This window comes from Tenrec ecaudatus, chromosome 8, assembly GCF_050624435.1.
Source record: "Tenrec ecaudatus isolate mTenEca1 chromosome 8, mTenEca1.hap1, whole genome shotgun sequence".
NCBI lineage: Eukaryota > Metazoa > Chordata > Mammalia > Afrosoricida > Tenrecidae > Tenrec > Tenrec ecaudatus.
In genome coordinates, this window is record NC_134537.1 from 36,479,722 (window position 1) to 36,623,900 (window position 144,179).

At 44.8% G+C, this 144,179-nt stretch overlaps 1 protein-coding gene across 4 annotated transcripts; it reads left to right on the forward strand.

The window, feature by feature from the left end:
- Window positions 1-15,238: 15,238 nt before the first annotated feature.
- OPA1 (OPA1 mitochondrial dynamin like GTPase) lies at window positions 15,239-105,577 on the forward strand. Of its 4 annotated transcripts, XM_075556217.1 has the most exons (31): window positions 15,239-15,434; window positions 26,964-27,282; window positions 27,935-28,031; window positions 30,300-30,407; window positions 30,909-30,962; window positions 31,608-31,675; window positions 38,913-39,023; window positions 44,320-44,373; window positions 46,094-46,198; window positions 48,528-48,614; window positions 49,671-49,784; window positions 53,143-53,223; window positions 53,364-53,438; window positions 53,824-53,895; window positions 53,977-54,076; window positions 54,788-54,918; window positions 56,636-56,708; window positions 56,791-56,863; window positions 57,691-57,806; window positions 58,741-58,805; window positions 59,926-60,002; window positions 63,251-63,416; window positions 65,125-65,277; window positions 68,756-68,864; window positions 69,329-69,408; window positions 73,495-73,635; window positions 76,521-76,637; window positions 78,976-79,069; window positions 79,610-79,720; window positions 101,227-101,301; window positions 103,585-105,577. In XM_075556217.1, the coding sequence occupies exons 1-30, from the start codon at window positions 15,403-15,405 to the stop codon at window positions 101,289-101,291; spliced, it is 3,048 nt and encodes a 1,015-aa protein (XP_075412332.1). In that variant the 5' UTR covers window positions 15,239-15,402; the 3' UTR covers window positions 101,292-101,301; window positions 103,585-105,577. The 4 variants fall into 4 exon arrangements, with proteins under 4 accessions (XP_075412332.1, XP_075412334.1, XP_075412333.1 ...); XM_075556219.1 differs by lacking the exon at window positions 38,913-39,023; XM_075556218.1 differs by lacking the exon at window positions 30,909-30,962.
- The last annotated feature ends 38,602 nt before the right edge of the window (window positions 105,578-144,179 follow it).

Consider the following 144,179-nt stretch of genomic DNA (forward strand, 5'->3'; position numbering starts at 1 on the left):
CTTAACTGTAGGCCAGGCATGGTGATTTCCTTCCAAAGAACGTGCTGTGGAAAGGAGGGGAGGAATAATGGATTTTCAGGAGTAAAACCTGGCAAGCATTCCCTCAGCTTTTGATTAAGGTTAAGATCAATAGTAATAAATTATATTGATACACTTGATCTAACCCAGTGCTCCTGTGTCAGTAATAGCCCTATACAGCATTTCTGAGGCTGCAAATCTTTAGAGGGGCAGATAGACTCACCTTTCCCCCAAAGGGTGGCTTCTGGGTTTGAATCCCCAACTTTGCAGTTAGTAGTCCAATTCCCCTGATATAACGTGATGCAAATGGTGCTTTATCCTGACAAACTATGAGGGGTGGTGGGTGGGTGGGTAGAACTGGAGACACTCAAATTAAAGTGCCTTCTATAAAACACTTAACTGGCACTCTTTAAAAAGTGTCAAGGTCACCAAATAAAAGGAAATCAAGGAATACTAGAACCAAGGGAAACATGGCCAGAGCCCTGGTGTGTAATGGGTTACTGTTTGGGCTCTAACCACAAGGTCAGTAGTTCAAATTGACAAGCCACTTTGAGTTCTCTGCGCCTATAACGATCTAAAGCTTCAGACTCAAACAGGCAGTTCTACTCTGTCCTACAGCTAACTCTGTCTCTATAAGCCAGAATCGTCCAGAAGGTCATGAGTTTTTGGCTTTAGAAAGAGTGTTAGACCAGGCTGACTAGTGAAACAAATTCAGTGACACTCATATATGTGTAAGAAAGAGCTTTATATCAAGGATTAATTGTATAGCAAGAAGACATTCCAGCCCAGTATAACTCCTCCATAAGTTCAATACTAGTCCCAAGTCCCTCTTGAGACTCACGCAGCCACATGCAATGTAGGAATATCACAGGCTGGTGGGTGCAAAGTCTTATGGATCCAATGGTAGAAGAAGCATCACAGGGCTCTGGCCGGTCTCATCGTGACTTGCCTAAAGGAGGGTAAAAGCAGAGAGATAGGGGGAAGTTCCCAGGACCCTTTTAATGAAAAGGCCACATGCACAAGGAGGTACCATCAGGTTGTGACCTGATTGGTAGACTAGACTCCACTGCTATACTTTTACATATCAAGTTGATGTGAAATTATGTAACTACCACAGAAGGAGACATAATCTACCATACCTTGGTGTGTTGCTGTGATGTTAGAAGCAGTCCCACTTGTCTTTCCAAAACCAGCAGGATCACCCATGGTGAACAGGTTTTAGCAGACCTTTTAGACTAGAACAGACTAGGGATAAGGAATAGGTCATCAACGGCTGAGGAATTAACCATAAAAGTACGAGTAAATAGCCGAGGAACATTGTTTGCTATAGTACCACAAGATCAGTCCCTCAATTGCTAGGCACTCCAAAATTAGGACTAGGGCACAGCTGCATCCTCCAACTAGAGTTGGTCTTAATAACTTCAATGGAGCAATGGTTTAGCGACCTAATGATGGGGCACAACACGAAAACAGAAATTGGTAGCTACACGCACCAATTAAGAATTGTAACATGAAATATACAAAGTACGAACCTAGAAAAATTGGAAGCTGTCAAAAATTAAATGGGATAACTAAGGATCAATATCCATGGCAATAGCTGAAGTGGACAGGTATGGGACATTTTGACTCAGGAAATAATATGTTTTACTATGCAAGGAATTATTAATTCAAGAGGGATGAACTTACATTCATCTTCAAAAAGAATACTTCGCTTCCAGATCTATGTTGAAGTACATTGCTGTCTGTGATAGGATAATATCCATACACCAACAGTGAAATCCAGTTAATATAACTGTTATTAAAATTTATGCACCAACTACTAAAGTTAGTGATGAAGAAATTGAAAAATTCTGCCAACTTCTTCAGTCTAAAATTGATTAAACATGCAGCCAAGAAATATTGATTGGAATGGGAATTTTGGAAACAAAAAGAAAAAAATCAATAGTTACAAGACCAATGACTTCTTCACTGCAAATACCTTTTTCCAACAACATAAATGACATGGACTCACCAGGTGGGATACATAGGAATAAAATGAACTAAGTCCATGGTAAGAGACAATAAAGACACTCAGAGTCATCAGCCAAAAGGCGGCTAGAGATAGACTATGAAACAGACCGTTAATTGCTCATATGAAAGTTCAGGTTGAAGAGAACAAAAAATCATGCCATTGTGTGTTCACCTTTCCGATACGAAAGCTGAAGACAAATGGTTGCATAAACAAATGTGGTGAAGAAAGCTGATGGTGCCTGACTATCGAGAGATATAGCATCTGGGATCTTAAAGGCTTGAAGGTAAACAAGCAGCTATCGAGCCCCAAAACAACAAAGCCCACATGGAAGAATCACATCTGCCTGTGCGGTCATGAGGTGTCGAACTGATCAGGTATCAAGCATCAAAGAAAAAAAATCATATAATTGTAAATGGGATGGGGGAGTGCAGATTGGGGACCCAAGGTTCATCTGTAGGCAGAGGGGTCACGGGGAGAATTCAAGCCAGTCAGGGTGCAGTGTAGCAATGATGAAACATACAACTTTCCTCTAGTTCTTAGATGCTTCCTCCCCACCCCACCCCCACTATCATGATCCCAATTCTACCTTACAAATCCGGCTAGACCAGAGGATGTACACTAGTACAGATAGGAACTGGAAACACAGGGACTCAGGACAGATGATCCCTTCAGGACCAATGTTGAGAGTGGTGATACCGGGAGGGTGGAGGGCAAGTGGGGTAGAAAGGGGGGAACCAATTACAAGGATCTACATATAACCTCCTCCCTGGGGGATGAACAACAGAAAAGTGGGTGAAGGGAGACGTTGGACAATGTATAAAACATGACAAAATAATAATAATTTATAAATTATCAAGGGTTCACAGAGGAGGGGGAACAGAGAGGGGGCGTGGAATGAGGAACTGATACCAAGGGCTCAAGTAGAAAGCAAATGCTTTGAGAATGATGAGAGCAACAAATGTACAAATGTGCTTGACACAATGGGTGTATATGTGGATTGTAATGAGAATTGTAAGAGCCCCCAATAAAATGTGTTTTTTTTTAAAAAAAAGAAAGTTCAGGTTGGAGCTGAAGAATATTAAAACAAGCTCACAAGAATCAAAGTAGGACATCCTACCCAAATTTAGAGATGTTCTTAAGAACACCTTTGCTGCATTGAGCACCAATGATAGGGCATCTGAGAAGCTGCGAGATGACATGAGGACCAGCATGCATGAAGAAAGCAAGAACAAGAAAGATCACAGCAGATGCCAGAATGGACTCTGAACTTGCTATTCATGAGAGAGCTGCTAAGGAAAATGGAAGAAATGAAGCAAAGGAGCGGAATAAAAATTTTCAAAGAGCAGCTCATGAAGACAAAGTGTTTTCATGCAATGTGCAAAGAGCCAGAGCTAGGAAGTCAAATCTCAGCGAATCTCTAGAGGAGAATCAGCGAATCTCCACTCAGCGAATCTCCAGAGGAAAGAACCGAAGAAAATATTCAAGCTTTGAGTTGAAATATTGAGGGAGTCTACGGGGGACCCTTTGAATGCTACACGCAGCATCAAATGAAAACGGAGGAATGCATAGAGTCAATGAACCACGAGAAGTAGCCTACCATCAAGAACTGGTAACAAGGCAGGGAGAGGGCCATTTTTGCACAACGAGGCTCGAGGAACGGACGAGAGAAGACTTTCAATAAGCTGGTGCAGGGCTGGAAGCGCTCAGTAATCCAACTGAAGGTGGTCAAGCTGATCCCAACGCCACAGCGGCCTTCAGGAAGCTGCCTGAGGCTGCGACTCTTTCAGGAGCACAGGGTTGTCAAGGACTTCATTTTACTTGGACCCACAATCGATGCTCCTTGAAGCAATGGTCAAGAAGTCAAACAATACATATGGCTTTCATGATAAAGAAACAACTTTGAAGGCTCCGGGGAGGTACACAGGGGTTGGACTAAGGTGGGGCGATGGTAGGGGAGGATGGGGAGGATTGAGAGAGGGTGGGGAGGAAAAAATGAATAAAATAAAGAGCTCCACTTGAGGGGCAGGTACTGGGGAAAGTCACCGTTTTGGTGCAGTGGGCAATGCAGCTAAGTGTGATATAGTTCCCCTCGTATGCGCTACACTCCACAAACAAAAGGGCAAAATATAAATAAATTTTAAAATTTAAAAAAGAGAACGGTCACAACCTTGAAGGCCCTCCGGTGTCCTTACCCATCAGATCCGACACTGGACTGCGTGGTTATAAAAGGAGAAAAGTAGGATTGACGTGGGCAGAGTGCTTTTGTGGCCCATGAGCGAGGATCAGACAATTGATTTCAAAAGAAATAAAGCGATTGGTCTGACTGCATAAAAATATTCTAGAAGAACTATTTAAATGCTGAAGAGCAAGGATGTCACTTTAAGGACAAAGGCGCAGCTGACTCAAGCCACGGTCACTTCAGTCGCCTCCTGTGCCTGGGAAGTTTGATCACTGCGTAAGGAAGAACAGAGCGGAGCCAAGAATTTGAGTTATTGGTGACGAGGACTAGGAAGAGCGCCGTGGGCTGCCAGAGGAGCAAGCACATCTGTCTTGGGAGAAGCACAATCAGAATGCTCCTTGGAGGCGAGGATGGCAAGACTCTGCATTGCATCCTTTGGACAAGTCATCAGGAGAGACCAGTCCCTGCAGGTGGACCTCGTGCTTGGTAGAGCATCCGTTAACAGGAGGATCTCCTCAATGAGACTGATAGACACATTGGCTGCCACAACAGCCGGAAGCGTAAGGACAGCTGTGAAAATGGTATGGAACGGGGCCGTTTTTCCTGGTGATGTACAGGAGTCAAAGTAGGCACAACAGCACCTAAAAACAAATAGTGCACAGTTCTCAACCCCTTTGGGGGTCAAACGACCCTTTCACAGGGGTTGCCCGATTCATAACAGTAGCAAAATTACAGTGATGAAGTAATAATAATGAAAATAATTTTATGGCTGGGATCACCACAACACGAGGAACTGCATTAAAGGGTCACAGCATTAGGAAGGTTAAGAACCACTGCACTAGGGGGATATGATATGGAGTGTTGGTGCTTGAGCTACTCATTGCAAGGCCAGTGGTTCAAACCCAGCTGGCACTCCACAGGGGAAAGATGAGGCTGTCTGCTCTGTAAAGATTGGCAGCCTCACAAGCTCTATATGGGGTCACGGTAAGTCTAGATCAATTCATTGGCAGTAGACAAGGGGACATGATGACAAAAATAATGTGAGAATCCTGTTGTGGTATTAGAACAGGAAAGGGATTTTAGGTTAAAACTAAGGAAATCTGAGTGAATCAATATTGGTTTAGTGATTGTGACAAATACATCGTGCTAATAGAAGACTAATCATATGGGCAACTGGGTTTGGGGCTTATGGAAACAGTATTATCTTCACAGCTTTTCTTTAAATCTGCAATATTTTACAAGAAAAGGTTTACTGAAGAAGCTGTGACTATGATGTGTGTGCTACAGTAATTGCAGGCTAGCTATTTTGAATGTACAGCAGTCATGTCTTTGTGAATTCTCTTGTTACAATAACTGCCCCACCTCCGTGTGATGTCAGGATTTCAGTCTAGATTGATGGTTTCCACTGGGATGGCTCAAAGGAGAAGGGGAAAAAGAAAAGAAAGAAAATCCTTGGTTTACTGAGGCAACTCTGCCCTCTAGTGAATTAAAGTTCCATCCGACTGTCTAAGGACAGCTTTCATGCTCAATCTGCTTTGACCTTCCTTGGTTCACAGCAGTGGACACTAAAAGCGTCTTATTTGGGGGGATGATATTCTATTTTGTTCACAGAGGCGTCACTCTCTGGGTGAGGTCCAAGCCCATGAAGGCATTGGGAAGGACAAGCTGCAGCAGGAAGACCAAGGGTCTGGCTGTGGAGGAAGAGAGGCGGGCAGTATGAAGGGGAGCCCTAGCGTACTCATGCACCCTAGATTGGGTCCAAGGGAATAATGAGATACAGAGAAAATAACTTGATAAGGAAATTAGAAACAATGGCAGGGTCTAACAATGATGTCTCGGAATAACAAATGAAGGGAAGAAGGACAGAGGAGGGAAGAAGAAAGGGAGGTGCCAACCAATATTTAATAATACAGTTTATTAACCATGATACAATGTTACTTTTAAAAACAGCACAACACTGAACTTCATAATAATGCCATCGTGGGACCAACACTTGGAGGTAAGGATACACATGCACATACACACTTGAAAGTCTACCGGTACCTATTCTTCAGTTAACAGGGTGCAGAAAATATAAATATATTTGGTTGGGAAGTTTCAATCTACCTAGAGGCACCTATGGAGAAAGGTCTTCTTTCAAGGAATCAGCCACTGAAAATGCTACGGAGCACAGCTCTACTCTGATACCCAGGAGACTTTAAGAATTGAGACCTCTGGCTAGCAACAGAACATCCTGGGTAATAGAGATTTTTGTTTCTCAATCCATCATTTGCCTGGCAGAGCTCTAGTGGCACAGTGGTTACACGCTGGACTGCCAAATACAGGGCCAGCAGTTCGAAACCTGCAGTTGCTCCATGGGAGAAAGATGGAGTTTTGTACACCATCAAGGAGTTTACAATCTCAAAAACCCATAGGGGCAGTTCTGCCCTATCTTAGGGGGTTGCCATGAGTGAGAACCGATTTGATGGTGGTGAGTTAGTTTTGGTTTGGGAGCTTGCCTGAGACCTAATATGAATCTCATCAATCTTGAGTAGCTCAGTCCCCTCAGGCCCTATGTTCCAGCTGTCAATGAAGCAGTCTCCTCTCCCATCTCCCATCTCACTAAGGTGATATCTACCTTCAGTAGATTTTGTATCAACCCAGCACAGGTGAGGAGAGAGGCTGGATGCTCGTCAGTCCCTCTCCCTCATACTCAGGAGCATCGCTCATCTTCACTTACCCGCTCATTTGCATATCTTTACGTTGCATACATTGAGATATCTATAAGCTCACTTCTATATTCCTCCTCTCTCAACCTTTCTTTTTTTTGTACTTCTTTTTTTAATCATTTTATTGGGGGTTCGTACAACTCTCATCGCAATCCATACATACATCCATTGTGTCAAGCACACCTGCACATCTGCTGCTTTCTAGACCATTCTTCGAGCAAAGGAAACTTGAGGGCACTTTCTAAGCCCCCCCTAAGTGACACCACCTTCTAAGCAGAAGCCACGGCTAAGCTGTGCCATTCGAAGAGAGCCACAAGAAAATGGTTGCCGCATTTATACTCTGTCCTACAGGGTCACTGTGAGTTGGAAATGACTCACAAATGGTAGTGAGATTTTTCTGTGCTTGTTTGAATTTTAAATCGAGACAACTTAAAAGGTAATAGAGATCTGCAAGAAGAGAAAAACTCAGAAATCAAAGTCACTTCCATCAAGCCCATTCCAACTCATAGTGACCCAATAGCAAAACTCATAGGAATAAGAGGAACGAGCTAGAGGAAGGGGTGTGGTCACTATGTTTAATGTCAGCTTCCACCTGGGTTGAAGTGTAGTGTAGAGTTGGTCACAGCACTTAGCAGCCCAACGTTCAACCTGCTAGGCCACTGCTGGCTACATAGAGGGATGAGTTTGATTGCCATGACCGGTGCAGGGTAAGGAGAAAGGGCAACGACTGCAGAGGCCAGGGACGATGCCACACAGCTTACAGTGCACAGGGCATCCTCCTGCAAAAGAGCTCTCCAGTCCCCAGGGCCCGCCAGCCCAGGTGAGCCAAGGCTAAAAAACCCTCGTTCAGAAGAACAAAAGATCTGTATCATAAGACTATGGATGAAATTGGACACCCCAAATCCAGTTGCAGGTTCCCCATGTGGATAAAGCCTTGGGTGAATCCCCTCTATTCATAGTCGATGGATGGGAATAGGCTTGTTATCGGAAAGCGAGCATTGTAAGCCCAATTATAGCAGACATAGTTAGGTTAAAATGTCAAATCTTATCATTTGATCTCCCTTTTGACCCATTTTGAAGTTGAGTGTTTGTTTAAGTGAACGGGACATCCGCATACACATGGCTGAAGCTACTGGTGAATCCTCTCTGACAATAGAGTGCATTGGAAAGTGGATGCTTGCAGATCAGTCAGGGTAAAGTTTAGCACTGTATTGTCTGATTTGCTTTATAATCCATTGTAAAGTTCTAGGATTTATCTGCTTTCTTTTCTATTGAAATTTTATCTGTTTTACTGTTAATGCTGTGTGTGTGTGTGTGTGTGTGTGCATGTTTCTGTATATGAAATCCAGGATAGGTAAATCTAGACAGTAACTGGAATAATGGTTCCTTGGGGGGCGTGGCAGGGACGGTTGGGGAAAATGGGGAGCTCATAACAAAGAGTACAAGACTGAAGACAATGTTTTGATAATGGTTGGTGATAGTGAGGATTGTACAACTCTTTTTGATGTGATTGAACTATTGAGTTGTCTGATAGTTGAATTATATCCCAGTAAAACGGTGTGTTTCTTTTTATGAAGCAAAGATCTGCATCACACATGTGAGCGAGTGCCTAAGCCTCTCGCAGAATCCGCAGCAATCACGCAGACGACCTTCTATGATCCGAGAGTGGAACCCATCTTCTCTAAATGAGCGGGACAGGGTGAGTGCATTCAACATCCGGGTCATGGCATTTAACATCCGGGTCATGATATTTAACATCCGGGTCATGGCATGAACAAGAACGTGTAATTCATTAGCATTCTTATTTGCCAGCAACGGAAACTCACTCTGGGGAAAGAGAGTAGGAATGGGATGCCTTCGAGATCTATGGGGCGGCTTATAGGATCTGAGGGAGGGCTGGGCAAGCCTGTCAGAGAGGTTCTGCAGAAAAGAAAAAGGGGGACAATGACAGTATTCTGCAGCCCTGGTCTGTTGACGACGTCAGAGCTCCCGCCCCGGCCAGCACTGGAGACACCACCATCCCTTAGAGCCCAGTCACTGTCGTTGGAAATTGGATGAGGCTGCTGGCTATGCTCGCTCATCGAGAAGGATGAGAGATAGTTCAAGTTGAAATTGCCAGCCTGACTGATACACACAGGTGGGGTTAATGGAAGGACAGAGGGATAAATGGCTTGGTGAGCTTTGCCTTTCGAGTTCTCGGGTCTCTTGCTTTTTGATGGTGGCACCAGGGTGCAGCTGCCTTAGCCAGTTCCCTGCTTCAGCTGGGAAGGCTCACTTCCTGCAAGATATCCCCAAGGAGAAGCCACATGGACCTACCCTGATGCAGCCCTGGGTGCTGGAGCAGCCATGTGAAGAGCCCTGCCAGCGCTGAGATGCTTACACGTTCATTGATTCAGCTTTCCTCCTGCAGTTGGCATCATTGTGTGTGTTTTGTGAGATGGAGGAGGACTTTGTGGATTGGTTTTGGACAGATGGGCTAATGTTGGATTTGTGGACTTGAGCAGCATTGGGTTGGGATGTTGTCTAGATGTGCACTTACCTTTTATATAAGACTCTCTCTTGTACATATGAGTTTCTGTGGATTTGTTTCTCCAAAGTACCCAGACTCACACAGGATTTTTCCTGGTCCTCATACTATAAGAAACTTTCAACACAAAGCCCGATGCATGCATCTGATTGGCTGATCTTGTATCAGATGCCTCTCCGTGGTAGAAACAGAACACTTCTCCCACATGTGCAAACTCCTGGTTGTCCTCTCCAGCCCGCAGACAGCCTGACATCTACATGCATCAACCGAGATCTACATTCTTGGGTGTGCTGGTGCAAGGAGATGGGGGATGTGAGGGAAGCTCTGTCTGATTCCATTGGTTCTCCATCCCCCACCCCCTATGCATCACTCACAATAAGACTGTTCTTGGGTAAAACCACCAAACTGTGAATGTTTAGATCACAGCCAAAGTGAGAAAATTAATTTATTTGGAGTAAGAGGTTCCAATTCCTTAATTAAACACGGTTGAGCTACTAGAACCTTTCCACCATCCTATAAACCTTTACCTTTCGGACCTCAGATAAAAGAAACATTAATGAAACCCTCAACCAAGTGTACTAGTCTTCACCAAGGCAAAGAACCAGAATTCCCTTCCAAAAGTGAGGCTTGGTTAATTGCCCTCGTTATCTGTGATTAGCCCAATATTACCTGTGATTGTGGTAGTAGTATTGAAGCACTATGACAGGTGTTGTCACAGTGGAAAAGCAAATTATGACACGGTGTCCCAAAGTTAAATTCCTTTCCCGATCTTAGGAGGAAGGGACAAAGGTATGAAATACTTTTTATTTTTTAATTAATGATATCTTCATACACACCTTTTGTCAGAAAGATAGCACGTGAACGGATTTATTTGGAGCTATGTAGTTGGGAGCATTGTGGTTGCAAAGATGTGTAGGTTCTAGTACCTGGAGGTAATGAATATAGCAGTGGAGAATTAAAGTTGAGGTTGGAATTATCTACCATAAAATGGTTAATCAGATGATCTTAAAATAACCCATTGATCTTGAACTGATAGCCATTTACAGAGGCGCCATGTGGGTCGAAGGGGAACTACACTGCTTAAGGTTTTCAATGGCGGTTTGGGCCACACTCACTGCTCAGTAATGTACTAAGGTTCATTTCACTCAGTGTGGTAACTCACGGTACAAGTCTGTAGTTCATTAAAAGAGCTATAACATCATTTAAGATTTAGTTTGTTAACAATCTAATCTATAGCCCTCCCCTCCCTTACAGTAAAAGTTTCTCCATCAGTAAGGGTGTTCTAACTCAGTAAGGCTAGGGGAGCGAGGCCATGAGGATAGGTCCCACGCACGAGCGTCTCCCACTCAGATAAACAGTGGGGTCTGAGACCTCAGGGGTGGTGGTCTGGTGAAGCAAGGTACAGAAGCATCCCCCAGTTTAGCTAAATAAGGCCACAGGAGGCTACCGGGAGAAAGGTAAGTTAGGAAAATTTTCCTATCATCATTGGAAAACCCGCCTTTTTGTCACATTGCTTAGAGTATCCATTGTATCCAGTGATCATTCATAACCCCCTAATCGCTTTCTGCACTTACTGTAAAATCTGCTTTTTGTTTTATAGTTTAAGTTCTACACCTTGTTTGATTTTCACTGAATTTTAAAGCCATTTGGAGGTAGCAAACCCTGTTATTTCCTTCCGTGTCATGCTTCAGAATTTAAAATCGACCTAGCCTGTCTTTGGCTGAAAGAGTGACAGGCAATCCTGGGTCCTCGTTCCTAGCATCACTGCCAGGGGGCTGATTCGGAGTCATGGCAACCTCTCTGGGCTTTCTAACTCTTTACAGGAGCAGACAGATTCATCATTCTCCCATGGAGCAGGTGGAAGGTTGCAGCCACCAATCTTATAATAAATCAGAAGCCCAACACTGACCTGAAAGTACCACTCGAGCTTGATCTATGATTAAACAAACACACACACACACATTCAGTTGATTCCCACTTGTGAGCCAATATGTAGGATAGAGCAAAACTGCCCCTGTGGGTCCCTGACACTGTAACTATTGACAGGAGTAGAAAGCCTCACGTGTCTCCAAGAGTAGCTGATGCTTTTGAACTTCTGACTTTGTGTCTACCCACCCCACCACCCGGGCTGTCTTAGGTTGTGTTTTGTATCATTTCAACATCACATAGTTCGTTTGCATAGCACCTGGTGATGGTGGAGCGGATGAGCTGCCTCTCTTCCCCAGGGCTGCCACAACAGAAGCACCACAGATGGGAGGCTTCGATGAACAGACCTTTGGTTTCTCATAGCTTATGGGTCTAGAAGTCCAAATTCAGGGCATGACTTTCATCGGAGGCTCTCTCTCTCTCTCTCTCTCTCATCTATTTTAGCTTCTAGAAGTTCACGATCTTGGGCCTTTCTGGGCTCATAGAGTCATCATCTCAGTTTATTCATCTTCCTCTTCCTTCCAGGACTCTTGTGCTCTTCTGCTCTTGGATAGCCCATGAGTGACTCAGCTTGGCCTCCTCTCCCCTGTGGCACCAACCTTGTTAGCAGCCTTTAAGATTTCCTATTTCCAAGCAGGACCATATTTATGTGATCCACCCACCCACTGCCCTAGAGTCCATTCAGATTCATGGAGACCCTCCAGCACAGAGTAGAACTGCCCATAGGACTTCTGAGACTGTGAGGCTTTATAGGAGCAGACAGCCCCTCCTTTTCTCAGACGGAGACTGATGAGAGATTAGCAGTGGGCAGGCTTGAACCACCTTCAGGTTAAGCAGCCTACAGGTACTCAATGCCATCGAGCCGATTCCAACCCATAACATCCTTAAGGACAGAGAAGTGCTCCAATGGGTTTCGGAGCCTTTGTAGAAGTAAAATCCTCTTCTTTCTTCCCCAGAAGAGAACTGCTGGTCTTGTGGTCAGCAGAACAAAGTGTACCCTGCAACGCCTCTGGGTAAGAACTCCCTACTCATAAGCACAGGCGTTAGAATTTCAACACATATTTTGAACTCTGTTCCATTCACAAAATGCTTTCTCATTCTTCTTGAAATCCTCTCTGGATTTCATTTTTTCCCCTTTTAATGTCACTTGCACCAGTCAGCATAACCATTTACTATCTAGATCTGCCATTAAACTGTCACCACAATAGATATAATAAAATTCTGAGAGCCCTGTGTTTGGGAAATTTTCTATGGATGGCTGGGCCTATGCTTGGTGTGACTGAGTGAATGGATCTGGCTTCCAGGAAAAGGAATTCACTTCATGTTCAGTGTGCGTGCAGTGTCCTTGAGATGAAGAGGTGTCAGAAGATCCCTTCTTTTTGGTTTATCCTCTCTATGCCATTAGGGGTCCTGGTGGAAAGTGGGGTGATCTTGGGTTGCTGACCCCAAGATCAGCAGTTAAAACCTCAGCTCCCTCTCGGGAGAATGATGAAGCTTTCTATCCCTTAGGAAGACAGTGGTCAGTGTAAAACATGAAAATTTCTAAAAATAAATGATTAAGGGTTCATGAAGGAGGGAGGGTGGGGAAGGGGGGAATGAGCTGATACCAAGGACTCAAGTAGAAAGAAAATGTTTTGAAAATGATGGTGGCAATACATGTACCAATGTGCTTGACATGATGTATGGGTGTATGGATTGTGTCGCCTCCAATAAAATGATTTAATGAAAACGAAAAGGGAGTATTCTAGGAAACCAACAGGGCAGGTTTTTCTCTGCCCTCCTGGGCTGTGAGGAGTCAGAATTGACTTCATAGCAGGGCTTTGTTGTTGTTGCCCCCTCCCCCTCCATGTTTCCTGACCTTTGACTGCCTGTAGAACTTCTCTGGGTCTCAGTTGCCCCATAATGCCCAAAACAATGGATTTTGGAAGAAGGGAGAGAATGGGTAAGGTCCTGGTCCTGGCTGAGATTGCACAGGGAGAGCATGCAGGGAATCAGGGCTGCTAGCCGGGCCCCTCCAAGAGATACAGACTCGGTGGAAGAGGAAGCAGAGCTCTTGAATGAAATATGCGGGAGAATGTGACGGTCTAAGAACCTTGGGTGAAGCCAACTACAGAGGGAGGCGCAATGTGTGAGCTGAATGGCATCCAGAGGACCGAGGACTATTGGGACCAATCAACATGGGATATTGGAAGACTGAGGTAAGAAACATTTCAATGAATTGGTGGACTTCAAAAACAGATGGAAGCCAGATCAAGACTGTATAATCAAAATTCTTTGCAAGCTTATTCTGCCCCATACCAACCAACCAACCATCAGTTTTGACAAGCAGCTAATCGTTAGGAAGGTTCTGAACTTTCCTAATGCCTCAACCCTTTCATACAGTTCCTCATGTTGTGATGACCCCCCCCCCAACCATAAAATTATCTTCGTTGCTACTTCATCACTGTCATTTTGCTACTGTTATGAATTGGGCGACCCCCGTGAAAGGGTCGTTCGACCCAAAGGGATCTCGCCCCACAGGTTGAAAGCCGCTGAGCTAATGGTCTTAAAGCTTAGACCTTGAGGTTAGCATTTCAATGCAGGCCTGATAACACCACCAGGTTAAAGCGCCTCCCTTCCAGATGTGACATCCAAAGTCCAAGGTGAGAAATGGGAAATCCTCTTCCCAGTACCTCAAGAATGTCTGAGCCTTCTTTATTTTATAAAAACAACGAACCAAAAATTATCTAGGCATCAGCATGGGCTCCTTGAGGGTGGCATCCCTCTGGCTGGGGTGGTCGCTGTCTGCAGGTCTCCAGTCTGTGGGATGTGTCGGGGCAGAGTCAGACTGGCTGTGGACAACAGACTGGCCTTACTGCATTTTTTTGCTTCCAACACTACCACCAGTGTCTCCGGAATCTCAGCGTGGGGGGCATCTTTGGGGATCATGGTCACCTAGCTAAGATTTGAGCGTGGGATGTGGGAGCGGCCTCAGGAGACAGGGCACCTGTGCCCTGCCGTGTTGACAAGACCTGCCATCTGTAACGTCCTTGGGACAATGAGACCAGTTACTATACGAAAGTGCTTTCTAAGCTAAGACGCTGAACAAAAGAGGCAAAGGGGCAACTGTTCGGGTTTAATCGCTCCTTTTATTACTTTATTAGTGGGAACATTATGCAGTCTGCTGGGTGCTCCCCCGGTTGGCTCAGGGGAGTAAGCGGCGGTTCACACCCACCAGCTGCTCCGCGAGAGAAAGACGAGGCTGTCTGCTCCCATAAACATTCACTCTCAGAAACCCTGCATAGGGTCGCTGTCACCAAAGCAAACTCACTGCTATGGAGTCGATGGCATCCACAGCGACCCTACAGGACAGGGTAGAACCCTGTGGGTTTCCGAGACTGGAACTGTTGACGCAAGGAAAAAGCCCACCTTTCTCCCGCGGAGCTGCTGGTGGGTTTGAACTGAGACCTTGCGGGTTGCAGCCCCACGCATAACCTCGACACCACCAGGGCTCCCTGCAGGCTCGTTCGCCAAGACTCAGCATCCACCTGCTGGCAGTGGGTTTGCGGGTTTTCGTTTTCTCCACGCTTCAATCCCTAAATTATATTAAACTGGCCTCTATCGAGTGATAATTTATCCACCAGGATTCTTAATTCCCTTCATTTCACGCGCCAACCCCCACGACTCGCTTGCATTGTTTAAGCTGAGCGGCTGGAATCAGACCTCTCCAAACCGGAACCGAAGGAAGCTGCGCGGACAGAAAGGAAGGGACTTAGAACGTCCCCAGCCGCGGGGGCGCATGCGCACGTTCCCGACGGAACGTTCGTGCGGCCGCTCGGCGCGCGTCGGGGGCGGGTTTCCGTGACGGACTGCGGACGGGTGCCGGGAGGGCTCTTGCGGAAGTCCGTGCGCCATTGAGAGGCCACAGCCGCCGCTCAGTGCCCTTGCTCCCGAGCACCTGGCCCTGGGTCATTCCTGGAGCAGGAGCAGGACGGGCCGACCGCAGGGCTCCCGCGTGGCCGTCCCGGCGCCTGCGTAAACCTCCCGCTGCGGGATGTGGCGGCTTCGCCGGGCCGCTGTGGCCTGGTGAGTGTGGGCCCAGGCCGGGCCCCGTTAGTTCTGGGGATACCAGAGAGCGGACCCGCTCTCTCGAGAACGTGTTCTGGACTCTGAGGCCGGGGCCAGGGCAGTTCGAGGGGTGCGGGGTGTTTTGGAGCGTGCGGGGCACTCCTGAGTTAGCTTGCATGCGGCGCCGGCTCCGGAGCCGGCCTCCACCCGGTGCCTGTCACACTCCTGGATTATTCTGATGCGGGCACCTCGTAGGTTTGTCCCGCCTGTAATCTCCCTTTTGTCGCTGCCCTTTCACCCTTCTGCCTTCGCCGGTACCTCTGCTTCTCGCTCTGCAGTCTCTGATTCTATCCAAGTGCCACCCGCTAGCCTTTTCTAAACGCTCGTTTTTTGTCTTTTCTTTTTCCTTCATGCCTGTGTGCAATACTTCTGTACGGAACTGGCACTTTCCTCAGTCCTCCGAGGGGAGGTGACTGGGAGTCCGAACGGGAGCGGTGGCGGCTTCCGCATCTCTCCTGGGCGTTCAGGGAGAGTTGGTTTGGCTTGCACTGTGACAACACCCCCCCGCAATCACTCCCTGTTGTCTTGGCCTCGTTTAATTCTAAATATTTTTAAAACACAGAAAATGCTCTAGGCTTTTCTGACACTTAGACTTTATCTTTTTGCATACTTGTCTTCGGGTAGCTTTACATAGCTTCCATTTCTCCTTGTCGCAGGCATTTGGTACTAAGTGTAACAAATCAAGCACAGTTGTGGGGTGGGGGGTGTTTTACCAGAGTTATTCTCCCAGGGGTCCACAAACTTTTTTTTAACAGGGGGCCAGTTCACTGTCCCTCAGACCGTTGGAGGGTCAGACTATAGTTTATAAAAAACTATGAACACATTCCTGTGCACACTGGAGGAGTCAGCTGCTAAGCAGGACAGGTAACAGCGGCAAAAACACCCGTGCGCCGGATAAATGACCTCGGCGGGCCACATGTGGCCCGCGGGCCGTAGTTTGAGGACGCTGGGGCCACGCCTGAACTTTTTAAATCGTGATTTATTTTTTTTCTGGACACTTGGCATACCATCATGCCATAGTTATAATATTAGTTATTTAAGTTTGGAAGACAGGCTGATTTATAATTGATGCTATTTGTTTATACAAGTGGGTGTGGCTGGACTAAAAACATTTTACTTGAATAGAGGTCATGACTTGAAAATCTCTCATGCTGATCTACTGCACTGTTTAGTTACCAGTAGGAATGATGATGTGGGTGGTCCAAAGCTGCAGGGTCTGGAAACTAACATTTGCTTCATTTCCTCAACTGTTGTAAAGGAATACTGTTTACAGCCTTAAACTTGTAACAAATGACACCCTAGACATTTTTGACACAGCGAAAAGCCTAATACATGTGAGAAGACCAACTGTCATATGGTGCAATAAATATTTGAGTTATATTATTGAAAAAACACATTTTGGAAAACAGTTTCTAGATTTAGAGAGCTTAGGTGATAGATGATTTCTGGAAAAATAAAATCCCTGTTTTAATTCACATTTGATGTTTAGTTTGAATAGAGAAGCTTATCTTCAAAATCTGTTTTCTTTAAACAAAGCATGTCTACATTTTCTTCTGGCAGCCATTGTGGTTGATGGGAACTCACATGCTAAATCTGATTACCTCCCCCCATGGTTGTTTTTTCATTATTAGTTTGCATAATTTTGTATCTTCTTTTTTTTTAAGATCATTTTACTTGGGGCTCCTACAATTCTTACCGCAATCCATACATACATACATTGTGTCAAGCACATTTGTACATTTGTTGCCATCATCATTCTCAAAACATTTGCTTTCTACTTGAACCTTTAATATCAGCTCCTCATTTTTCCCCTTCCCTCCCCCTCCCTAAGGAACCCTTCATAATTCATAAATTATTATTATTTTGTCATTTTACACTGTCCTACGTGTCCCTTCACCCACTTTTCTGTTGTCCGTCCCCCAGGGAGGAGGTTATATGTAGATTATTGTAATCGGTTCCCCCTTTCTACCCCACCTTCCCTCCACCCTCCAGGTATTGCCGCTCTTACCACTGGTCCTGAAGGGATTATCCGCCCTGGATTCCCTGTGTTTCCAGTTCCTATCTGTACCAGTGTATATCTTCTGGTCTAGCCAGATTGTAAGGTAGAATTGGCATCTTGATAGTGTGGGAGGAAGCATTTAAGAACTTGAGGAAAGTTATATGTTTCATCATTGCTACCCTGTACTCTGACTGGCTCATCTCCTCCACAACCCTTCAGTAAGGGAGTGTCCAGTTGCCTACAGATGGGCTTTGAGTCTCCACTCTGCACTCACCCTCATTTACAATGATATGATTTTTTGTGATGCCTGATACCTCATCCCTTCGACACCTCATGATCATACAGGCTGGTGTGCTTCTTGCATGTGGGCTTTGTTGCTTCTCATCTAGATGGCTGCTTATTTACCTTCAAGCCTTTAAGACCCCAGGTGCTATATCTTTTGGTAGCCAGGCACCATCAGCTTTCTTCACCACATTTGGTTATGCATCTGTTTGTCTTCAGTGATCATATCGGGAAGGTGGGCACCCACTGGGGCAATGTAACTGAGAGAAATTACTGAAACCCAAATGAAGGCTGAGCATGATAGTGGGACATTGAGGAACGTAAAAGGAAATAGAGGAAAGAACTAGGAGACAGAGGGTATTTATAGAATTATAGAGGTCTAAACACAGGCATGTACATATGTAAATATATTTATATAGGATGGTGGGGAAATAGATCTATATGCATATATTTATAGGTTTACTATTAAGGCAGCAGATGGAAGTTGGACCTCCACCCAAGTACTACTCAATGCAAGAACACGTTCTTTCTATTAAATTGACATTCCATGATGCACATCTTCCTGACACAATCGCTAAAGGCAAATGTGTTTTTAAGCAAATGTGGTGAAGAAAGCTGATGGTGCTCGACTATCAAAAGATATAGTGTCTGGGGTCTTAAAGGCTTGCAGGTAAACAAGCGGCCATCTAACTCAGAAGCAACAAAGCCCACATGGAAGAAGCACACCGGCCTGTGTGACCATGAGATGTCGAAGGGACCAGGTATCAGACATCCCCAACAACGGTTTTATGGGCATATAGTTCACATATACAATTCATTAATTCATTCACATCAAGAAGTGTACAATTCGTCTCCACATCAAGTTTTAGAACATTTTTTTCTTTCTTGTACTTATTGCTTAATAGCTCCCCATTTTCTCCCAAACTCCCCTGCCATGCCTTGAGAAACCATTAATCCAGTTACTGTCTCTAGATTTATTTATCCTGGATTTCATATACAGAAAAACATTTTTTTATAAAAACAACAGAAGGTAAAACAGATGAAAAACTTCAGTTGAAAGCAGAAGATATTAAAAACTAGAGCAATTTAGATAGATGTAGAAATTTAGGGAACTCAAATGATAAGGGTGCTAAATTTTAGCTTAAATCTGATTTTTATGTAGTTTTACTAATTTTTTTCCATTACTGGATATGTTCCATATCTTTCTGCTTTATCTGTTATCTTACATTTTCAAGGCATTATTCAGATACAGCTCTCCCCACCTGTACCCCCCACACCCCCCACTCCCTGGTTTGGCAATAGTGGCTTCTCCATTTGAAAGGTTACTGTGTTCTTAAGGACTCCTGGTGGCCACTGTCAGGTTGGGCTGCTAACTTCAAGGTTGACTGTTCACACCCAACAGCTGGTCTCTGGAAAAGGATGGGCCTGTCTGATCCCTCAAAGAACCATAGAAACCCTAAATAGGCTCCTGTGAGTTAGGACCTACTTGATCGTGGGTTTGGGCATTTTTGTTTATTTGCCTGTTTGGTATCTTCCTTCAACTCTGGAAAAATGTCTACATGTTTAATTGTCTTTTTTCATCTTTTTCTGTCTAAATACACATTCAGTGAATATTGGTCCCATTAAATTGATCCTGTACGCCTGATTTCCATAATTTTAAAAATATGCGTACGTACTAAATGTATTTGTTTTTTTTAAAAAATATGCATATGTACTAAATGTATTTGTTTTTTAGGTTGTGTACTTGCATTTCTGCCTAGTAAATATACCCTAATATGATCTTAAAGATTGGAAGACAAAGAAATTGTGTCTAGAAACTTTAATATTTCCTTCCTTTTGCCCGGTGGGGTATTTTTTTTAGGCGGGAGCTGGGGCTTCCCCTGGGGAACCTCTCTCTTTGCAAAAATGCTGTGCAGAGCAGAGGGTGGGCACCCTCTCTTCACAATAATACCCAAACCAAACTCAACTGCCTTGGAGTCATGCCTTTTCATGGAGAATTAGCCCAAAGCCAATTCCTGTGAGGTTGAGGTCAGACATGTTCCCACCCTCCAAGCTCCTTTGCCATTTCTCACACCAAATGCCCCTCTCACTGGCACACCTTTAATCCTGGGTTAATTGTAGTGCCCACACAGAACTCACAATACTCAAAGTCATGGGGATTTTAGGGGAGCTAATGGCTTACAATTCAGGATAAAAAATGCTCAAGACGGTTATTCTAGTCAAGACAGTCTCTTCTCAACTGTGCCCACAGACATGCAGCTCAATGATCGTTGGCCACACATCCCCTTAGCCTCTGCTCAGATAATGTTGCAGAGTCATTTCAGGGTGCTGATAAAAGCCCAGAGGGCCCCCATTCTGACAGAAGCCTCAGCCTAAAGGCACTCAGCTCTGACTCCAAGAATCAGCAAACCTAGCTCCCCAATTAAATGCCTGGAGGCAACCTACACTGCCAGCAAGCCTCTTCCTCAGAGGTTCTCCGCTTTACTTGCTCTGCTGCCAGAAGTTCACCACTCTGTCTCGGGCTCGGGGTTTGGGTTCTGCAGCTGTCACTGTCCTGCCACTTTCCTGGTGTCATAGTCCCTGCATCTTGAAGTCAGTGAGCACAGAATCGTGGGATCCAAATGGCATGTTCCATCTGTAAAGACGACTTGAGGCACAGGATGAGTGAGAGGTAAACTGAGGCATGGGGAGATGAACAAAGACAGTTGACAAGATAAAGGGACAGCAGAAACAAATAGCTTTATTAGGGGGAAGCTTCTGGGCAAAGCCCCATGGTCTAGCAAGTAGCCCAGGGGAATTGCGGGCTTTGTTTAGCGCCCGGAGGAGAAGGGAGGTTTGTGCTGCAGCAAAAAGGTTTATGGTCTAGGATGTCAGCAGTGAGGTTTATGGCCTAGGAGGACACCAGTAAGGTTTACAGCCCAGGATGCAGTTTATCAGCTTTAGCACGCAGGTGTCCGGTTATCGGGTGTCAGGCATCTCTGGTGCCATCTCTTGGTCTCCTCATTCCAGGGGGCAGCTGCTGACCTCCGGGGATGTGCAGGGAATTGGGGCCCTAACCTGCCTCTGCTCAGTGCATACACCATCCTGTCTCATCTCTCTTCATAATATTGAGACCCCGCTTTCAGCTTCTGAGTTGGTTTATTTTATACCTTGTAGGATGACAAAATTGAGCATTCACTCCATTGGAGTTCAAGGTTTTGCAATCACAATGAACCATGTTGACAAGCTCTCACAGTATCTACAGCATCTTATCCCACTTTCTCTTACTCAGGCCTATCAGGAGAAAGCCGTTTGGTAGGCGTTAACAAAGAATATGGCTAGAGGAGGCATATTAGGTAATTTAGCACATCACACTGTGTCATTTAACTCTACTCTTGTGTTGTCCACCTCTTCCTTGTGTTCTAGGGGAGCCCTGGGGGGACTCCCTGTCAGACTGCTAACTACAAGAGCAAGCAGTGCAAGCTCATCAGCTGCTGCAGGGGTGAGAGATAAAGAAGTCTGCCCTTAAAAAGACTCACGGTCTCAGTGCCCTGGGTAGTGCTACTCTGAGTCACAGTCAACTTGGTAGCAGCAAGTTTGCCTTGAGTTTTGTGTTCTAAGTTCTGGGGAGTTTTCTCAATTAGTTTTCTGACCTTGCTGTTTTGTCACTGTAGCTTTAACTCCCATGAGCTTAAACAAAACAAAAACTTATTAAACTCTTAACAATATACTTAAATCTGTAAATTGTGTATTGTTGTATTGATATTTTTGAATAATTATTTGCTTTAATATCTTCAGCAGTCCTCTTGAGAATTCAAGTAAAACGTTCATATCTTAGCTTTATCTGGGGTAGTAGTGGTTTTGTTGTTTATTTTGGTCTTCATCTTATGAACTGCTGCCTTTCTATAAAAGTCTGATTATGTACTCGCTGACGTAGTGCACTGCATTGGCTGCTGACTGGAAACCACCAGCCGCTCCCTGGGAGAAGGATGAAAGCTTTCTACGCCTGTAAAGAGTTACAGTCTTGGAAACCCGCAGGAGCAGTTCTACCCTGTCCTATAGGGTCACTGTGGCGGAGCATTGACTCGATGGCAGTAAATTTGGGTTTTCTTTGGTTTAGTCATTGATACAAATCCACCATATATCTTACCACTGAGTGAAATAGTTGAGCACGTTCTAGCTAGCAGACTTCACTTGAGAGTTTCAGGGAATGGCCAAGGGAACTAAGCTTGTTAAGATACCAAAATTGCTCTAGGCACACACACGCATGTGCGCAAATCCTAACTCTTCCCTGACGATTACTCTATAGGGGGCAAGTAGTACTAGCTATTTCACTCTACTGAATTAAAATAGAGGAAGTTGAGGCAAACAACCTCTCCCCAAATGGTGTGTAATTAAGTCTTGGCTTATTCTCTCCTTCCTGTTTCTCAGAAGGCTCAAGCAAAAGCCGCTCCCGTGTAAACTTGGATCCTCTAGAGCCGCATCTTGATCTGGAGTGATTCTTGGGAGTATTTCCCCAAATGTTAGGATTGTGCTTCGGTCGATTACTCTTCCAGGGCGTGACGTATGAAATAGTCAACTGCCATACACCCTGCCCTGGCCCCCAGCCATTGCAGCCACCTGTGTGGAAATAGGACTTTCAGAGGTTTCAAGGTAAAATAAGGAAGAAACTAGTGAAGAGCAAAGACATTTTGGGATGTAGCCACATAGAACTAGCACCCCAACTAGTTGGGGATCTATTTGGTGTCACCCTTCGGAAAAAGCAAATGCAGCTGACTATGTGGGGATTTCAGGACTGTGCAGCCTTAGCACAGGCGTGGAGTGTGTTGTCAGGTGCCGTGGAGCCCCTTCTGACTCGTGCCACCTTAGGGGTGTCAAAGGGGAAATGGTCCGTAGAGTTGTCAAGGCTCTGACTTTCAGGGAGCAGATTGCCAGGCCTTTCTTCAGAGGTACCTCTTGATGCTTCAGAACCACCAACTTCTGTTGAAAGATTGTTCCGCCTTTGGCCATTTGCAACTCCTAAGGACTAGGTACATTTGCCCATAAGCCCTCTTAGTAGCTGGGATGAGGAAACGTTTGAGCGTTTGACCTGTGGGTCCTGAATTGGCAAGAGTGAGCATTCCAAAAGGAGGGACTAGTCTTTAATGGGAGGATGCGCATTTACTGGAAATCACTGTCTCCTTCCACACACATCTCCTTATTTTGGTTTCTTTCCTCTTTATTGACTCTTTATTTTTTACTTTACAGTTATTTATTCTAGGAAATTTTCACCGACAACCTTTATACCTAAAGATCACCTCTTTTTCTCTCACCTCCTGTTCTGCCCTGACTATTTTCACAAGGAGCCCTTCTCGTACAAGGGTTAGGTGCTTGGCTGTTAACTGAAAGGCTCGGGTATTGAAGGCACCAGCTGTGCCACAAGAGAAAGATCCGGAGATGGAGCTGCTGGAAGATGATCGCCTGGGAAGCCCCAGGCAGCAGTTCTCGTTGGCCGTACTGGGCCCTGTTCATGGGAGTCAGCTCAGCCTCGTACACCAAGTTCCTTGGGCTTGGGAGCATTTGTTGCCTGTTAATTTTTTTGGCTGTGAGTGCAGTGGTTACAGACAGATTTGATGTGTGTTGCTTCTTAAGTATACTGAGTTTGAGGTCAAGGGCCCTGGGTGCTACACACCATCTGCGCTCAGTTGCTTAGCTGAAGGTTGGCAGTTCTAGCCCCTCTGTAGGAGAAACGGCTGGCAATCTGCTTTCATGTATATAGAGTACAGCCGAGAAAGGAAGATCTATGGGACAATTGAAGCTACTCAATAGCGGTGGGTTTGACTGGTTTTATTTTGGTTTGAGTTTGAGGTACAGAGAATCTAATCTCTTGGTTAATAAATGAAGACAAGCTTAATTTTTATATGATGGGGAAATTATATTTTATATTGGTGGAAGAAATTGGAGAACATGTACATGTATACCAACTTGTGTGTGTAGTAAAAACAGACATAGACATGCAAGTGGAACCGGGTTTGAACATACAGGTTTGACAAGATTTTTCCACATATGTATTTATATGTACTGAACATAGAGCCTTGAGTGTAATGGAACATACAAGGGCAAGGTTAAGAAAGCCTCTTAACAATAAACAAAACTTGAGGGAATGAATTGCCGAGCCTGGCAAAGCGGGTGTCTCTGGACCAAGTGTTGAGAGGCATCAAAGTCAATTAGACAACCTAGCCCAGAGAGGTAATGTTCTACACAAAATTTTGACAAGGAACCACGAGTGTCTTAAACACTTGTAAGTGGTAATCTAAGGTGCAGCTACTGGTCTCTTGTCCAGAGGCGAGGAGAGTGAGGAAAACCTGCAGCATGAAATGTACCAGTGGACTGCTGGGCTGCACAGCCACCAGTCTCACCACCAGAAGAAGGAGCGCGCCCGGCTGCCAACACTAACTAACCCCTGTGAACGCGTTCACCCCTGTGAACGGGATCAGTCATCCTGGATTGAATGCGAGAACAGTGGAACAAACCTCAAAATCATACAAAAGACCGGGCTGCTAATCTGCTAGAGACTGGTGGAGCCCAAGCCTACTGCCCTTAAAGACCTGTGAAGCCTGGAACTGAACTTACCCCTGGGGCTGAACTTTCAGTCAAACATTAGAAAGGCCTGTAAGGGAAACACTTAACACCGGGGAGATGCATTCTTTTCAGGACAGCCAACCATAGGAGAGTCACAGTAGGTGTGGTGTAGAAAGGGAGAGACAGAAGGGCCCGAGGAAATGGTTCACCCACAACACATTGGAAGAGTAATGTTTAGTTGTGGGGATTGCAGTCAGTGTCGCAAGACAAAATGTGTATGAAGTGTTGAAACCAATTTTCTCTAGGCGTTCACTCATATAACAACGAAAAGTTGATAGGAAAAAAAAATGTGAAAGCCAAACCTTGGAAAGACAGAAACTTCTCAGAAAAGGAAAACACAAAATCCTTTCCAAAGAATAAAAATGAACCTGTCAAAGGCAGCAAACCTGCTGCTGTGAGACCAGGACACGAAGCAGCACTGTGCTATCTGGCTACCACCCACTAACCAAACCCCACTGCCCCAGTCTCTTCTTATATACAGACACTACCTTGTGCACACTGCCAGGTCCTGCACTGCGCCCACAATCGTCGTTCGGTTTGAGCCCATTGTTGCAGCCGCTGTGTCATTCCATCTCACCGAGCTCCGTTCTCTTTTTCCCTGCCCCTCTTCCAACCACAGTGTCCTTACCCAAGGACTGATCTCTGAGACAAAGGTTTCCCATTCTCACGCCTACAGAATATTCTGAATACTTCATCCAAGATCCTGCTGACCACAATACAAGGTATCTGAGGCTATAAATCCTAATGGGAGCAGGCAGCCTCGTCTTTCTCCCATGGAATAGCTGATAGGTTTCAACTTTGGCTGTTAGTTCAATTCATACCTGATGGCACCACCAGGTTCTCAGAGGTTTCCCCTGTAAAAAAGTGCTTGCTTTGCCCAGTTTTAAGGATAGATTTCTATGACACTACTATGCTCTTCAGCCATCACTTATGAAACGGAAATAGTACTCAGTAAGCACTAACTTCCCATCACGCTCAACCCCCCTGTTAAATGTTTGCGTCTTTGCATTTGCCTGTTCTAGATATTTCCTATCAATGGCGTCAAATATTTGTCTCGTGTCTGACTGCTTTCACTCAGCGTGTTGCTTTCAGTGTTCATTCATGTCAGTGTATCTAGAACTTCATTGTTCTTTCTGACTGAATTACCTTTCACTGTCAGACCACATGTTGTTTATCTGCCTTCTGTTGCGGGAACACTGGCTTGTTTCCCCACCTGTCCCTATTGTGAATAATGCTGTGATGAACATTTGCATAGGAACAGCTGTTGAATAGCTTTTACAAACAAAGTACAGGTTTTTGTGGCCAGAAGTGACATTCACAGGTAGAATTGCAAATGAGCTCCATGCTGAAACAGTCGTGTGACTGTTCTCCATCACATGAAGTCCTGATTCCCTTAGGGGTCCTGAGTTGGAAGACGGCTCCATGGTCTTGAATCAGAGCAAGGCCCAGTGTCATCCCGGGCTTCCCGGGCAGGTGGCCTCTACTCTGGAGTGCCGCTTGTCTGCAGCCACTGTTCTTTCTGCACCTGCTGCTTCCACCCACCCCGCCCCCACTCAGCACTCACTGTCCGCCCACCTGAGTTCCAGTCTCTCCTGCAGCTTAAAGAATGAAGTTTGTAAACAGGATGCTTATCTTTCTGGGTCCTTCTGGGAAGAATGGTAGCATTGGTGAAAATGTTGAGCCGGATGCCTGCCATTTAGTAGGAACCTAAAAGATGCTTCTCCCTACCATCCTTACGTTGTTGTTGGCGTGCTCTCTGAATCCTTTTTCTTGAGAGGCTTACAGGTCCATGTACTTCAGTGAACTCATGGTTCATAACATAGAAAAGGGCCTGTCTATAGTACGCAAGCCAAACTCCCTCCCATCCAGTCAATTCCGAGTCTTAGCGACCTGACAGGACGGCATAGGACTGCCCCTGTCCAGTTGAGTAAGATAACCAAGCACGAGGTTGGCGGCCTGTATTCACTCCCTACTAACAGAGGGACTCTTGTAGAACTCAGACAATACTGGTACTTCTACATTCTCTCTTCTTTCCAAGCTTGTTTTGCTACTTTCATTTCGTGAGCAACATGACATGTGGGGTATTGGAGGTTTCCCTTCAAGTTCCATTCCCGGGCGGTGCAAGGAATATAATTTAAGCAGGAAATATAAGTTGCTGAGACATTTTGTACCGGAAAGAAAAAATGCATGCCTTTAAAAATAACTCTTAACCTGTTCTTTTTTTCCAGTAGTAATTCCTTAGTCCTGGACCCTAGCTCACAAGAGAATGAATGAGCTTGCAGGTTGCTGAGTTCCAAAGCCGATGTTAGAGTCCCCCAGTACTCCTCTCAGTGGGGCGTGGAGAAGCTGTGTCTCTGTGTGGCACGTTTCGCACCTGTACTAGAGAACAGTAGTTCTTGCCTTCCGAGGCTGTCAGTGGGATAAATGAGCAGTGCCTGGCAGCCTGGCACGTAGTAGTAAATGGTTAGAACATCTGCGCTCTTGATGGCACGCTGTCGTTCACGTGTGCATGCGTGGGTGTCGTCCTGTAGTACATGGGCGTTGTGTCTTCTCTGCATGCACACATACCCTGCCTAATCCTTTTCCTCTACCCGCTTTTCTTCCAGTGAGGTCTGCCAAGCCTTAGTGAAACACAGCTGTGGAGTCAAAGGAAGTTTACCGTTACAGAAACTCCATTTGGTTTCCCGGAGTATTTCTCATTTGCATCATCCCACCTTAAAGCTTCAGAGACCTCAAATAAGGACATCCTTTCAGCCCCTTTCTTCTCTGACTAACCTTCCTTTACGCAAACTGAAGCTGTCTCCAGCTAAATATGCCTACCAGCCCCGCAGACATTTTTGGCCAGCACGGCTAGCTGCAAGGCTCTTGAAGCTTCGATATATCGTACTGGGGTCTGCTGTGGGCGGCGGCTATACGGCCAAAAAGGTGAGTGTAACTTTGCTGCTGGTGTTCCACGTAGTCCAGTCTGCTTTCCTCAAGGCTGTGCACTCTAAGTAAGTAGTGCCGTGGCCTCACGTCCTTTCGTGCAGTGTGTTTAGATACTTGTGTGTTTGTGGTTGCTGTGTAATAAATAGTTTAATGGTGCTAGTAGAAAACTCTTCTGAATCTCGGTTATAATCGTGGGCACTAAAAGCAGCCTGCAGGGGAGGCACTGGGCTGGGATTGGAAACCCTACTTCGTTTTTCAGTTGGCCTTTGGTGCTGTAGGAAGCACAGAGAGTGCAGCAGCTCCCAGGCCACCATCTCCTGGCGGCTCTAGGGTGCATGGACACGGCCTCCTGACCCCAGCTCTCCGCCTTCTGTTCCACAGTATTACCTAAAGCCAGATCATGAAACCTGCTTACAATAGCCATCTATTTTAAGTTTATATTTCCCATATTTAGTTAAGGACTATTTATATATGTTCCAGGATTGTCTGCTAATTTACTTTTAGAGGGACTGAGTCCAATTAACTATGTTTCTTAAATGTTTATCATATATTGCATTGCTCTCGGTAAACTTACATAGTTTAAAATAATGTATCTTTATTTTTCTATGGTGTTCCATGTGTTTGATTAACATACTTTCTTACTTTCTAGACGTTTGATCAGTGGAAAGATATGATACCTGACCTTAGTGACTATAAATGGATCGTGCCTGACATTGTGTGGGAGATTGATGACTATATAGATTTTGGTTTGTATCAGCATCGTTCACATTTTTCTTGTTATTTCCTGAGGGAAGAGACATCATCGTATTGGCATAATTGTAAAACTCATGTATAATGTAGAGCAATTTTATTTTAATGTGAAGGTTGTGGAATGTCAAAGAAAATTCATAAGAAAGAAATTATTTTTGAGCTACCACAAATCTTAGGGACCATTTTCCTTTCATCTTATATGTGTGCGTGGTTACTGTTCCTGTCTCTCAACCAGCCCTGCAGTCATGGTGAGCGCTCACTCCTGCGCCTTGTCTTTTGCTAGCAAACACGGTCTATCAGCCTTGCTGCCCAGCACCGTGTGTCTGCGCACAGCTGACCCGCCATCCACCTCACCAGCTTTGGCTGGGTAATGTGCTTGCGTCAGCTTTTTGGAACCAGCATTCTTAAGATTGTTTGCCTCCAGAGTGATTTCTCACCATCCTCAGCCATTGCTCCCCTTTGAAAATCCCAAGTCCAACCCAAACCTATTGTCATGAAGTCAGTTCTTACTTTTTGCCACCCTCTGACAGATTAGAACGGCCCCATCGGGTTCCCAGGGCATTCCCTGTATTCACTGTGGGAGCAGACTGCCCCTGTGGAGAGGCTGTGGGGCTCAAACTGCTAAGACTTCAGTTACGGCCGAGTGCTTAAACACTGTACTATCAAGAGATGAGGGAGAAAAGTGTCTTTTTTGAATGTGGTTGTCAGTAACTCATGAGGATGATATTTGAAAATATTTTTTGCATGAAATGGTTTTCCTTACATACCTTTTTGGAGAATGTCTCTAATTTCAGAGCTTAGATGTCTGTGGAGGTGGATTCAATTTCGTCACATATTTTTGCACAGCCCTCAGAGATAAGATGTGTGCTTGTGTGAAACACTTTCCACTTTGTTGACACCCATTGTAGTATGTGTGCTGCCAAAGTGAGCTCTGTTTCGACATCCACGTGGAGAGCTTTCCTACATCTCCTGGGACCACAGGGTAAGGGGCGAGGGACGTGATTCTGGAGTTGAGATTGCCGGGCCCGAACTCTGAGCCCTCCAGTCCCATGCTGTGCATTAGGGACAAGTGACTGATGGCCAGTCTCTTATCTGTAAGCAGTGGTCTATCATGGGACTGAGCACGCCAGTCCTGCTAGCACATTAAAGGAGATCGGGTACGTATTCTCACTTTATGACATTTCACTGTGATGCTGAACTTTGGCAAGCTTTTTGCGTGATAGTAAATAATACTAATGTACCCATTTTATGAGGAAACAGCAGAAATAACATTGAAACTTGCCTTGAACTTGTGGCGAATTGTTCATAACTGGTACTGAGTCTGAGGCACTCTCAAACTTGACTGCCGTTGAGTTGATTCTGACCCTAGAAGCCCCTGTGGGTAGAGGTGCCCTGTGCGTTTCTGCTGCTTTCACTCTCGCCGGGAACAGGAAGCCGTCTTTTTCCCGGGGAGTAACTGGTGGTTCCACACTACTGACCTTGAGTTTGTATATTGCCCAGATTTTGTTAAGGACTGGTTACATATGTTCCAGGCTTGCTTGCTAGAGAGAGAGAGAGAGAGAGAGAGAGAGAGAGAGAGTGTGTGTGTGTGGTGTGTGTGTGTGTGTGTGTGTGTGTGGTGTGTGTGTGGTGTGTGCGTGTGTATGTGTGTGGTGTGTGTGTGTGGTGTGTGCGTGTGTGGTGTATGTGTCTGTGTGTATGTGTGCGTGTGCGCGTGTGTGTGGTGTGTGTGTGTGTGTGTGTGTGTGTGTGACTGAGTCCAGTGAACTATGTCCCTGAAACGTTTTTCGCATATTGCAGTTCTCTTAGTAGATTTGCATAGTTTAAAATAGTGCTATCTGTGTTTTCCAGCCCAACACATGGCCCGCTGTGCCAACAGGGCTCTCTTAAGTCCTCTTAGAGACTCTGAAAGGAAGAAGAGAATAACGGAATTCTGTCGTTGAACCTGGAGTAGGATTTTCTCATCTGTATTTATGAACCCAGGCCACGTGCTTCCAAAATACAAAGTTCTTTCACAAAACATTTAACCTGTAAATCCAAGATATCCTTCTAAGCCATATTCCTTTTGAGTTTTTTAAAACTTTCATTCCTTATAGAAAATCATCAAAAAAGCAAATTATTTCTGATATACACAGTGTTTATAATAGAAACATCCAAGTAGCTCATGGAAATACATGTGTGCTGTTTAGTTAAAGCGTAGGTAACTTTTATAATACTCGTTTTTATTTTTTTTGAGAATGTATACTTTTTCTAATCTTCTCCAGAGAAAATCAGAGACGCCCTTCCTAATTCAGAAGACCTCACAAAGTTGATGCCGGATTTTGACAGGATCGTGGAGAGCCTCAGCTTACTGAAGGACTTCTTTACCACAGGTAAGGACCGGTCTCTGCCTTAGCTAACTTGACCAAGTTCAAGAACTACAGAGGAAAAGTACTCAGACATATTCATGCTTTAATTCCCATCTTTTAAATTTTAAATATTATCACAAAGGTACAACAAGTTTAAATGCACTCACGCAAGCACCACGTCACAACATTTCCCTTCATCGTGGTCGTAATCGTTTATCGTCCAATAAAGTAAGAAGGTAGAAGAGCTGACACATCCTTGGCGTTGAGCAGTGAAGGGGAGGCAAAGCCACGTGTCCACGTTCCTGACAACTCGATGAGACCTCCTATGTGCTTGCTTTTCAGAATTGCTTGCAGCCTGTTTGGCGATCTTAAAACAAATGTCATTCAAGTGAGCCCAGTGAGTGAAGTCTAGTAAGACGACTCTTGGCACGTTTGCCCCGGCACTGCCCTGTCATGATAGAAATCTGAGATCTCGGCTTTATTTGTTTGCTCACCCCTATTTCCCCTCTTGCTGATTTTTCACAGGTCACAAATTGGTTAGTGAAATCAGAGAAGCTTCTGATCTACTGCTCTTGTTAGGTGTGTAAACAGACATTTCTGCTGACCTTAACATGCCTTCTGAATGCTGCTAATAAACTAGTTGCGAGTAAAAATTGCAGACCAAATTATGCTGCTGCTTATGTCGAACTTTAAAACTCCAGCACTATATCAGGCAAACTTTCTATTAGGTGGAAATAATAAAAATATTATTTGTGGTAACCTCAAATGTCTAAATATGTATGTGTTGTAGGAGTGGGGCTTTTAAAGATCACAGTTTGCTTAGCCAAGATATGTTCTTGAGTAGCTCCACGTGTTCGTGACAAGTGAAATGAAAAGTAATTTTAGGGCGGCTCATCTGCCTCGTCACAGCTGCGGTCATAAGCAGAGTCTCAGGCTGTGTGTGGCCTGTGACGGCAGTGTTGTAAATGCTCTCTTGGAAAGAAAGCCTTAGCAAAGATTGCCATATTTTTAACTGTACATTTATGAGTATTTTGTTTTGGAAGCCTAAATAGTGTAGCAGTATTTTTCCTAAAACTACACATTGTTTTCTAAAAGTGATTATTTCATGCTTTGGTTATGGGTTGCTCAAAAAATCCATTAATCTTTTAAATGGCATTATTTGGAATGTAGTTTAGACTCCTGATATCATTGGAGAACTTAAAGGATTGAATCTTTATCTTTAAGGTTCACCTGGAGAAACAGCATTTAGAGCAACAGATCATGGACCGGAAAGTGACAAGCTCTATAGAAAGGTAAGTATGAAGGAGAGATCTTCATTACAGGGAGTCTGAAAGGTTTCCCATAAGGTTTCGCCCGCGTGGAAGATTTGAATGTGGTAACATCTGAGGAGCAGCAGCGTCCTAGTGCACACATTGTTACTAATGTGAGTGGAACCACAAGGAGCTAGGGGATCCTTGTAGAAGTGTAATTGGAGAGAGACCCTGATTTCTTCAGGTATGTCTGTGCTGTTGCTAGATATGGGGGGGAAGAGCTGAATTGAGACCACACCAGCAGGCTTCCGTTCTCTAGGACTTCTCGTGCCTGAATTTGCTCTTGGTCATGATGACTCTCCAAGAGATCTACTTAGTAACAGAGACACACACCCACCCATGCACACACACCCACACACAGCCCTCCCCTCCACGCCCCATGCCATTTTTCTAGGGGTTGATATTAGGGGAACTCAATAAATAGATTAATGGAAAATCATTTTGTGAACATTTAAAGCATAAGTATGAAATATATAGCTCTTACATGGAAGATTTTAACACACTAAGGGAAATGATTCTGTGGTTTTTTGGGGAAGTAGGAAGAAGAATAAGTCCTATGTATAGGTCTTCATCTCCTTTAGTTCTTCCATTTTGAGCTTTTTACATGATTGTCTAAATTTTAATTCACTGTATTGCAGTTATTTTCCACTACAGTATAAATTTGTTGAATTATCAATCCAGAACACGAGAAAGCAAAAAATGGCAAAGAAGTTGGCAGCTCTGGGACCATTGCGAGTCAGCTGAAGTGAAGTGCAGGGCTTGATCAGGATACAAGTGTCGGGTTATTTGACGCGAGTCACCTAGCATGAGCTGATGGTCACCAATGGGCCTGAGCCTGGGCTCGCGAGACTTGCATTTGTTCTGGAAAGCTGCAATCAAGGTCTTCTGGGTATTTTCACAATATTTAAAACACCAGTGTCTGCTGAAAGCTCACTGAGCATATGTGGATCTGACCTCACAAGATAACTGCTTGTTTGTCGACACTAGTTATTTATGTCACATTATTCGAATGTTGTGTCAGTCTTCTTTCATTACTGAAAATGAAAGTTTAATAGCATTATTTTATTAGTAAAGGTGGAAAGAATAAAAAACTACAACCATTTATTAATAAATGTTTTTTGTTAATATAATTAGAGCATGTGTCTCCTGGAAGAAAAAATAGTAGAAAGTGCCGTTGGTTTGAACTGAATGATATCCTTGAAAGCCGGAAACTTCTGAATGACATGAAGACAGATCGAGACCTGGTCCAGTGAGCCTATTTTAGTGAGGCTCGTTTGACGTTTAAATAAGCAGATTTCTGTGTATGTCACAATATACAGAGAGGACAAAGTTGTTGAGCCTATCTCCTTTCTTAGAGCCTGTAAGATTGTTGCCTTCGAGTGAAAATTATTTTGCTAAATGAATTATTAGTGTTTCTGCCTTAATATGTTTCTGATTACTTATAAAGATCTCATAGAGAAATCATGAATGTGGTTATTTGGAAAGTAACAAGTACATTTGTAACTTGTAGAACATATTTAAAGGACCTTTTAAAGCCCAAATCCTAGAACGTGCTTTAAAAGCTGATCCATAGCAGTCCACGTTTGAACATGCTGCCCTAATTCTAATCTCTGTGTGTTCATCTGTGTTGTCACTTGTTGCAGAGAGGGTGAAATAATCCCCCCCTTCCCTCTACTCTGGTTTCCACTCACTCTTAAAACGCACCTGCATTTTTACCTACATAATTAAATCTTACCACTTTATTTGAGTTTGCTCTTTCTCTTTAGAAGGCCGTCCAGGTCTGTCACTAATTCTCTGTCCTTGGGGCATGTAGGGTAGTACTGGACTCTTAACAAAGTAAATGCACTGATTGATTTAACTCAGTAGATGAGACCCTAGAGGAAGTAGATTTGGTTGATGTCAATAAGGATCAACCCCCCCCAAAAAAACACCAAGTGACCACAAGTTCAAGAAATTGTTGTTTTCTGGGCAGTTAACAACTAGCAAGGATCCTTATTGGGTTCTTGGTCAGGCAGCTAAACCAGGTACGTTTCGGAATGTGGGAAGAATATGGAGGAATCGGGAGAAAAGTGGGGCAGGTCTACATGGGAGGCAGGCAAAGGATGCAACATTCATCCTGAATTTACTCCTTAAAAACTGTCAGGAAGCATTAAATATTTGCTCTGTACCAACGTAGAATAAAGGGTATGTGGTAGAAATTGTAACATGCACATATGCTCACATACGAGTACCCGCCGTGCAGACTGTTACTCATGCTACACCATGCTCCAAGACAAAATTTAATTTGTCATTAGAAATAAATATTTCACAATCTCAAGTTACATATTGTTTTTGTGATTGATCACTGTGTTTTAATTATGTTCAGTTGTAACAATGAAAATACACCCTGCACATCATATTTACATGGCAATTCACAACAGTAGCAAAATTACAGTTATGAAGTAGCAATGAAAATAATTTTATAGTTGGGTTCACCACAACATGAAGAACTGTATGAAAGGGTCATGACATTAGGAAGATTGAGAACCAGTGTCCTAGACTCTAACCCTGAGTCATCTCAAAGCATACCCAGGACTATGAGAAGAACTCATGTGCTCTAGAAGGGTAATCACCTCGTTGAAATCAAAGGGTGGCCTTTACCCAAGAACAAAAGTTCAGAAGGCAGGAAGGGGCAGGAAAGGAGGGATGGAAACAAAACACAGGAAAGAAGTGGGATAATGATATTACATTGAAGGGTGTGCAAAGAATGAATTAAAAACATATATGATTGTAGAGTGAAAATCTGATTTACTCTGGAAATCTTCACGCAATTCACAATAAAGTTATTTTTTTTTAAAGACAGGGACATGAAGATGTGATGCATGTGACGAGAAGAATATTATGTCTTAAAAAAGGGTGTGTGGTGAGGAATAGAACCGGAGAGGGATTTTTTAATAGTGTGAGATATTAATTATTTAAAGATTGTAGGACACCAGGTCTTTGTGAACTACACCGATATTACACCTTATTTAGCCAATTCTTACTCTACAGGATGATTTAAATATACCTACCAATATATTGCAGTATATCCCTTTTCCCCTTTTAGATGTGGATTGAACCCAAACTTTGAAAACCCTTCGATCTTTTACAAAGTGGTACCCAGTACACACTCTGAGCCACACTGCCTACATTCAGATTCTCCCCTCTCTGCTTTCCTGCGGTGGGTGGCCTTGGACTGATGCACTTCTTACCTTCTCTGTGCTTCTGACTTCTTCTCTGTAAAAGGAAAATGCTACCTCCCGGATTGCTGTGATTATGTAAAGCCTTTTAGCACAAGACCTAGCACATAAGAAACACTAGACAAATCTCTTCACTGGGGAGTGACAGACCGTTTGAATGAGTGGCGTATGAACCTTTTCAAGGAACCCAAGGAGCTCTGGTAGCACAGTGGTTGCCTACTGGGTTGTTGTCCATAGTGTGTTCAGTTCAACTCACCAGCCTTCAAATGAAGACAAATGGGACTTTCTGCTTCTGTAAAGATTTACAGCTTCAGAAACCCACAGGAGCATTTCTGCCCTGTCCTGTGGGGCTGCTCTGGGTTGGCATTGACTTGATAGCAACGAGGTTTGAGTGAGTGGTGCCATTGTTGGGTCAGCTTTGAACTGCTCACCCCACGATTGGCAGTTCAAACTTAACAGCTGCTCTGTAGGAAGGAGACAGAGGAGATTGTTTGCGTCTATAAAGCTTCACCCCCTCAGAAACCCTATAGAAGATTGTTATGAATTGGAATTAACTTGGTGACAGTGGGTTTGAGGTTAGTTAGCGTTATTTGATCATTTCTCCTGGAACCTCACGATTCTCAACTTGTGTGGAGTCCATTTTGGGGGTTTTTGTGAAAAGGGTGGTGTGGTTCCTGTGTAGCTTATATATAGAAGTTCCATTTTCCAAGTTTAATTTAGATTTTATGTGGTGGCGTAGTGATTTATGAGCTGGGCTGTTAATCTCAAGGTCAGCAGTTTAAAACCACCATCTGCTCCGCGAGGGAAAAGATGAGGCATTCGACTCCCAGAAACAGTTACAGCCTCGGAAACCCACAAGAGCAGTTGTTCACTGCCCGATGGGTTCACCATGAGTCTGAATCGACTTGATGGCAGCGAGCTTACTTGTTTTTGTTTTTTTGTTTATCTATATAAGCTTAGCAACTTAGCCCTTGTTTAGGTTGAGATATGATACCTACATTTGAGGAAAAATAACTTCCTTGCTGGTCTTCAGTATAATGTGTGTAGCTCTTTTGGGATCTAATCATGTTTTCTTGCAGCATTGTTCAGGAGATAACAGTTCATCTGAATTCTCTTCACATTACAGCGCTTCAGTAACGGACTGGAAAGAAAAGTGAGGTGGCACTAAAAGAGGGGTTTTCTTGTAATATAATAGATTTTCTTTATTGTCCAATCATGCAAACCTAACCAGTGAATTAGAGAGGGTTGTGCAAGCTATCAGTAAAAAAGAATTGGGTGTCCAGCAGAGTTAAGAAATGCAGTCATTTTCTTAATGTGGCATTTTATAAATGAGAATACTGGTGGTGGGCTCATGAAAGCAGGTGCACTACCGTATCCGGCATAAAGTATACTGTTTAAGACAGCGTGGGAGCCTTTCTAAAAGGGAACTGTTTTGAGAATTCTAAACACTTGGATGATCTTAAAAAATGCTTATCATTATGATCAAATGAATAAAATAAGTTGAATTATTTCTGCTTTATGAAATCCAATGTCAAAAGCAATCATATGAGACTGGCGAGGTAGTGGTTTAGTTGAACATTGCCCTTCTTTGAGACATAGTGACCCTAGAACTGATTAAAAAGGATAGAGTTTTTAAGTAAATGTAGTGTTCACCAAGAGAGCCATACTATTGAATCTGGAAACAGAACTGAGATTTTTATATTACATACCACTTTTATATTCTCTTAACTGGACATGCTAAGAAAAAGCAACTCTTTTCACCTTTTGATTGAAGTATGTCCGCCAGTTTCCTTTATTGTCTAATGCGGACATTAGTCTTAGCCTAATGTATTAAAACTAAGGATCAGACAAAATAAAAAGCCTCCCTCCTATGTGAATAGTGTCCCTAGTTTAGCATGGTTTGCTATCATACTAATCTGCTTACTTCTCTTTGGGAAGATTTTTACATTTACATGTCTTTGGATATACAGAGAAGTAAGTAATTAAGCTACTAATTAAGACTAATTAATAATTAGTCTACTAATTAAATTTTGAGTGTCATATTCACCAGTGTTTTATTTCAACCTACCATATATACTCGAGTATAAGACAACCCGAATATCAACCGAGGCATCTAATTTTACCACAAAACACCACTAAAAATGTGCTGGGAAACTGGGCTTACTGGAAACACAGGGAATCTAGGACGGATGAACCCCTCAGGACCAGTGGTGAGAGTGGCGACCCCGGGAGGGAAAGGAGTGTAGAAAGGAGGAACCAATCTCAGGGATCTACATGTAACCGCCTCTCTGGGGAAAGTGGATTAGGGGAGATGCCGGGCAGTGTAAGATAAGACAAAATAATAATTTATAAATTATTAAGGGTTCGTGAAGGACTGGAGAACGGGGAGGAAGGGGGAGGGAAAAAGGGGAAATGAGCTGATTCCAGGAACCCATGTGGAAGGCAAATTTTGAGAATGATGAGGGCAATGAATGTATAAGGGTGCTTTACTTAATTGATGTATGTATGAATTTTGATGAGTTGTATGAGCCCCAATAAAATGATTTATTAATAAAAAAAAGGACAGAATCTTTAAAATAAAAAAAAGAAAACTAGTATGGTACTTTATAGCTGTATTAAAATGTGCTTCAGCAGTCATTTTAATAAACTCAAACTAGATAAAGCTCCTATTTTGCATGATTTTAGTGAGTGTAAGTTTACCCAGCTCTTGTCTATATAATGTGTTAAAAATTGAGCTTTTTATTCTCCTGGAAAATTATTCGTACATGAATTAGTTATTCATCGGAACTCTGCCTTTTTAGGATTTCTCGTGAGAAACTACTTGGTTTTTGAGGTTATCAAGCTCTATTGTCTTCACCCTACATTTTTCAAGGTTGATTACCTAACAGGCCAGCAGTCTGAAATGCAGCATCAGAAAATGCCATGTACTTGAGTATCATCCTTACGGGACCATATCGTGGTGAATATTGTGCCAGTTTAACATTTCGTGATTATTAAATGGAAGGAATGTTAGAAATAGGCAAGGTGATTTTTCTATATATAGATCCAAACTGGTTTTTTTTTTTAATTTTTTACTTGTTATAACTTGTTCCATACCTTACCTTCTTTTTTAATATTTTTGGTTTAGAACTTGACATGGGATTGGGTATATTTTCAAAGGTTATTTCTATTTGAAGTTATAACAGCTGATAAAAAGTGAAAATTCAGCCAGACTAGTTTTTCGATGCTGCGTAAAGTTAGATTAGAGCTAAAGCATTTTTTTACTTTCCAAAACAGCCAAAATTTGAGTCTCATCAAGCATATGTGCACAGCACGTTGGATGTGTGAATTAATGTAAAACCCTGGTTAATGCAATGCTAGAAAACTCCATAAGGGTTTGTGGAACTGCAGTCTTGAAATTTGGTAACCAGGGAAGATATTTACTTACAAATAACAATTTGGCTTATTTATTAAATAAGTGATAATAAGTAAGAAACAATGTACTATTTATTAAATAATTAAGAAGCTACCCATTTTCTAACTTTACCACGTGGATCCTCTGTTTAGTTGTATGAGAATTGTGATTAGAAATTTATATTTGGCCTGCAGGATCAACAGAGGCATATGAGCAATTCAAAATGAAAGGTGGATTAAAAACAGCAACATAATTACCTACGGTACCACCTTTGGGGAGCATTGCAGTTCGCCTAGGTTTTACAGTATGTCGATATTAGTTAGCAATCTGGTTCATTTTACTCAGCAGTCATTGTTGCGTTTTTCTTTTCACTTTTTAAACTATGCTGTTTCACTTTTCTGGGGCATCTAATTTTACTGAGGGGAAAATGGAAGCGCAGTGCAGTACTCAGCTGCAGAGAGGCTCTAAACGTGCCTAAGTGAGTTTCCATTTGGTTTTGAACGCTCCATTCCTCTCTGTCTTGCGCCTGCTCCTTTGTTGTGCCCTTTGGTTTAACATTGTTCTCCTCCCCGATTTTCCTCTTCTCCTCATTATAAACTCGTGGCAGGGGCTGCTTGGTGAGCTCACTCTCTTACAGCAGCAAATTCAAGAGCATGAAGAGGAAGTGCGCCGAGCCACGGGCCAGTATAACCCGAGCTATGCCCAGCCGAAGCGAAAGGTGATGGATGCTTTAAGGGGGCTACTGACTGATATGTTCACACTAAGCAGCCATTCTATCCTGAGTCCGTGTCACCTCAGTCCACTCCTGGGTTCCCGTGAATGAGAAAGTGCTTCTGACGGGGGGAATTTGAGAGATACGTAAACTGTCATTGAGTGGGCGGCATCAGCAGATCCCAGCTTGGAATTTAGTTTCTGAAAATTAGATAATGAGGGCCCATGGCTGTGTATTGAGGGGTGAATTGTGAATTGTTGTTTATTTGGTCTAGGTACTGAGCTTATCTGCTTTTCATTTTCATTAAAAAGGGAAAGGCTTATTACTCTGGGTGACCAAATTAAACTATTTAAAGCATGAAATTGATTTATTTGCCTTTAACTAAAATCATTATCAGAGAATGTTCATATTTCTTACAGAAGAAAAATACTTTGATTTACCTTTTGGACATACTTTAATCAACTCATTACATAATGTTTTCCACATTCAGGAGTTAGGTCAGTACTGGATCACCGAGGGGCTGAACAGTGGGAACCTGCTGTGATTCTGCTTGCCAAACAGCAGGTTCGAGTAAAGGCCAGCTTAAATCTGTAAAATGTTTGATTATTGATCGAGAGGTTCTTCAAAATATGCTTTTGGCTGTTGTACCCCAAAGTTAGTCTTCTGAGGGGATAATTGGGTTGAAATGAAGTTGAAGAAATGATTTTAAGTTATAGTCAGAGATCTTAAAGTCTGCTAATTCTATTTATATATACATATAAGGTCAGGCCAGGGAAGTTTTACTGTTATGTACAAGCTGGTCATTCAGGGAAAAAATAGTCATAGATTTAAGTAGCTACCTATAAGGCTCTAGTAGTTAAAAACCAGTATTATCGTTGTTGATTGAGTGTAATATTTCTATTGACTAACTTTATCTCAATTCCATGGCTGTGGAACCGACTGTTGGATCTTGTTAAGCTCTTGCAGTGAATAAATAATGTAGATGGAAATAGAAGTTAACAAACTACAGTCTGCATAATTTGTGAAGTTAGATGTACTTGGCTAAGGAAGGACTTACTTTAAACAGTGTTGATTTTAGCGTTCTTTGTCGTGCCTGCTAGCAGGGACACCATATAATATTCTAACAGCATGTATGTTTAGACTAACACCCGAACAAGAGTTGCCCACACCTTAGCTTTGTTCTAAAACTAAGTGGAAGGCGCTAGTATATTTGGCACCATAATTAGGAATGTGAAATACAGCTTTATTTATTTATTTATTTAAACATTTTATTAGGGGCTCATACAACTCATCACAATCCATACATATACATACATCAATTGTATAAAGCACATCTGTACATTCTTTGCCCTAATCATTTTCTTTTCTTTTTTTTTTTCCTTTTCTTTTTTTTTACATTTTATTAGGGGCTCATACAACTCTCATCACAATCCACACATATACACACATCAATTGTGTAAAGCACATCTGCACATTCCCGGCCCCAATCATTCCCAAAGCATTTGCTCTCCACTCAAGCCCTCTGCATCAGGTCCTCTCTTTTTTTTTCCCTCCCTCCCCGCTCCCCCCTCCCTCATGTGCCCTTGGTAATTTATACATTATGATTTTGTCATATCTTGCCCTATCTGGAAGTTGTTCTTAGTGTCTTTTCACAATGATAAAGTAATTTGAAATGAATCTGACAGGTCTGCCCCTTAAAGATTCCAAAGCGCTAATGTGCTTTTGAATCTGACCACTGAAAGGGAATTAGTAAAGAATTGGCTGTTTTTTCTTCATTACCAAAAATTCACATCCCGTAAGCCTACTTTGCAAATCAGAGATACGGTATCTCTTTTAATAGTTATTGGATTATCCATTTGACCTGTGTACTCCTGCCTCTCTAGAGCCTTAGAGAATGGCACACCTACTTGGTCCTTTTCTAAGGCTCATTTTGTGGAGTGCCACGCAAGGCTTATTTTTGCTTACTGAAGACTTACTTTGTGTGAAAGTTAATGGTGCTTGCAAACAATTTTTGGTCTTTTTAAATGAAATTACTTCCTGCAATTAGTCCCCTATCATCCTGCAAAGCAGTTTTGTGTTTCCTTCTCACTTCCCCTTCTACTTGGTAGAGTCCTTCACTACCAACATGATCAAAATTCGCAAACTTTTTATTGCTCCAGACACAAAACCCTGCAGGTACTTTTTGTTGCTTTTTAGCATGTCTTCTTCCTTACCGTTGTGAAAAAATGAAGTAGGCTTCATTTTAAAAAGTCTGATTTGTAGGAGCTAATACATTTTTCTTTCATGTTGTGTTAGGTGCCATTGAGTTGTTCTGACCCATAGCGACCTGTGGACAGCAGAATGAAACCCTGGCTGGCCCTGAGCCAGCCTCACGGTGTTCCTGTGCTGAGCCCGCTGTGCCAGCCACTTCCATTTCCGAGCAAGCACAGACAATAGATCAAAACTGCCACTTGCCGTTTTGCCTCCGACATGGAATTTTTAAAAAAATCATTTTATTAGGGGCTCATACAACTCTTATCACAATCCATACATACATCAATTGTGTAAAGTACATTTGTACATTCATTTCCCTCATCATTCTCAAAACATTTGCTCTCCACCCAAGCTCCTGGCATCAGCTCCTCATTTTTCCCCTCCCTCCCCGCTCCCCTACAGGGAACATTTTTAGATGAGTTTTTTATATATCTATTTTGATATTTCAGAATAGGCCCAATGGCTTCATAGGAAAATAAAAAAGCCCAGGCTTGGTTTTGTGCAGAGCTGGTAAAGGTTTTTCTCTTTCAGCCTTAGCTTGTTTCTGTGGAGCTTCTGCTCTTTCTCCATCAGTTTCACAGCCCTGGCATTGTAGAAAAGCTCTGGTTTCACTGCCATTAGTGCCCGTTTCTACCCGGGTGAGTGTTGCATACAATTCAATTGAATAGTAAACAAGAAGACATTGGCTTTTTATTGCCGTAAGTGGCTGAATTTTACTAAGGAGCTGCATTATGGCCATTAATATGGAATATTTTAAAACAAGAATACATGACAAAAAATACAGCCAGATTACTGAATAAGACCTAGAATAAGTGACACTAAAAATAGCACCTGCTGTTCTTGTAAGGGAAAATGTCTATCTACTGATCAGGATTTAGTAATTATTTTATAAATGGAAAGACTTTCTTCTGGCTTCCTAGAAAATACTAAGTCCAGTTCTTGACTCACTACCATCTTCTCTAATAGAACACTACGATTGATGTTATGTTCCTTTAGAAAGGAAGGATTATCAATAAACTCTCCATGAGCTTTTCCTCACAATTGTGTCAGAAAGGCAAATGATAAATTTAAGGATATCTAAGATATATTAATATTTTCATAAAGAATGTAATACCTCAATAACCATATATAATTTAATTTTTATATAACTTTCTTTTTTAACCAACTTTCTTTAGCAAATTAATCTTTTATAACCCTTGGCATATAATAAACATTTTTTATGTAACTGTGTTAATTTTTAAATTCTTGCCCAGATGTGATGTTTATTTTCATAATGGTTTAGATGGAATGTGTTGCATGCAATTACTAAATATGCACATTCAAAACTCAAACACTGTAATTATTTGTATGGGTCACACTAATTTAGCTAACGTTAGATGAATACTTAATAGAACAAAGTAAATCAATTTTAGTACCTTTCCAAATGAATTGGGAATTGAGCATGACGATTATTTTATGATCACACTGCACAGTATAATGGCGTGCCATACTGTCAAAATCTGGAATCGCTCATTTATTTCTTCATTGACCTTCAAGTTCTTGCTATTTGAATGTGTGCTCCCTCTCTCAATTTGCTTGTCTCCTTACCCCTTCTGAGACTATTAATAATTCTTGTTCACTCTTTATACACAGTCAAGCGTCTGTGAGTCAGCCTCTGCTTAGCTGGTGTCATGGTGGCTACGAATCGGGCAAGGGCAGCAGCTCCAAACGACCAGCAGCAGCTCCCTTAGACAAACGAGACTTTCCCTTAAGGAGTTAGTCTCAGAACCCCACGGGGGCCATTCTACCCTGTTTTACAGGGTCACTGTGAGTCAGAATACGGATCAATAGGATTTGGGGATTTTTTAAGAAATTAAAAAAAAAACCTTACCATTTCTAGAAAGCAGAAAGAATAGGAATTGACATTTGCAAACAACTTTCCATTATGTGAACAAGACTTGTTAATGTTACCCTCAATAAGCAAATCATTTTTTAAAATTTCATAAATATATGCTACCATGATGTCTTGATTGCTTTAAATAGCCAATGAATGAAAATGAAAAAAGAATTTAAATGAAAGTGATTGTAATTTTAACCTGAATTTTGTCGACTATGAAATAAAGTCATATTTACACATTTTGAGTATCAGAAATTAGGTAAATATTTTGAAAGACTAAAGGTAACTCCTTTACCTCACGTGGAGTCAAAGCAGTTACGTAGATTTGTCATGAATGACATCATTCTTTAATTTATTAATATAGAATTGGTAATTGTATCTTGTGTTTAGAATTGTATTGTGCCTACTTTAAAGCCTGTTACAAAGTATTTTTTGTTTTGTTTTTGTATAGTGTTACAACTATTAGTTCTAATGACATTTGAAGTAGTTTACAAAATACTTGTGACTTTACTCTTATTTTTTGCTCTGTGTTCAGCTGTCTCGGTTGCTCTCCTCGGCTTCACTGCTGTCGTGCACCACTCCATTATGGCGTAGCAGAGACCGCGCTGGGACTTGTTTAAAACAAGCAGGCGCTCTAATTAAAGCTCTGAAAATGCATCTATTTCTTTGTATTTGTCATGTTTCTCTCTTTACTATGCAAAGATGTGTAATATTTACTGAAAAGTTCTTTTAACCAAGGAGCTTTTTCAAGAGCTGCAAATGGTAACATGTATCTCATTTCCCAGAATGCATCTCTATTGGGTTAGCCATGATTTATTATTTCAAGTATCAAATTCCCTGCTCTCTATTACATACAGAATAGCTAGTGGAGAAAATATAGTTGCTGTATGTATTGATCTCTTCATTTTCTTAATAAGCCTTTTATATGAAATAATTAGAATGGCTTCCAGGAAATGATTACCTTTAAAAAAAATCCTTTCTCAGTATGAAATATCAAGCTATTCTTATTGATGAATGCAAGTTTTTTGCTTTCTTAAGCATTTTATTTAAAATTTACTTTGCCTAACCATGCAGGTTAAACCAGTTTTTATTTATTTTGTTTTAAATTTGACTTATTGTACACTTCATATAAACCTAATTCTAACATAAGATTAATTTACCTTATTTACCTAGGTTTCCGACAAAGAGAAAATTGACCAACTTCAAGAAGAACTGCTGCGTACCCAGGTTAGTCTAATGAGTATAAGATACAGACTTTTTCTTATTCTCTACAGAGACTTTATCATGTTCTCCACTGTGTGTTTGGCATTTTGGAAATTAAAATTTTTAAAAACACAAAACTTGGAGTGGTTTAATCATAGTAGGAAGCTTCAAAAAGTTCATGGGAAAATGGAATTAAAAGGCAATTAACTTTTTCCAAGAACTGTTTCAAACCCTCTCAGAATCTTATTGTCTACAGATGGAAATACAAAAACTATTTGAGAAGTAGAAATAAAGGAGCCAGAGAGTGTGAAGTTAACTAATTTATAAGCAGTGGTGATGTAGTGCTTTAAGCACTTGGCTGCTAAGCTGAATCCACCACCCACTTCACAGGAGAAAGCGACAGTGTCCACTTCCAGACAGAGCCCAGCCTTGGAAGTGCAGCGGGAACGGACAGTTCTGTCCTGCCAGACAGGCCTGCTGGGAGTCAGCATCGGGCAGCATCGGGCCCGCCATGCCTGTGGGTTTGGAGCGTTTGTTTGGTTTTGATTTCAGTTTATGTGTAAAAACCCTTTTTCACTGAATTTTGTACTTCTAATTTTAAAGGAAAACTACTCCGGGGAGAAAGTCAGTGGATTATGCATCTCTAACCCTAGGCTTACATTATAGGTAAATTGATTCTGAGGACAAGTATGCTGGGTTGATCCTCCCGCAGAGTTCTGATCAGACCTTTTCCTTTGCCTCTTTAAAGCCTGCAGCCAATCAGAGTGTCTTTTCATAAAGATCTTTCTGGCACTGTTTTGACAATGTTTCCCTTCGTACAGTGGATAAAATAATCATTAAAACTCTGTCCTGTGCAGTGTAACGAATGGATCACATGAGAGTGAACATTGCCTTCGTGCCTGTTGTATCATGACTTGCTCTATTTAAATAACATGGATATGCTGTTCATGTTATTTTTTTAAAGTTTGAAGACTTTTTCTTAGGAGAAAAATTAAAGCACAATATAAGTGGAATTAAATCGCTGTTGCTTTTCTGAGCCACGCTCTAACCAGACATTCGGATCAGCTGTCCGCTGCGGGCCCCATAGCACTGTTTTCTTTGTAAGGCTGCCTCGGCCGCTGAGTCCAGTCTGCACCCACGGGTTAAGTAAGAGACGCGGATCGCAAAATGCGGTCTCACGGGTCTGTGAGGACTGAGTGCAAGGATTTGAAACCCTTAGTCAAAGACTTGTCAAAAAACTGTCATATCCTTTTATGTCATCAAATGTAGAAAAGGGTGAGAATTTGAATTTTTATTGAATGTCCCTATAATGAAGACTTAAAAGTTAGATATAACAGGAAAGCTTACTTCCTAGCATGTACTTAATAATTCACTTTAAAATTGTACATTTTGAGTATTTTTCAGTAACTTCTTCAATGTAATTATAAAAGATTTCTCCCAATATATCATTACACTATTGAATTATGTGAGATGTGAATTATGTGCCAATAAATCTGCTCACAAGTAAATAAATTTTGAAAGATTTCTCAAAATATAGGCATAAAGAATTGTAGTAAATTTCACTGTTTGTATAAAGAGATACTATTTATAATTTAGTTTTCTCAATGTTTTCAAAATTTTTTAAATGTATAACTCTTAATAATCAAGTGACACATGACTTCAGAACTTGGGGAATTTTTTAAATTCAAGTTGAGTGCTTTGGGATTTGGTTTTTTTAATTGTCATTTGTACTGTTTTGTTACAGTTAAAGTACCAGAGGATTTTGGAACGATTAGAAAAAGAGAACAAAGAATTAAGGAAATTGGTGTTACAAAAAGATGATAAAGGCATCCATCACAGAAAGCTCAAGGTATTTATAACTTACTTTAACATATTATCAGAACTTTGCCTTTAAAATCTACCTACTTTTAAGAGTTATTCATCTTAAATCGCTATTTTATACCTGAGGCATCTGTAGTTTATTGTCGGCTCATCTTTCTACAGCTGTAGAATCAGAATAGAGAGTTGATTCCCATGCTCTTGTGCCATGTCATCAAACCACATATCCTAAAAAGAACGCTTTCCTTCAGAAGGTTCCTTAGACTTTTTGAAGAATTTTTTAAGAGGAGAAGTCCGTGGGTATTGCCTTTATCTACACATTGGCAATGACATGAATAATGTACGTCTCAGACTTCATCACTGAGCCACCTACCTCATTGAGTAGGCGCGATCTTAATGACATTGATAAGATAACGCTTTCAGATTTTCATTTGTTGATCATGGTACATCTGAAAATGTGATATGTTTTATGTGGTTCTTACATAGAGAAGCATCCATTAGTAATCACATCATAGATTGTATGAAAAATTAATCTAGTAAAACTGGAAGCTATCAGAAATGAAATGGGATGCATAGAAATCAGCAGACCATGTGGTCTTCTAAGCCCGGAATGGCAAGTGGAAGAGTAATAGCATCACTCTCATCCTCAAAAGAACGTGTCAAGGTTTATCCTGATGTAGAGTGCTGTTAGTGGTAGGAAAATGTCCATATGTCAACAAGAGGGAAAAAAATAACAGTTAATAGGGCACATTACAAAATCACAGGCCAACCACTAATGCCAAAGATGAAGAAATTGAAGAACCATGCTATCAAAATGCATTGGTAATTACTGGTGATTGGAATGCACAAGGTAGACCAAGGGCTGGTGGTGAGAAATAAAGCAGATCACGTGGTAGAATTGGGGAAGAACAACCACCTGTGCACTGCAAACATCTGTTTCTAACAGGTGTGAGCCACTCTAGATGGATGACACAGCCATCAGGTCAGCTCCCTCTGTGCTAAGAGATGACAAAGAACCCCGCTATCCTCAGTCAGAGAAAGGCGGAGGACCAGCTAACTGCAAGATCATGTCGAAGTCAAAGCAAATGAAAGCAAATTCACAAGAGCCAACATATGACCTTGAGCTTATCCCACCTGAAGACCATTCAAAAACATATTAAGCGCTAATGACAGACCACCCAAGTTGTGGAATGACATCAAGGACATTGTACTTGAAGAAAGCAAGTGGGCGTTACATGTCAATAAAACTGTTAAAATTTAAAGATAGATGAAGACAAGAAAAAGACTAAATGGTTGTCAGAAGAGACTCTGAAACTTGCTCATGAATGTAGAATGCAAAGCAAGTAGAAGCAATGGTGACGTAATCAGAACTGAAGATTTCAAAGGGCAGCTCCAGAAGACAAAGTCAAGAATTCTTAAGAAATGTATGAGGTGTAATTTAATCCTAGAGTTTTCATATGAGCTGATGGATTCTATGGGCAAAACACAGCAGCCCTGTGGGCATAGTGGTTAGAAGTCGAACTGCCACCATGAAGGTCGGCATTTCAAATCTCCCAGCTACTTCACAGGAGAAAGATGGGTCTTTGTAGTCACATAAAAAGTTCCAGTCTCAGAAACCCACAGTGGCAGATCTACCGTGCCCTATTGAGTCACTATGAGTTGGCATCGAATGGGCAAACTATTGAGCAACAGCAGAAGAAAGGATTGCAAAGACTTGAATAATTCTTCATTATTTCAGGGGGTAATAAATACATGATCGAAAACTGACACTGTTGAGGAACGATCGCGAAGCTATACTGAAGGCACTGGTGAAAAGCTATGCTCTGGGGACTGGCATTACCAGTTGAGACGGTTCAACAAATAGAGCCAACACAGGAAACGTTCAGGTCCTATCTATGCCGAGAAAGTTGAAAGAGGAGCTGGTGTTTCAAACTGTCGACCATGCGGACCCCAGGCCAACATGTAACCAGTACACCATCAGGACTCCGACCTTAACCCAGAGAGGCTGATTCCCTTGTCTTGGCTACCAGGCCCCTTGCGTGGGTTTTTTGGTGTGATGGTCCTCCATTCAGGCATTTAACATTGGCTCTTTCGTAACTTTTTTTTACCATGTAATTAGAAGATTAGAAAATCCTCAATTAATGTTCTTTATTAAATCAGCATATTTCTAAATAACTATGAGACAATTGAATAAGAAATAATAAGCTGTAGAATTTTTGCTTTTACTATGAATCCTGTGTAATTAGATAAAACTACAGTGATTATGGAAAAACTTGGAACTTACAGAATGTTCTCATGACATATTTGTGATATTTTAATGTCTTTACTGTTTTACATGATTATATTTCCTAATTTTACAGAAATCTTTGATTGACATGTATTCTGAAGTTCTTGATGTTTTATCTGATTATGATGCCAGTTATAATACACAAGATCATCTGCCACGAGTAAGTAGCAAAAACTATGCATTAGGTTCACAAAGAAAAATGCAAAGACATGTATATATAACCAACATAATTTAAATTGTGTGCTGGCGATTGATATCCTTGAACACTGATTGTTTAGCTGTAGTGCTGCATTTTCATCCATGGGTTTTTTTAATTTATTTGTTATGAAAGAAGTTTCTCAAATATTTGGCACTATGTATTTATAATGTTTGTAATACTAAAATAATAGCAGAGTAAATTAAGCATGATGACAATTAACCTCACAGAGATGGGGGGAACGTGGTACTAAACAGAGTGCTTAGGAAGAGGAGTACAGGAGATCCAACACATCGATCTGACTGAACAGTTAAAACTGATGCAGCCTGGGCCTGATATGGTTTCCAAAAGTTTCTGTAATTGTGTGTATTGTGTTGTTTGGTTTTTGTTTGTTCATATTAGAGTGTACCTCAGGTGTCTTATCAATGGAGGCCACCTTCTTGAGGCTGTGTTAAATGCTTTTCTGGGTTTGGGTATATTGAAACCAAGATTGATGGACCTATAGGGATAGCAAGTAGAATAGGAGGGTAGGTTGGAGGGGAGTAGAGTGGTGGTGGTAGGGTACAGGGGAGACGATGTCAAAGAGTCCAAGTAGAAAAAGAAAGTGTGGAAGCTGATTGCGATAGCAATTGTACAATTCTGCTTGATATGATTGAAAGATGGAATGATGTAATATGTGTATTAAATCCCAAGTAATAATGAAAAGAAAGAAAATAAACCTCATAAAAATGTGGTTTAGTAGCAAAAACTAGCTATTGGCAAGAATTTGTGGAAAAGTAGTAATCTGATTTTAGAATTTGTGATTTAAACTAACATAGGTTTAATTTGGCCATAGATGATGAATCTAATTTTGTTGCTTTTATTCTCAGTCTGTATATCTGCTGTCATTTTTTTCATTGAGGATATTTTGTAAATAATTTAGCTTTAGCTATTTTAAAGAATTAAATGTGCCAAATGTTGATTCCATATCTGCTTTACTTTGGTGTCAGAAAAGTGTGAGTGTTATTTGTTTTATGGTAGGTTGTTGTGGTTGGAGATCAGAGTGCTGGGAAGACGAGTGTATTGGAGATGATTGCCCAAGCGCGAATATTCCCTCGAGGCTCTGGAGAGATGATGACACGCTCTCCAGTCAAGGTGAGGAGAGAATTCTTCCATGAATGTGTAGTTAATTGTCTCCGTGAACTGTTACTTCCTTTGCCATGCGACCAGAATTGTATAGTACCCATCTACCTTTCCTGAACATTTTTAGAAACCTAGGGGTTGTGTCCAAATAATGATCTGAGAAAATCTTCAAGAATTTAAATTCAGAACACCTCCTAAGATCTTCTTAACAGCAAACAGTTTAGCTTATCTAGTTAAAAACTGTCCGCCTGGAGCATGATGCTCTGTCAACATCTGTCTGTAGGAGATCAAAGTGGCAGCAGCAACTTGAAAATTAGTTAAGAACCGTAGGGGTGGGTCAGTGTTAATGGGCGAGGAACATCTCAGAACAGCAGGGCAGGAATGGTTGCAAACTCCATGGAAGGATTGCCACTGAGCTGTCTGCACTCGTTTGTGTTCTGCTGTGTATATTCCGAACAACAGCAGCAAGAGCCCATCCCTAGTTACAGGAAGAAAAGCCAAGTACACAGCTACTGAGATTTTTACCCAGCTAAGTATTAAGTGTTTACTATAGGACAGTCTGAGGTAGGCAGTGAGTGTATCCGTGAACAAAAGCAAGGTATTTGTTATGGGGAAGATGTATTCTAGCAGATGGAAATAGAGGTTTAAATAAAGAAGTAGAGATTATTGTTATAGTTTCAGCTGTTACGTGTTGTTAATTCATTGCTGCACCATGCTCGTAGTCATTGCGGTGTTTGAGCCCATGGTGGAGCCATGGCGTCCGTCATTCCTTCGAGTCGCGTCTTCCTCTCTTTGGCTGACCCTCTGCTTTACGAAGCAGGATGTCCTTTGCAGGGACAGTCTTTCCTGATAAACATGTCCAAAGTACATGAGATAAAGTCTTGCCACCCTCACCTCTAAGGGACATTCCAAGACAAATCTGTTTGTTCTCCTGGTGGTCCATGGTATAGTTGACATTCTTTGCCAACACCATCTTTGATATGAATAGTCTATACACATAGGCCTCGGCCTCTGAGCTAGAGGGAAGATGGGTGTCTATTTTTCACAGCAGATAGGCAGGGTGGTGTTGGGGGCGGGGGGGAGGGGAAGAGGGGATGCGGAACTGTTTCGCATCCTTGGCTGAGAAACCCTCTGCACCAAGTCAGAGCTCTACCTTCCCTTCCCACCTCTCCTTCCCTACCCCACCCCGCCTCTCTCAGCTCCTCTGCTTGGCTCTCGGCATAGGGAGGAAGCTTGCTTGAGCGCTCAAATTTGTCAATTATTCCCCAAGCTTCCTAATTCATTGTCCAGCTTTCACATGCATGTGAGGAGAATGAAAACACTGCCAGTTGGGTCAAGTGCACCTTAGTCCTCAAAGTGACATTTTTGCTCTTCCCTTTAAAGAGCTCTTTTGCAACAGATTTGCTCAATTCAGTAGTACATTATAGATAGGATGGAATGTGATTCAGAGTTTGCTAGTAGGTGGTCCGTGTTGTGCAAGTGGAGATGTGGGTCTGCCACATATCAGAACCAGGTCTTGGCAGACAATAACGGAGGAAGTAATGTGGATATCCGGGGGCAAGAGTGTGCCGTTCAGAAGGAATCGCAAGTAAAAAGCCCTGGGATCGTTGGGTGGCAATCTAGTCACCCAGTACCGAGGAGGAATGTGCATCCACAGCAGAATGAGGAGTCGGCGGTCATGCGCTCCGGGGGTGAAAGGGAAGTGGGAGGACAGTTCACTGGGGCTTGTTGGCTGTTACACAGGCTTTCATTCATAACAGCGAGAGCAGCAGGAATGCAGCGCAGGATTTTAAGAGGAGTCTGAGACTCTAAAGTTAGAAAAACAAAGGGAAGAATGCACTTAGCATTTCTCAAGTTCAAAGAACTGAAGAAAAACTTCGAGCCTCAAGCTGTGATATTGAAGGATTCTGTGGACAAAATATTGAACGATGCAGGATGCACCCAAAGATGGGAAGAATACAGTCACTGTACCAAGAAGAACTGGTAAGCATTCAGCCATTTCAGGAGGTAGCATATGATCAAGAACCAATGGTACTGAGGAAAGAAGCTAAACTGCAAAAAGAAGTCTCCAGGAATTGATGGGATACTAGCGGAGTTGTTTCAGTGGACAGATATAACATTGGAAGTAAGTACTGTCTTATCTATACCAAGAACTCTCAAAGAGAGCTCCGTAGGCAACCAACTGAAAAGACCCATAACTGCCCATTCTGAGAAACAGTGATCCAAAACTGGAGAGTGTTGGCCATCATTAATATCACCCTCAAGTGAGTTTGCTATTGATAATGAAATTGATCGCATCAGGGAGCTGCCACAGATTCAAGCCAGAATTTTCAGATGGCTGAAAGCACAGGACACCAGAAAGATGATGTTCTTCTTTGGTGCTGTAGAGTCGATTTTGATTCATACCCTGAATGAAACCTTGCCCAGTCCTGCCCTATTCTCAGTCATTGCTGTGTTTGAAGCCCGTTGTTGCAACCATGTTTCGATCCGTCCCATTGTGCGTCTTCCTCTTTTTGGCTGACTCTCCACTTTACCAGGTTTGATGTCCTCCAGGCACTGGCCCCTCCTAATAACAAGCCCAACGTTCATTGCTTGCTCCTAAGGAGTTCAACTTTTCCTATGACGGGTTTGCTACTTCTTCTGGAAGCCCATGCCAGATTCAAGATTCTTCTCTGACATTGCAATTCAAAGGCGTCAGTTCTTCCCAGTCTTATTATTCATTGCCCAGCAGGTGAAGTGATTGAAAGTACCATGGCTTGGGACAGGTGCACTTTAGACTTCAGAGTTACATCTTGGTCCTTTAACACTTTAAATAGATCGTGTGCAGCATATTTGCTAATGTAATAAGCCGTTTGATAACTTGACTGCTGCTTCCATGAGTGTTGATTATGGATCCAAGTAAAATGGAACCCTTGTGACAAGTTCACTCCTGTTTCTTTTTCATGATGTTGTTTACTGGTCTCCATAGTTGGCTCTCAGTTGAATAGAGGCTGAATAAATTTCCATTTACCTAGTAAGTGCCTGTTTGAAGTTAGATGCAAGATTTCCTTTGAGCTTAGAGTTAGAGGGTGGCTTGGTGCATGGTGCTCTGTTGGGAGGGAGCAGCATTGTAGGTCACAGTGCACCGGCAGTGTATTAGTTCATGTAGCAGTGAGCTTGCAGGGGGCATCGCGTATTTGAATGTGTGTGAGCGGTACCTATGGAAACATCACTGTGCTTTCCGTCCTACGATGCTGACAACTCCAGGGTGCCACTCAGACCAGCGTGAAGCGACACTGCTGTCCGTGTACGACAGCAGCCCTGCGTGGGCTATGTGAGGACAGTGGGGCTTCACCTTCGCTTTGATTGCATACTGTTTTACTAATTTCAGGTCACTCTCAGCGAAGGTCCTCACCACGTGGCCCTGTTTAAGGATAGCTCTCGGGAGTTTGATCTCACCAAAGAGGAAGATGTAAGTAGAAAAGCAAAAGTGTTATATTGTCTTTTAAAAACTGCCTGCTACTTCTTGGTAACTTTATACATTGAATAACTGTAAGGCAAAGCAGTATTCGCGAACCAAAGCTCTTCTTGGGGCTTTGTTTTCTGTTACAGCTTGCAGCGCTGAGACATGAAATAGAAATCCGCATGAGGAAAAACGTGAAGGATGGTGCTACTGTTAGCCCCGAGGTAAGGGCTGCACTTCAGTGCAGCGGCTCTTCCTGACTGGCTGCGGTCTCTGGTTTCAAATAAGTCAGGGGGTGGTAGTGAGGACTGCAGCTATGCCGATACAATGTTTTGTTATTTTAATATTCCAAATACTTTTTAATTAAAATATTAATAGAGGTTTAGGTCATTGGATTAGGTATAATTCTGTGCCTTTCTTCACATTCCAACCCTCCCCTAGGAATAATTACTTCTAAGATTAGAAAATAGTATTTTGAGTACCAGAGCAGAATGAATGAGATAAAGATGTTGCCGAATATATGTCACCAGAAAACTCTGAATACCTCTCGATCTTCAAGTGTGTTTTGTTTTTTTTGCCTTTTTTTGCCCCGCTTGTGTTTTGGAATAGACAATATCGTTAAATGTAAAAGGCCCTGGACTACAGAGGATGGTGCTTGTTGACTTACCTGGTGTGATTAATGTGAGTAGATAAAATCATGTGTTTTATTTATTCATATTGTGGGAGACAATTATAATGACATTTCAAACATTTTTCTTTAAGACTGTGACATCAGGCATGGCTCCGGACACCAAGGAAACCATCTTCAGTATCAGCAAAGCATACATGCAGAACCCTAACGCCATCATACTCTGTATTCAAGGTAAATCTCAGCACAAGCGCCTGCTCTTGATTTTGCCTGGTTATTTTGAAGACCATTTTAAAAAGCTCTTTGCGGTGCAGATTGTCCCTCCAGATGCTGTACTGCAGTGCAGCATCGGAGCAGCGGCGTGGGCAGGTCCCGCGTGGCCGTGGCGTTGTGTCATCAGGGCAGTCTACACGTTGAGCGGCCTCAGCCTTTCCCGAGAACTGCCTTGGGGTTGTTTTGTGTTGTTTAGGCTAAGACTAATCTTGAGACGACTCCGAGTTGCATTTCCCCACACTTAACCCTGGCATTTATCCTCTTAGTTAAAAATTTACACCAGATGTCTATATATGACTTTTTAAAATGAGTAGTATGTGACAAGAATCACTTCATAAGCTTCCACTGCAGCAAAGGTCACAAGGAAAATCACTGATGATTGATATATATATATATTCCCTTCTTTAGCAATCTGAGCTATCTCCCGAATGTGCACTTATGTGGGTGGTGTTGCTGCCTCTCCTTTCTCATACATTTCCTTTGTGAATAGAATTGAAGTTGAGGTGGTTTCAGTCGGCATCATTGACATTTCAATGGCTAGAATGCCTTTTCATAGCACAGGCAAAGTAGGAAGAATATATCTCGTGCATTCAGTAAGTGCACGGCTGGAGCTAGTGCTGTTCTCAAAATAACCGTGCACTTACCACAGTGTCACTTCCCCGTGGTTTTCAGATGGCTCTGTGGATGCTGAACGCAGTATCGTTACAGACCTGGTCAGCCAAATGGATCCTCATGGAAGAAGGACGATATTTGTTCTGACCAAAGTAGACCTGGCAGAGAAGAACGTGGCTAGTCCAAGCAGGGTAAGGGCAGGCTCTTTCTCCTGACGTCGGGCTCTTTGCACATGCTCCAGGTAGGCTGGGGAAAAGAAGAAAGGAATGGCAGGCTGTGTCAGAAAGCAGTATCACGAGTTTGCTTGGTTCTTGTTACAGTATTAGAAGTTAAGGTTAAGTGCAGTTTTGTATTTAAGTGCACACTTGGGGCATTAAATAAAATGCCGTCGTTATAGTTCATTTCCTTCTTAAACATCTTGACTGCAAATATTGCTAGCACTGATTTAGATCATTTGGGATATTGATGTATGCACATCGATTCATTACAGGGCTTTTATAGTATTTGGGGGGTTTGGGTGTTTCACCTTTTTAAAGTTGATGTGCAGAAATTTAGTGTGAAAGTAGTAACACTGTGCAATCCTCTTGGACCCTTTACCGAGGCCATTTTGTTGTAGAATATTTTCACCTCTATTAAAAGATAGCATTGTACATTCTTGTAGCAGAAAAAGCACTGGAGTGGCAATCGGGCCTCCGTATTCTTCTCTGTGCTTTCCCACCTGCTAGCTGTCTATCCTTGGGCAAACCTCATCCCTCGGCAGAAACCAGTCAGTGCAGAACCCATCTCATTAGTCCAGGTCAGGGTCGGCAAACTTTGAGAGCCAGTCCTGCTCCTCACAATTCAAAATTATTCCAGAGCCATCAGCTTATTGTTACAACAAATAAGTTACCATTCCATGAATAAATATCCTTTGAATGAAACTATGATAGTTTTATTTCGTTTTCCGTGTTACCTCAGAGCCATGCATTCGTACTGACGAGCCACATAGCACTCGAGAGCCCCAGCTCACGGACCCTGTGCTAGTTGGTCTCCAGGGTCATTTTTATTTCTGAGTTTCCATAAGCTGTGATATAAGGGAGAGAGAGCCCACAAAGTAATTCCACAGTATTTATGTCTTTGGGACAATCTATACATTTTATAGACACGAGGAATCCGCGCATCTTTCTGGTTGGTGCCGATAGCGCCAATGGGCCGGCACCAGCTTCAGCAAGGAGCTGACATCCCTTAATGTGGTGGGAGATGCGCTGAGTAAGCTTTGTAAACAGAGAGGGGTCTGTTGCTGTCTTCTGTATCTGTATCTCTGCCACCAGGCCCCGGAAAATGAAGCCCATTTCAGTCCTTTTTATTTCAAAGATTGAGTGTTTGCTTGGGGATACACCTTGTCTCAGAGGAGATGTTCTTAACCAGACATTAGTCTGAAGGGCTTTCACATTATACGCAAATGATAGATCTGCTACTAGTAACAACAGTTGCCAGGATCTTTTGACTTTTTGTTTTTTCAGTGCTTTGAAGTATTCACTGTGCTAAGAACAAGCTATCTATAGACTCTTCTCACCAGCCTTTATGATAAAGAAAAATAGCTTATTTTGGCTGTATAGCTAGCAAGTGGAAGAACAGATTCTGATTCAAACTGAGTACTTTCTGATTCCACAACACTGTACATTTTCCAAGTCATAATTATATTTCTTATGTCTGAATAATACACTTTGCAATGTAGTAAAATTTAAATATATGTTTTTCCTTCAATGCCAGTTGAAATGCACTTTAAATGCTTTTGTACAAAGTGTTATATGTTACTAAACACACATATGCAGTGTCATTAAAGTTTTGCTTTTTAAATTGTTGGTTATTCTTTTTAAAATGTGGAGGCCTCCACCTTATACTGATTTTTTCTTCTTTTTAAAATAGATCCAGCAGATAATTGAAGGAAAGCTGTTCCCAATGAAAGCTCTGGGCTATTTTGCGGTTGTAACAGGAAAAGGTATGCAGAGATGCATTTGCATTGTTTTCAAATACTAAAGATGAGTTTTATTTATGAAAATGTGGCCTTTATCTCTCCCTAGGAAACAGCTCAGAAAGCATTGAAGCTATAAAAGAATATGAAGAAGAGTTTTTCCAGAATTCCAAACTCTTGAAGTACGTGTCTTGCTTTATATTTAGTGGTTTTTACCATGAAAATAAAGCATAAGAGAAACTATTTTCACTTAAAAGTTGTGTTTCACAGTTATCATTTGTGTTGAAATTTAAAATGTTTCACTAAATGATTGTGACCTGGATCTAATAAGCATGCCCTCACACACTCTTAGATAGAATTGGGAGCAAGTTCCCACACGAGCCTACCCACAGATGTTGGCCAAAGGATGAGCACTTCAAAGATACAACAGACCTTTCCTTATTTTACTTACAAGGGAACCTGAGAAACAAAAAACCCAACTTTTACATTCTTCAATATGTGGGAATATTTTTAAGACTAAGGAAGAGGAGGCGGGACACTCAGAGGGGGCTGTGATGGGAAAATGTAGTGCCAGAGAGCTGAAAGGGATTGCTTCATGGGAAATTGTCTATAGAGACCGTTGATTGGAATAGAAGAATGTGCTTCTTCCAGATGTGTAGAGCAAATCAGAGTCTTCCCTGAGAAGCAGATTGTCCCCGTGTGCCGTACTCGGAAGGGCTGGCAGGAAGGTAGCATGGGCTTTCCCATGTACTCGTCTTTAGTCCCATGTGATGATTTAAATATTCAATGTTTATTGTAAACTACAAAGTCAGTTCCTCAGCCTAACTAGGCCCTTGAAATGTGGCTAGTGGCCACCAAACGGGACAGTACAAATAGAGCAATTTCTTCAATGCACGAAGTTCGGTTGGGCACCTATAAAGTGTGTATGTGGCTATTTTCGGGTAACAGATTTGCACAATTGACCGTATTTTTTGCTATTTTTACACTAGCTTTTGGTATTTTTAAACAGGACCAGCATGCTAAAGGCACACCAGGTGACTACGAGAAATTTAAGCCTTGCTGTGTCCGACTGCTTTTGGAAAATGGTGCGAGAGTCAGTGGAACAACAAGCTGACAGTTTCAAAGGTAAGTCGAGTTTTTTAAACAAGCACATTTGTGTGTTTTACGAGCCGGCACTATTTGGAATCGATCAGATCCTTTGCGCTCTTTCTTTGACAAAGGCTTCCCAGGTCATTTACTGCTGGGTGGCAGGGGGAAAACGGAGAGCGGCCAGTCAGCTGGGGTCTGAATAGAACAGAATGTTTCCTTTCTCAGCTAACACTGCTTGTCAGACAGGGGGAGATTAGCCAGACTAGGGAAGTTTACAGCCGTGTCTGGGAGAACGCTAAACTACAGAAACTCATTCTGCACTCTGTGTAGACTGGGCTTTCTACTCCGGTAAACAGGTACGTCTCACAGGGTCACCGTGACTCAGCAACGACTGGATGGCAGTGCAGCTTCGTTTGCTTTGAGGTAGAGAGTGGAAATGGGTGGGTACCGAGCACACTGTATTTCAGCAGCATTGTCCTACTTCCTGAATCTCCCACTCACCTGGTCCATGTCTTTTTCTTCTGTAGCTGAGAATATATTCACCTTGCTTTTCCTGTATGGGAATCCCACCTCTTAATCCCATGTAGCCCCTTAGGATTGTTTTAAGGTGTTATTTACATTTTCCTAAGGAGAAAGCACAGGCACAGAGTCACTTACTCAAGTAGCAACCCAGATTCATCCAGAAAATAGCGAACAGCCCAGGGATCTGAATCTCTGCAGTGCAGCTTGGGAGATGGGGTCTTGGCAGCCATGCTGAATTGCCTCAGCGGTGTGTTTTGTGATTGAAAATTTATACATGCCACTACAGTTAAATAGATTTGAAAGCCTTTGAAAGAATGAAATTCAGAATATCGAGACCCCAGAATACAAAGAAGGCTTAGGTAGACCCTCAGAAGATACGTAAGACCCTTTTTCTGCTCTATCTGAAACACGAGATTGTCAGACTTGAATGTTCTTCCTTCTTCCTCAGCAACACGTTTTAACCTTGAAACTGAGTGGAAAAATAACTACCCTCGCCTGCGGGAACTTGACCGGGTAATGTTTGAGTGTCTGGTAGATTTTCTATGTTTCTTATTCAAATACATGTTTTCACAAAATTTATGTTGCCAAGTTCTAGAAGCCTAGTGTGTTAGTCTGGGTACTTTAGAGGAAAAATATCCACAGAAATTCATGTATAAGAGAGAGTTTTATATAAAGGGTAAGTGTACACTAAGAAAACATCCCAACCCAGTGCTGCCCAAGCCCACAAGTCCAACATTAACCCATATGTCCAACACCAATCCACAAAGTCCTCCTCCATCTCACAAAACAGACACAATGATGCCGACTGCAGGAGGAAAGCCGAATCAGTGAGTGTGTAAGCATCTCAGCGCTGGCAAGGGTCTCCACACAGGTGTTCCAACACCCAGGGCTGCATCGGGGTAGGTCCATGTGGCTTCTCCTTGGGGATGCCTTGAAGGAGGTGAGCCTGGCCAGCTGAAGCAGGGAACTGGCTAAGGCAGCTGCACCCTGGTCCGACCTTCAGAAAGCAAGGGATCCGAGAACTAGAAAGGCGAAGGCTCACTGAGCCATTTATCCCTCTGCCCTTCAATTAACCCCACCTGTGTGTATCGGCCAGGTTGGCACAATAAACTAACTACCTCACCTGGTAAATTGAATTGCTTAGGTTTTCACCATGAGCACCAGTTTACAGCTGCAAGGATATACTTCTAAGAGCAGTTAACTTTGCTGCAATTAAGTTAAATTGTTTATTAAGTAACTTGGAAAAATAATGAGGGCTTGTAGGTTAGCAGAAATTTTTGAGATAATGAAGTTTTCTTAAAATTCTTAACAGAATTAATATTTTTATGTAAACTAAAATATTTTAAATGGTAATCAGCTTTTAACTTTTCCTACTAGTATTATTAAGAAGTATAATTTAGTGAAAAATAAATATTGGTTTATCCTTGATCAGGCATTGTAACTATAACATTAACTTAGAAGTACGCTAAATTAAATGTACACATCGATGCATTGCACACAATATGCATTGTTTACTGCCTATGCTTCAGACCTGTAAACCTTGCCAGCCAGTCAGTGCAAGGCCTTAATTCCAGGTTAGCTGAGTAACTTATTATTCTATGGAAGTCTCACTTATCTCTCTGTGTGTTTCTAGAATGAACTGTTTGAGAAAGCTAAAAATGAAATCCTCGATGAAGTTATCAGTTTGAGTCAGGTCACACCAAAACATTGGTAAGTGTTGGACATGAGTGCCGACCCCTTTTTCCCAAAAGACTGTACTGTATTGTCATAAGATAGTAACCCAGAAGGACAGTGTGGTGACTTACTGTTGGCTTGGTTTCTGCCTCAGAAGAGGAAGAAAGTTCGCGTAAAAGTGACAGAGGCCTCAGATCTTCTCTGACTTCACAGGAAGAGAGAGTTACCATCAGCCCAAAGCTGATTCTTGTGATCAACTTCTCTCCAGCTTTTGTAATTAGAGAAATGCCATGGGGGTGGGGGAAACACCTGACTCCTTTAATAGGGAAAACTCAAGATCACCAGCCGAAGAATGAGTCCCGTGAAGTGGAGCTCAGGCACACCTCTTGACGTTTCCGATTCTGACCCCAGCCATCCCTCCCGCGGGCGGCACTGTCGACCTCTGCTAGGTTCCCAGCTCAAAGAGAGTACGCGCAATGATAAGTTGTATTAGAGAAGCAGCAATTCACACTGCACCATCGTAAGGGACTCAGGATACAGGCCCTCAGTCAGGACACTGCTCCTCTCTCCAACTTGTGCACGTTACGAAACTCTTTAGGTCTACCAGGAGGTACCCACAGGCATTCCTGTCAGCCAGCCCTCTGGCTGTCTGTGCTCCTACTGCTGCGGTCTCTCTGCCACGACGTCTGCTCTGACTGCAGTGCTCTCTCTCTCTCCGCTCTAGGAGCTCGTCCATGCGGCATTCTGGGTCCGTGGGATGTGCTTCTTTCCACTTCTCCATTGTTGGTGCCAGTGTGCCCCTTCTCTGCTCTCTGTAAAATGTAGTTTCTCTCCAACGAGATTGACTAAAGACAGCCTACTCTCCCGTAGATGATATCCTGCCTCAGAAGCGTAACTGCTACAGATCCGGCCTTGTTAACGCAGGCTGTTAGGATTGGCAGTTATCTATTGGTGTAGGACAATTACATCACAGAAGGGAGGAGAAGGGCACAATATGAGAAGGATGGCCTACCAAGTTGACACATAACTTGAGGAGAGCACAGATTGATGCAGAACAGTGAGCAGGAACAAACTGTCTCTCATTCTTGTCAAGCCTAACCTCTGTTGTAGTCTAGCTAGTTGAATTTCTCCAGGATGGTTTTCTCCAGGCTATTTATAAAGCTTGACTTGTATTTGCCTTTTCTTTAACTTATAGTTATTAAACACATAACTGAAAAAATAACTCAGGCAAAAGTTTCAACAAGTTGTGCTATAGATAAGTATCACACAATCCGTCACAACTAGCTACTGTCGTTGAGCTAATCATAGAGAATAAACCTTCTAGAGAAAGGATGGCTTATAAAGGGAGAAGAGTGGGTGTTTTTAAATTCTCAGTTTTGAGTACCTACGTTATTGTGTGCATTACATTTTAAATGAAATCTTGTTTGTGTTTTTCCAAATAACCAGTAATTATATCATCTTGAAAACTCATCTTGCAATACTTTCTCCAGGAAACGTACCTTCTGTTTATCTACTCTAAATAAGGAATCTGTTGAAGCAGAATGTCAGTTCTGAATTTTACCGTGTTTTTCATCACAGCCACTGTAGCACCAAAGGTGGTCTTGACATTTTTGTAATTGTATTTTAATTCCCATTTAAATGTCTGTGGTATAGTTAAGAACTCACCCTTTTTCAAATAGGACTCTACCTTCTTCTAGCCATTAATCCTGAATATTTTCTGTACTTCCTCTTGCTGTTCAGTTGAATGTTGTCAAAATTGAATGTGGTAGTGTGCAGTGTTTTAAGCTTCAATCTTGAGTTAGACCGGGTAGACTAGAGAAACTAATTCATTGATACAGACACATGTATAAGAAAGAACTAATCAAAGAGTAATTATATATTAAGAAAACATCCCAGGAAATCCAGATCAAGTCCTTAAGCCTGGTACTAGTCCGTAAGTCTGGTACTAGTCCATAACTCCCTCTTCAGACTCACACAGCCACATGCAATGATAGGCCAGCGGAAGTATCTCAGTGCTGGCATGGATCTCCATGTGGCTCCTCCAGCTCTCTGAGTGTGGCTCGTCAACAGGAAGGTGAAACAGGTTTCCACAAGTCTCTGCATGGCTTGATGACAGGAAGATGAAGGAAAAGAGAGAGAAGTTCCCAGAATCCTCATGAGAAGGCCATGCCCAAAAGGAGACTTCATCAGGCTGTGACCTGATTGACAGGCTGGACTCCACCCCTACACTCACTTACCAATTTGACTGAAATTATGTAACTGCCACAAATCCCATTGCCTCTGGTTTCTCTCTTCTCCATCTCAGTTCTCCTGCTTCCTTCTCTCTTCAAGCACTCAATGTTTACCCGTTATTAAAAAGTTTTATTGACATATAATTCACAGTAGTTTAATTGTACTAAGAAGAGTTGCATAATCATCCCACAAGCAATTTTAGTGCATGTCTTCTTCTTGTACTTGTTATTAGCTCCTCATTTCCCCCAAACATCTGACCATTAATCTAGTTAATGTCTTAATAGATTTACCTATCCTGATTTCATATACAAGAAACCATACCAAAAAAGTAAAACAGGAAAATTTTGATAGAAAATACTGTATTAAAAACTACGAACAATAACAAAATGCGCAGAGAAAAACTTGCGTCTGCAGTGATCCACTTTCCAGTGCACGGTCCCTGGTGACCAGGGTGCTCACGGCCCTGGGCCGTGGTCAGAAGGAGTTCATCCGTGATGCAGCTTTCATCCACGGTGTGCCTTTTCTTTGCTTTTAAGTAAAGGGGAAATAATCATTTACCTATTTTCATTTCCTCTCCCTGTCTAGAAAATGAATCTCATCTATCCTGCTGTCAATTAACCAAATCCTGACATTAAAAACTTGTGACTATGGTTGTTATGTGTATTTTAATCCAGTTCTTTGGTGCTGTGTAGTTCTGTTATATAAATGATTGCATTTCATAAAATTCTAAACAATACAAACTCATCTGTAGCAAATAGAAACCGTCCCAGAGGTCGCACCGGTTGGCTGTAGCAACTGTTCTTTATCTTCATTGTGTATACTCAAAGGGGCCCTGGAAAGTTTATAGAAAAATCCTTTGATGTTTTCATTCCATTTTTCCATGAACTTTTTGTATGTATGTGAAACCTCAACAGTGATATTCCTTAAATATGTACTGTTTATTGTAAGTTAATTCTTGTCAGTAAAAGTGGGTGTTTTTTTTTTTAGGTTAACCTTTTAATTCACTTCAAGGTTCTTAAACTTAACGTATTTTTGTTTTCTTTCAATGTTAGGGAGGAAATCCTTCAGCAGTCCTTGTGGGAAAGAGTATCAACTCATGTGATTGAAAACATCTATCTTCCTGCCGCACAGACTATGAATTCAGGAACGTTTAATACTACAGTGGATATCAAGCTTAAACAATGGACTGATAAACAACTTCCTAATAAAGCAGTAGAGGTTAGGATATAATTTAATTAACTTGGTAAGAAGCATTATGTGAAGGGACTAGGAGCTGTGGATTTCGGTTTACTACATCACAGCCATGAGCTTTCTGTGTAGCCCTTATACTCCGCCCTTGTGGCGTGGTCGTAATTGCCACGGGGCTAAGAGTCCTGATTTTCTGCCAAAGCCAGCAAAATATTGTGAATTACTATGGATGGAAATTCTGTAAGAAAGCATGTTTAATGCAGGAAAAACAATTGTATTGGTGGATTTTCTAGACTGATTTTATATATTTTATTAAGTTCTCACCATAATTCTAGACTAAGAAAGTGCATTAATTAGAGAAGCCATGTTTGTTGTCCATGTATGTCTGCTCTCCAGGATCCGTAGGCTAGTGAAATGTTCTGTGTCTCTTTCCTCTTGTAAACTGGGGTGATAATATTCTCTACCTTGTAGGCTGGCTCTGAGGATCTCATGAGTTGTGCGTGTAAAGACTTAGTCTGGCACATAGCACATGCCAGTTGCTGATACCATCGTCGTCATATCTGAGCTAATCAGCCATGCACATCACTCTCGAGAGTGACTTTCCTCAGTCAGTATGTTTGATGGTTTGTGTGTATGAAGGTACAAAATTGAAATAGATGTTAAAACTAATTTTGCTTTTCACTGCCTACCCCAGAAACAAAGTATCAGCTTCCAGTGACTTGCTTGTGGTTTCACCTCTTTCCTCTCCAGCTCTAGTCCTCCCAGTTCCACCTGTGCTCTCCGTTTCCCCTAGCTTCCCATACCGAACCCTGCTCAGTTCCCGGCACGCTTACCTGTGAAAGTGTAGAAATGCTGCCGCCGCCACTGGACTGGTGGCCCTCACTCCTGCCTTTCCCTCATCTCCGGGAGCCCGTCCCCTAAGAGGGTTTTCTTCTGTTCTACGTTTAAGCAGTGGAAGTGGCCATTGAAAGGGCATAGGATCTGTCTCTTGCTGATGCCCATCCTTAGGCCTAGGAGGAGTTGACAGAGCATCATTGCCCACGTGACAGGAACAGAGATATTGAAGACCAGTGCCATCCCTAGCTGGGTATCCATGGACGTACCTCTTTTTCTACCAGACTGCCTTTACCTGTCACATGAGGAAGGCTAAACATACAGACTACTTACACAGGAGTAGTGTTAGTTCTTAATTACTTTTGACACTGCCTTTCTTTTCCCCGAGGAGACTGTTCAGTGTTACCTAAAACACACTCCTGAATAACCCTCAGCTCTATTAGAAAGTGCTGGTGGCGCATCCAAGACCAAATCATTGACTCAACGCAGGACAACCCCAGTGAGCACTGGGTGAGACAAGTCAGTGACAAACTGAGCGGGCTTCCCGTATCTGGTGGGGGACCCATGGAGGAATGGGGTCCAGTGTTGGCACAATGTCCCAGGAAGGCTAGAAATGCAGATTTTAAAGCAAGCCTCCTAAAATTTCAGTGCCGGCTAACTCATTTGTAAAAGTTGTGAACTATATCCAAAGCATGTCAGGAGGGCAAATCTCTCACCCATCAACCAGATGCCACTGGGCAAGTTTATACTCGCTGCCCTGTTTTATGTTGGCTTATGTATATTTTCTGATAAATTGATCTGTCTCTTATTTAACTGGAATGCATGTTTCTGTTTGTATTATGTTTTAACTAAACGCATATCGTCTAAGTATGGCTTTCTTTTCCTCTCTTTTAAATAATTTTAGGTTGCTTGGGAGACGTTACAAGATGAATTTTCCCGCTTCATGACAGAACCAAAAGGAAAAGAGCATGATGACATATTTGATAAACTGAAGGAAGCTGTTAGGGAGGAAAGTATTAAACGCCACAAATGGAATGACTTTGCAGAAGACAGCTTGGTAAGTCGTGTGCACATTAGAAAATTGACCTCAGATTTTTGCATAGCTTTTCAAACTAATACCCTTTTGCAGAGGACTTTTTTTTAAAATATAATTTTTAAAATCATTTTATTGGGAGCTCGCACAACTCTTATCATAATACTGAGCCCTTGGTATCAGCTCCTCATTTTTCCCCTCCCTCCCTACTCCCCGCTCCTTCATGAACCCTTGATAATTTATAAATTATTTTTATTCTGTCATATCTTGCTCTGTCTCATGTCTCCCTTTACCCACTTTTCTGTTGTCCATCCTCCAGGGAGGGGGTTATATGTAGATCCTTGTGATCAGTTCCCCTTTTCTACTCCACCTTTCGTCCACCCTCCTAGTATCGCCACTCTCACCACTGGTCCTTAGAGGTTCATCTTCCCTTGATTTCCTGTGTTTCCAGCTCTGACCTGTACCATTGTGCATGCTCTGGTCTAGCGGGATTTGTAAGATAGAATTGGGATCATGATAGTAGGGGGCAAGAGGGTGAGGTGGGGGAGGAAGCATTAAAGAACTAGAGGAAAGTGGTATGTTTCATCGTTGCTACACTGCACCTGGACTGGCTTGTCTCCTCCCCGCAACCCTTCTGTAAGGGGATGTCCAGTTGCTTACAGATGGGCTTTGGGTCACCACTCTGCACTCCCCCTCATTTTCAAAATAGTTTTATTGGCATGTAATTCACTTACCATGCAGCTTACTGGTTCAATCATGTTAAGACTTGTATAATTGTCACCGCACTCATTCTCAGAATAGTGTCTTATGCTGGCTGTTAGCTCCCATTGCTCCCAGCCTCCCCTGCCATGGCCCAAAGTAATTATTTGTGCACTTACTGTCTCTATAGACCCATCTGTCCTATACTTCAGACCCCCCAAAAATCATACAAAACAACTAGGAAGCAAAGAACAACAATGACCAAACAAGAGAAATTTTGCTCAATCAAAAAGAAAGAAAATATTAAAAGCAATCACCTTTAAAATGGTTCAGAAAGGAGATAAAATAAAATAACACATTTTGGCCTAACTACAGCTGCCTGGATCAGCTTGGCAGTGCTCCTTGTCTGACAGCCAGCTGTGTGCACCTGGGCTGTGGTCAGCGGGCAGTCACTGGAATCTGGGCTGAGCCCCTGTGGGGTCCCTGCAGATTGGTTTTGGGTTCTCACTGCCCTCTATAGCCTTCTGAAAAATGGGTTAAATTTGATCCTGCTCAGAATCAAATTATATTTTGAATTTAAAATAACTAGGGGAATAAATAAATATACAGAGGGGCTTCACAGGGCAAAAGCCCATGATCTTTTAATTCCATTTTTCTGTGAACTTTTTGAAGCCATCTCATATGATCTTTAATCTGCTCTTTAACATTTTTCTCTGCCTTTCTAAACATCCAGTTTCTGCCGTTTCTGTCTTGGCTGTCATCTCAGAAAAGAACTTGAACTTCATAGTAGCAGGCTTCCATCAGCGTGGGCCTAAGCTACAAGCACGTTTCACTCTCTGATGCAGTGAAAAGAGGGCTATGCATTGACTTTCAGTAATTCTGAATCATAAAATTTTGGAATCCTAAAAATCATAATGCTGCCTACTATACATTAAATGTTTACAGTGTGCCAGGAACTCTGCTGAATATCCTGTAGGCATTATTGCTTGGGTTTTTACAGTAGTCCTACTTTCATTAAAAGGATCCCGCTGGTGTAGTGGGCTACGTATTGGCTGCCGAACACAAGTTCAGCAGCTGCTCTGTGATGGGGAGACAAGGCCTTCCACTACTCCAGTGAGGAGTTGCCACTTTGCAAACCCCCAGGGGCTGTGCTGCTGGGAGTTAAAATGGACTCCGTGGCACCAAGCACATTGTCCGCTTTGGAAACCCTTTGGGACACTTCTGTTCTGTTCGTGGGGTTGCTGTCCCTTGTAGTTGGCTGGGCAGCACACATCAGTAACAGCCTTGCCCTTCACTGAGTTGAACTGAAATCTAGCTCTGATTATAGCGCTTTGGCCTCTGACCATTATCCCTGAAAACACGTTGGTTCCGTAGAACATACTGCTCTGACCTTTATTACGCACCTGTTCAGAGACAGGCTTGAGCTGTTTTCTAGGAACGTGCATATCTCTATGGGCTGTTAAAAGTAACATTTTGAAGAAATGCCTGTAGTATTAGAAAACCACACTCATTCTTGCCAATTACTTTATAAGACTAGACATTTGAAAGTCTGGTGCCCCTTTTAAAATGAGAAAACCCAATATTAGTTTTAATAAATAATATTTACAATTGATTGTAAGTTTCTGCCTTTTATCATTGCTGTTAACAGTGAAATGTGACTATTAACTTTTTCCTCTTCTCTTTTTAAAAACTATAATACATAAACTATGTAGCCCAAACAAGATGATAATGATGATCTAACTTAATAACTCCCGAATGCAAGAGCTCTGGCTAATGAGCTTAATGTTATTAATGTCTAATAGATCTCTCTCTGGACCATCTTAAAGATAATTTATTGTGGGCTGAGACCCTCCGTTGCTTAATTAGAAAGATGACAAGTAAGGAAGACAAAAAAGGTGACCTGCATTTTTACGGGAAGATTACTTGTTTGTTTTTTAAGTCATTTTATTGGGGACTCTTACAGCTCTTATAACATTCCTTACATCGATTATATCAAGCATATTTGTACATATGTTGCCATTATCATTTCCAAAACATTTTCTACTTGAGCCCTTGATATAAACTCCTCTTTTTTCCCTTCCCTCCCCCACCCTCCCACCTTCATGAATCCTTGATCATTTACCATATATACTCGAGTATAAGGTGACTTGAATATCAGCCAAGGCACCTAATTTTACCACAGAAACTGCATTTAAAATGTGCTGAAAAACTCAGCTTATATGCGAGTATTTAGATATATATTGTTATTATTTCATATCTTACACTGTGTGATGTCTCCCTTCACCCACATTTCTGTTATTGGTCCCCCTTCGGAGGGGGAACCTTGTGATGGGTTCCCCCTCCCCCTCTCCCTGACCACACCCCTCCCCTCATGGTATCGCTACTCCCACTACTGCTCCTGAAGGTTTATCTGTCCTAAATTCCATGAGTCAGGAGCTCTTATCTGTACCAACGTGTGTACTCCAGTCTAGCCAGATTTGGAAGGTAGAACTGGATCATGGGGGAGGTGGAAGCACTCAGGAACTAGAGGAGTGATGTGTGATTCATCGGTGCTCTACTGCACCTTGGTTGAATCATCCCTTCCTTACAACCCTTGTGTCGGGGGATGTCCAATTATCTACTGATGGGTTTGGGGTTTGTACTCCAACCCCCCTCATTCGCATTGATACAGAAAAACATACTTTTATGTTTAGATATATTTATTGCTTTGGATATTGACTACTCATGAGCTGTCATTTTGAATAAGAATATTAAAACGGTAAGAAGTCAATCAAATTCGTCTTTTCCTTCCTCGTTCCTTCAGAGAGTTATTCAGCACAATGCTTTGGAAGACCGGTCTATCTCAGACAAACAGCAGTGGGATGCGGCCATTTACTTCATGGAGGAGGCTCTCCAGGCTCGGCTTAAGGACAGTACGTAGTGGCGCGGGGTGGTGCACTCCAAGTACTCACAGCGACAGAGGAGCCCTCTAGCTTTGTGAACCTTCGCAGAATACAGTGAACATTCCTTTCTAGGTCTTCATCTGTAACACTGTCGTTGAATAGGATCTGTGGGTTTTTCAATCAGCTGCTTAGAATTCCTGCTTAGAAATGTGCAACAAATTGGGTCTGTGTACTGATAGTCTAAAATGATGTAACGGAGAGTATTTTAATGTGCTTGCTTACTGTATATATAGGAATTTAATAAGCAGTTATGCGTTTCTTAGATTCTAGGTGTATATAGTAAGTTCTTATTTCATAGTTTTCTTATTTGAACTTGAGTTTATATTAATAAGAGCACTTTGAAGAAGTTAGAGAAAAAATATCATTATTAATTTAGAAGCTATATACCTGTAAACTGATAAAATTCATAATGAATTGATTTTTTTTTTCTTTAGCTGAAAGTACACTTGAAAACATGATAGGTCCGGATTGGAAAAAAAGGTGGTTATACTGGAAGAACCGGACCCAAGAACAGGTAAAACTAACAATTCTCTGGTCTCATGATGGTATCATTAGTCATAACTCATTGGGGCATAAAAATACATACTGTATCTACCCGTGTGTAAGTTGATTTTTCACCACATTTTTAATGTAACATTAGGTGCCACAGCTGACAATTCAGGTTGGTTTGTACTCTGCTATATATGGTAATGTTTGCGTGACACCGGCCTATCTTAAGATTTTCTAATGTTTTATATCGACCTTTTTAAAATACAACTGGTCTTTAAAATAAACTGTAAACCTCTGTAAAGGAATTTTTCCTTAAGTAAAGTGGCTGTGTGATGGAAAGAAGGAAGGGGAGGTGAAAAAGGCCATTTTGTGGTTGATTCCTTTGTCCACTTTAACTTCATGTTTCAGCTACTCCAAGAGTCAAAAAAATAGTATTAAATAACAGAATAAAACATTGACAAGGTTTGCTGCTTGGTCAGTGATCAGAAACTCCCAGGCACTGCCTGGGAGAAAGGTGCGTGGTTCTCTGCCTGTCAGGGTCGCCAGCTTCAGGAGCCCCCCAAGGCACGCCTGCTCTTCCTGTGGGGTCCCTCTCGTCAGACACACACAGTGAATGTGATGAGAAGACATTTTAAAACCTCTTCTTGCTCCTTTATATTTCATCTAAAATTTTTGTTGGTACTTTATTCAGATTTTACATGTTTTACATTCGTGTTCATAGAACAAATAGAAAAATTCAAATAGGAATTTGAATTATAGAATCAATTCACTTAATAAATTTTATAGCACCTAAGAAGAACGAAATCAGAAAGACAAGTATAAATAAATTGAAGAATGAATAAATAAAGGGAAGATGCAAATAATTAAGTTCCCGCCTCCATCCCAACCACCAGTCCTTTGATTTCTTTCAAGTTCTTATGGCTTCTTTTCCCATTTCACAGTGTCTTTTACAGCTTGCTCAGCACTGTGTGGATTCCTAAAAGAGCCTAGGGAGAATACAGAACCTGATGCAATTGAATGAGGAAGTGAATAAAAATCAAGCACTTCCAATGCACTTTTTTTTTAATCTCTTTGTCCTCTTTGGTTCCTTGAATGCAATAAATGAAGGAAAGGAGACTAAGATAGGGAGAGAATAAACTGAGGCTGGAGTTGAGCAGAACGAGGTTCCCAAATGATTTATCTTTATTTTTGTACTTTCTGTGTTTAGTTTTCCTTTCAGGCAGTGAAATTACAGTGAGCGCTCGCTCCACTTTCCCCCCCCGCCCCCCCCCCCCCGCAGTTCCACACATCTATCTCTTCTTTGATAAGCCCCTTTCGGTTGTGAATCTCCACGTGCCTCATTTAAATAGTGAAGGGGTGGGCTTCCTTTTCTTTCCCTCCCCAGCCTTTGTGACAGTGAGCCCCGGAGGACGTGGACAGTTGGTGATTGGGCTGTGCCTGTGCTCGGGGGGCATGACTTATCTCTGTTTCCAGATGGGTTGCAAGCAGTGTTGTCAGAAGATAATTTCTAGGACATCCACTAGCGATTTCTAACTTTGAGACAGGGAGAGACATTGATTGGGGAAAGCTGGTGTAAGGCAGATAAACTCCAGAGGAAGATGGTGTCGGGCCTTGAAGTCTAAGGGAAATTAGACTTAAGAGACTGTCCAAAACTATCAGCTGTGGTTGAACCTGCCTCAGCAGCTTTGTGGTGAACATGCTTGAACCACACACACTCCGAGGGAAACATTTCCTAGTTGTAAGAGACCTGGGAACGTGGGCCCATTAGGAATCCCCCACCCCCCTAGAAGCAGAGGATTTCATTCTAGGGTTAAGGCAGTCGCTCTGTGGGCAGGAGAGACATTTGGACATTTGTTGGATAAGAGCCTTCTCCCCAAGAAGTGTCAAGGCAGGATTCGTAAGACCCAGGCCAAGCGGGAGCAGAAGCAGTGATTTGGAGTGCAGAGGGATGCATTTCAGAATCACCTGCAGTAGCATCTGTGTTCGTTTTCCCTTCAGAACACTTCCTATCAGACGCCTTTAGCCAGAGTTCGCTTCTCTAACCTTTCTCATCCTTCCACTCCCAGATGAAAGCCCATGTCCTAGACCTCAAACCAGGAGACTCCAGTGCAACCCGATTCTAGGACAGACAGGTTGGCAGTATCCCCAGGACTCACATTGTAACAGTTTTTTTCTCCTGACTTTTAGTTTGTCCTGTATAAAAAATGGGAACTCTCTGCTCTGAAAACTATTTCTTCTCTTTGTTGGTTCTTTTTGCTCTAGGAAAATGTGTCCTTTTGAAATAGGCTCACTTGTTCAAGGCTCAGGTAATGGACAGCTTGGTCAGGAGAGATGAGAGATTAGTTGGTACATACCATTACCAGAGGTGATACTTCACCTCAGACTAGCTGCATGGCAGTTAAGTGAACTGAAAATTGTCTTTCTTAAATAGTGTTTCTCTCAAGCAGGGGAGGGAACCTTCCTGCAAAGGGCCATTTGGGTATTTATAGCATCCTTCAGAGGCCATCCTGTTCACACATTCCATTAACGCATCCCTCACATGACGGCTGCCTTGCGATGAGGCGAGCACTGTTAGCTGTGTTGACGGTTTCTCCAGCCGTAACCAGCCCACGGGCCGACATTGCCTGCCCGCCTTCTAGTTCAATGCACAAGCCAGCTACTGGTCTGTTAAGTGTGATGCTTGTGCACATACTGCCCCATAATTGTGATACAGTCTGGGACAAGAGTATCGATGAATGTAAAGATAGTTCCTTTTACTATGAAATTGTAAAGGAAGGGTTGAATAATAGAGAGATTAAGACGGGAGTCTTCAGTTTCATAATTTACAGCCGGTGTTGCAGTGCCTTCCACCTCCAACAAAGAGACGGGAGTCAGGAAGAGTGCTAGCTTCTGGCCTCACAGCAGTGCTCTTGGAAGCAGGATTGTAACCCTTTCTCGACCTGCCCAGAAGACAGATCCCAACCGGCTACAATTTCCTCCTCCAGGGTTTATTGGACAGCTGATTTCCCACTGACAGTGCACGCAACTGTCAGGAAGGGGGCCAGTAACTGTCTGAAGTGGGAGAACTGGGCACGTGACACAGTTACTCTTTTACAGGGTATTGACTGAGAGTGTGCATGATGGGGAGGTGTGCATTTGCAAAACGTTTGTCTTTTAACTTTTTAACTTGTAAGTATATTTCTGGGTCCCGGGGCCTTACAGTGGAGCCCTGGTGCCTTAATTGTTGGGCTGCTAGCCATATGGTCAAAAGACGGAGCTGGCACCTCATAAAGGTTTAGTGTCTCAGAGCCCCTGTGGAGTAGCTCTGCTCTACCCTGTGGGCAAGCCACTTGGCAGCAGTGGGTTGGGCTTTAGGGGCCCTATTTGGAAGTTGCCTTTCTCTCAGTTTTTCCGTGTTTGCACACATGGGGCACCCTAAAATTGCATGAACCTGCCAAGGGCTCTAGAAGGTGGTCTATATGTGTCATATAATTTTACCCCCAAAGTCCTGAATAACAAGTGTGCTCCACATAACATGTTTCAAAAAGCACATTTTATAACCACGTTTCAGAAATTCTTCATTCAACCTGCCTTTCATTAATGGAAACACAGGAGGACATCAACCAAAAAATTGAAAGTGGACAATAATTGGGTCTTGAGAGGGTTGATGAGAGGTTTTAGAGGCAACTATGCATTTAAATTTAGTTGATCAGAAACAAGTGTGCGTTCTTACAGTCTTCCAGCTTTTGATAGAAAGCGTTTATGGAACACGATCTCTTAATCCACCAGGGCACACCTTCCTAGACCTGGAGCAGAACCTAATGTCAGAGAGTAACAAAAGCGCATAAGAGACGTTAGTGCTGTCACTTCAGTGTAAAACTTTTTAGTAAAAGTGAAATATAACCGATTTTCTGTTTCTCCCCTAACCTAATAAGGCCAGGTTGCAATGCCTATGAAGCCATGGGCCTTTCTATTCATAAACAGTGTTACTAGGTTCTTTTCTGGTTTTCATAATTAAGTGGATATTGCTGATTGTACAGTAGTAATATATCTATTTAGATTGGGATTCTGTATTATTTCTCAGTGTGCCAATTCTGAATCATCTAAACATTCTCTTTTAAACATTTTGAAGTGTGTTCACAATGAAACCAAGAATGAATTGGAGAAGATGTTGAAATGTAATGAAGAGCACCCAGCTTACCTTGCCAGCGATGAGATAACCACCGTCCGAAAGAACCTCGAATCCCGAGGAGTGGAAGTAGACCCAAGTTTGGTAATAAATAAGATTTTTAAAACATGTACCTGTTTTCGTAATCTTCACTTTTTCCAGTAAAATGTTACTGAATTTCATGTCTTCCTTGGATAGTTCAGTGTTCTGTTTAACTTTGATCATGTTTACAAGGGGAAAAGATCATGGAATTTTTCCACAAACACTCTGAAGCCTCTTATTTATGAGGGGGTACCACCCAAAACCCAGAGTAATTGAACTGAGCAGAGCGGAGCTTTCGTAGGATGCATTTTTCCCACTCGGGGAGCATAGAGCAACTCGCTCTGAGCTCGTGCACCCAGTGACATCTCCTAGGAAGGTGCTCTCAGGTCACAGTGAATTTTTTTGTAAAAGCACTGTCACTCAAACCTCATTTTTTGTGATGGTCGATTTAAGAGAACAGCATGTGGCTGTGAAATTTTGTTTCCTGATCAGGATAAATGCCACAGAGACTGTTGTGATGTTGAACACAGCTTATAAGGGCAGTGCTATGGGGAATAAAAACTCGTATATGAGTGGTTTTGTTGGTTCAAAAAAGGTGAAATGTTGATTGGTGACAGACCTCGTTCTGGATGTCTGTGAATTTCCTGAACGGAAGACAACGTCTACTCAGAGTATAGGTGGAGTTAGTTCCACCAGGTCAGACTGTTGAACAAGCCTTCTATTTAGAGGTTCGCAAAAGAGTGTCTAACAGTGTGGGACAAACAAGGCAGACGGGGGACTGGCTTTGCTACCACAGCGATACACCTGTCACACAGCCATCTCAATGTGCCGGCATGGCTTTCTTTCCCCACGCACCGTCATGTGGCTTAGTTTTGTTTCTGTGAATGAAGAGGGACATGAAAGGACAATGATTTGACAACGTAGAAGAAGGGAAGAAGATAAAAACGAGGGAGGTGCTGTCAGCAGTCCAAATAGATGAGTTTGAAAAATGTTGCCAGAATAGAATTGCAGATTTGACAAAAGTATTAAGTGTAATGGAGAGTACTTTCAAAGTGATGTTTGTTTGGTTAAAAAAAAAATTAAATGCATAGCATTGAAAAAAAAAACGTTTTGGGGGAGAGGTGCCCCCTCGTATTTGCTGACAGTAAAAACACAGCATGTGTAAGAAGTAGACATTTTGCTGTCTTGAGTTGATGGGGATTATTTGCTTCTTCAATCTAATGCTTTAACTTTGTAAGTAGAGAAACCAAGACTTACAGGCTAGAACCTGCCTAGCATTTATCCCGGCCAAGGATGATGTCTTCTTCCACCACCCCACCCTGGCCCCCACCCTGGCCCCCACCCCCCTTAGCTCTCTGTGCCACGCCAGGCCGTGTCCGATTGAAAGAGAGCCTTCTAGTCCCCTGTCCCATAGTCGAATAGTGTCACTCATCAGTTAGATGTAACTGTAGAAGAAACACCGATAGTCTTGTTCATTAACTTGGATACGGCCTTTGGATTCTTTGTCTCGGTTTCTTTCTTTACAATATGTATGAGTAGAAAAGGTAAATATATAACTTTTTTTTACCTTTCATGAGGCTTATTTGGGGCATACTGAAAACAAACAGTGTGTTTCTGGGTTTGCATGCCAGGCCCAGGTCCCTGCTTAGTCAGGGTCTATGTAAGAGGTGAAAAACTCATTGTAATACTTAGTTCAGTACTCAGTACCTGAGTAATGGAAGCCCAATTAGGAAAGTAAATCTAGTGGGATAGCAAGTAGATGAGGAATTTCAGAACCAAAATGTATCAGCTACTTAGTATCAGCTGCTTATGTTTCTGCACTTGAGGAAAAAGTAAGCATACTTACATTAAATTCCACCAGAGGGCAGAGAAAGAAAAGAAATGTGGCGAAACTCAACTCCATTAAAGCTTTTGTACCTTCAGCATTGTTTAAAAATTGAAAGTGAGATGATAAAGTTAATGACCAAATGCCATTTTCAGTTGGATGTGGATTTCGTTCTCTGGGTTCCCCCTGACCCACCCTCACAGTAAGCTGCACGCAGTGTGGTGCCTTGGACTGGTGCTGGCACTTGGGCTAGTGGGTCAGGAAAGACCCCCTTTTGAGAGTGGAACGCGAGATATTTTGTTTTAGGCCTGGCTTTGTCCATAGCCGAGGACCTGTGTAAACTATAGTTCTTATTTATTTTCTGTAACCAAGAGAATCGTTGTTGTTGTTGTTTTTGTAGTTTATCCAAATGATAGTTTATTCAAAACATTTTATGAAGCTACAGGAAAGAGAATAAAGCAACATGGTACTTTTTTATTAGATGGGAGGAGTGGGGAAGAGAATAGACTATTGGCTGGACAGAGTGTCAGCGGAGGTGTGTTGTGCAAAGTTCCATTTCAATTGCTAGTAAAATCACCTTTAATAATTCATTTACAATGTGTATAATTTAGCAACCTATATTTTCTCATCTATAAACTGGTATGGATAATACTTGTACTACCTATTTAACATTATTGTTATTCTAAACAAAACAATAATGGATGTCAAAAAAGACCAAAAAATGGCTACTCGGGACGATATGGTAGCCAAATGTGGAGGGAAGTATTACTGAATTGATGGGCATTGTCTGAGACCAGCTTCCTAAAACTGTCCTTGGGCAAGATTTTTTTTTGATCTCTTGTTGCATTGGTGTTAGGAGGTAATCCCCCTACCCCGTCTAATCTACAACATAATTCAAATATTTAATAACACTTCTTGTTGGAAACTAAATGTAGGCATATAATCTGGTAAAGGGTCAGATTTGTAATGCATCTAGTCGTAGTCTTGAAAAGACAGTAAAAGAAGTTGAAAGAATAATTACATTGTCATTGCTTTTAGCATTTTAATAAACTGTATAGTTTTTCAAGAAACACTTCATCAACATGGAAAAATAGACCGTTTCCTTTTGTGTTTGTTTTCTCAGATTAAGGACACTTGGCACCAAGTTTATAGAAGACATTTCTTAAAAGCAGCTCTCAGTCACTGTAACCTGTGTCGAAGAGGCTTTTATTACTACCAAAGGCATTTTGTAGATTCTGAGGTAAGGTTTTCAGAAACAAGCAGAAATGTCTGCTAGTGATAATTGCTTGAATATACTTAAAAGTAAACTTTGTCTTTAGCATTAATTTTAACTCCTTGGGTCTTCTGGTAAAAAGTATGCAGGATTCATAAAGAATAACTTCGTACACTTTTGGAAAGCTTTATTCTATTTTTATAGTAACTTACTTACACACACACACATCATCCACAGTGCCAGTCAGAGTGTGCACAAAAGGCAATAAATCACTTCTCTCTAGTACTGCTCATCCGTCTGTAAGAAATACTGGTGGTTTGTTTTACATAGAACGATACATTCCTGTAGTGGAAAAATACATTTGGAAGTTGATGTGAAAAACTCAAGTCATGAAGGTGAGTCAGAAAGTCTTGCTGCTGGGGTTTTAGTCCGTATCTGCACAGATTTATTTTAATTTTAATGTGACCAGTGAGTGGCTCAGACAAGGTCTTCCTCGGGAAAATATGGGTCTTCGTCTCATTTAAAAAACAAACAAAAAACACTGCCGCCAAGTCAGTGCTGCCCAGAGCGACCCTCTAGGACAGGGTAGACATGCCCCTGCAGGTTTCCGATACGAACTCTCTTGGGGAGTAGAAAGCCCTGTCTTTCCCACGGAGTGGCTGGCATTTTCCTTGCAATTAGCAGCCTACCCTGTCACCCAGCGTTCCGCCAGGGCCCTGTCATCTCCTTTAGGGTGCCTTCACAGAAACAGAAGGACGTTCAGATCTTTAACAGAATTCAAGCGGGCATCTCCCCAAATCATGCAGCCTTTGCCACAAGTTTCTGGGCATGCTGTCCCACCTAAAACAACAGCTCTTAGATGGAGCAGGTGTTCTGGGGGCAGTCAGGAAGGCTTCAGAGATGGGCTAAGAGGGGAGAGGCTGTCAACCTCAATGAACTCAGAAGCTACCAGACGACCCTCTCACATTATCCTCCCTTTCGCATTTAAGCGAACTAGTACGGAAAGCTTTCGAGAAGATCAGCCGGCTCAAAGAACTGATCTTTCCAGCCGTCTTTTAAACAAGGTCAAAGCTCATGAAGAGCTTATGGAATAAATCATCACCTGGACAGATCTTACTCATAGCAATATGTTCAAGCAGTATCCAGTCATAATCGTGGCTTCCACGGAGATCTTAGGAAACAATACAGCTTCTGTGGTTGGGAATGCCAAAGGGGTCATCTTAATAGGTTTTCTTCAAGGATGTAGGGTAGATGCGGCAGGTAATTGTGCAGCGATTGTAAGAAAATTGAAAACTGCCTTGGGGGAAAAAGCCAGGAAAGTTTTGTATTAAGGATTTTCCCCTCACAGCAGTGCATCTACTCATGCGTCAGGGGTAGCAAAAGGTGGCCTGGAAGAATTCCTTACTTCAGCCTTTAAATTTCCTTTTCATCCCCAAAACTCAGCATTGAGAAGGACTTGATTTGAGGCCCATGAGGATGCCCAGTCTGCCATTTTGACAGGTGTGACCCAAAATGCCCAAAAGGGCTAGAGATGGAGCCTCACCTTCAGAAGTGTAGACCTGGCTGTCAGCAAGCAACAGCTCTGCGTTCGGTTCAGATAGACTGCTTGAACAAAGGTTTCTACGCACTCGCAGCAGTATTTTTTGGCGTATCTTCATATCCATGCCTGTCCCAGAAACAATTTTGGTTAGTAGTATCTTTCTGTACAGGTATGCATCACTTAACGTGTGCTCAGGCAATATCTGACTACACGTGTCCCATCCATGGGCCAGGCACCCAGGTGGCTGGGGGCAGCTCTAGACTGGCGTCTTGACATCGGAATCTCACTTTTGCTCCATTGTTGAGTGCCACGGAAAGTCGCCTAGTCGGTAGCAGTGGAGGTCCAGACCCAAAACCCCAGCCCAGACCTCCTCAGCTCCCGTATTTCTGCAGGTCTGCTGTCCTTGTTTTGCTGGTACAGTGGTCCCATAGGACACTAATGTAAAGGTGGCTCGAGCCCCCTGGGCCCACACCACACCTATTCCCAGGCAGCTTCTCCCGTCCAAACTGGCCTTCCCTGCAGCTGGTTTAGCAGAGACATAGTGGCCATTGTGCAGCACTGGGCCCCGTAGTCTGCTGAGGTGTCTTTCACAGGAACCACCAGGGCTTTGCCCTGCCCAGCAGCCTCCCGCCATGGCCTGGGAACCTTTCGCCCCAGGCTCAGTGTGTGCACAGCACCCATCTGTAACAGGAATATATGCACCGAGGTATAGCTGAGTGATTTTTGTTATTAAAGCTTAAGATATAAGTGCTGACTTCTAGTATTTGTAAGGTTGCATGTTTTCATTTCTGAATTTGCATCTGATTACTGTAACTCCTATTTCAGTTGGAATGCAACGATGTGGTCCTCTTTTGGCGAATACAGCGCATGCTTGCTATCACCGCAAATACTTTAAGGCAGCAACTTACAAACACTGAAGGTAAGCCACAGGGAAGCCACTTCCTTATTTTACAGCACTAATATTAGTGCTAGTGACAGACTCCATTTTAGTAGCAGTGTGCCAAAGTACTACCTTAAAAATAGATTTATTGGCTCAAAATTAGAATTTGTTCTTAAAATATTCGTGATTGCAAATCCTGATGGGAAAGACGAGCGGTAAAACAGAGCTGCAGTGAAGTCTTCTTCATCACACAACAGTGCCGTTTGAAAAGAATGGGCCCCGAAGATCCCGTGGCTTGGGGGTGCCTGTACTTCCTGCCCGTTACAAGGATGCTGAGAGAATACGACTTTCCCCAAACCGTGTGACAGTTTCGTGGTTGGCGTCACACCAGGTGAGGTTTCTCCTGTAGCTGGGAGAAACCGTAACATAACGGTAAAGGTCATACTGCAGGGGCAGTAGGAGTTTACTCTCCGTGTCTGCATTTTAAAAAATGATTCTCTGTGCAGCTCTGCAGAGTTATAACTAACTCTGTTTGGTTGGTAAACGCTTCTCCTCCGAGCTTTTATTTACTTTGTATAGTCAGGCGACTGGAGAAGAACGTTAAGGAAGTGCTGGAGGATTTTGCTGAAGATGGAGAAAAGAAGCTCAAATTGCTGACTGGTAAACGAGTCCAGCTGGCCGAAGACCTCAGTAAGTGGCGCTTCCTGCCTCTGCCTTCCCGCTGTCTCCATTCCATTGATGTGTTCCTACGTTCAGTCCCAAACTTCCGTACACGTTACAGGCACATACAAAGAACTTTTAGCCTCCTGGGTTTCGTGAGTCAGTTGCTGAGCCAAAGTCCCCTTACCTGCAGGTACCGAAATGTGTACTTCCCACCACCCAGGACGCTCTTAAGACCCAAAATACCATCATGGAAATCAGGATGTCATGCGGCTATATTGCTGCTTCTTATTTCTAGACCTCATTCAGGTTTCCGCAGTTATCCCGACGTGGTCCCTCCATATAATGAAATGTTTCAGGCGCATGCGTGCGTGCTGTGTTTCCTTCACACCGCTTTCTTCTTTTTGAGGAAGCTATTCAGGAATCAAGACCTGGGAATTCGATGAGCTCATTGTTTTGGAGTGCCACTGACCCACGCTGGTACTAAACCGTGTGTAACAGTGTGCATACATATGCACGTGTTTACATCCCTAATCATGTGTGTTGCAGCCATGCATCACATTTCGTCACAAATACCACAGGGTTCGTTTTCCCCTTCTCGTGTTTATAAGTCCCTTTCTGACCGTGAGAAACCTTGTTCTTATTATCTTTCATATCTTTACTTATTTTTATCAGTCCCCTGCGGAGAACCAAATCTTGGTCACTGTCTCTATCATTGGCCAAATGTCCTTTCCACGGTGCTCTGGCGCTGACCCAGACAGGCGCTCACGCACGCACAGCCAACCACGCGTCTTGCCCTGTGTTCCTCCATCCTCACCTCTCACTTCAGAGACCCATGCCAGCTGCCCTTTCCCTGAGCCCTGCTTCCTGACCTCATGCTCGGGTACTCCTGCACTCTTGTGGCCCCACAGGTGTCATTTGTACTGAGCTCAGAGACTAATGCTGGGTGCATGTTTTCCTGTTGCTCAGTTGGTAAATCACACTACTTTAGCAGCTTCCGTACATCTGTGCTGACGGACAGAAGTGCTGCGTGGAAAGCTTCACTGCCCCTTACTCTCTTGGACGGGCTGGTTCCTGCATGCCTTCGTCATTTTGACTCTTACAGGAAGAGGCATTTCGCTATCACTTTGTGCCCTGATGCACTATATTTTTATGCAAACAATATGATCCTCAATATGTTTCTCTAGCCACTTAAAACACTACCACCCGCCCTAACTACCTGTGATTTTTGTAAGCATGCTATGCCGCTGCAGTAGGAGGGGTATTCAGAAAGCATGGGAAAATGTAATTAGAAGATCATGGGTATGGTATGTGGGGAAGGCTATATTTTTTTCTGCACCCTTGGAACATAATAATCAGGCAGTGAAAATAATATCAGTGACTTGTATTAGCATATACATTTTTGGTGATTAAGAAGCGTTGTTGCCTTTTCTTGTGTTCTGTGACAGAGCCTGTGTAACCTCAGCACCCTCCAGGCCAGTCCCAATTAAATCATTTAAGGAAAATGTTTTAACTAATTCAAATATATGCACTGTCAAACCAAGACTTATGTTCTTGGCTTGATAGTGCATATATCGAGTGGCTTTTCTGAGAAGAAAAAAATATATTCACATGACTCTCTTGACATAATTTACTATGTGTAATAAAATTAAGGTAGTGTTAATGTGCCCAGTAATGTCCTTGGAAGCAGTGCTTGCCCAGTAACTCCGCTTCATCAGTCACACAAAAGGAGCTGAGCCGTGGCCGTCCATTAGCTGCCACAGAGGCCCGAGCGCACTTCTCCTGACTGTTAGCTTTGTTCTGCATGGGCCGCTGTGGTCACAGCTCCTTTTCAGCCACAACGCTTCGGTCCCTTCAGGGTTGCTATGCATTTCGCATGTATGATGCTGATGGGACTTGGAGAGAGGGGAGCAACCCAGACTTTTATCACAGTTCTAAAATCATACAGGGTAAAGGATTATAGAGAGTGGTAACATTTTTTTAAATCATTTTATTGGGGGCTTATACAACTCTTAGCACAATCCATACATACATCCATTGTGTCAAGCACATTTGTACATTTGTTGCCATCATCATTCTCAAAACATTTGCTTTCTACTTGACCCCTTGATATCAGCTCCTCATTTCCCCCCTCCCTCCTCGCTTCCCTCTCCCCGATGAACCCTTGATAATTATAAATTATTATTGTTTTGTCATATCTTAAAACTGTCCGATGTTTCCCTTCACCCACTTTTCTGTTGTCCATCCCCCAGGGATGGGTTATACGTAGATCCTTGTAATCAGTTCTCCTTTTCCACCCCACCTTCCCTTCACCCTCCCGATATCGCTACTCTCATCAATGATACTGAAGGGATCATCTGTCCTGGATTCCCTGTGTTTCCAGTTCCTATCTGTACCAGTGTGCATCCTCTGGTCTAGCCAGATTTGTAAGGTAGAATTGGGATCATGATGGTGGGGGAAGGAAACATTTAAGAACTAGAGGAAAGTTGTATGTTTCATCGTTGCCACCCTGCACCCTGACTATCTCATCTCCTCCCCGCAACCCTTCTGTAAGAGGGTGTCCAGTTGCCTACAGATGGGCTTTGGGTCCCCACTCTGCACTCCCCACTCCCACTTCATTCACTATGATAAGATTTTTTGTTCTGCTGATGCCTGATACCTGATCCCTTCGACACCTCATGGTCACACACGCTGCTGTGCTTCTTCCATATAGGGTTTGTTGCTTCTGAGCTAGGTGGCTGCTTATTTACCTTCAAACATTTAAGACCCCAGACGCTATATCTTTTGGTAGCTGGGCACCATCAGCTTTCTTTACCACATTGGCTTATGCACACATTTGTCTTCAGTGATCGTGTCGAGAAGGTATGCTTCATGGAATGCCAATTTGATAGAACAAAGTGTTCTTGCATTGAATAAGTACTTGAGTGGATGTCCAGTCTCCATCTGCTGCCTTAATACTAAACCTATAAATATATGCATGTACATCTATTTCCCCACCGCCCTATATAGATATATTTACATATGTACATGCCTTTATTTAGACCTCTGTAAATGCCCTTTGCCTCCTAGTGCTTTCCTCTATTTCCTTTTACTTTCCTCTTTTCCCACTATCATGCTCAGCCTTTATTTGGGTTTCAATAAATCTTCTCGGTTATACTGCCCATGCTGAATCCCTACCAGGCCTCTCACACCCTCCTTACCACTAGTTTTAGGTCATTTGTTGTTCCCTTGTCCCTGGGTTGGTCAACACCACCTCCTTTCCTCCGCCTCCCCCTCTCCCATGTCCCCCCAGAACCATCGGTCCCATTGTTTTCTCCTCCGGACTGTTCATCCAGCCCATCGTATCTAGATCGACTTGCAGAGATAATAATATGCACCAAAAACAAAGCATAGGAAGACAAAGCGACAAAAGAGAACACGGCGATGACAACAAAAAAAGAAAACCAATAACCCAGAAAAGAATAGATTAAGAAAAAAAACAAAGAGAAATTTTTAAAAGAAAGGAAAAAACCTGTAAATAGATCAAGGTCTGATATTTGACCTCTAGGCGTGTCCTCCAATCAAGTCCGATGGGGTGCCACACTCTGGCCCCATAAACCTATCCTTTGCACTCCCTTGGGAGCTCTCTGCTCTGCTCCCGGTTGCTCTGCTACACAGCTTTAGTGTTTTGCCTCAGTGTCTCAGGGTCAGACTGGGCCAATCCCAACACTGAGTCTCCAGTGTTGTCCCCCGCAGGGCCATGGATCAGCATGGTATGTCGTGTCTTATAGTGGGATCAGCTATATGGTCCAGTCTGCGCATTGGCTGCTTGGAGCGGGGATATCATCCTCTAGGCCTGGTGGGCCAGGATGTACTCCATTCTCTCTTCCTCCCCCTTCATTTGCTCCCGTGTGCTCTGATCAGACATGTCCCTCTTCCCTAGCTGCAGCTTCAGTGCCGTCCTCTAAAGTAAATTCTTCTGGGGGGAGGGGCAGTTGTCCTCATAGCTGGTATTGGGGCTGAGCCCTCAGACCCCTCCACTGGCTCCCCTCTCCATGCCAACACACTACATTCGCATCCTGGAACACCGGGTTTAAGTCTGGTCCCTCTTTCCCTGTGGAGACACAAGCAATACCCTCCTCTTGGGTGGGTCAGTGCCCTGTTCCCCTGAGAGAGTGGAAACATTTTAATACCGATTTGGGGTCAGCCTTAAATTTTCTTGAATGTAAATAATTTGGCCACTTTACTTTGGAAACACATAAACCATTTGTGCTTTAAAATAAGCATATATATAACAATTAAAAACAAAGTCCTTTCTCATTCTGGAGTGGGTTGGCCATGATCACAACCAGAAAGCTCAAGTTAGGAAGACCAAAGAGGGGCTAAGGAAGCTCTTGAAAGGAGAAGTCAGATAAAGGACCCAGGACTTCTTGGGAAGGCGGGGAAGGGATGGGGGAGCCTGAGACCTGTTCTGTTGTCAGAAAGGGCATGTTTGAAGTAGGAAAGGGGCGGGCCAACAGGACAGAGCAGCCAACTTGCAGGGGCTCCAGCTGGCCAAGCTTTGGGACAGTTTTCTCATCAAAACCCATGCCAGTAACTTTATATGTAACCCATTGACTAAAATAGGAACTCCGTGCTAAGAAATGGGATGTTGGTATAATCCCACAAGATGTCTGCACATAAAATGCTTATTAATTAGAAAGGGAAAGTAAAGGCCCCCGGACAGTGCCCCAGCTGACAATCAGCAGCTCCATCGGGTGTTGGAACTGTAAGGTTGGTACTGGTCAGATCAGAGTCACGTGTCCTCTTATAGATGCACTGAAGACAGCCCAGAATCATATCTAGAGCATCAAAAGATGTATGAACTTGAACCCAGTCCTACAGGCAAACTCAAAATAAGGCACAATCTAAAACTCACTGGCCTCTAATTGTCAAAAAAGGCTGAGGTGTCGTTGCAGAGGGAAGGGGACACCAGCCATGGCGGCGAGTACAGTGTATGGATCAGTGACAATCCGCGTGGAGCCTGAGGGTTACACAGTAGTAAAACACTAGTGTTCGTTTTTAATGTTCTGATTGTTACAGGGTGCTGACTTAGGGAAGTGTTTTTACTTGTAGTGAATACAAAATAGATTTTAGGTGGATGTAATGGTGCCTGATGACTGCAAACAGTTCAGAAAAATAATGCATGAATTCTAATATTCATGTAACTTTTTTCAAAGTGGGAGATTGTTTTAACATAAAAAGGTTAAGAATAAAAAGAAAGGTTTACTTCGTTTTTAAACTGCTATGTGTCCAGGGGCGTGTGAAAATACGTTGGCGAAAACCACGCCCACTGCCCTTCTAGTTGCCTTTGAGTGGATTCCAACTCAGGCGGCCCAAACTTCCCGTCTTTTGGGGTCTGCACCCAGGGACGCCCAGAGAAAAGTAGATGTTGAAAGCATGGTCTCTGGTGATAGCAACAGACTGAGTGGCCTCGGGAAGCACTCAGTGAGCCGTCTAGCTCAGGGGCCCCTGGACTCTGAGTCTGCAGAACCCACCACGCTCCGAGCTCTCCCGTCCTTGCACAGCCCGACTCAGCCCCCACGTTCACGCTCATAGGACTTTCATAGATCTCTAATACGGTGCTAACTTAAATCAAATCTGTAATGGTTTCTAACATAATATTTAGTATATGTCCAATCTGTTTATTAGAATGGAACATGATTTTAAAATGCTATCTTGGGAGAGGCAAAAGATGTTAAATTATGACTCATTTGACGTTGTTCTTTCTCCCTTATGATTGCCACCATTCAAAAAGTAATTGTGCTAACCCCTCCCACATTTTTGTTAGACTGTATTCCCATCTATGCTACCCCTACCCCTGCCCACTGCTCCAGCCTCCACAAGTTGAGCATCAGCTCTGCTGGCATTGGTGCTAAACATGGTCCCAGCGGGAATACGTGGGATCCGGATTCTTTATTGTTTTCCCTGTAAGTATTGTATTAACTCGGTGTTGCTGATCATTTTTGGATTTTCGCCTAAGGTGCTTGGGATTTGGAATTTAGCTTTTTCTCTGGTTCGCTCTTCTCTGAAGCCTGAGTAATGCTTTCTGTTCTCTCTGTGCTTCATCAGAGCCATTGCTCCCAAGGGCGGGAGTGTGTTAGCCGTCGCTTGGGTGTCTTTTCTGAGACGAAGGAGTCTTTTCCTCCATCCATTGCAAGGAATTCCTTTTCACTGTTGTATCAGAACTTTGGAATTGCCTCTGAATGTGTGCATGTTTCCTCTGTGCCAGCTATCAGGTTAGGGACTTTGCATGCAGTGTTATTTCCTACTCCTGTTGACCTTCTGTGGTGTTTCTCATTTTACAGCTGAAGAACTGGAACTAATAGGTAGTAAGGAGGAAAGGCAAGATCGTAGCCCAGGTGTTTCCGGTGCTGTACCAAAATAATTTGACTAAAAGTTCTTTGGAAAAATCGATTATAGTTGTATAGAATGGCTCTTTGTGTTTGAATCCTCCCATAGAGCAGTGTCCTTTCCCAGTATACATTATCAACGATGAGAATCTTTCTCTTAACACCCTAGGAGCTTCCCAGAACATAGTTACCTTCGGGACTTATTAATGCTCCATGTTCACATCTCATTTACCAATCAACTGTGAAAACAGTCGAGAAGCCTTTGACCTGGGATGCGACTCTACAGACTTACTCCAGTGGTATGTCCTGTGGTGTCCAGGCAGCATAGTGTAACAGGGACGCATTTGAGTGTTTCCAGTCTCCTCTGCTCTCGGCTGCGGTAGCTCATTTGCTCTGCCGGCTCCCTACACGAGGTGGCAACAGCTGGCCTTTTGAGGAGAGCGGAGGGATTAGAGGCAGCCCTCGCAGCGGGCAGCAGTGCGCCCGGCCTCCTGCCTCTGTTGACTGTTCTGTAGTGTTTGATGCCTGAGCATCTCCCAGACAGCAGGCAATTGTTTCCTGAAACTTAAAGTTTGTTTCTCTTGGGAGTGCACAATGCTGTTGAGGTTCAGCTTTGTGCTTCCTCCCTTTCCCAGTCTCCTCCTATTCCTCTGTCCTGGCTTCCTTTTGATTAATTAGAAAGAAGCAAAGATAGAGGAGCCAGCGCATGAGATGCAGGACTAAGCCGAAAACTGGGCCACAGTGACTGCAGGCTGATTTCCCAACCCCCCTTATGGTGACTGCAGACTCACCCCCACCCTCGTTCATTCCTGACACTCTGGGAGCAGGATCACTTATCAGCACGAGAGCTGTGTTTCGCTTCTCATCGTTCATCGTGTTGGATAAGCGAAGACAAATGTCGCAGCGCATGTTTTACAATCTTGTAAGAAAAGGGACTGCAACAGAGCAATGAAATACTACTGTCTTCTTAATAAACCCTAAGATTGGAAGGGAAATACGCGGTCGCTGCTTCTATTTGAAGGGATTCCCTCCTTGCTCTCAAACATCGCCCCAATGTCTGCGCCAGTGTTTAGACTCTCCTCACCACTTCAAAGCTTCAACAATTAGATGTCGTCACAGCAGAGCTCAGATGACCCTCAGTTAGCTGGAAAGATTTTGTTCTTTTGTATTTCAGGAAGAAAAGGGTCAAGCAAGACTCTCTTGAACATAAATCAAACTTACCCTGTAAACCAAAAATCAAACCCCCTACAGCTGAGTCAGTTCCAACTCTCTGTGTTCATGTACATTGTATAGAATATCTTTATGGCAGCCGGCAGCCTCATCTTTCTCCCTCAGAGCAACTGGTGGGTTTGAACTACCGACTTTGTTGTTAGCAGTTCAACTACAGTGCTACCAAGTCCCCTTAACTTTCCCCATACCTGCCATATCCCCAGACACCGTGCTGAATGAGGATAGAGGCCCTAGAGTATGATGCGACTGAAAGGTTTTTGTATTCAGAATTTGGAATTTAAAATTACAGAAAGGGGAAGTAACATATTTCAAATTCTGTTTCCAGAGGTAGCACTCCGGTATCCACAGGTGATTCTGGCCACTCCCCACCATCACCAACTGCCCTCCTGCTCCCAAACTCTCGCTCTCCTGTTCTTCTTGCTCACAGTAGTACAGAGTGCCATTCTCCCAACTGGAGTAAAATTGCCAAGTGTCATCCTCTCAGAATCTGACAGAGACAGTATGACTTGGAAACTTTCTAAGTAACTAAAACTGCATTTGTTGCTAATAGGTTTGTTTTGTCTTTGTACACATAGCCAAAGAAAATTAATAGCAATGGGATTGATGGATGAAAAGGTAGCATTGAGCTACCAGGTTCTAAGTGCATAAGTCCAGAAGGAGTTTGATTGAAACAATAACAAGAGGCGCCGCAGAGCAGAGGACGGTGATATGTAGAGAAAACACCGAGGGTCAAGACCACGGTCCACGTAGAACCATCCATTATTGTCTTCTGTGGTCTACCGCCCCCCATTTGTCTCATCTCTGTCCCTCAACCAGTGTTTTCCTTCCCACCTGTTCCTTGAACGTCCCTCAGTGATTGCGAACCCGACTCCGAAACCCGCGTCCTCTCTGCGTCTTCAGCCCTGCGTGCCGCCCTAGCATGGCTTACCGATGCTCGCCTCGGGGTCACACCACCCATGTCACTGTTTTAAATGTTCATAACTGCATCTTTGTTAGGAATTTTGATGTTTTAGGTGGCCGGTAACTATGTGAACTGTTGAAGGCACCTTGTCAGGATGAAAGTGACTGAATTTTTAGATTCTGCCTTTGTGAAACGACATTTTTCATTATGATACTGACGAATTAAAGCAGCTAAGGAAGCTAGTGAAGGACTGATGTTACCTCCAATCTGTATGGAAGAAGTAGTCTCTGCTTTATGTTGTGGCAAAGGAAGAGAGAGAATTTTGGCAACAGGACCAAAGTAATGCTTGCGGTGGGGACTGCTGTGTGTGAGAGAAGACTCATCCGGGCGCGGAATCCCACGTGGCCACCGAGTGCTGTGCTCTCCAGGTTATTGATGAGAAAAGCCAGGCTCCAAATGGGCCCTTTGGAACCGAGCACATTTTTCAAGGCCTGACGCACCCATTTAAAGTCAACGTCGAGCACATCGATCAATTGGTACAGGATTCAAAAGCTACTTACTGCTCAGTAGTCTTATGACGCTGTTGATAGCAGATGCTTTGCTAAGCAAGTACATTATTACTGACTAGCCAACTATAAAATGAGGGGAGTTTAAACTAAATTTTTAACTGACTAATATCAAAACGGGTATCTTTAATAACCGTACGTAGCAAGTTTATTCTTAATTATACCAAAATCGCTATGTCCAACATGCCTAACAATGAAGAGAAAACGGGAAAAGCAAGGCGGGCATCGGGGCAGAGAGGTCTCCTGTGCGTTGTTTAGTACTCTAGGCTCCAAATCCTGTGTGGAGCTCTCATGCTCCTTCATATTCGCCCTGTAAAGTCCTACGAAGCTTGCAAGACATTACCCAAATTATTGAGTTGGGGGAAAAAATGATGTTCATTGGGGTCAGTAATCGGGGCAGTCACATGAATATTTATGGCCAAGATCATGTGACTTGGCTTTCTTTTTAAATATTATACCAGTTTTTTTTTCATTTCTCAGCTTACTGTCATAATGAAAATAATCATCAAAAATCTCGAGCAGTGAAATACTTAAGTCTTTTTTTAACAGTCTTATTGATATGGATTTCATGTACCATGCGATTCCTTGGCTTGAGTCTATCACTAGCGCAGCCATCACTACAATGGATTCCAGAACACTTTCTTCATTCTTGTGCCCATTGTTATTAGCTCCCCTTGTCCTATAATCACCCTGACTTCCCTCTTCGAAACTACTCGTTTATAAATTTGCTATTTATAAAATTACCTATCATTATAAAGAAAATAATAGAAAACAAAAAACTTAACAACAACAAAGTAAAACAAAAAACTCCATCCAAGTGAAAGCAGAAGATAATAGAAACCAGAAATTACAAATGGGTCAAAAGGGAAAGGAAACAATAGGTGATAGGTTCAATTATGACCTAGCTGTGTCTGCAGTGATCCACCTTCCAGTGTGCTTTGAGGACAAGACTATTCCCCTCAGTAGTCAGAAGGCGTTCAATTAAGGCTTAATCCACGTGGGGCTCTGAAAATGGATTTGGGGCTTTCACTGTCTCCTATAGCCTTCTGCAAGCGGGGTGCTCAGAACTTACGCTCCTCTGCTGATCTTAGATTTTACTATTTACAATCCTCTCTGGAGCCTCAGTTAAATGGCTACTGGTTTTAGGACCCCAGCTATCTTTCTGACAGCCGGACACCAGCTGATCTCTTCACCACACTTCACTGCAGCGCCCACACCTTCAGGGATCACCGAGTGAGCAGCGTCATGTCTTAAGAACCAGTTTTTCTTAGATTAGGGATGACAATTGCAAACTGAAAATCCATTCCTGTATCTAGTATATATATATATATATATATATATATATATATATATATATATATATATATATATATATATATATATATATATATATATATATATATATATATATATATATATATATATATATATATATATATATACCTGGTCTACTTTAGAAGGAACATTAGCAGTTTGTTGAGAAATAATCTCAGTAACCTTTTTGAGACATTTGGTAATTCTAATAATAGTATCATTAGTCTAGTCAATGGTATAGAATTTGAAGTACTATGAAGAAATGAAAAATATATAGAAAAACTATATATTTTTAGATTAAAATGCATGGGTGTTTACTTACAAAGATTAAAAACTTAAGTAACAGAATACCATAGAATGATGAATTTGTTTCATGAAGACTTAAAAGGACTTCCCTCCTCAAAAACATAACCCAGACTTGTATTTGTTTACTCTTTTAACTTTTTTAAAATATATTTTATTGGGGACTCTTACAGCTTTTATAACAATGCATACAACAGTTGTATCAAGCACATTTGTACATAAGTTGCCATCATCACTTTCAAAATATTTTCTTTCTATTTGTGCCCTTGGTATCAGCTTCTCTTTTTTTCCCTTTCCTCCCCCAACCTCACACCCTTGTGAACCTTTGATAATTTATGAATTATTATTAATTTCAGATTTTACACCATCCGCTGTCTCCCTTCACCCACATTTCTGTTCTTTGTCCCCCTGGGAAGGTGGGGCGTGGGGGGAGTGCATCGATTGTTGCGAGCTGTTCTCCCCCCACCTCCCTCCTATCCTCATGGTATCGCTACTCTCATTAATGGTCCTGAGAGGTTTATCTGTCCTAGATTCTGTGTGTCAAGAGTTCTGTCTTTACCAGTGTACATGCTCTGGTTTGGCCAGATTTTTAAGATAGAGCTGGGTCATAATGGGGGGCAGAAGGGAGCATTAAACAACTAGAGGAATGTTGTGTGTTTCATCGGTGCTGTACTGCACCCTGGCTGGCTCATCCCTTCTTTGTGACCCTTCTGTGAGCGAACGTCTGATTGTTTACAGATGGGCTTTGGCTCTCATTGTGAACCCCCTCTTTCGCATCAAAATAGTTGGTTTTGGGTCTTGTGATGCCTTATACTTGATCCTGTTGACACCTCATGATCACACAAGTTGGTGTGCTTCTTCCATGAGGGCTCGGTTGCTTTCCTGGCCGACCAAACATTGAGAACAGCATTCATGCTCAGAGCAGCCAATGCACAGAGAGGACTGTAGAGTCAACCCCACCACAAGACACGACGTCCCCTTACCCACAGCGCTATAGGGGCCATCACCAGAGACACAGTGCAGGAATTGTGCCCGATCTGAGGCCCCCCTCCTCCCCACCCTGCACACACACTAGGGTGTAACAAGAAGAGAGTGCAACAGAGCAGCACGGGGAGCAAAGCAACAAAGTCCTCGAGGAATTGTGAAAATAGACCTTGAACTCGGAGCAGGGCCTGGTACTGACTGCATCAGACCCGATGGGAAAGCATTCATAAGGGTCAGCAGACAGATCTGCAACTCTTCGTAGACTATTGTTTTCCTCCTTTTTTTTCACGTCTATCTACATAAGATAGGCAGAATAAACACTCCTGAGGAGAAAACAATTGGACCGATTGTTGGGGTGGGGTGTGGGGAGAAGGGGAGAGGAGGAAGTAGGGAAAAGGAGGGGGGCGCCAACAAACCCAGGGACAAGAGAACAACCAGAGATGTAAAATCGATGGTGAGAATGCAATGTTGCTGAGAGGAAGTACAGAGAGTCAAATGAAGGTCGAACATGATAGAGGGACGGGGAAAGTAAAAGGAAATAGAGGAAAGAACTAGGAGGCAAAAGACATTTATAGAGGTATAAACATAGGCATGTACATATGTAAATATATAGCGATAGGGATATAGGTCTATGTACATATATGTATAGGTTAAGTATGAAGGTAGCAGATGGACATTGGGCCTGAACACAAGTACACTTTGTTCCAATAACCTGTCATTCTGTGATGCTCACCCACCCTCCCGGCATTATCTCGGAAAACAAAAGGGGTGCATAAGCTAATGTGGTGAAGAAAGCTGACGGTGCCCAGCTATTACAAGATAGAGCGTCTGGGGTAGTAAAGGCTTGACGTTAAACAAGTGGCCATCTAACAGGGAAGCAATAACCTAGGCTTTTAAATCTATGTTTTCTAAACATTCCTGTTGGAACTTTGTGATTTTCCATTCCACAAGGGGTGGGGGGGGTGGGGGTGGGAAATCAACTTAATTTACAGGTGATTTTCTTGCTTAATACTTATGTGAAGTTAATCCCCAAGTTATTTTTATTTCTCGGGGCCTTTTTCTGCTTCACAGAATGCCTCCTGTAGTTGGCGGGTGAAGGAAATAACTGAGAGCTCTGGGGCCAGCCTAGCAAAGCCTTGCTGTGCAGTAACTGTCCTTGTCCTAGTCGGATGCTTGGTCTGAGTGCAGCTTTTGAGAGTTATCGCTTGAATATCTTTTTTGTTTTCATCTCACTAAGCTCCTAACGACTAAAGTTTGCAGCTCTTAATTCCATCTTAAAAACAATTTTAACTGAGTTTAAAAATCAGGATTAGATTTTCCAATCTTCTTTTCTCTTTAAAAATTCTATTACTTGGCTTGTTAAGAGTCCTTCTCATGATTCATCTGTCTATTTCACCCCCTTTTTTAAAGCACCCGCACTGAAGGTCTTTTGACAAACCAATATTTATAACAGTCTGGCAGCAGGGCGAGGAACAGCGTTTGTCTTTGTAACAGCTTGAAGAAAGACCCTTTCCAGGACCCAGTCATGCAGCTACACTCTGACCTCTTTCTTCTGCTGGGAACATACACGCAGTGCACCTCCCTGTGTTTTCTCGTCCGTTGTCTGTCCATTCACTTCCCATCTGTTTGCAGCCTTAAAGGAGCAGAAGGGGCCCGCGTCGTGTAAATCTGGCTTGGCAGGTGATAAATGATGCCCTGTCTCTTTAAGGTGCTGCCTGAGTTATGTTCCTATTCTTAGAATGTTTAGAATTTCCTCTCGGCAAAATTCAGAGAAAAAAATATACCTTGAAGATTGGAGGCGGAGAAAACGATGGATTTTTTTCAAAAGCATTATTAATTGATTGAGACAATGTATTGTACAGATTTCCCCAAAACAAAACAAAAAAGGCTTTTCTAATGTTCCCAGTCAAGTCGTTCTTTTAAAAGCACATTGACATTTAGCAATCCTGAAGAAGCGTACTAAGTGTAGTCATTCTAAAATAATGCGTCTTGTTTTTAACTTTCTACTTGGAACAAATAAAACAGTGTATGATAAATGAATTCATGCGTAAAAGATTTTTCCTCAATAATTTGAGTAATTGTTAGGGAACATTTTATATAAACTGAGTTGTAACATAATTCAGTGTAGAAAATTTTAATCTAATATAGGAATCTATATAACTTTTAAATTTAAGAGAATGATCATGATTATGGATCACCTACTTTTGAAAATGCCTTATCTAGGTATAAATATTTACATCATTGGCTTTTCCGATAATTGAACAGAAATAGAAAAAGGTTTTCTTTCAAGAAGGTATTGCTTTCAGTAGGTTAAAGATACTCTTGCCCAGAACCGTGTTCTTAAGTTACTGACTGTTCGAGCATTGCTGAGATCCAAAGGCTTCTCTAGTATGTTCCAGTGTGGTGAGGGAAGTAGCTGGTAAAGAGTGTGCCTTCTCCACACCACCTGTTTACTAATTCCGGGTTTCATCCCAGAGAGGATTTCAAGTAGCTTACAAAAGTAAACCCTAAATTTTTTTAAAAATGAAAATACTTCAGTGAGGAAGTTGAGTGGCAGGAAAGAGAAAAAAATGAAGCTTGGGGTGGGATGGGCACCGGCTCAAAGCCCTGCTCGAGAGCTCTGTGATCTTTGCTAGAACTGGGCTGCCGAATGGCGGGGCCCAGCGGAAGCGAAGTCGGTTACATGATTTACGGTGGCCATCAGGCAACCAAAGGGCAGCTGCTTAGGAGAAGCGTAGGGATTTCTAGTACACACACCTGAGGACGATTTTTCTGATCCTCCCAATGGAGACACTGAGTTATATCTCTGAGTGGGGCTAATGGACACGGTAGGTCGAACCATAAATTTCCCCAGGCTCTTTATTATCATGTCCCTCAATGGAGGCTGATCGCAAAAGCAATTCTAGGTGAAGGGAGTCAAAAATGATGCAGGCCATTTCCAGAGCTATTGGATTTGGCTTACCCAAAAATGAAATGCATAACATCTAGAAGTGTTATATGGCGTGGGGCCTTCAAAAAGTTTATGGAAAAAATAGAATTAAAAGATAATGGCATTTTTCCATTAACCTTTTGAAATCTTGTCATACATCTTCCATATAATCTTTCATAAATGAAATTTCTTCACGCAGCTGAGCTTTTAACAAGTGTCAGGAGAGTGTGGGGTCCTGGACTCACTGGCAAGTGCCAGCAGTGGCTCTGTTTGCGCCGTTGGTGAGCTGAGCGCCATAAACGTGAAGTGTCGCGGGGCTGGGACCCGGGCTGCAGCTACTTAGGAAAGTTGAAGGACCTGGCCAGGAGAAGGACTTAGATAAAATGCTCCTCGGATCATTCGTGCTGAGGGCTTTGGGGAATTAGGCTTCAGAATATCAAAAGTACTTGAAGAGATGTGATTTTAGCCAAACAGTTGATGGTATTAGCCACAAGATGCCTGGCAGAAGTTCTTACAGTAGTAAAAAATTCTAAACAAAAGGATGAATTTGTGCTGTGATCACAATACTCCAGCAGATAGGTGTGGCTGCAATGTGCACCACCTTCGTTCTTAGGGTAGCTTGGTTTCTGAGCCACGTTGTGCTGGTATATGAAAACAACTATTTTCTAAAAACACTGAGCCTTAATGTTTAAATTAAGCATGTATACGTTAAGTCAGATCAGTCAGCAGGAATGAATATTCATGGACATCTATCACATAGCAAGTGCTACTCTAGGTTGTGATTTTAAATGACAGGCTTTTTTGGTGAGAAGATAATTCACACAAGCCATCCCTCCTGTTCCTCACTTTGATTCCTGGAAATGACATTATAAAATGGATCTGTCCAAAATGAATTATGTAGCTCCATGAACATAATACTGTAATTTGTGATCACTTTTTTGTTAGGGTTTTTTTGGCCAGCTTAACATCAAAGCAATAGATACTGGATAAAGAAAAAGACTATGAATTTTAAAACTGCAATTATAAACACACGAAGAGGTAGAAGAGCTGATTTTAGTTCTACATTTTAAAATAATACAGATTCTGAATTAATATGGACTCATTCTCTAAAGAAAGAAGTCGGGCTGAGACTTGTCGGCTCATGGCTGAGCTGGGCATCGAGACCTGGGTCTCCTGAGCCCGTGGTGCCGCATGCTCCCCCTGTGCTTATAGCCCTACACATGCGCGCCCCGGGGCTTCGACATAAAAGGCCAGGAAGGGGTTTGGGTTTTTATCCGGCGCTCTTTATTCTCGTCTATGTGAAGTCTGTCTAGAAGAGCATGGAGCTGCTAGTGAGCCTGACTGAATGGTGCTTAGCAGTGTAGCGACCATTCCAGTCCAGCATAGGGATTTCCACTCAGATGCTTGCCGTGACGGAGAGAACCCTAAAACCTCACAGACCCAAGAATCTAGGACCCCACCTTTGAAATGCCCCACCAGCCTGAAACCGCTTCCAGGCCAGGTTAATGGATGTCTCGTTCTTCTGTGACATGCAGAGGATTCTGAGTTTCCCCGTTCGTGGTTCTGTGCGCACACTGTCCTGCCTCATTGGGGCAGCGGGTGGGGGTGGAGGGGAGAGGGCCGTGGGGCCGAGACGCAGCAGCCAGTGCTCGCTTTAGCTCCTTACCGTGCGCTCGCTCTCTGGTTCTCCCTGCCATCTAGTTAGGGCAAAAGGGGCGCCTTGTTTTTTCTGTTGACGCTAAGTTTTTACTGTTGTTTCAGAATTGTGAATCCGATTTCTTATTCATCATTTCTGTTTCATTTCCGTAAATCCTGGATGATTGATTGCTTTAGATCCTGGACTTCTGGGTATCCTGATCTGCCAGTGTAGTTGATTAATATAAAGCAACCATATTTCAGAAACAGCATAGCAAGACGTGTTAACTTTCAGTCTTTTAATGGACTGCTTGTTGCAGCAGACTCTCGCCTTTATTGAAGTATCCCGAAACTTACTAAGGCATGCTAGCAAATCTTTCTGTTCATGAGCATTTGGAACTTGGGAGGGGGGTGTCCTTCTCGTTAAATTTGCAACTTGTTTCTCTGTACTTTCTTTACAGACATCAAACGTTGTAAAGGGTTGATTTCAGAGCATGTGATAGTGCTGTCTGTGTCTTTGTCCCTGCTCTAAACTGTTATTAACCACTGAAGTGAACCTTCTCCTGCGCTTGGCCTTTTGGTATTCGTGGTGTATTCAAAACCTAATTACAGATTAGTCTGCATTTGAGCCAGTATCAGAAGACTCACAAAGACAGTGAGGGGAGCAGTGTCATTTCGTGGGGAGATGAAGAAAGCGCCCCCCAGCTTGAAAGGGCGTCGAGTCCTCTGAAGGGAAACAAGAAAGCCAGCAAGAAGGGACTTCATTCTCGAGACGGATGCTTTATGCGTTAGGGATTATTGGAATATTCATGACTCAATCAAGATGCACAATGAATTGATGCTTGAAATAGCTCATCTTTTAAGTAAACATTGAATAAATGGAGAGGACACTTGGTCTCCACTACACACAGGATCGCCTATTGCAGTGTAAGAGAAATTGCCGTTTGCTCATCCCGTCCCAAGTTGATCTAATTTATTGAGTAAATCAAAGATTTCATCGAATCCAAAAGTCATTAATATGTACTAAAGTAATAGTGGAGAAGGGTGTTGACTTTATAATTAACCATGCTAATCTGTACATATTACTAGAAGAAAGTGATAAAATAGTCAAATACAGTAAGATTTGGGCGTTGATAAAAGGGGAATGCTGGGGTATTAAATTGGATTGGAAAGTAGAAAGTTTTCATTGCTGCCTCTCTACCCCTTCTTTTTATTACCAACTTGCTTTTCTATACCGCCAAATGGCATCGTGAGTAAGCATGGCCATGCTGGAAGCTCATCTGGACATTTTAGGAATTAATTCAAATGTAGGCAGTCGTGCTGCTGAGTCATGTGTGGTGCACTGTCCTTGTGAAGTGTGGAATCAGATTGTTTGTAGAGCTACAACCCCAGCATTTTTCCGCCTGGAGACAGAGGGATTGGGAGGCCTGCGTGCTCTGTCCAGGGGTGTGTGCACGCATGGACGCATGCTGGTAAATAGTCAACATTCAGAACGTCTGTCAGGTGTTTGGTTGTTTTTCGTTTCCTTTCTAATAACTGATGACCCTTATTGTCAAGAAGCTCTGGTGGTGTATAGAGGAGTATGTGTTGACCTACTAGCCACAAGGTCCGTGGCTCAAAACTACCAGCTGTTCCTCAGGATAAAGATGAAGCTGTCTGCCCCTTTAGAGCCCGACAGCCTGGAGAACTCTCATGGGGTTGCTGCCGTCAGAGTCGACTCGGTGGTGGTGGGTTAGGTTGGTGGCTAGCCTCGTGATCTGTGGGATGTGCCATGGCTCTGAGCAGCACCTAGTGAGCATGCCCAGTGCACTGACCATCGTGGACACGGGAGGTGCTGAAACTGCGCGAACAGGTTAGCACTTGCATGTGTTCCGAAGCTTTCCCCAAAGATGGATAGATCTAGTCTCCTTTAGAGGTGGTAATAACCTCACCGACATATGGTAATACCGCTAGCAGACTCTTTCCGATGTACGCGGTGACTATTCTCTTCCTGGATTCTTACCGAGTTTTCCATCTCGTCGTGGTTCACTGCTGCTTAGCAACTTCTCACACCAGTAGATCTGCCATGTGTTTCTGAATCCAAGGACACAGGACTCAACCCAGACCCAGCTCTCAGCCACACGCCGGGGACGGGCTGGCTCGCCAGGCTTTGGTTGGCCTCGTTTTTAGCAGTGGTCCACACAGACTGTGTAACTGAAGAGGGCATATGAGGCCCTGCACTTAAAATCCTCCCAGCATCCTACACAGGCACAAAGCGATGAGTAAGCGAAGGGACGCCTCCGCACCTCCCTCCAGCAAGGGCTGTGTGTAAATAAAGAAGAACTTACCCACACGAACACACAGGCGCATGTTTCACTTTGGTGATGATGATGATGATGATGTTGGGTGCTGTCAAGTCCATTCCAACTCACAGAGACCCTATTATGTGTACTATACACTGAAACATCGCCTGGAACTGGAGCTGGGCCACACTCACAGTGGTTCTTAGGCTTGAGCCCATTGTCGCAGCCACTGTGTCCGTCCATCTGACCAAGCGTCTCCTCTTTTTCGCTGAGCCTCCAATTTTCCCAGCACGATGTGCTCCGGGGCCTGGCCTCTCCTGCTAACGTGTCCAAAGCACATGAAATAAAGTCTCGCCGGCTTCGCTCTTAAGGAGCACGGTGGCTCTACTTCTTCCCAGAGCTGTTTGTTCTTTTGTACTTTGCCAGCGGCATCATTCAAAGGCACCGCGTCTTCTTTTAGCTTCCTTAGTCAAGGCCCAACTTTCACACGCACGTGAGGCGATTGAAAATGCCGTGGCGCGTGTCCGCAAAGTGGCGTCCTTGCTCCGAAGAGGCGTTGTGTGCCAGATTTGCCCCATGCGGGCATCGCAGCGTTTGAGCTCTTGACTGCAGCTTCAGTGAGCATCGCTTGTTTTGGTGTTTACCATAATTATTTGTTTATTTTTAACCTTTACTTGTTATCCACTCACCACCACCACCCTGCACGCACACACACACTTCCTCGTAACTTATCTGTCTCGTGTCATTATGAGGTATCCAGACATAGTATAGTCTAAATGTAAAACATTTTGCTTACAACATAGCTGTTTTAAGGGAAATGTGGTCCTTTTAAAGTTTGTTTTTATATTAAAACAGAAGATTATATTAAATAATCCTTGTGTTTCCATTAGAGAGAATTACTTCTCTCTGACCTTGTAAGAGCGTGATTTTCATTCAGACCCGACAGTTGGACACCTGCATTGAGTGACACTGCTGCGCCACCACCCACCCTCAGCCTGCCCAGCACAGGAGGGTAGGCCGAGCTGCCCGATTGCACCAGCTTAGAGCCCAGGCGGACCCAGGTTCCCCTGCGCCTGCAGGACAGTGTTCACAGGTAGAAGTGCTTTTCAGTGGAGCCGTCAGAGGAGCTAGTGAGACTGGCGTGCAGCCGCCTGCTGTGATTCCCACAGGTGGTGCAGCGCCACGAAAGCCCAGGGCCTTCTGGGGAGTGCTCCGTCTCCACCACGCTGATGCTGAGAGAGCCAGCAGCACTGCCCCAGCACGTGCACGTGCACAGCCGCCACACTTGTTTGGGGCCTCTAAATACTCACTGATGAAGTTATTCCAGCAAGCAGTTGACTGAATTTTGAATTTGAACACAGCCGTACTTTGAGAAAGTACATTTACAGCTTGCCTGCTAATTACAAAATGGAAATCTGCCTGCCTGAAAACACAGGCTAGACTTTCAAGAGATAAGGCAGGATCATTTTATCTGGCTTCCTTGGCCTAACTGGAGACGTGCCATGTCTGTATGGCTTTGCGCTCACTGCTGTCAGTTGTCTCAGTGGTTTATGGAAAGGAATTACTTGGTTTTTTCTTAAAGCTTTCGTGTTTTAGAGTAATGCTCAGAGTAAAACGTGCCGAGTGCTAAGAATGAACACGAAGCCTCCTGGTGTTCAGTCAGCACCGCACGCGGTAGGCCTTGTGTTCCTGCTGGCCGGTCCGAGTCCCTGGAAAGGACTGCTCTTCCTGAGCCTGGTGCAGGCCCCTCACTCGCGCAGGGGCGGCTAACCTTGCGTGACGGCGTGTGAGCTGTGCGCGCTGCATATTACGTTCATCTTACAGGTAGGCTTTCCTGTAGATGTGAAGTAGAATACGTGGCAGTTTTGCCTCTGGATCGCTTGCTTTGAACCAGTTAATTTAATTGATAGTGCCTACAACTGGGTAAATTGTTTGAAATGGACAAAAAGATGTATCATGCTTAGTAGAGTCTTTATTTTAAAGTAGATACAGTGAAGCAGTATACTAAGATCCATCCCATTTTTAATATTAGGAGATCATTATGTACCGTGAATAATTCATACCTGTGGAGGAAATTGTTATGTTTCAGAAAGTCAAGTGTTACTGATCTCTTCATGTTGCAAAGACTTCCCCCACCCTCATGCTCTTTAACTTGGATCTGAAAGGACACTGTTGGAGTTAAGTTATGTAGATGGAGCTTTGCCTTGATAACTTCTCCCATTGCTTTTCCCTAGAAAATCATTTCCCAGTCTGAGGCTATTTAAACACTCACTAGTATTTTCTTACCTTTTCAAAATCATCTCATTGTTTTCCTCTGTTTCAAGCACTGCTAAGTGTAAATCCTTAGTGACACTCCAGACCGTCTGTGAGCTCTATAAAATGTTGTACATGATTTCCCGTGTCAGTGAACCTGCACGCGTTTTCTGAGTGAGCTGCCGTCATCCCTGCTAGGCCCGCGTCATCCCTGCTAGGCTCTCATCATCCCTGCTAGGCCCACGTCATCCCTGCTAGGCCCTCGTCATCCCTGCTAGGCCCGCGTCATCCCTGCTAGGCCCGCGTCATCCCTGCTAGGCTCTCATCATCCCTGCTAGGCCCGCGTCATCCCTGCTAGGCCCTCGTCATCCCTGCTAGGCCCGCGTCATCCCTGCTAGGCTCTCATCATCCCTGCTAGGCCCGCGTCATCCCTGCTAGGCCCACGTCATCCCTGCTACGCCCACGTCATCCCTGCTACGCCCGCGTCATCCCTGCTAGGCCCGCGTCATCCCTGCTAGGCCCGCGTCATCCCTGCTAGGCCCTCGTCATCCCTGCTAGGCCCGCGTCATCCCTGCTAGGCCCACGTCATCCCTGCTAGGCCCTCGATTAGAGGACGCCAACCAAGGCTCTAGCTGTTCTTCCTTAAGGATAAAAGAGCGTGTTGGAGCTCCCTCCCCCATTCTCCAAGACGCTAAGCAAGCATTCTCTTGTGATGCCTTTTAAAATACCAGTGTATGCCATTGATTCCTTCTCTTTTTATCTCCACAGAGAAAGTTAGAGAAATTCAGGAAAAACTTGATGCTTTCATTGAAGCCCTTCATCAGGAGAAATAAATTGTATTATGTGAGTAAAAGTTGTCTTCTTTCATTTGGTCCATTCTCACCACACAAGTTCCGTTTCACTCACAGAAGTAGCTGCCCTCCCTGCCCTCCCACGTCCTCTTCACCCTGACCAGACTCGGAAGCGAGCTTCTGGCGTCCAGACGTCCAAGGTTCCTCTGCACGGCCGGATCTACTCCCGGCTGACATCACGGTCTCCAGAACTAATTGTAAATAGGAGCCACATTAAGTGCCAAACAGCTAAGATAGTTCATAATGTGCAGGTGGATATCACTGTTCTGCGCATAAAGGATGGGGCTGCTTTTATTTTAATCTAAGAAGCTGCACGTTTGTTTTTGTGAGAGAGTCAGTGAGAGTGAATTAGAGAGTGAGTGAGTTAGTCAGTGAGAGTGAGTGAGTCAGTCAGTGAGAGTGAGTGAGAGAGAGCGGGAGAGTGAGTTAGTCAGTGAGTGAGAGTGAGTGAGTGAGAGTGAGTTAGTCAGTGAGAGTGAGTGAGAGAGAGAGCGGGAGAGTGAGTGAGTGAGAGTGAGTGAGTGAGTGAGAGTGTGTTAGAGAGTGAGTGAGAGAGAGAGAGCGGGAGAGTGAGTGAGAGTGAGTTAGTCAGTGAGAGTGAGTGAGTGAGTGAGAGTGTGTTAGAGAGTGAGTGAGAGAGAGAGCGGGAGAGTGAGTGAGTTAGTGAGAGTGAGTGAGTGAATGAGAGTGAGTTGAAGCTGCAAATTTTATAGCCATAAACATTTTATTCCTCAATGTTTATATCCAATGTGTGTATGTTGAGTATTTAACTTAAAAGCTTTTATTTATTTGGTTTGATTAAAATTGTCCCTGTTAAAAGTAAATATTGTGCGTTATATAGTTTTTTAAACCATGTAACTCAATGCATAATTTCTTGTGCGCTGTGTCATATGTTTATGCACATTATTTATGTGGGTACATTATTATGTTGCCTTCAATTTAATACTTTTCAGAATATGTTGGGGGGGAATAAATTTTTTAAAAGAATATGTTGGTGCTCTTGTCTGATTCTATAGCCCTACCATTATAAGGATATTCCCAATAAAATATCCAAGGGATTTCCATCTCTTTGAGTGTATTGTTCCGTGTTTGGAATATTTCTCCCATTCGATCTTTCAAATCCGTGTTTCTATTTTGTTCCAACTCATAGTGACCCTGTGGGTAACATAACCAAAGTCACTACAAGCCCCCTGCATCAGTTGCTTCTGGCCCTAGGCCGGGTTTCCAAGGTTGTAAAGCTGTGTACAGGCAGATAGCCTCGTCTTTCTCCCGCAAAGTGCTTGATAGGTTTGAACCACTGGCCTGTGGTTAGCAGGTAAACTCATGTCCAGCAGTGCGACCAGGGCTCCTTAATAGTGTTGTCATCGCTGCTAAAGCCCCTGCCATCTAGTCAGTTCTCACCCACCGTGACCTTACAGGCTTCTGAAGGGTTCCGAAGCTGTCACTTTACCAGAGCAGACCAACCCACCCTGCGCCAGCAGAGTGGCTGCAGTGGATTCCAACTGCAGAACTTGTGGTCAGTGGCCCGATACGTAACTGCTGTACCGAAAGGGCTCCTGATAGTGTTGTTAGTTGCTGTCGAGTCAATTCTGACTCATGGTGACTCCCTGTGGGCAAGAGGGAAGCTCTGTAGGGTGTTCATGACTGTGGTCTTTTGGGAACAGATCTCCAGGGCTGGGGCTTCTAAGGTGTCCCTGACTTGAGTTACAGCCCTCAGCCTTTCAGACCAACGCTTAGCCACTTGTGCCGCTCAAGGCTCCGGAGATTAATGGAGCTCCAGGCTCATTAGGAGATACTCCTGTGGCGGGGCGGTTAAACGTTGGGCTGCAAACTCAAGGACAGCAGCTGAACCCACCGGCCCTCTGCTGGATGAAAAGTAAGCATATTTTCCCAGTAAAGGCCTTTCGTATGTAGAGTGCCTCTGCGTAACATATTTTTAAAACAACTTTAAGCATCTGTAATTCTAATTCTTGCTGATGATGTTTACACACACCTAAAACAGACATAGAGAGAGAGAGAGATGCGTTGTCTACCTGTCAATTGTAGTATAATACGTCTTTTGCTCCGTTTCTGTAAGAAAATGAATTACAGGATTCTTTATGGTGTGTGTGTAATGTTAGGTGGAATTACGCTAGTACTTGGGTTTCATTTTAAACGACTCTGTTCCAACTAGCACGCTCACGAAGATGTGCTTCAGTAGGTTCAGTGAAGCTTGTCAAACAATGTCGCATCTCTCTTCACAAACCTAAATGTGTGAATTGCTTTTGTTTTCCAGAGTTTCCCTCATCATGGCCTCTGCCCACATATGAAGAAAGAAAATTCCTCCAAAGTCCTTTGTCCTGCGTCTTCTTTTTCTGCTGTTCCGCCTTTATAAACATACAATAAAGCCGTGGGATAAAAATAACGTGTACATAGTAGAGACGCCTTCACCAGGGTTGCCCATTGAGTGGAAGGCCAGTGGATGCAGCAGTAAGTAGCACCCTGTGCGATTGTCTTGAGGTGACAAATTGGGATGATATAAGTATGATGGCTATTAAGGTCGGTCCTGGAAGATGAGGGACTTGTCCACCTGTTTGTCTTATCGCCTCATTTGTGATTGCACTGGTGCCACTAATCCCTTAACTAATGTTACCCTGTGAGCCTTTTCCAGAAAAATAAGGCCAGGTGTTTGGGATGAAAGCCTAGCGAGGTGAACGGTAACACGAAGTGATGGTCGCCTGCCAACTTGTTGACCGCATCTGTAGTGTGTGGACCGGGGAGCCGTTGGACTGTACACACCACGGGACACAAAAACGGTTGCCTGATGAACCCGGCCAATGGGTTCATTTGTTTGTTTTTAACTGCAGTGTAAAATCAGAGATGCCTGCCTTTTCCATCGACCACTGAGAGCGTTGCCTGAGAGGCTAAGGCCATCTCACTTCGGCCCACGTGTGTTTCAGTTGGTCGTCTTGGACTCCTGTGTCCATGGGAAATTAATTCATTTTGGATGTTGTATACTTAAGCTAGACTTTCTGTTAAGAGTGCTATTGACTGAGCTGTTGGATTGTGACCGGGATGAGGAAGTTGGAGATACGTGTGGGTTGATTGGCTTCATTTCCCGTGTTTCCAAGCAGGATAAGCAGGCCATCGGGGGAAGCAGACTTTCATAAAGCTGTTTCTAATGTAGATGTGATTTCAGCACCGAGAATAATGCTGGCCCTCCTCTCAGCTGGGTGTCTACAGAAAACCTTAACGTTTAAGTCACTGAATTTCTATTGTAATAATGCCCTTCGCCTCATTTTTATGTGTTTATATAATTTTTTATTGACTTAAAAGGCTTTTATTGGCTGAGAGCAAAGAGATATGCCATTTTGACTTTAAATGTTTTTTTCATGTAAGGCTATCTTTGATCCCTTTTCATGAAGCCGTGTTAGGATAACAAAAAGTGGGCCATCATGTGACAGTTGTTATTTTACAATTTACTAGTAGACATTGCCTGGGGTTGGGATTAGGATGGTTTTGTTTTGCTTTGCTTTGCTTTTTGTAACTCCCTCCCTTTCCCTTTTTTGATTTTACACATCAGTGCATCCTTGTTCGAGGTCTGATAATTAATCTCCCGGGTTGAAGGATATTACACATATTTTGGAATCTTGTTGTTGTTTACTGTTGAATAAAAGTGGACCCTCTGAAGCAGCTAGTGGCTGTATCCATTGTTGCTCAGTGGGCGCGGACCATGTGCTGCAGACAAGAGCAGAGGGCCAGTGCTCCGTGTCCAAACCCGGCCCTCTTCCCAGGCAGCCAGCAGGTATGGCCCTCGCTGAAGCAGGTGGTTGTAAAACACAACCACTGCACAGCAACACAGCTCTGTCCAGAGAAAGGGGAAGGAGGGCCATGTTTACTTCTGTGAGCTCCGGTCTAGAAGAGACCCTGGCTAGGGTTGTACAGACCTCTCTCCAGCAAAAGGCTGCGTGAGTCAGTACTCTACCACATCCCCTTCATCCGCTTCTACGAATTTCCTTTTTAAGGAAGGGGTGGTCACCGGCATTTCGTTGAAGATCAGTATTGTAATTTAAATATATAAATAGATTCTATAAATTAATATTGTTCAAAGTATCATTTTCATGAATCCAGACATCTCCCCACCTTTCTCAGTCATATAATTTCTTTCAAAGAATATATAATTTTTTGTAGCTGATGTCATACTAAGCATGCTTTTTTTTGGAAAGCTAGATATTTATTAAAAATAGATGTTATTGATAGAAAGAAATAAAATTCTGATTCTCACCGGTTACCCTGTATGTCGTGTTTGTAGTTCAAAAATTAGAAATTATTTTTATTGAAACAAAAAAAAAATGCCATCTCAGAAATTCCGGCTATATAAGTTAAGCTTTAACTGGGACAGAAATCTGATTTTTTGGTATGAACTTGCAAAGAACTAAATAAGCAAACTATGGGAAGCTGTTGTTGTAAATAGGTGGTGTCAAAATTGACTTGATCAGAGGGTCAGTTTTAAAAAGACAGCATCAGTAGGAAATAAATGATTGTTTACACATGGGGCAATCTGCCTTTTCTATTAGCTTTAATTTTTTTTCTTTGCATAGATTCTGGTTTTCCAAGCTATAATCTAATAGTCACCTTCCCATAAAGAAATTAGCTTCCAAAAGACAGGTGAACAGGGGTACCACTGAGGTGTAGGGAGCCTAGCTGGAGTGGTGCTTCCTAACCTGGCAGCCGGGGCATTTCACGTACAATAACAGGAGTGTAGGCTTAATGGTAAGACTTAGTTTAGATAACATTTCTCTGTGAAAAGAAGCATAGCTCTGTAGCTTTCCAATTGTACTCAAAGCAGGAGTCTTTGCATCGGTTCTCTGAGCAAATAACGTGCTTCGATTTAGCAAGACATAAAGTGTGCGTGAAAGTTGTCTTACATTTTGAACAGTCATGGCTATGTATTATATAATTATGTAAAACTTGTGCACTGTGAATGAACTTTTTATTTTTTAAAACCTTCATACTACTACCTTCAGACGTTACTGCAACTTCTATTTCGCCTGTTCTTGATCTACAGTCATTTGTCTCAATGAATCATTAAAAGCTATGTCAATCCCATTATAACTCTATTCTTGGAGAGCGTATGTTAAATTGTCTGCGTTTCAGTGAGGTGAAGACCCGTGTACATAGAGGCACTGTTGGACTCCCAGAAGCCGTGGTGACCCAGCGATTAAGAGCTCAGCTGCTAACCAGGGGTCTGTCGATGGGTCAAACCCACCCATCTCCACGGAGAACAAGACCTGGCAGCCTGCTCCAGTAGCGCCCACGGAGCCCCCGGTCACTCGGTTCTCCTCCACCCTGGAGGGTTATTCCGAGCCAAGTGGCTTGATGGCAGTGCCTCCGGGCTGCTTCATGCCCACCCCCACCCCCCTACCCACCCCACCCCGCTGCATCTCCAATCCATGGTCTGACGAGTGTACACTTGACATAGCATTTCATTTCATGGTTTGAGTCCACAGGCGGTCAATGCTGGTTATAATATCTTGTTCTCTTGTGCCACTGAGTTGATTCCAACTCAGCAACACTGAAGGACAGAGTGGAACTGTCCCCAGGCTTCTCAGGCTGTCATTTACAGAAGTAAACCAGACCAGCACCCCTTTCTCCCACCAACTGACGGGTGGGTTTCAAACAAGCCCCTCTTTGAGATAGCAGCCAAGCGCTGACTCACTGCGCTACCAGGACTCCTGTCTTATCTCAGTGAAACTCAGCACACGTGGGTGTCTTTTACACAAGACAGGTAGAAGTGCTTTCTCGTGGCAGTTTGCTTCAACAGGCATGATTTTCATTTGCGATGCTGACCTTCGTTAGTCAGGAACGTCGCTCAGAAGTGTCAGCACTGGATGAGACCTGATGCCTGCCATTGCCAGCCGTTGGGTGGGACAAAATGCTGCCAGGACCTGTGTTACCCCCAGGATCAGCTAGGGCGCAGATGACCAATCCACACCGTGTTCGTCGCTGGTTTTCAGAAGTAGATCGCTCGGCATTGCTTCCCAGTCTAGTTTCGTCTCGAAACCTGTCACGCATCCCAGCAACACGCAAGCCTCCTGGCAGATGGCTGGTGGCCACACAGGAGGTTCTTGGCTAGAAATTGGACCACGTGGAAGAATAGAGGTCTTCGACAAGATTGTAAAATATTCTTTTTTTAAAGTTCCCTGAACTTTGCTCATGAAGATTGCCTATAACTGTTGACTGTCACATGCATAAAGTAGGGCAAAATGTGTAGGTGTGTAAGGTTTTGAAGACTCAGGTAAGTCAAAACTGAAGCAAAACAAGTCCCAAAATCATAACTCCTTTATAAGGATAAGAGTATTCGTATCTGGCAAGTAAAGTTGAATTCCTTTAGAAAGTACAAAGCCAAGAACATGTTTCAATCCTTTCACTTATTTCACCAAACTTAGTTTAAGGCCCAGTCGTACTGTGAATTAAGTTTTCATCCTTTGTGGAACTCAATTTCAAAAGCTTCACTTAACAACACAATTTGAAGAGTTAAGCATGTTTGTGTTGTTCCTGAAGATTCAACAGCGCTCTAGGTGAAATAGCTATCATGTGCTTGTGAGTAACACCAATATGTTATTCATTACATTCCAAAAACGTGTTTTTAAAGTCAACGAGGAGGCCTGGTATGTGCCAACTGTGATTCTTCTTTCTGTGCACGTTCAGCTTCTCCGATAGATGTAGAAAACTCAAGGGTTGAAGCCACGCATCCCAAAGCTGGCTCAAGGTTATCAAGTCTGACAATATTGGGACAGTTTGAATGCAGGTGAGCTTTCACCACCAAGGACAGTGATAATATTTAGGGTAAGAAAAACGTAAAACAGGTTATTCAATCTGTACCCTGAAATGACATTTGAATTAGTCACTTGGAAATTGAGATGGTATGCGTGATTGCTCTGGGGAAGACTTCTGGAGATCTAGCTTCACCTAACACACCGGAGGGGAGCTCATCGGCCCACTCGCTGATGCAGACAGACACTGCCCCTTTTAAAGGCTTTCACACGGAAAGGCATTACGCTGCTCATTTCGTTGTGATTAAGAACAAAAACCCTTATTGTTCCATGATCCTCTGGAAAAAAATCCAAGTTTAGCCTGTTTCCTGTGAATATTTGAGAATATTCAAATATCTTTGTTAAAATAATAAAGTGGGCCCCACACACCTGGGGAGACCAAGCCCACGTGGCTGCCCCTCTCCTCCCGAGACCTCTTAGCGCCTCGTGAAGAATACAGGCTGCACTCTGACAGCCTAGTAATCCCCCCCCCCCCACCGCTGCATGTGGCCACAGAGAAAGCATACAGACGCGCTCTAACACGCAAGCCGCCCTATAGCACCGCCCGGAAAGCACAATGTCCGCTTGCCAGAAACAGCCCCGCTGGACCGACCGGGCGCGTACTGAAAGCGCATGGAGGACCGTGTGAGAGCGGAAGAACTCCATCGCACTGAGCGTAGGTAGTGCTGCTGTGCTCCTGGAGACCTGTGGCGTAGGGATCCAGAGCTTTGACTGCCTACCCAACACCGCGCAGGGCAAAGATGAGGAGGCTGCTTCAAGGATTTTCAGCCTCAGACACCCGGGAGCCCCTCTTGGGCCTCTAGAGGCTGCTCCGTGTAGGACTTGTGGGGGGCGTGGGGCTGGGTTTCGCAGACAAGTGTTTCTAGTGGAAGGCACCACATTTTCGGGAGAACGATGAATGACATGCTTCGGTGGTTGCTTACGTTCACTAGCACAAGGATGCGCTAGCTAATTGGGGGCTAGCAACCTTTCCCACCCTAGGGAAATGACTTCCTCTGACAATGGGAACGCAGTAGATTCTTTTGCTGCAGCTGCCAGGAGTGCTGAGATCAACTCAGGGCCTTTAATTTTTGTTGTATTTTAATTTTTACAGGCTTACCTTGGAGATAGCAGTGAGTTGCGTTAACTCCCTTGGCTCCACCCATGCCCCACTCCCGTGCATCCAAAAGTTATGTTTACTTCTGTTTTTGGAAGTATGTAATAGCGTTATGAAGAACTTGAGATGTTGTGAGAATTCCCCAAATGTGGCCAGTGAGCGCCCGCTCTTGGCTAAGTGGTGCCAGTAGACGAGCTCAGCCAGCTCAGGGTGACGCAGACTGTTGTTTTGTTTTTTGTTTTTAAACACAGTCACTCCAAAGCTCAGTAAAGCCAAGTGCAATAAAATGAGGTGTGTCTGTCACACCGGTTTCTCATGTGTCTCCACAAAGTAGTCCTGCATCAAAATGTCAAGCTCACGATTGCGTTTCTCTCTTGAGAAATGCATTTTTCTAGAGTGTGTCTAAAGGAGTTTGGGTGGCGCCTGGCCGTGAGTCGGAAAGTTGGCAGTTCAAACCTGCCCAGGGCCCCTTCAGAGACAGGCCTGGGGGTCGGCTTCTGAAAGGTCAAAGCCTTGGAAACCACATGGAGCGGGCCTGCTCGGCACACCTGGAATCCCCACGAGTCCACACGGACTGGACAACTGAAAATACATTTTTTTTCCTAACCAATAATACAACAGCACATTCTTAATTGGAAGTACTCACACAGGATGGAGATGCTCAGGTAGAGGACAGCCAGCCCCCAACCATGCCAAATCATGCTGCTGCTTCTGTACTACGTGTGTATGTAGTGAAACCCAGAAATGGTCTCAAGAACACAGCACACCGAGTGGCAACGAGCCCACCTCCCGAAGACCACCAGCAACACGACCAGGAAGAGGAGGTGGCTGGTGCCGGTTTGGGGTGTGAGGTGAGAGCATTCACTGATACATACACATGTGTGCAGCCTTTCCAAAGAGAGGCCTTATTGGGGGCCCAGAACACAGAACGCCAAGAAGTATAGTGTGCCTGGTCCCTAGCGTCTGAGGCTCCCATCTAGGAAACCCTCTGAAGACTTTTTAATGGTCAGTAGCCTATCTTGGATCCATAAGACTCTTTCCGTTTTCCTTATAAATGTTGAAGAGGAGAACTTGGATCTTGAGCAAAGGGATCAGCATGTCCTATGTTTTGCCTGTGTGAGCGCATTCCTGCAGCGTTGGCCGTCCCCATTTCATAGATCGGGAAACTCCACCCCCAAAAGTGGCACCTCACTTGCCCACAGTTAGTGTAGTGAATCTCAACCTCTAAGGTTGAACACAGCCTCTCTGACAAGCCTGCACTTCTCCAAATGACCGTCCCTCCCCGTCTTAGGTACCGGGTGCTTCTGTAGCTGAAACTCCTCACGCGGGCATCTTTAACGAACTTTCTTTCATGGGGTAACAGGCCAGAAGGCTAAATAGGCTGGGCAGCGGCAGGGGCAGGCTTTCTCCACGGAGGCTCTCCTGGCCACGCCCCGGGGAGAGCTCCTCATGTTTGATGGCCATCTTCCCCTGGATCCAGAAGGTTCTCAGTGAAGGAACCGTGCCCAGAGGATGAGCTCCACCAGTAGCCAGGCCCCGCTCTCTGCGCTGTTCTTTTTCCTTTGCTCCCTGGAAGCCAAGGGATGGTGCAGGCCACACTCCAGGGAAACTCCCCTTTATTGGATCAGAGCCATGACCTGAAGAGGTCATCTGACCCCCACCCTGGCATCAAGTAAACGAGTTCATAGTGACCCAGACGGACAGGGTAGAACTGTTAGGCAGCTTAGCCTAGGGAATTGGGAAGTCCATTTACGCATGCCCAGGAGAGCCCACATAGGACAAAGCTGGATTTTCCCGCCGGTGGGCGCGGATGGGCGTTACACCTGGAGCAGCCCACCTGGGCCAGGTGACTGCAATTCAGCCAATGGGATCGACCTGGGGTCGTTCACCACGCCTCCCCGGGAACCCTTAAAAAGGCAGGAACCCAGAGGAAGAGGGTCTTGCTTGGGTGGTCTGGTCATCTTCGAGGGAGGAGAGAGATCCTTGGGGGGCCCTGAGCAGTCTCTGCCAGGCCGCATGGTCAAAGAAATCCTATGGGTGCCGCGTAAAACCTGAAGCTTCTTTTAACTGTCATTAAATTCACTTGGATCATGAGCCCTGCTTCGGCATGAAATCTAGTCCCGGAGAGAGAGACCTAACAGAACTGGCCTCTGAGGCCTGGGCACAGGGACACTGCAGCGCTCTCCCCAACACAGCTGGGACCCGTACATGCTTCTGGAGGCTCCTCACTGCAGCCCGGTTCCGCTCAGACCCACGTCTGTGACTTCATGCACCCAGCGCTGTCCAGGTCCCGTGCGTGCGTGTGTGTGTTACTCCAGCTGTGTGCTCTGTGACTGGCTGGGCTCATGATGTGCAGCTACTACAAGTTGGTCACAAACTTGTGTACAACGGGCCCCTACTGGTTCCTGTGAAAATCAACATCCTTTGTTGTGTTACCGGGTGACAGGAGGCTACAATACTATTAGCATTTGCAAAGAGTGTCCTCTGCCCACCGGTGGGAGCACAGCTCGTGTGTACTGCTCAGTTTGTGCTTCTGTATTATGCGGGAGACACAAAGAAGCCGGAGGCTGGCAACGCCTGTCACATCGTGTCCTGTAGCGCTCCACCCCCAACTCCACTTGGCCCAGAGCACCTCTTGTTCCCGTCCCCCACCCTGGCGCTGAATGGGCGCTGAGGTAGGTAAATGAATTCGGAGGCACGGGAGGCGGGGATTCCTTTCTGACCTCATTCCTATACCATTTGTTTGCCGGCTTGTCGGGGGTAGGGCGGGACATTTGGGGGTCCTTTGTGTGGAATAATATTCTTGCAGGTTGGGGAGTTAATGGTAACTTTGTCTGGAGGAAGCCAGGCGAGCGTAGTGCACCCATGGATAAGGCGTAGCATGCTCAGCCAGCCCCAAACTACAAGATGAGAATGTGGAAACAATATCTGCATCCCCACATCTGGTGTGTCAGGGTTGGGGGAGGGGAGTTACGGGGTGGGTAGGGAATTAGATCTTCCATGTAGCTAAGTATACAACAGTTCTCCTTTTTAAAAATGTTTTCCTCTTAGAGTTCTTCATGGTGTTTATACTGATGCTTACAATTTAACCGACTCCTTACTTACGGTCGCTGTCGCCACCCTCTCACCCAACAGTGGACTAAAGCCTAGGAACAATTGTGAGGATGGCACAGGACCGGGCATGTGGTCCTTAGTCGATCAGGCGATCTGTTTTTAAAGCACGCATTATTGTTACCCCAGCTGCTTACAGCCTGTCCGCTAACTGGCACTGTCCATAGGAACAAGTCTAGAATCACTGAGTTATTCACGGAACCAGCCTCAAAGCACATCACTTTTTCCCGGGACTCAATACTCCTCCACACACACCCTGGGTACCCCCACACACACCCCTGAAATCCACTCTAGACCTCCTGAGCTTTAGCTCTCTCAAGCTCCAAGCACCCATGTGCCTCGCTGGCTGCCTCTCTCACACTCAGGGTCACCTCAAACCTTGTCATCTCTGGGAGCTCGCTCTTCCTGACATCTCCCTTCCCCGACCTCAAACTAATTTCCTTCTCCTCAATGACGTCTCCGGCAGTGTCCACCTTCCCCAACTAAACCGAGTGTCTGAAAGATGAGAGATTGTCTGCTTTTCACAGAACCGTATCATTCCTAGGAACTCTGTGGCTACGCACTGGCTGCTAACAGTTCGAAGCCACCAGCCACTCCTTGGGCGAAAAATGAGGTTTTCTACTCCTGTGAAGAGTCACAGTCTTGGAAACCCGCAGGGGCAGTTCTACTCTGTCTCTTGGGTCTTTATGTTGACTCAGTGGCCATGGGTGCATTATTGTTAGTATCCTATGAATGAATGAATGAATATGTATCTCTGAATGGGGGCGCTATCACAGATCTTAGAGCCCAATCCCTGCTCAACAATACAGCAAAAATCTGAAGGTGAAGATGTCAACCCTACTTTGTTGTAGCGTCCCTCTCAGAAATAAAGTCCTCCGGCTATCTGTGTGGGAGGGTGGTTCCTGGGCTTGGCAAGCAGAAAAACACCGAGTTAAAGTCCTGGTATTGCTATTTCTTTGCTGTGTGATACCAGACAGATTCTTCTCTGAGACTGGATTTCTTCATCTGGTACATAGAAAAAAAGTGTGTGTGTGTGTGTGTGTGTGTGTACACGCAGTAGTTTTCCTCACATCTCTTAAGGGTCAAATAAATACATTTTAAGTACATTCAAATTGTCTAGCCCAAAGAGAGGAGCCCAGGTTGCACAGTGGTTATGTGTTGGGCTTCTAAGTGCCAGGTCTGTGGTTCAAAACCACCAGCTGCTCTGCAAGAGAAAGACTTTCTACTCCCATGAAGAATTACAGTCTCAGAAACCCCAGGGGTAGATCTACCTTGTCCGATAGGAGACTATGAGTCGGCATGGACACCCAAGCAGTGGGTTTGAAGTTCATATTGAGAAAGCTCTGGATGGAGCACGGGGGGGAGGGCTCCAGCGCTCATGGAAAGGCCCCAGGTTTTAACCCTGCCAGCTGCTTTGTGGGAGAAGAGATGCTGTGCTGGCCTGCTCCCATGAAGAGTGAAACCTGCTGTGCTCTGTCTGTGGGTCGTTCCACACTGTCCTATTGGGTCATCACGAGTCTGGATTGATGCAACAGCGTATAAGGAGTGTCCCAAGCATATACTCACTATTATTACGATACCTTGTTGGTTTAAGTGAAGAGTCAAATCTAAAGTAGAGATGGTGTCAGAAATATTCATGAATCCTTCCTCCTGGACCCTCCATCCAGTCAGTCCAACAAAAGGCTGGCTGCTTCTGCAGTGATCGCCCCCAGTTCTCTGAGCAGCAGATAATCCCAACCCATTAGTCCCATGCTGCCCGAATCTGGCCTCAGGGAGGCCAGGGAGATGCTCAGTCAAGCTCTGCCTTGTGATCCTCTGATGAGCCTGTGCAGCAGGAACCACCTGCTCACAGCGTCCCTCTCTCCACTGGCGGATGCCTGCCCAGGACAGACGTCTATGGTGTGGCCCACATGGCCTGCACTCAATGACGGTATTTGCATACTCAGAGGAAGAAGTGGGTTCCTCTGGGAAGATGCAGGGAGCCTAGTGAATGATCTACACCAACCCAGTGTTGCCTTAAAAGAATAGGCCTGCTAATTGTAGCCATGGGGGTTCCCGGAAGCCCCCACAGTTCTACTGGAGCATGTGGGTCATTATGAGTACAATAGTCCTGACAGCCCCTACAATGACAAGCCAACACAGCAGCCCCCCTGCCGTCGGGTGGGTCCCCACTTATATAGACCCCGGTATAGGGTTTCCAAACCCCTAACTCTAAGGAAACAGACAGCCTCATCTTTCTTGCTTGGAGTGGCTGGTGGTTTTGAACCGCTGACCTTGTGGCTAGCAGCCCAAGGCTTACCAAATGCAATGAAGCACCCCTACAGGAAGCTGTTCTGTCTAGTGTACAGCTGTCAGGGGTGGCCCTGTTAGCGCCACACACAGGGTCAGTGTTTGTGTGAAGACTTGGGTGACTCAGGATCAGGGAGAACTCTGCTCCCTCTGAGCTAGTCGGGCGTTTGCTTCATCGCGTGGCCATCTCCCTCCCTCCCGTCTCCTTGGCCGTGGGAAGTCCTTAGCTGAATTCTCAGCTGACCCCTGCTCTTCTTTGGGACCTTACGTTCCCATGTCAGTGATTTTAAAGCTCGCCCAACTTAATTTGACTTTGCTGCATTTTCTCTTCCGCTCATTTTCAATGTGGTGTGGGCATTGCCAAGAGTTACCCTTAAGCCTTTTGTCGATGTGGTAAAAGTATAGACCGGGAAGTGACTCTTGCTCCCAGCTGCTGCTTCCACAGAAATACCGCCAGTGGGTGGCTTCCCACAACAGCGGCTTGTCTACTTTCTCACAGTTGTGGAGGCTGCAAGTCCACACCAGGGTCTCAGCCCTTCGGACCCCTCCCTGCTCTGTGTCCCTGGTTCAGGTGGCCTGCCCATGGCACGTCTTTCCCAGGCTCTGCTGCTTGTGTGTCTGCTCAGACTGCGTTATCACTTGGCAGTGGCCAGGCCGGCTCCCCCTGCAATGGCACGAGCAACAGGACGCTTCTGTAGGCAAGCTGCTGTCCTCGTTGCTTCCTGTGAATTTGGCGCGTGGTGAGTCTGCCCACGTGTGCAGAGGGGCTTTCCAGGCAACCTTCGTGGTTCAAATCCCCCTGAGGGCTCAGAGGGAGAAGGCTGAGGCTGTCTGTTCCGGTCAAGATTCACAGCTTGAAAATCCTCTATGTAGGATCCCTGTGAGCCGACACTGACTCCGTGGCAGGTGACGGGTTTCTCACCTGTTGGAAGTGGATCTCTACGTTCTATTTCTGGGTCGCCTTCTGGTGAATTGGAAATGTTTGTGTCCCTTAGGAACTTCTCCACAGGCATAAGGCTTAAGGCTCAAACACACACACGCACACACACACACGCACGCGCACACACACATGAAACGCATAGGGGGAGGGCACAATGTAACCCATAACCAAGCCTACTGGACCACGAGGGATGTACTCAGTGCCCCTCTGGGTACTGAAGTCAACTTCCTAAGAAGCAGCAGGCTGCACGTGTGTAATCCTTGTTCATGATCCCTTTAACCCCTAATACCGGAAGGTGGCTCCGCGGTGGAAAGCAGCCTAGCGGTGCCTGCGACAAGCTGGCTGTCCCTCCAGTCTCGGCCAGGACATCAGAAGCCAGCGCGGCCCCTGAGCGTGAGGGGCAGGGAAGGGGAGCGGGACAGGCCTGGACAGGCCTGCAGGCAGGAGGAGGTGGGGACAGCCCCGGGCGGCCAGCACAGACGGGTCATCATGAAAGGGTTGCTCTGTGCAGGGGATTAGGAGAGGATTCATGACCCTTGAAGACCAGCAGGTGAGGCCCAGCCCTCCCTACTCATCCTTTGGGCAAATAGTCCTGAGGTTGCCAGGATGAGAAAGGAACAGTGGGAGCTGGGAGCCTTCCCTGCTTCCCGTGGCCCCGGCCTCCCTTTATTGTCCAGGGAGGGCAGGGCGGGGGGCACTTGTCCTGAGGTGAGGCCAGGGCTGCTGCTTTCATTTCTAAAGGGCAGGCAGCGAGGCCGAGGCAGAAGTCTCGTGACATGACTTGAGACACAAAATGGTATCTTAGCATCGAAGACCCCTTTTGACAAGAAGAAGAAAGGCCCCTTTCTTCCCAGGCCGGATTAAGCGAGGAGGGAGTGCTTTGGGACATGTGTGCATTGTTTCCCAGAGGGCCCAGGCTGGCCCGGAGCTCGCCTCCCAGAGTCAACCCAGGAAGCTTGTCCCCGTGTAATTAAAAGGGAAGGGGAACAGCAGGGGGTCTTGTTCCGCTGCTGCCCACCAAAGTAGGGTCCCCCGGGGGGCATGGGTAGCCCAGGAAATTGGCTAAATTAATGGATAGTGGAGGCCTCACTGAGCGGACAGGGCCTGGAGGCAGAGAGAGGCCAGGGAGTCTCATAAAAATGCTTGTGATGAACTGGGGTAAAGAGAACCACCCTCAGAAAGCAGGGGTGCCCCAGCCCGGAGCCACCTGACCGGGAGCACCTGCAGGGAGGGTCAGCCCCAGTGGACCACAGGGCCCCGTTTGTCCAGCTGACGCAGGCTGGGAGTGAAGAGGTCACGGGTCATGGCTGTGCGCAGGGCCTCAGAGGGGTGCACGGGCTTTCCCTGGCAACACGGGTTTCTGGACTTTGCATTTGTTGAGAGAAATGGGTGTCTGGCTCAGAACTCACTGGAAGGAAGCGCTGTCGCCTGGAAGGTACCAGGTCTGACCCCTGTCACCAGGAAAAGAACACTTTTCTTCCAGAGGGACCGCTTGGCGACGCTCTCTTCTTGAAAGCGTCCGCGGGAACACGAGCTGATTCTCTTCTGCCCCCTCTGAGCACGCCCTGCCCGTTGGCTTGAAGAAGGGCATTTACAACCAATCGCCGGGAGTCCATTCCGACTCACGGTGACGCCCCAAACTGAAAAACCAAACGCACTGCCTTCGAGTGGCTGCAGACTCGTGTGACCCTACAGAACAGGCCAGACCTGCCCCGTGACTTTCCAAGACTGAAACTCTTTGCTGGGTCAGAAAGCCCGGTCTTTCTACCTCGGGGCCGCTGATGGGTCACTCTGCTGACCTGTCTCCGCTGGCAGCCCAACGCACAACCACTGTGGCACAAAGCCCTGCCCAGGCGTGGGGGGTGTACATCTCCAGTCCTTTCTTCCAACGTGCCGCTGGGTGGACCTGAACTTCCAGTCCTAAGGAGCAGAGCAAGTTAATTAGCCTGGGCCTTAGGGAGGAACTTCACGTCATCTGAATGGACAGGCTGGAGATTCGGGGCTCCAGCCCCCCTTGGGGACCCCATGGTCTGCAGACTCCACGGTGTTCCTAAGGTCGCAGCCCTTTCCCGGTGGGAGCGAGCAGGCTGGGGCCTCAGGTTTCCCTGGTCAGCAATGAATCTAAGTCAATATTGCCAAGGAGACGTGGCCGCTCTGGCTCCGCAAATATTGGGCGAAAGACTTGAGCATTGTGGGGCTGTTGACAGTTCCGAGATGGCGACATTGTTGCCTTTGTTACCGTGAAGTGCAGCTCCGCAGAGGCCGCCCAACGCGCTGTGTACACAGAGGGGACTCTGCGGGCGGGCGCGGGGCTCTGGGCTTGCTCTCCCACCACGCACCCACACCCAGCGCCCCTGCCGGGCACCGTGGGGTGGGCCGAGAGACGCCCCCCACGCCAGCAGGACAGGGCCACCGAATTGGGTGCATCTCTGCGGTGTCACTTGGGTTTTGTTTGTATTTTTCTCTTTTTAGTCCATTTTGAAAGCTTTTATATTCGAGCCCAATGTGCATGTATCCTGTGTCCATCCCGATAAACCTGGGCAACCTGGCGACACCGTGGAAGGAGCGCCCCCATGAAGAAACAGCGCCGGCGTCCCGCAACCCTGACCATTCCTGGCTCCCTCCTCAGTGCTGTCGCCATCTGCCAGGAGCATATTAAATAAACTTGGGGCCGCTTCCATGGTGGGCCTCGACTGGTTTCTGTTTGGGCAGCTCGTGGAGGCAGCCCTGCAGTGCCAGGGCCGTCGAGTGGGGCACGTGGCTGGAAGTGGGCAGAGGATGTCAAACCCAACCTCACCCTTTCAAAGAGCAGGGGCAGGCAGAGCCCAGGGCGGCCTCGCCTGGCGCAACCTGTCACCTGCAAGGGCAAAGAGAGTGCACTTGACATGGGCTGCAGAGGCCAAAGCATGCTGCTCCAACAGGTGAGGCTCACCTACAGGAGAAGTCAGCTGACTCGCTGCCCTTGCAGAAGGTAATGGCGTTGATGTCCGATTACCCAATAAGCCAGGTAAACACAGCCTTCCTTCTGCTTGCTTACTAATCTGGAGTGAGTAATTCCACATTTTTTCACCACTTCCAAGAGTCTGCCTCTGGGCAAAGTTGGCATCTGTCCCTGTCACAGACCCAGGGCATCCAGGCTCTCCTGAAGAGTTTCACCTCTAGGTATGAACTGGACCTTTAATTCTGAAGCCTCTGCTGTGTGAGGCTGCGGTCTGTCCACAACGGGAGCCCCGATTCCATTGGGTCTTATAAGTCCAGGCGCCGTTGTCACTGCCCCGGTGCATGCTGATTATTAAGCCAGCAAGGGTGCTGTGCTCAGGGAAAGGTGGATGCCCTCAGGAAGAGTGTGGGGCAAAGAAGATTAGCTAGGATACAGAACCATGCTCGCAAGTAAAACCAGGGAACCTGGGCATTGGCCCAAAGCACCAATCAGACTCATGTTATCTCCAGAAGACGGGGTGGGGTGAGGTGGCGTAGGGGATGGCTGACATTTTTGTAGCCACCTTGTATCTTTTATCTAAGGCCACATGTTCATGAGTAGAGGCCCAATGTCCATCTGCTAATTTAATACTAAATCTATAAATATATGTACATAGATCTATTTCCCCATCATCATATATAAGTATATTTACATATACACATGCCTGTATTTAGACCTCTATAAATGTCCTTTGCCTCCTATGTCTTTCCTTTATTTCCTTTTACTTTCCTCTTGTCCTACTATCATGTTCAGCCTTCATTTGGGTTTCAATAATTCCTCTCAGTTACATTGCCCTTGATCAAACCCTCCCAGGCCTCCTACACCTTCCACACCATCGATTTTAGATCACTTGTTATACACTTGTCCCTGGGTTTGTTAACACCCACTTCCTTCCCCCACATTCCCCTAGAACTGTTGGTCCCATTGTTTTCTTCTCCAGATAGTTTATCCCACCTATCTTATCTAGATAGACCTGCGAGATAATAATTTGCAAAAAAAATGACAGAGCAAAACAAAGCAACAAAAGAAAACAACAACAAAAAACCAAGGACTAAAAAAAAAGCCTATAAATAGTTCAAGGTCTGTTTGTTGACCTTTAGGAGTGTTTTCCAGTTGAGTCTGATGGGGTGCCACACCCTGGCCCCAAAGTATTTTAGGCATTCCTTGGGGACTTCAATGTTCTGTTCCCCTTGCTGTTGCGTTGCACGCCCTTAGTGTTTCACCTCAGTGTGGTAGCATCAGATTGGGCACTATTCCCACACTGTGTCTGCAGTGTTGTCCCCTGTAGGGCTATGGGTCAGTGAGGAATGGTGTGTCTCACAGTGGGGTCGGCCCTATGGTCCTCTCTGTGCATCGACTACTCTGAGCAGGGATATCGTCCTCAGGACTTGGTAGGCCAGGATGTGCTCCACTCTCTCTTCCTCCCCCTTCATTCACTCCTGTGTGCTCTGATCAGACATGTCCCTCTCCCTGAGCTGCAGCTTCAGTGCTGTCCTCTGAGGTGAATTCTTCTGTGGGGAGGGGGGCTGTCCATGTAGTTGGGATTAGGGCCCCCCCTTCAGACTTCTCTATTGGTTCCCTGATTCATGCCAGTATGTTGCATTAATGTCTTGGAGCACCGGGTAACACTTTAAAAAAATTATTCTTTTTTCAGACAGTAAATCTTCTACAGGTACAGAAAGCCCCATCTTTCTCCGGTGGAGTGGCTTCAAACTATCGACCTTGTGATTAGTAGCCCAACTGGATAAACCACTATGCCACCAGGGATCCACAAAACCATATCCCTACCCTGTATCCTGAATCATAGGTTATCGGGCAAAGGGTTTTAATTGCCCAGGGTGTGCTGAATAGTTTCTTTGCCTGAAAAGGGGGCAGTAGAGCAAATATGTCTGGCCGGGTGAACAAATCTATAATCCAGATGTCCGGCGCCTCAGTGACACTGTTAGGTAAGTGAGTGTCGGGCTGCTAATCACAAAGTCGGTGGTTCCAGTGCTCCACAGGAGCAAGATGAGGCTGTCTATCCCTGTGAACGCTGAGCACTTCAGAATACCTCATCTCGTCACTCTTCATTGCACTCAACTCAATGGCAACGAGTTTGGTTAGGGTTTATTGTTTGACTTAAAGGTGACTTCTAAGCAGCCGGTTTTCTCCAAGTCCAACATTCCATGATTATCTCAGGACAATAGTTGAGGGGGGTCTGTCCACCTGTGTGGATCCAGACCCCCTGGAGCTTCATTCCACAGAGCCTGTCACAGCACAGCAGCCATTCCTAACCCGAGGAGGTGGCTGCAGCCCTAGTTTCTGTGCCTCACAGGGTGTCCTCCCTCCAAACCCCCATCCAGGAGTGCATCTGAAGACCCTCCGTACAATGACCCCACTTACAAATGAGAACCGGGGCTTGAGTTTTGGAGTGTGTTGCTCAATATTGCGTCTTTTGCCAATGAGATGGTCTATAGATGCCAAATTCTGCAATGACTTCCTTGTTAGTCACACCAGCCAGGCAGAGCAGTGTCGCAGGTATATGTCAGGTAAACACCCCCCACCTGACCCCAATAACAGGTACCAGATGTACAAAATAGTGCACACTGAGGTCAAGGGTTTCACACAGTTTGCTAGTTATAACTCTAATATAAGGGAGCAGGGAGAGGCCTGGTGTGATGAGAACTAAGCCGGAGTCTTTTGCATAGCATGGGGGGGGGGAAACTGGGGGGTAAGGTAGAAAATTGGGGTTTGGGTTAAATTCTGGCCGGGTTTTCATTCTGAAGCCATTGAAGCGTTTTGAACAAGAGTGGTGTGATCAGAATTGCTCTTTGAAAAGGTGATTGTGGCTATAGCAGAGAGAGGAGACCTGGGGATGAGCTGATGCTGAAGTACAGCTGAGAGATCACTGATGATTTGTCCAGGTAGGAAGTGAGGAGGGACTGAGCCAGGTCATATAAGACCTTGTAAGGAGCCCTGGTGGCAGAAGGGGTTAAGCATTTGACTAGTAACTGCAAGGTCAATGGTTTAAACCCACTAGCCACTTCAGAGGAGAAAGATGAAGCCAGGTGCTCCCGTAGAGGTAGTGGGAACCCCATGGAGCAGTGCTCCACTGCCCTGAAGGGTCCCTATCAGTTAGAGTCGACTTGATGGTAGGGAAAAATATGGCTGTCCATAAAGATGTCCAGTCTCGGGAACCCAATGGAGCACTTGTGCTCCGTCCTACATGGTCATTATGAGTTGGAATCGACACAATGCAATGGTTTGGGCATTTGTGGTTGTTATAAGAACTTAAGAAAACATATGTAAAAGTTTTTTAAAATTACATTTCTTGATTAAAAAAACATCACCTCCTTTTGCCATCTTGCAGGGATCCACCACATTGAGGAACAGCAGGGATGTGGAAGGTGTGCCTGTATATACATCTCTGGGCCCTTCAGGAAGCCTGGCAGCGCTCCGCAGGCCATAATCATAGGACTGTACAAGGAAGGTGACAGTGTGGCCGTCAAAGGCACGGGCACTGTTCAGAAGGATGTGCTGTACAAATGTTACCACGGCAAAACCGGGCAGTTCTGCAACTTGACTCAGCATGCCATTGGCCTTGTGAAAAAACAAGTTACCAGCAAGATCCTCGCCAAGGCCATTATTGAGCACATTTGGCTCTAGAAGAGCCAGGCAGCTTCCTGAATCGGGTGAAGGAGAACAACCAGAAAAAGCAGGAGGCCAGGGAGAAGGGCCCCAGCCTGCCCCACTGAGAGAGGCATAATTTGCGCAGACCAATGGAAAGGAGCCTGAACCGCTGGACCCCATCCATTCTCTGAGTTCATGGCCTAATCAAGACGTCTAGGGTATGTCAAAAATAATCATTATTATTATTATTACAAAGATTACATCTTGGGATTTTAATTTTGAAATATAGTATGCATAGTTTAAGATCTATTCAGACAATCCTGATTGCATATAAGCCATGGCTACGGATTAAGGGTTTTGTCTTTGTTTTCAAGGAAAGCAGTTCTTTTGTTTATTATTTCCCCTTAATATTTTTTATCCTTCAAAACCTCTTTATTGTTAATTGGGCGAAGGTTTACAGCGTCAATCAGTTTCCATTCCACAAGTCATACACATTTTGTTTATGCCATGGATTGCGATCTCCACAATACATTACTTATCCCATTTCCTGTTTCCTGCTTCCATTCTTCCGTCTTGCCTAGATGTTCTGCACTATGTACCCTCACGGTATCATGAGGGTAGGGGAATGGCCCTGGAGGGGGGAGGGGGAGAAAGGGGAACACATACAAATTTGGGTATATAGTCCCCCCACCCCCGAAAGGGATCTATTAACAGAAATGTGGATGAAGGGAGACAACGGACAATATAAGACATGAACTAACAACAATAATATATAATTGATCAAGGATTCACGAGGGTGGAAGGGAGGGGGAAAAGGGGGAGCTGATACCAAGGGCTCAATAGAAAATGTTTTGGAAATGATGATGGCAACATATGTACAAATATGCTTGATACAATTGATGTATGGAATGTAAGAGCCCCCAATAAAATTATTTTTTTAATCCTGACAAAATAATCAAGAGCAATTCTGATCATGCCACTTTCTTGCTCAAAATGCTTCAATGGCGTCAAATAAAAATCCAAAGTCCATATCACACAATTTTTCCTATTTGACAAATATATTGTGTGTGTTAAGCAATGCATAATTGTAATTCCAAAGTTTCCCAAATAATACTTGCAAGAACTGTCGTACGCTCTCGGTTAAAAGTCGAACACATTTATTTTATTTCTGGTAATATTCTGTGGTCTGAAATCAACTGCATCTGAGCTTACTAAAGCCAACCCACGTGTCCTCTGATTGGTGGGACGGCCAAGCGTGTGCGTCCCTGCCTTCCCACGCACAGCGCCTTCATACGGCCAAGCCCGCTGAAGCTAGAACCTGTGCAGGGCGCAAACCCATCAGGACCACGCTTCTCCATGACAGGCGCACTGGGAGTCAGCATTGACTTGAAACCGAGAAGTGGAAAAGTGGAAGACTGGGCCCTGCCAAAGAAGCGAGGCTTTGGAGAGCCAGGGAAAGCAGGCAATCCCGTGGGTTCTGGCTCGGACAGGTTTTCCTGTTTGTCATGGGTTTGATGTAGGAAGCACGGAGAGGGGTCTTCCTGCTTCGGAGAAATCGTTAAGGGCCCAAGGAGCCACACAGGTTCTGGGACACTGTGCCTGGCGATGCTGCAAGCACTTTAGGACCCATTCCAACTGGATTCAAGTCCTCGTTCGCTGCCATCGAGTTGGGTCTGACTCATAGTGACCCTATAGGATGGATTAGAACCCTATAGGATGGATCGGAGTCCGTAAGTCTTTACTGAAGCAGAGAAAATCTCTCACCTTCTCCCACAAAGCAGCTGGTGGGTTTGAACTGACCTTGCAATTAGAGGCCCAACTTTTCCAGCGCTGCATCTTTCCGGAGGTTTTGCAAAGGGGCAGGGGAGACTTTCGGGATGATGACTGTGTCCATCACCTTGACGGTAGTGATCATTTCGTTGGAATATAGGTGTGTTGAAACTTACGAGATTGTATCCGCTAAGTGTGCACGCTGTGCTTCGTCCGTTAGGCCTCAAGAAAGGAAAAAGGGTACAACCTTCTCTTTTGCTAGACATGGACTCGAGTATTAGATTCGCATCCTAGCTTCACCACGTACTGACTATGGGATCTTAGGGACGTGTCTTGGCCCCTCTGAACCTGAGTGTTCTCCTCCGTAAACTAAGGATGAAAATAAGGTGAAATCATACATATAACATGCTTACCCCAGGAGGTGGTGGATCATCAGATGGTTGTTGTCTGTTGTTCTATGTTAGCTATTATTTAGCTGCTTTCCATGGCACCTAACATTTGCTAATTGCTCAATACAATGTCACCCCTCGGTACCGGCACCCCTCCTCCCTAGTTGACCTCTCTGGTTGGGTTACGAACAGGCTTGGCACTCGAAGCTGTTGTTGTTGTTGTCAGGTGCCATTGAGTCGGTTCTGACTCATAGCAACCCTGTGTGCGCAGAACAAAACACAATGCTCTCCGCAGAATAGGTCCTGTGCTGAAAGGCCTCATTGCTGCACCAGACAAAGCCAGCCAGCTTCTGAGTGAGCCAGCCGAGTCTAGGCCTGGCACAGTGGATGCCTGGGCCTGCACTTTGTCTAGGTCCCTTCCGGGACTTTCCGCATCCACACGTGTGGGGTGGTTGGTGAGCCTCGGCTCTCCCTCTCGGGTGGAGCAGCCACTTGGGAGGAGGGTGGCCCTATTGTCCAGGAAGTTTCTTTGGCCACAAAGGCCCTGCTGAAGTCTCCAAATCCCGGCAACCAAACTGGAACAAGAGCTTTCATGAAAGAACAAGGCGGGCTCTGTGTGGCCCGAGCAGCTGAAACGTTAGCAGCCATGGCTGGGATGGCAACACCACCACTAACCTCTTCTGCCAACAGACACATCCCCCTTTCAGTTAACCTTTCCTGTCTTCTGAGGCCCTCGGCAGAGGGAGAGAGCAGGGAGGTGTGCTGAGGAAGGGGGTGGTGGTCTGGTGTGATGAGCAGGTCTCGGATGCACTAGCAATGAAGGGGCGTTGCTCAGCTCCAGATGGAAAGCTTGTTCATTCACCTGGTGGCAGCGGAGGAGGCCAGGGTTAAGCATCAGGTCTGACCCACAAATAAATAAGCCCCGATGGAAGGAAGCTGAGCTCCGAAGGGCAGAACCTCCTCCAGGGGATGTCTGCAAGCACTGTCAGTGGTCTGGGAGTTGGAGAATTTTGAAAGAAAGATGGCTGGAGTGCCCCTCTGGGGGTAACACTGTGTTATCAAGCAGTCTGCTGGGGAACCCTTGACCCTCACATCAAGCCTGTGAGATTCACACTTCCGTGCTTTGGAGGCTCCAACGAGTCTGAGCACTGGAGCCAGGCAAATCGTGTTTCTTTCTTCCTTCCTTCATTTCTTTCTTTCTTCTTTCTTTCTTTCTTTCCTCCATTTGAGCAGCTGTCAAGCCTCCACAGCATGAGCAAATGTGGGGATACCACACCAAACTCACCATATTCTCACTCTCCAGTGGCTTGCAAGCATCTGACTTGGATCCATTCTACCTCCATAAATGGGATTACTCTTCTTTCTTTACAGAATTGCCAAAGAGATGGAGTGAAGTTCAATGAGAACTCAAACTCACTGCCACCAAGTCCATGCCCACTCATGGCAACCCTACAGGACAGGGGAGAGCTTTCTCTGTGTGAGTTTCTGAGACTCTAAAGAAGAGGAGCAGAAAGCTTCCTCTTTCTCCTGTGGGGTGGCTAGTGATTTCGAACTGCTGGCCTCATGGTTAACAGCCCAACATGTAGGCACTACACGACCAGGGCTTCCGGCAGTTCATTGAGAGGATGTTGTCATCTCCCCAGGGTCTAGCACAGAGTAGATGCTCCACGAATGTGTGCGAGCTTTCTACCAGTGAATGGGATCCAGACCTGGTCTAGTCTCCAAATGAACCTGCAGTGGATGAAAAGAGACAGCACAGCCTGAGCTGAGGCTGGGGTAGCCAGGAACCTCCTGGGGCTGCATCTTTCTGGGATGTGGGGCGCGCCAGGCACCATGGTGTCCAACATTCAGACCCCTTCTGAAAAAGATGACTCCGTTTTCACTAAGGCGTTCTTTTGAAGGCACTACGTGCCTTTGAGTCATTCTCATTCATCCAACACAGATTTATTAGCCCCTTGACAATGTTGGTCAGTGTTGAGCTGCAAGGTTGGTGGTTCAAACCCACTATGGGAGGAAGATGAGGCTATGACACTTGCCTGCAGGAAGGTACGGTCCAGTATGGGAAGAGGACCAGCCACAGGCGGCCACAGTACCACATGCTGCAACCAGGTATTCTGGGTATGGACAAAGGAACCTGGCTCACTCTTGATGCCCTTGTTCCCTCTCACTCCCAGCCAATCACCTGGAGCCTTCTTCCCGCAGTGTGGAGTCTGATTCGCCCTTCTCCTCGTTGCTGGCCCTGACTCCGCCCTGGCCCACCTGGCCTGACACAGCTACCTTTCCCAGGTAGCTCTGTCTCCAGCCCCTCCCTTCCCAGTCCAGTGTGTCCTTCCACACACTCACTAATCTCACTCACTAACCACATACCTCACATCCTTCCTCAAAATTCTCCCAGGACTCTAGGTGTCTGGCCTGGAAGGCATCCACAATTCAGCTCCAAACTTCATGTCCAAACTTAGCATGGCGTGTCCTCTCAGTACCAGTGAAGCTGGTCACGATTGCACATTCAGACCAAATGGCTCCCTCCTGAATGTCCTTTTCATCCTTCCTTCTGTCTGCCTTCCTTCTGTCCGTCCCCACTTTAGCACTTTATGAAGAGCTCATGTAGATGACAGCTAGACAGACATTCGTTGCCACTGAGTCGATTCCAACACAATGCCACTCTAAAGGCAGGATAGAACTACACTCTGTGAGTAGTTTCTAAGACTATCACTCATACGGGAGTAGAAAGCTCTTTCTCCCATGAAGCAGCTTGTGGTTTTGAACTCTGACTTTTCAGCTAGTTGGGCTGACCACTACATTACGGCGACACAGAGGCCGCTACTGGAGAGAACACAGGGCACCAGAAAGAAATACTCTGAAGCAGTAGGGCTTGAGGCCCGGGGGAGAGGGCCCAGTGGGAGCGAGCCATGGATTCACGGAAGGGGCAGAAAGAGAGCCAGGGGCTCTGAGAGCTGAGAGAGGACCGAGCAGAGGGCAGAAGGCAGTGGTCTTAATTTCATCATCAGATCCAGGGAAGTTTTAGACTTTTTTTTGGAGTCCAGAAAATACTAGCTGAGTGGGAACATGTGTGATCCCTGATGGAGCATTCATGGGAAAAAAGGCAAACCCAAACCATTTCCTCACCACAGCTGTGAACCTGCCTACACTCGGGATGAACTCTGTTTGCAGCCACATAAAAAGGCGCGTGGAGCCTGTGCAGTTTCTCGGGCATTCTTCATGGGCAGGCAGTTTTCCCAGGAGTCAGGCGGCTTCAGGCTTGGCCAGGGCTCCCCTGTCGCCCAGACTGCAGCCAGCTCCTCTCCTGGCAGCCAGGTCCCTGGAGAGGGCTCAGGGCCAATGGGGAAGAAGGTCACTCTGTCCTGCGGCCCCCACAAAGCGCTGGAAGGAGCTATTCAGATTTAATTGTGCAAACCCACGTGGCCATGGGAAGGACATGGGAGGGGCTCTGGGGCACCTTTTCTTTCTTCAACCACCTCTCGCCCCCCCCCACCCCCGCCCCCCCCCCCACACACACACAAGCGAAGAAATCAAAGGAAGCGACGTGTCTGTCTGCTGGCTTGCAGGCTCAGGACTTTCTTAGGGTTCCCTGTGTGATGTGATTTGAAAAAGGACAATACCCCAAACAAAACACAGTTGTATGGACACAAAAGTCCAACGCCACGGTTGAAGTCGCCCTTTCCATTCCCAGGGACGGCCCTCCCAAATGAACCCCGGCTCATCCGCTGACAATGGGGACCCCAGGGAGCTGCACGTGATCAGACATGTTAGTGGGGGCCAGTGGACTCACCGGCAGGGGACAGTGCCCAGGCCGCTGGCCCCGCGCCTGGTGACCTCCCCAGGCTGCGTGTGTGGAGGGTCAGCATATTCTGTTTTGCCCCATGACCGCTTGTGTTCAAAGCCAGGGGCCCTCAAATGGTCAAAGGGCCGCTTCCCGGGAAGCTGGGGTTGCCCGGCGGCTGCTCTCTGGAGACTTTCCAGACGGACGCGGGCGAGGCCTGCCCTGGGCCCTGCGCGCTGTGGAGCTATGTGCGGGCACGGGCCCAAGTGCCTCTCCCCCGCGATTTCACGAGTACATGAACTTTTTAAAAAATCCATCAAGTCGGGAGGGGGCGGGTGGAAACAACGAAGTCTCCTAGGTAGCCAGAAGGAGTCTAAACAGAAAGGACCCGGCAGAGGCCCTTTTAGACCCGGGGTGCCCCGAAGCTCTGCCTGCGCCCAAGGACAGTCCCTCAAATGCTCAGCTGGATTATTACAAGTGGGCAGCTGTCTGAGGGCTGGCAGGGTTGGGAACCCCTTAAGGCATACCCTGAGACTGCCAGTGTTTGACACTGGGGAACCCTTTGTAATCAGAGGTCTCACGAGCCTAGGTGTGACCGATGGGCCTCAGAAGTCACAAGACAGCTGAGCCTGGAAGAGACTTGCAACTGAGCACCTTCCATCCTTCTAGAGCCATTCTGCTCGAGGCGGGGTGGGAGGGTGGGGTGGGGGGAGGGTGGTGTGTGTGTGTGTGTGTGTGTGTGTGTGTGTGTGTGTGTGTGTGTGTGAGGGTGGGAAACCCCTCTCCCTTTAATTCTTAGCCCCAGAGGAGTTGACTTTGTCACACTGCCAGCAATCCCTTCCCCGTCCTCATTGTCTTAAAAAACCAGCTGCTGGTGACCGGATCCGAACATGTGTACAGAGAACAGTGGTGCTCCGTGGGGTTTGCAGGGGTGAATTTTCTAAAGTAGATTGCCAGGACTTTATTCCACGGTACCTCGGGGTGGACTTGCATCCCCAACCTTTCATATTAGCTGTCAGGAACCCGAAGCACTTGTACCACTCAGAGACTCTGCCTCAATGTCTTAAACGCCTGCTCGGTGCGGGTATTTTAAATGGTTGGGGAAGTACTTTTCCCTTTGTCAGGCTTGTCCAGGGTAGTGGCCACTGACGGAATGGCTGAGGGGAGGCCAAGGTCCTCTATCAGCTGTAGGGTAGTGTATGAGGACACCCTTGTTGGCACCTCCATACGCAGGGCTTGGGTGTAGGGGACAACTCTCCCCCCACTGCTCCCTACCATCACTAGACTGCTTCTCTGTCCACATTGGCCACTAGGTTGGGTGGTGTAGTCCCAGAGTCAAGACTGCAGCGTCCCTGTAAGGTGGGCTGGGATCCTCAAATCACGCTCAACTCTGTCCCTTAGACACTAAGGAAAAGGCCTGGGCCTCCAGGATTGCTCCTGGCTGTTTTCTTCTCTTTCTCTTTTGAGCTGCCACGTGAGGCCACTGGCCCTTGACGACCGTACCTCCTTGATCTGGCTGTGTGCTTGCCTGTCTTCAAAGGAAGACTCAAGGCGTGAGACTGGGTGCAAGCACTGTGGCCCAGGACAGGGCCTGCCTGCTAGCGCTCCAGCCCCTCTCCCATCTGTATTACGGAGCCTAAGCTCAAACACTTAAGATCTGATTAACTGGCTGAAAGATTGCCGGTTCAAGCCCTGGAGAGCTGCTTCCCCAAGGTCATAACGGAGAAGGCTCTGTGGAGCACAGTTCTCCTGTGCTCACGGGGGTGGCCCAGGTGCCGCCGGAACCGAGTCTCCAGTAACTGCTATGGGCTAAGCTTCGCACAGGGCTCTCTGTTCATGGACAACAGGAGGGTCTTGCCTTGCACCTAACCAGACTCCCGGATGGGCTTTGGGCATCTGGGCCTTTCATGGGCGCCGCCTGCCTCTCGTTTGGGTTAGTCACTGCTGCTCCCTGGTTTCCAGCAGTGTCCGGTTCAGTTGTTGTTACTTGTTTTGTTTTACCTTCCACCTCCTCCAAGGTGGCTTCTTTTCTTCGACAGAACTGAAGAATAAAAGGGGAAAAAATTTTTTTAAATAAAATAAATTAGAAAAAAAATTTTAAAGAATAAAAGGGACGCTAAGCAGGGCCACACCCAAGACCAATGACACAAGAAAATGGAGATGCTGCCACGGGGCGCATAGGGCCCAGACAGAACTTCCGTGAGGAGCTAGGAGGCCTGAGTTGGAGCTCACTCTTTCTACAGTCTATTGGGCAACCTGAACAGTTAATCCCTCAGGTGGCTTCTTCTCGCCTCACCCTAATCTCCTCATCTGTAACACAGAGAGGCAGAAACATTGCCATCAAGTGGATTCCAACCCAAAGCAATGCTAGGTAGGATTTCTGACACGGTATCTTCTTGAGAGCATGCAACCTCTTCATTGTCCTTTGGAGAAGGTGGTGGGTTTGAACCATCAACCTTGTGGTTAGCCATGTAACACCTAACCCACAGCACCATCAGGGCTCCTCGTCATCTGTACAACTGGGGTCAAATGCACCCACTCCATGGCCTTGCTTTGAAGGTTGTGTATAGTAGTGAATGTACAGTAGTGCATAGCCCAGATCTGGGGTTTCCGCTGCAAACTCCCCGGGGGCCCACAGCCTCCTCCCATGGCAGAGCAGTGCTGACTGACAAAGGGGAGCATTCTCCAAATGCTAACAGAGTAGTCACACAATACAACTGCAAACCTCCCAGGGATGGCCCTTGCTGAAGGAGATCTGCTTTCCCCCTGTGGCTGCGTGTGCAGCAGGTGCAGTGGGTGGGTCTGAGGCCTTTTCCAAAGAAAACAAGAGGCACCAATCAGACAGGGACAGCAGAGAGCTTCCTGAGGGAAGATCATTTGAAATTACCCTGACTTGGGTTCACCATGTTCTGCATAATAGATGCATGGCCAATTCTTAGAAGTTCAGGGAATGTTTTTAAGGCCAGACTCAAAAATTCCCATCAAGTAGGGATCCTGAGCTTCCTTCAAACAATGATCCAAACTGGTTTCTTAAAGGGTTTCTTTGGCCCTGACAATGGATCAGCAGGATCTTCTCACCAGCCTATCTCTGCTGCTGAAAATGCCATGAAGGGAGGACCATTGCCCTGGTTCTCTCGGAAGCCAGTAAGTCAAGAGAGGGGAGGGACACTATGTGATTTTTTTTTATATTGAAAAAGTTTATATTTAGCATTAGCCAGCTGGGCTCACTTTAGATGATTCCAATTTTGTTGGCAACATCTAAAGCGTCATAGTCAGGAGCCAGTCGAACATATGCCTTCTTCTCCCCGTCAGGCCTGATCAAGGTATTGACCTTGGCTACGTCAATGTCATAGAGCTTCTTCACAGCCTGTTTGATCTGGTGTTTGCTGGTCTTGACATCCACAATGAACACAAGTGTGTTGTTATCTTCGATCTTCTTCATTGCAGACTCTGTGGTCAAGGGGAACTTGATGATGGCATAATGGTCCAGCTTATTTTTCCTGGGGGCGCTCTTCCGAGGGTATTTGGGCTGCCTTCTTAGTCTCAAGGTCTTGGGCTGCCGGAAGGTGGGTGACATGCGGATCTTCTTTTTTTTGTGGCTGTGGACGCCTTTCAGCACGGCCTTCTTGGCTTTTAAAGCCTTTGCTTTGGCTTCCGTTTTGGGAGGGGCAGGAGCTTCCTTCTTTGCCTTCGGCGCCATCTTCATAAAAAGGGTCTCCCGAGTTTGTTCTCACGGGCTTATAGCTACAAGTCTCCACTATGTGATTTTTTAAATGCATGCCTCATGCATTGATCAGAAGCTTACTCTTTAACACGTCTTGGATCTCTTTACCCCAGTATATGCAGGCTTCTCACATCCACTCTTCAGTTGCTGCAGAGAGAAGGAAGGGCAGCCAGTAATCAAGAGCAGCCTGGCCAGAGTGGCCTGGCAGCCTTGGCGCTTCCTCCCATCACTACAGGCGGCAAAGAGCCATAGTGAATGGAGGCTCTTGTATTGGGTGAGCAGGTTACAAGAACAAATACTTGGCAGTTCCTGAACAAGTACTCTCTCTCAAGCACGCTCCTATATCATTCACATCCCAACCCCCTGCTGCTGAGTTGATTCTGACTCATTTGGGCCCTGGATAGGGTTTTCGAGGCTGTACATCCATCTGTGCAGGAGCAGACAGCATCATCTCCCTCCTATGCCTGGCTGGAGGTTTCAACCACGACCCTTTCAGTTACCAGTCCAATTCTTAGCCAACAGTGACACCTCGCTCAGGACTCACTGCAAGGTCAGCCGTTCGAAGCCACCAGCTGCTCCTCGGGAGAAAGATAGAGCTTTCTACTCCCATAAAGAATGAGTCTTGGAAACCCTCGGGGGCAGGTCTATCCTGTCTTCTAGGGTCGCTGAATATGACAGTGACACTAGGGCTCCTGAAATAAATTACATGGGGTATCTCATTGGACACTGACAAAATGCTATGAAGTCGGTGGTGGAGGTGGTGGTGGTGGTGGTATTGGTGGTGGTGGGGGTGGTTGCTGGTGTCTCTGAAGCAGAACCCCAGGCCAGTCTCATGAGCCAGCTCTCAGTGGGTTAGACCACCAACCATTTGACTAATAATTGAGCGGACTGTGGCATAGACACCATTGTTAATCCCGTTAGTTCAGGAGAGGGACAGGAGGCATGGGGAAGTTAAAAACATGCCCAAGGTCACTGAACTGTAAGTGGCAGAAACTGTTTGAAACATCTGTGAAAAAGAGAAAAACCATTGCCATCAAGTGGCTTCCAACGCAAAGCAGCCCTCGTAGGGTCTCTGAGACTGGGACTCTGCAGGGGAGCCCTGAGAGACCATCCCCACCATCTCAATCAGGCCCTTCCGTCTGTGGGATTCAGTGGCGCCTGCCTGCTGTGCCCTGAGATTGCTACAGTCCCAGGCGCTCGCTGTCAAGCTGCAGCGGACTGGCTGACCCCGCCCTGGCGCAGCCTCAGGCTGTTCCTTGGAGGAAGGAGACTGCTGGAATGTCTCCTGTGGGCATGGCTAGCCTGAAAAGGACAGCGGGCTGTCACCAGGGTGTGCGCTTCCGCTGACATCCAGGGTTGTGGCAAGGACAACAAGGACTCCTGAGTGTTTCACCACCCTCTAGGGGCAGCACCAGCCGCCCTTGGGTAGTTTGACCTGACACTCCACCTGGTTTGGTGCACATGACTTAGCCAAAGGCCTGGAAGGAGATAAAAACCATTTGGGTCCTGGCAGTCCTTGACTTGGCAGCTAACTGACTGGAAGCTGGCCAGTGCCAGGGCACGGGGCCAGCCCCACAGAGAACTGGCTCCTTCATGCCCAGATGGCTTCAGTAGTTCCCCGGGAACCCGACCCTGTGCGTCAGACTTTCTCACTGAGGCTCCTAGGCCCCGTTTACAGCGAGGGCAGGGAAAGCAGCAAGCTAAGCCCTAAGCCCAAAGCATAGCCTCTCCAGACTAATACATGTCCTACAAGCTATCCTGAGCTGACCACCCTCTGTGTGCCAAGTCCTGGACAGCATGCTACTTCTATTGTTCCTGGTGCTCCCCTGCTCATATCAGCTAATGTCGAGGTGCTGGACAGCAGGTGGCCTGCCCCTGCACTGGACTCCGTGGAACGCCACAGAACAGTGGCTAGGCATGAGCCAGACAGCACCTAGGTGCCCAGCAGTTTTGCTCATAATTACCACGGCCAACGCAACCCAGCTCTCTTTCAACAGATGACTAACGCTTGTCCACACAGTGGGATATTGCTCCGTGATTAAAAATTAAAAGCTGTGTGGAGCCAAAAGGCATAGAGGGCCCTTAAAGGAGGATTATTAATTGCAAGAAGACAGTCTAAGACAGCTACGTCCTGTATGCCTGATTCCCCTTAGCCGACGCACTGAAAGAGACCAAACTATGATGATGACAGTGACCGAGCTTGCCGGCAGGGGAGGGGGCGCTGAGAGGTGGGAAGGATGGAGCGCTGGGCATTTTTAGGGTGGCGGAACTGTGCTGTATGATGCTGTCATGAAGGACACCTGGCACGATACCTTTGTCATAACCCAAGGGACTGCACAACCCAAAGGCAGGCTTAGTGCCATCGACCGTGGACTCGTCTGCGCCGTGACTGCAGCGTCGGACAAGCCCTGCCTTTCTGAACACCTCCCTTTGGCCTTTCTCAAGCTCACAGGAGAGGGGCTGGCTCAGAGCGGTTGGCCTAGTGTCTGGCTCTTAAAAACCATCATCTTCTATTATGACCAACACCTCACTCATGAGGCCAGTTGGGTGTGTATTGCCAGTACTCCCGTTTTATCGATGAAGAAAGTGAGTCCAGTAAATGGCCCAACATTTCCCGGCTAATGGATGCCAGAGAAAATGTAAATCCAAGTTTGCTTGTTTGTTTTCGGATTCCCAAATCTTCATTTGGACCAGTTAACTGAATGGCAAGGGTGGAACTGAAAATCAAGAAAGATGTCCAGTGGCTGGCCGGGCTGCCCAGGAGGAAGACCCAGACACATGTGACTGTGGACTTGCAGACTGCCGGGAAAGGGCGGCCAGTCTTGTCTGATGGACAGGTCGATCGGGAGGGCGGGAGCTGGACGAGGGGTCTGGGCTGAGAGGAGTGCCAGGCGAGGGGGAGGTCCCCCAGGAGAGCAAAGGGACCCCAGGTGGCCAGCTGGTCTGTCCCTGCTCCCTTGCGCACCCCTGCTCATGGTCCCACGCTCCTGGCAGCCTGACCCAGCCCCAGGGAGCAGGTGCACGCCTGCACCATGCACACCTAGCGTGGACTCTTGGGGGTGTGCTTAGCGCGCTGCTGTGAGGGCAAGATGGGAGGGTGCAATTACCGGTCCTCAAGACTCTGCCTGCACCATCGGCAAGAATGTTTCTTTCCTGGGTGTCAATACAAGCCCAGGGTCATTTTTCAGTGTTTGCCCATGGCTATAATTGAATCGGCCTGGCAGGCTCTCCAGAGAATCCCTCCACCCGCCATTCTCTGCTCCCCGACAGTGCGCTATAGATGCACCTCAGACCATGGCTCATGTTTTCCACACAATCCGCTAATTGCTAAATAAAACAACCCAGCTTTCAACCTGATTAGGCCAGATTAATGGCCAGCCGCGGGTTTCGCGCGCCTGCACAATTTATCACTGAAAAGAACTATGTCTTAAATGATTTAGCTACCTGGCCCCGCAGGGCCTGCTCAGGCCTCAGGCCTCGGAGAGGAGTTAATTGCTCTTCGTGTTTCTGACCTGGAAAGACCCAGGTGACAGTTCCCATTAGCCAGGCCTGGCCTGCCTGGTGACAAAGGACGGCAGGAAGCCCGCCCCCTCCCACTTGGGAAGAAATGTCGAGGTCAAGTGTCCCGGCGCCCCCTCGCCCGCTGCCGGCTGAAACAGTTTGAATCAACCTGTACATTCATGCGCTTTGCTCTCCCCCGACTCGCCCTGCCCCCTTCTTTTTTCTCAGTGGATCGTTTTTATGTTTAATGATGAATTTGATCACGTTCAGAAAACCTGACCACCCACCCCCCTCCACTCTGCTGCCCTGATCTCACACCTTCCAACCTCATTTTGTTCCTCAAACTCCAAGAACAATGAAACGGAACGTGGTTTGAGTCCCTGGAGGCTGCCCAGATGACGAACTGCTGTTTTAGATGTGGTGCAAATCCAAGCATGCAGAACTATGTGGGAAAGAGTTAGAGAGGTGAGAGCCGCCTTGTGAAGTGTTTAAAGCTGGGTGGGAAATATGTCAAGGAAGAATAGTTTCATATTTTGATACCTTTGTTTAATAAAGGCTTCTATGGTTTTGTGGCAATGCGTTTTTACTGGCAGCCGTTGGAAGCCACTAGGTGCTCCTCAGGACCTGGATGAATGCCTTCTTGCGGGTGTGGTAAGGGAGGTTGGGGTGAAATTGAGACAAGATAATGAACACAAGGAAGAGAAAAATATTCCAAAATAGATTATAGTGATGACTATACAACTCTTCTTAATATGGTTGAACTATTGAATTGTACGATGATATGAATTATATAATTGTATGGGAATGTGAATTATATGCCAATAAAACTGTTTGTTTGTCAAGAGTTCCAGGCTTGGAAACTCACAGGGTCAGTTCTACCCTATTCTTGTAGGATGATTATGAGTCAGCATCGACTTGATGGCAGTGTGCTTATTTGGGGTTTGGTGGTTTTGTAAATGAAGCCATATCTTCACCAGTAGAGCATCACACAGAATAATCATTTCCTTGCCCTAAAAATGTCCTGTGCTCCACCTCATGTCCCCCAAGCCCTGCCACCTCCCCCCTCCGACAACCAGCCCCTGACAACCACCGACACTTCTCCTGATAGCTTTGTCTTTCCCAGAACAGCACATCCTTGCAATGAAACATCAGGGAGTCCTTTCTCACTGGCTATGTCACTTAAAGACATGCAGGTAGGTTTCCTCCCTGTATTTTTGTGGCTTGAAGGCTCTTCTTCTTCTGTTTACTGACTAATATTCGACTGCATGGAAGCCCCACAGCTTGTCCATTGGCCTATTGAAGCACATCTTGGCTGCTTCCAACTGTAGGCAGTTGTGAGCAAGGTTGCTGTAAACATTCATTTACAGGTTTTGAAGCGGATTTCAGTTGTCAGCTCATTTGGATAGATGGAAGCCCATTTGGATGAATGCCAGTGGCTAGACTGTGGTCAACCTATATTGGAAACTACCAATCTTCCCAAGCGAGCACCACTTTGCACTCCCCCCAGCAATGCAGAAGCATTCTGGTATTCCTTGATAACACCTAAGGAAATTCTGTGGTTGTTATGAATATGCCCTGTTTAATTTCTCATTTGAGTTATTTGAGTCTTCTTTCTTTTTTTCTTCGTCAATCTGGTTAAAGGTCTGCCAATTAATTTTTTTTAAGAATCAACTTTTGGTTTCCTTTATTTTAGTAATTTTCTTTGTTATGTCGTTCCTTCTATTTTCTGTAGGATTAGTTTGCTCTTTGTTAATAGCATCAGAAGTAAGTTGGCAGCACGGAAAAAGAAAACAACTTATTGATTTGACATCTTTAAAAAAATTAGTATGGTACAGACACTTGCAGCTATAAATTTCCCTTTAAATACTGCTTTGACTTCATTCCAACTACACCCCACAGATATGTAGCTGTGCCTTAATTTTTATTAATCTAAAAGTATTTCCTAATTTCACTTTTGCCTACTGCTTATGTAAGGAGTGTGTTGTTTAATTTGTGAAGTTTTCAAATTTTCTTCTATTGTTGACTTTCAGTTTCATTCCAGTGTGGTGGTCAAAGAGCATATGTTTATGATTTCAGTCCTTGTAAATCTATGGAGACTGGGCATATTGCCTAGCAGATGGTTGGCCCTGGTGATTGTTCCACGTGCGCTTGAGCAGAATGTGTGCTCTGCTGTTTTGTTTTGCTGTTTTGTTTTTCTCACTATGTTTTGTCTGGGAGTTTCTATTGCTAGTTCTTCCTGTAATCTCTTTTCTTTTGAAGTATTTTGTCGGCTGTTAATCTTATCTGGTATATTTTTCATCTCAGGCATTTTAGTTTTGATTCACCTAAAATCTGATTTGGAACATTAAAAAATATTTTTCATTTTTCTATTTAATTCACTCTATCTTCTGACTTATTTATATATGAAGCAACCTTAATATGCTTTTTAGCATGCTTTCCAATTAAGCCAATCATTGGTATATAATTTCTGGATCTCTTCCTAATGATTTAGTTTTCTCTTCTTGCTTTGTCTGTTTTCCTGCTTTTTTGCATGCATGGTAATTTTTTATTGGAAGGCAGACATGGCGAAATTTAGCACTGCTAACTGTAAAACCACCAGCCTCACTGGGAGAAGATGAGGCTGTCTGCTGCTGTAAAGCTTTCCAGCCTCAGAAACCCTGCGCCGGGTTGCTGCGAGCTGGAATTGACTCAAGGGCAGTGAGCTCGGTTCTTTGCATGGGGTGTTTTTGCTGTCCTATAAGTAAATATATGTGAGCTTTGGTGTGGGACGAAGCAAAGCGTGACCTTTTTAAAGCTTGCTCATAAACTTTGCCATGTGGATCAAAGCAGCATTTCCTCCGGGACTAATTTTGTTTCACCGTGGCCAGTTCTTATCAAGTTGACGCTGACACACGGTGACTCTGTGTGGGTCAGAGTAGAACCGTGCTCCACAGGGTTTTTGGTGGCTGACTTTTCTGTAGATTGTGAGTGCTTTCTTTCAAGGCACCTCTGGTTTAGTTCCAAACTTAGCTGATAGTTCAGCACATAGTGTTTTGCACCCTTGGTTAATAGTGCAGTCCTTACTGAGAGCGGAGCTTTTTCACCTGCTTGTGGTCACTCAGAACACAAATGCAGCCTCCACCAAAGAACAAAGTGCTAGTGGATGGAGTCAAAGAAGCACCCTCTCTGCCATGTGGCTAGCCCAGCACAATGCTGCCCTGGGCACCAGGCAGCCCATTTCGAATACATCTCCACTCCTGGCCTCCCCTAGCATGAGCCCACTCTGCATTCAGGTACTTCTGGGTCTCTGGGGGGAGCCACTTTACAGGCAGAGACAGGCAGGCAGACAGAAAGGCCCTCAGGCCTCATTGACTTCATCCTTGGCCTGCAGCTTTGTAGATGAAGCCTAGTGGCTCACATTCCAAAAGTTTCCTTATTTTAGGAGCACCAGCCTTGACCTTCAGAGCCCACAGACGGAAGGATAGTGGGTGAGCAGTGGAGCCAGGGGCTGCCTGACCAGGGGAATGGGTCAGCTTGGCTGGCGCTGAGCTGTTATGACTTCTCACTCTGCAGCGTCCAAATTCTGATGGGGCATGTTTGGGGGCGGGGTCGCCTATGAGCCAAACACAGGCAGACGCCCCCAGGATGATCGTTCCAAATGCATCCGTGTCTCTGTCCAAGAAGACAAACGCAGAAAGGGGGCTTTTTCCTGGATCAGTGCATCATCTTTCCACAAGGCGTGGGAGAAGGACCCTTGGACGCTTGCATGATGGTGAGGAAGAGGAGATGGGGCTGGTGGGGAGGGCCAGCCAGGGAGTGCAGGAAGAAGTGTTTATCCATTGAACTTTTTCTGCTTATGCAATAGATCTTCATTATCAGCCCCATCCCGGACGCTTCCACTCCCTGGGGAGGAGCTTGATGATATAAACTGCTTAATAGGAGGTGACTAGTGCCCCCAAAGATCGACTAGGAGAGGAAGGCAGTCCCTGTCTTGCTCTTTCCTTTCTCACAGCTGATTTTTGAGATACTGGAAAGAGTCCGAGACAAGGCAGCCGACTCCCCACACGGGCCTGGAACCTTGGCTGGCATGGAGGTGGACCGAGGGCAACCTGCCAGTGCCCTGGTTATTTACTGCTGCTACCACAGGAAGCTCCAAGCGGGGCGCTTTGACAAACAGCGTTCACAGTTTAGGAGACGTTTGGATGCAGAGCACCAGCGACTGGGAAGTCTGCTGCGTCGATTCTGCAGGGAAGCCCTCATTCGTATCTTCTGAGCTGCTTCTCCCGGGCGATCTCATGCAGCCTCTTGCTTCCGCCATCGCTGCCCTGCTCCCTTGTTCAATCTCCTTTATATTTCCAAAGAGACTTACCACCTTACACGGATCCTGCATCCCTGACCTTCCAAAGACGACCCTTTCTCAAGCGGGAGGATGACCACGCAGAGAAGTCAAGATTGACAGCACATATTTTGGAAGGACACTATTCAATCAATAACAACCACTTCCTTTTCTGACCCAACTGTGGGATTCCCCCCCAAAAAATGACCTCATTTCTAATCCTTTTAATCCATGCAATTACTGTGTGTTATGTGAGAGTTGGGTGGTGGAAACCATCAGGGAGCTCAGCTGCCAGCCAAAATATTAGCGGCTTCAGTCCACCTTGGAGTGTCTTGGAAGAAAAGACTCCCCCACGTCAGCATAGTTCTACTCTCCCGCACACAGCGTCTCCACACGGGGGACCGACTAGACGTGAATGGAGTTGGTGTGTCAGGTACTAGTCTACATGCTTTATAAAGGTGATCGCATTTAATCCACCTACGAGGATTAGAGAGTTAGGCAGTATTTTAAAGTTCACTGCAGACAGGGAGAAATTGAGGTTCAGAGGGATAAAGTCAGCCCAGCCACAAGAAATGGGGTGCCTTCGTGTACTTCTAGCCGCTGTTCTGTGTCCAGGTGTGGTTGCATCTCTCCTCTGTTCTCCCTGCAGGCAAAGGGCCAGGTGAGCTCCCCCTGCCGCAGATTCCTGGGCCTCCCTGCTTCGCTCAGCCCTGGGTCTGCAGCTCTGTTGACCTCGTGTACTAGGTAGGCCATGTCCCGAGATCCCTCCCATGGGCACTCTCATTTAGATAATTTAAGTTCTTTTGATGTCTCAGATCTTTGGGGCAACAAGGATGCCTTTTTTTCTGACTCTACTCACTATCTCAGAAATCACACAAACTCCCTGCCTTTGGGTCAGTACCAACTCATAGCGACCTTATAGGACAGGGTAGAACTGCCCCTGTGAGTTTCTAAGACTGTAAATGTTTACAGGAGTAGAAAGCCCCATCCATTCTTGTCCCAAAGAGCAGCTGGGGGTTTCAAACTGCTGATCTTTCACCAGGGATCCTTCTCAAAATTCAACTGGGAGATAAGAAAGAGCAAGGAAGCAGCTGCCTTCCCCTCCTACCTGATCTTTGGGGTCACCTTTCCCCTCTTATTAATCACAGAGACATTTCAATCCCAAGAACATAACCTGATAAAAGAAACCATATGGAGCAACTCATGGACAGTGATCTACAGGGCCGGCCCCAATCAGAGCCAGACTATACCCCCAACCCCCAAGCCTCACTCCCCAAAGTATGTGCTACTGAAGACAACACTAAACCTACAGGTTGGAGAGAGGGGCTGGGTTGCCATGCCCATGAAGAAGCAAACCAAGAAGGAAAAAGAGAGCGAGAGACTAGAACCCATACTGGCACACCAAGCCCTCAGGAGGATGCCCCTGTCCCAAGATGCTAAGGCACAGAGAGGACTATAGAGTTGACAACAACTTGATGTCCCCTTGCTGGAGGATACCGCGACAGGGGATAATACTGGGGACCCATGGGAGTAAGTCCGGTCTGACCACCTCCACGGTGGGGCAAACCAAGAAGGGAACATAGCAGATCGGCAATAGGAGCAAAACAAAGTCACAACCCCCCTGAGGAGCCCTCAGAAGAGACTGCAGGCTAGGATGGAGCAGTGCCCAGAACCTCCCAGGACCGGCGAGCATCAGGCAACCATTAAAAAATTCCGGTTAAGGAAGCTCCGAATGAGGAAACACTTGTACAGTTAATGATGGTGGGGGGAAATGGGACTCACGTTATTTATATAAAGCACGAGCACAGCTATCATCAGTGGTGGGTAGACACGTGTAGAGAGGAACTCTCTGGAGCAGTCCGCCTTTGTGAAGAAGGCTATTTTATTGCTTAGAATTGCTACCACTGGGTGATAAGTAAAAGCAAACAGATTTTGAGCCAAATAAAGTTTGGTCTCGTTACAAGGGCCACTACCTGCTCCTGCATTATCTGATTATTGATAGATAGCAATGAACACCAGCCAAATCTGCTCTCAGCTGTGCCACATGAAACACAAACAGAATGCTGGGCACACACCCGCCAGGAAACTGGCAGTGGGCACCTACGAACACACTGGCATTCAACCATCAATTAAATGCAAATGTAATACCACCACAATGTCTCCGAGACAGAGACATGTTCAGTTCACACAAAGAGACTAGACAGCGGGGCTCAAACAAGTGGCCCCGACTCACCTCCAAAAGAACTGCCTACTGACCAGATGACAGGGGAGGACTTGAGAAGGAATGGAGAATAACAATGTGTACTTTTAATGGATTAAGAGGGGGATTGAGAAAGCTGCAAATGAGATACAAGAAAACGCAGAAAAAAAACGTCAGCATTTACATAACATTACAAGAACAAAGTGACAGAATAAATGAAAAATTAGAAACCATTCAAAAACAAGAAATATGCAGACAAATAGAAATAAGATTTCAAAAATAGATAATACATTGAAAGAGCAAGGAAGTAATGTGCTTGACACAATGGATAGATGGATGGACTGTGATAAGAATTGTATGAGCCCCCAATAAAATGATTTGGGGGGAAAAAAGAGCAAGGAAGTAGAGCTAAATCAATAGAAAGTCAAGCTAGTACACTATAAGACACATCTCTCAATAATAATCTGTGCAAGGAACAATCAGAAAAAGGATTGGAAAAAAACGGAGAAAGCCCCAGGTTGATGTGGGATACCATCAAGAGGATAACTTAGGGGTGACTGGAATTCCAGGAACTGGAAGAGACCAAAATGGAAGCCCAGAGAACAATGTCAAAGCATTGGTGGAAGAAAGCTTCTGCAGCATCACAAGAGACCAGACAATATGCGTTCATGGAGATGAACAAACCCCAAACAAGATAGACTCCAGAAGAAAATCATTTCATAATAAAACTTCCCCAAACTGAAAACAAAGCAAGCGTCCTGAAATCAGCTTGGGGTAAACAAAGTTACCTAAAATGAGAACCGATAAAACTAATCTCTGATTTTTTCCACAGAAACTGTACAGGCAAGCATGTACGACAAAGATAAAGTTCTGAGAGGAGAAAAATTGCCAACGAGGAATTATATTCCTGGCAAAATTGTTCATCAAATACTGTGGCAAAACTAGGACATTAACAGGTGAACAGAAAAAAATAAAGAGATTTATAAAAACTAGACCAAGCTATGAGTAGAGTAGACTCACTACTTGACTGTCAGTGCGTCGTCCTGCGGTGGTTTGTATGTTGCTGTGATGCTGGAACTTATGCCGCTGATATTTCAAATACCAGCAATGCCACCCGGAATGAACAGGTTTCAGTGGAGCTTCCAGACTACGAGTGTGCAGAAGGAAGAGGCTGGCCACGTCAGAGGGATTCGTGCCTGGAAACCTGAGAGCATTAAACCCATATAGCATTAAAACATTGTCAGATCCAGAAGACCTAAGCATTATCAAAGACAGCGTCAGAAGATGAGCCCCTATCGGGGGAAGGCACTCAAACTGTGACGGCGGAAGAATTGCCTTTTCAAAGCAGAGTTGACCGTGGTGGCATGGATGAAGCAAAGCCTTTCCCTGCTGATGGAGTATGATTCAAAACAAGAAGGAGCAGTTGCAAAATCTATCAATACTTGAAATTTGGAGTGGATAAAACATGAATCTAGACAAACTGGAAATTGTCAAAAATGAAAGGGAAAATGTAAAAATTGACATTCTAAACATTAGTGAGCTGGAATTCACTGGTATTGGTCATTTCAAATCAGAAAATCACACAAAAGATAAGCGTGTATCTTGAAGTGCAATGCTATGAATGATAGGATATTTCTCCACATAAAAGGAAATCCAGTCAATATAACTCTTATTCAAGTTTATACGCAAACCACTAAAGGTGGCAATGAAGATATTGAAGAATTCTACCAACATCTTCAGTCTGAAACTGATCAAACATACAGTGAACATACATTGATAACCATTGGCGATTGGAGAAGGCCCAGTAGTTGGAAAATGTGGTCTTGGTGATAGGGATGAAGCCGAAGATCGCATGATAGAATTTTGCGAGACTTTTCACAAATCTTTGTTCACTATCACAAACAGCAGCTATGGCTGTGAGTTACCCTTCTGAAACTAAACTCAGCTCTGGGGGTTGATTTTCAGCCAAACAATAGACGCATCTATACGGGGAACAATAATACTAGTGAGATGCGCTCCCTATGGATGTGCATTTGGGATCAAAGAGGCAACATTAAGAGAGCTTTATATATATGGGTATTAGATATTAGATTCTTAGCCAATATTTGATTTCTGAGGATATTCTCTTAGCTTGTAGTTTGTCTCTTCATGAGAAAATAGCTTCTAATTTTTATGTGTCTCATATGTATTTTTCTTATACTATTTATACTTTAAAAATTACATTAGATCCTCCATTGTTAAGAGGTAGTGTCAACAGCTATGCACCTGGAATGATTAAAAATTAAAAAAATAAAATCAATTTGGTCATTGTAGCTGTAGATAATAAGGTTTAGAATGAAGAAGTGTGAGT

What these genes read in the sequence shown, in the direction of transcription:
- OPA1 (XM_075556217.1), top strand. Translation starts at nt 15,403, where the DNA reads ATGTGGCGGCTTCGCCGGGCCGCTGTGGCCTG. An exon ending in GCCTGCGGGAACTTGACCGG is followed by an intron (nt 58,806 to 59,925) that starts GTAATGTTTGAG and finishes GTGTGTTTCTAG; the next exon opens with AATGAACTGTTTGAGAAAGC. An exon ending in TGGAAGTAGACCCAAGTTTG is followed by an intron (nt 73,636 to 76,520) that starts GTAATAAATAAG and finishes TTGTTTTCTCAG; the next exon opens with ATTAAGGACACTTGGCACCA.